Source organism: Elephas maximus, chromosome 13, assembly GCF_024166365.1.
Source record: "Elephas maximus indicus isolate mEleMax1 chromosome 13, mEleMax1 primary haplotype, whole genome shotgun sequence".
Classification (NCBI taxonomy): Eukaryota; Metazoa; Chordata; class Mammalia; order Proboscidea; family Elephantidae; genus Elephas; species Elephas maximus.
Genome location: NC_064831.1, coordinates 29533982 through 29670015, shown reverse-complemented (window position 1 = coordinate 29670015; position 136034 = coordinate 29533982). Strand labels below are relative to the sequence as shown.

Sequence of the window (136034 nt, the reverse complement as noted above, 5' to 3'; positions counted from 1 at the left end):
AGTGTGCTGTCTCATTGTGGGGAGAGCAATTAGGAGTATATAGCAAGGCCCGTAGGCCTCTATGAGTCGGAATCGACTTGACGGCAACGGGTAGCAAGGTGTATATAAATTTTTGTATGAGAGACTGACTTGATTTGTAAACTTTCACTTAAAGCACAATAAAATTTTTTAAAAAATACACCAATTCAACAATTTCTACATGTATAATTCAGTGACATTGACTATATTCTTCAAGTTGAGCAGCTCTTCTCACCCTCATTTTCCCAGTTATTCCTCCACCATTAACATAAACTCACTGACCCCTTCATTGTCATGTTAGGTGCCATCAAGTCGGTTCTGACTCAAAGCAATCCTGTGTACAGTAGAAGGAAACACTGCCCGGTTCTAAGCCATCCTCACAATCATTGTTATCCTTAAGCCCATTGTTGCAGCCACTGTGTCAATCCATCTCTTTGAGGGTTTTCCTCTTTTTTGCTGACCCTTTAGTTTACCAAGCATGATGTCCTTCTCCAGGGACTGATCCTTTCTGATAACATGTCCGAAGTATGTGAGACATAGTATCACCATCCTTGCTTCCAAGGAGCATTCTGGTTGTAATTCTTCCAAGACAGATTTGTCCATTCTTTCGGCAGCCCATGGATTCATTATTCTTTGCCAACAACCACAAATTCAAAGACATCAATTCTTCTTCAGTCTTCCTTATTCATCATCCAGGTTTCCCATGCATATGAGGCAACTGAAAACATTGTGGCTTGGGTCAGGTGCACGTTAATCTTAAGGTGACCTCTTTGCTTTTTAAAACTTTAAAGAGGTCTTTTGCAGCAGATTTGCCCAACGCAATGTGTTTTTTGATTTCTTGACCGCTGCTTCCATGGGTGTTGATTGTGGATCCAAGTAAAGTGGAATCCTTGACAACTTCAATCTTTTCTCCGTTTATCATGATATTTCTTATTGGTCCAGTTGTGAGGATTTTTGTTTTCTTAATGCTGAGGTGCAATCCATACTAAAGGCTGTGATCTATTATCTTCGTCAGTAAGTGCTTCAAGTCCTCTTCACCTTTTCAGCAAGCGAGGTTGTGTCATCTGCATAACACAGGCTGTTAATGAGTCTTCCTCCAATCTTGATGCTTCGTTGTTCTTCACATAGTCCAGTTTCTTGGATTATTTGCCCACCATACAGATTGAATACGTACGGTGGAAGAATACAACCCTGATGCACACCTTTCCTGACTTTAAACCACACAGTATCCCCTTGTCCTGTTCGAACGAATGCCTCTTGATCCATGTACAGGTTCCTCATGAGCACAACTAAGTGTTCCGGAATTCTCATTCTTTGCAATGTTATTCATAATTTGTTATGATCCACACCACTGAATGCCTTTGCATAGTCAATAAAACACAGATAAACATCTTTCTGGTATTCTCTGCTTTCAGCCAGGATCCATCCGCCATCAGCAATGATATCCCTGGTTCCACGTCCTCTTCTGATTACGGCCTGAATTTCTGACCGTAACCTGTGAATATACGGCTGCAGCTGCTTTTGAATGATCTTCAGCAAAATTTTACTTGCGTGTGATATTCATGATATTGTTTGATAATTTCTGCATTCAGTTGGATCACCTTTCTTGGGAATAGGCATAAATATGGATCTCTTCCAGTTTTTTTTTTTCCAGTCAGCTGGCCAGGTAGCTGTCTTCCAAATTCCTTGGCATCGATGAGTGTGTGCTTTCAGAGCTGCATCTGTTTGTTGAAACATCTCCACTGGTATTCCATCAATTTCTGGAGCCTTGTTTTTTGCCAATGCCTTCAGTGCAGCTTGGACTTCTTCCTTCAATATCATTGGTTCTTGATCATATGCTACCTCCTGAAATGTTTGAAGGTCGATCGATTCTTTTTGGTATAGTGACTCTGTGTATTCCTTCCATCTTCTTTTGATGCTTCCTGCATCATTTAATATTTTCCCCATAGAATCCTTCAATCTTGCAACTTGAGGCTTGAATTTTTCCTCAGTTCTTTCAGCTTGAGAAATGCCAAGCATGTTCTTCCCTTTTGATTTTCTATCTCCAGGTTTTGCATATTTCATTATAATACTTTACTTTATCTTCTCCAGCCACCCTTTGAAATCTTCTGTTCAGCTCTTTTACTTTATCATTTCTTTCTTTTGCTTTAGCTACTGGATGTTCAAGAGTAAGTTTCAGAGTCTCTTCTGACACCCATTTTGGTCTCTTCTTTCTTTTGTGTCTTTTTAATGACCTTTTGCTTTCTTCATGTATGATGTCCTTGATGTCACTGCACAACTTGTTTGGTCTTTGTCATTAGTGTTCAACGCATCAGATCTGTTCTTGAGACGGTCTCTAAATTCAAGTGGGAAATACTCAAGGTCAAACTTTGGCTCTCGTGGACTTGTTCTAATTTTCTACTCCTTAAGCTTCCTTTCTAACCTTTTGAGTTGCTGTTCTCAATTCGATCCCCTATACTTAGATAGTTCTTGAAAAGGGCCGAATACTCAGGGCAGACATTCTTCACTAAGTAAGCTAACTATTGTTTGCTAACCTATACTCTTAAAAGGCATGTCAATCAGTCACTCAACAAATATTAATTGAGTGCCTAATATGTCCTGGAGGCTTGGGACACTTCATTGCAAAAAGAAGACTAAAATCCCTGCCCTCGTGAAATTTATGTTCAGCAGACGTGTGTAAAGCTGGAAGCTCCTTTTCTGCAGTCCAGTAGAATTCTTGCACCAGATGAAAATTATTTCCTTTGCCTATGAGAGTCTTGCATATTTGGGCCAATCCTACAACAACTTATCTCATTTATTATCCTCATGATTTGGTCTTTTTCTTTGGCGATGGTCCATCAAAGAATCTTTTTCTGTTTTCAAATTTTAGATCCCTGAAATTATTATAAGTTTTCTAAATTACAACAACAAAAAACAAACAAGGCTTTTCTGGACCTTCTGTTCTGAGTTAACTTAAGATTGATGTTTCTAATTCCCAGAGATATAAACCAAGAAGGCTGAATTCAACGTAGAAGATCAGTCACCTGGGTTGACATATGAAGCAGTCTTACTTTGAGAGGTTTTTATTGATCTTGCAAGTTTCCAAAAATGTTTGGAAGTGAGAAACACTGCCCCTCCTATGAGATAAGAGGAAGAGAACCTTACAGACAGGCCCATAGTGAAAAAAAACTAACATTAAGACAAGTTGAAGTAATAAAACAATGTTGTTGTTAGGTGCCATCAAGTCAATTCTGGCTCATGGTGACGCCATGTGACAGAGTAGAACTATCCGATAGGGTTTTTTTTGGCTGTAATCTTTACAGAAGCAGATCTCCAAGTCTTTCTCCTGTACGGCCTTTGGATAGGTTCAAACCGTCAACCTTTAGTTCAGCAGCCCAGCGCTTAACAGTTGCATCACCAGGGCTCCTTAATAAGACAGTAGGATTTACAAATCAGATGTTGGAGGTTGAGCTGGAAGAATGTGTGCTTCAGGGAAATGGAAAATAGGATGGCTGAGATTCCATTAACAGACCAGGCCCAATGGAAATTATAATAAACACAGAATATAGCTATGGAAATTTTCCATGATGATATACCTTAAAGATGTGTCTTTCCTTTTATATTAACTAAAGATATTCACAGTTAAAAGTCACATTTAAAATCGCCAGGATACTGAGATCTCAGCAAAAATTTGATAGTGAAGGATAACTGAAACATTCAGTTAATAAGAATGGTTGGCATTCCCTATATACCTTGATTTTAAGACAAAAATCATCACAAGCTTCAGAAAATGTTGCTTACTCTAGAAAGCCCTGGCTAGCCTTGATGTTGGTTAGTATATGCCTGGTTCTTTAGGGGCCAGAAAATGTGACATATTTGAATTTATCCAACAGAAATACAGTTTTACCCGAAGTGTTCCCCAGACACTAGCAATATAAAAACAAGAAACCTATTGTGTGTAGCCAATTCTGACTCATTATCAATATAATCTTTAATTTTGTCACAACTAAAAAAACTTTACATTTCTAGATATGTTGAAGAACCTGCCGGATTCCACCTTTTCACCCACAGTAATGACGTTGAGAGTAAGAAAAATATTATAATAACCTTTTTTTTTTTTTTTAAGAGCAGCTTGATTCTTCTCAGAAACTCACTACTTTGCTCCTGTGAATTTCCATCTTCACTCAGAAGCAGGAAGCACTGACCAAGGTCTTGGTCAACTGGCCAGAAAACTACTTTTGTGACTCTCCATCCCACATGCAGGGCTAGCGAGTTCAGGACACATGCCTCTTGGCTGCTGAGTGCCACAGGGCAGCCCTGGTGTCTGCCGCGTGCTGTGCCCTTCTTCTGCTTATCCTGCTCATGGGGACTCTGAGCCACTGTTTCCATGGGATGTAAAAAAAAAAAAAAAAACCCACTGCTGTCGAGTCGATTCCGACTCATAGCGACCCTATAGGACAGAGTAGAACTGCCCCATAGAGTTTCTAAGGAGCGCCTGACGGATTTGAACTGCCAACCCTTTGGTTAGCAGCTGTAGCACTTAACCACTACACCACCAGGGTTTCCCCATGGGCTGTGGTACATGAAAATGGTGTGGGCCTGGCTCTAGGCCGAAAGGAAGCCCAAGAAAAGCACCCAACAGGGACTTCTGTTATGACACCTTTATTTCTTATAGTGAAAGGGATTCCTACTGGGTGGAGAACCTTATGGTCCAGGAGCTGGAGAACTTGGAGCTCCCCCCCGCCTTTAAGTTGTGTCTTCACAAGTGGCAAGTGGATTATTGACAATATCACTGACTCCATTAAGAAGAGTCACAAAACTGCCTTTATGTTTTCTGAAAACTCTGTAGAGTGGTTCAAGTTTGAACTGAATATCACTCATTTTTGTTTCTTTGATGGGAACAATAATGGTGCCATCCTCATTCCTCTGGAGCCCATTGAGAAGAAAACCATTCCCCAGAGGTTCTGTAAACTACGGAAGATCATGAACACCAAGACCTACCTGGAGTGGCCCAATGATGAAGCTCAGCAGCAAGGTTTGAGTTGAATAATTCTAATTTTCAAAAGCAAATTATCTGTAAAAGGAAATAATCTCAGTTTTCAAAACTTGGTTCTATGTTGGTTTAGAATTTTGCTATTGTTAATTTGCATAGGCAGTAATAAGTGCTGTTCTTCAAAAATTACAGCTGTTACTGGAATCTGTTCAGAGTAGAAAAAATTTTTTTAATTTTTATTGTACTTTAAGTGAAAATTTACAAATCAAGTCAGTCTTTCATACAAAAATTTATACACACCTTGCTATATACCCCTTATTGCTCTCCCCCTAGTGAGACAGCACACTCCCTCCCTCCACTCTCTCTTCTTGTGTCCACTCGGCCAGCTTCTGACCCCCTCTGCCCTGTCATCTCCTCTAGAGACAGGAGATGCCAACATAGTTGGCATCTAAAATAGTTCTTATCTACTATCTAATTAGTGAAAACCCCTCTCCCTCCCTCCTTCCCTAGCACCTCTCATAACCATCAAAGAATATTTTCTTCTCTGTTTAAACTATTTCTCAAGTTCTTACAAATATTTGTCCTTTTGCAACTAATTTCACTCAGCATAATGCCTTCCAAATTCCTCCATGTTATGGAATATTTCTCAGATTCATCATTGTTCTTTATCATTGGGTATTATACCATTGTGTGAATATAACATAATTTATTTATCCATTCATCCGTTGATGGGCACCTTGGTTACTTCCATCTTTTTGCTATTGTAACAGTGCTGCAGTGAACATGGGTGTGAATGTATCTGTTCGTGTAAAGGCTCTTATTTTCTAGGATGTAGTCCAAGGAGTGGGATTGCTGGAGTGTATGGTAGTTCTATTTCTAGTTTTTAAGGAAACGCCAAATCAATTTCCAAAATGGTTCTACCATTTTACATTCCCACCAGCAGTGTGTAAGTGTTCCAGTCTCTCCACAATCTCTCCAACATTTATTATTTTGTGTTTTTGGATTAATGCCAGCCTTGTTGGAGTGAGATGGAATCTCTTTGTAGTTTTCATTTGCATTTCTCTAATGGCTAATGATCATGAGCATTTCCTCATGTATCTGTTAGCTACCCGAATGTCTTCTTTGGTGAAGTGCCTGTTCATATCCTTTGCCCATTTTTAATTGGGTTATTTGTCTTTTTGTAGTTGAGTTTTTGCAGTATCATGTAGATTTTAGAGATCAGATGCTGATCAGAAATGTCATAGCTAAAAACTTTTTCCCAGTCTGTAGGAATCCTTTTATTACTCTTTTGGTGAAGTCTTTGGATGAACATAGGTGTTTGATTTTTAGGAGCTCCCAGTTATCTGGTTTCTCTTCTGCATTGTTACTAATGTTCTGTATACTGTTTATGCCATGTATTAGGGCTCCTAGCATTGTCTCTATTTTTTCTTCCATGATCTTTATTGTTTTAGATTTTATATTTAGGTCTTTGATCCATTTTGAGTTGGTTTTTGTGCATGATGTGAGGTATGGGTCTTCTGTCATTTTTTTACAGATGGATATCCAGTTATACCAGCACCATTTGTAAAAAAGACTGTCTTTTCCCCATTTAAGAGACTTTGGGCCTTTGTCAAATATCAGCTGCTCATCTGTGAATGGATTTATGTCTGGATTCTCAGTTCTGTTCCATTGGTCTATGTGCCTGTTGTTGTACCAGTACCAGGCTGTTTTGACTACTGTGGCAGTATAATAGGTTCTAAAATCAGGTAGAGTGAAGTCTCCCACTTTGCTCTTCTTTTTCAGTAATGCTTTACTTATCCGGGGCCTCTTTCCCTTCCATATGATGTTGGTGATTTGTTTCTCCATTTCATTAAAAAATGACGTTGGAATTTGGATCGGAATTGCATTGTATCTATAGGTCGCTTTTCGTAGGGTTGACATTTTTACAATGCAAAGTCTTCCTATCCATGAGCAAGGTATGTTTTTTCACTTATGTAGGACTCTTTTGGTTTTTTGCAGTAGTGTCTGGTAAGATTTATTCCTAAGTATTTTATCTTCTTGTGGGCTACTGTAAATGGTACTGATTGGTGATTTTCTCTTTGATGTTCTTTTTGTTGGCGTAGAGGAATCCAGCTGATTTTTGTATGTTTATCTTGTATCCTGACACTCTGCTGAACTGTTCTATTAGTTTCAGTAGTTTTCTTGAGGATTCTTTAGGGTATTCTGTGTTTAAGATCATGTCATCTGCAAACAGAGATATTTTCACTTCTTCCTTACCAATCTGGATGCCCTTTATTTCTTTATCTAGCCTAATTGCTCTGGCTAGGACCTCCAGCACAATGTTGAAAAAGAGTGGTGATAAAGGGCGTCCTCGTCTGCTTTTAGACTCTCTCCATTTAGGATGATGTTGGCCGTTGGCTTTGTATAAATGCCGTTTATAATGTTTAGGAATTTTCCTTATATTCCTATTTTGCTGAGAGTTATCATGAATGGGTGTTGAACTTTGTCAAATGCCTTTTCTGCATCAATTGTTAAAATCATGTGATTCTTGTCTTTTGATGGATTACCTTTTTTTTCTAATATTGAACCATCCCTGCATACCTGGTATGAATCTCACTTGGTCAAGGTGAATTATTATTTTGATGTGTTGTTGAATTCTATTGGCTAGAATTTTGTTGAGGATTTTTGCATCTAAGTTCATGAGGGATATAGGTCTGTAATTCTTTTTTTGTGGTTTCTTTACCTGGTTTTGGTATCATGGATATGCTGGCTTCATAGAATGACTTTGAGAGTATTCCATCCTTTTCTATGTTCTGAAATACCTTAGTAGTGGTGGTCTCTGAAAATTTGGTAGAACTCTGCAGTGAAGCCATCCGGGCAAGGGTTTTTTTTTCTTGGGAGTTTTTCGATTACCTTTTCAATCTCTTCTTTTGTTATGGGTCTATTTAGTTGTTCTACCTCTGTTTGTGTGTTAGGTGGGTAGTGTGTTTCTAGTAATTCATCCATTTCTTCTAGGCTTTCAAATTTGTTAAGAGTACAATTTTTCATAGTAATCTGATATGATTCTTTTAATTTCAGTTGGGTCTGTTGTAATATCGCCCATCTCCTTTCTTACTGGGATTATTTGCTTCCTATCCTGGTTTTCTTTTGTCAGTTTGGCCAATGGTTTATCAATTTTGTCATTTTTTTCAAAGAACCAGCTTTTGGTCTTGTTAATTCTTTCAATTGTTTTCCTGTTTTCTATTTCATTTAATTCTGCTCTAATTTTTATTATTTGCTTTCTTCCGGTACCTGAGGGTTTCTTTTGTCCCTCTTCTACTTGTTTGAGTTGTACGGATAATTCTTTGTTTTTGGCCCTTTCTTCTTTTTCTATGTGTGTGTTTATTGATATAAATTGAGCACTGTTTTCACTGAGTCCCAAAGGTTCTGATAGGATTTTTTTTCATTCTCATTGGATTCTATCATTTTTTTTTTTATTCTATCCTTAATTTCTTCTATAACCAGTCTTTTTTGAGCAGGGTCCTGTTCGGTTTCCAAGTGTTTGGTTTCTTTTCCCTGCTTTTCCTGTTATTGATTCCTACTTTTATGGCCTTATGGTCAGAAATGATGCTTTGTAATATTTTGATGTTTTGGATTCTGCAAAGGCATGCTTCATGACCTAATATGTGGTGTATTCTACAGAATGTTCCATGTGCACTAGAAAAGAAAGTATACTTTGCAGCTGTTAGGTGGAGTGTTCTGTATATGTCTATGAGGTCAAGTTGGTTGATTGTGGTATTTAGATCTGTGAATTTATTGAGCTTCTTCCTGGATGTCCTGTCCTTCACCAAAAGGGGTTTGTTGAAGTCTCCTACTGTAATTGTGGAGCTATCTCACTTTTCAATGCTGGTAGAGTTTATGTATCTTGCAGCCCTGTCATTGGATGTATAAATATTTAATATGGTTATATCCTCCTGGTATATTGTCCCTTTAATCATTATACAGTGTCCTTCCTTATCCTTTGTGGTGGATTTAACTTTAAAGTCTATTTTGTCAGAAATTAATATTGTCACTCCTGCTCTTTTTTGATTGCTGTTTGTTTGATATATTTTTTTTCCATCCTTTAAGTTTTAGTTTGTGTCTCTAAGGTGTGCCTCTTGTAGGCAGCATATAGATGGATTGTGTTTTTTAATCCATTCTGCCACTCTGTCTCTTTATTGGTGCATTTAGTCCATTAACATTCTGTGTAATTATAGATAGGTATGAGTTTAGTGGAAACCCTGGTGGCGTAGTGGTTAAGTGCTATGGCTGCTAACCAATAGGTTCGCAGTTCAAATCCACCAGGCGCTCCTTGGAAACTCTACAGGGCAGTTCTACTCTGTTCTGTAGGGTTGCTATGAGTTGGAATTGACTCGGTGGCAGTGGATTTGGATGGGTTTAGTGGTGTCACTTTGATGTCTTTTTTTGTGTTTTGTTGACAGTTTCTTTTTCCCACTTAATTATTTTGTGCTGAGTAGTTTATTGTCTTTTCTATTTTTCATTGTACTTTATTTGGTTTCTGCTGAGTCTATTTTTTTCTTGTATTTTATTTTGATGAGTAGGATTGTTAGTCTTCTTTGTGGTTATCTTATTATTTACCCCTATTTTTCTAAGTTTAAACCTAACTTTTATTTCTTTCTATCGCTTTGTATTCCTGTCCATATGAAGGATCTATGACTAGATTTCTTAAAAAAAATAATTAGTCCCTCTTTATTGTTTTCATGTTGTATTCTTTTACATAATAACATCGTTGTTTCCCTGTTTTGAGCGTTTTTTAATCTTGATTTATTTTTGTGAGTTCCCTGTCTGGGTTGATATCTGATATTATTGGTTTTCTAACCAAAGAACTCCCTTCAGTATTTCTTGTAGTTTTGGTTTGGTCTTTACGAATTCCCTAAAATTCTGTTTATCTGGAAATGTCCTAATCTCATCTGCATATTTGAGAGACAGTTTTGCTGGATATATGATTCTTGGCTGGCAATTTTTTTCCTTCAATGCTCATATATGTCATCCCATTGGCTTCTCGCCTGCATGGTTTCTGCTGAGTAGTCTGAGCTTATTCTTATTGACTCTCCTTTGTAGGTGACTTTTGATTTATTTCTAGCTGCTCTTAAAATTTTCTATCTTTGGTTTTGGCAAGTTTGATTGTAATAGGTCTTGGTGACTTTCTTTTAAAATCTACCTTATGTGGAGTTTGATAAGCATCTTGGATAGATATCTTCTCATCTTTCACGAGATGAGGGAAGTTTTCTGCCAAAAAAATCTTCAACAATTCTCTCTGTATTTTCTGTTATCCCTCCCTGTTCTGGTACTCCAGTCACTTGTAGGTTATTTCTCTTGATAGAGTCCCACATGATTCTTAATGTTTCTTCTTCTTTTTTTGCTTCTTTTATCTGGTTTTTCTCCAAATGTATTGGTGCCAAGTGCTTTATCTTTAAGGTTACCAATTCTGCCTTCCACTTGCTCAATTCTGCTCCTCTGACTTTCTATTGAGTTGTCTAATTCTGTAGTTTTATTGTTAATCTTCTGAATTTCTGATTGCTGTCTCTCTGTGGATTCTTGCAGCTTATTAAATTTTTCATTATGTTCTTGAAGAACCTTTTTAATTTCTTCAACTGTTTTATCTGTATGTTCTTCAGCTTGTTCTGCGTCTTGCCTGATCTCCTTCCTTATGTCTTGAAGACTTCTGTATATTAATCTTTTGAATTCTGCATCTGGTAATTCCAGGAATGCACCTTCATCCAGAAGATCCTTTGATTCTCTCTTTTGAAAGACTGTTGAAGCGATCATAGTTTGTTTCTTTATGTGGTTTGATCATGACTGTAGTCTCCGAGCTATCTACAAGTTATTGTATTCGTTTATGTTTTCTTACTATATCCTATATCCTAGTTTCTTGCTTTGTTTTGTTTTGATATGCCCACACGGGTTGCGTGGGCTAGCTTGATTATTTTCACCTTTGGGGCTCTGATGTCCTGTCACCAGATGGCTAGAGCTATCATCAGGTATTTGAGCTTATGAGTCCATTCACTTTTCTTGTGTGGATTCAGCTCAGGTGGCCAGATAGCTGGTCATGAAGTGTGTGGTACAGGCTCTGTCCTACAGTCTTAGGGAGGCAGGGGTGTTTGGTGTAGGTACCAGTATCTGGTTGCAGCAGCGGGTCATGCTCTGAGCAAGGCAGGGGGCTGAGAACAGTCCCCCAAGTGTCTCTGAGGAAAGCATGCCCCTTTTCCCTAGAGTGTACAGGTGGGTGGGTTCTGCAGATGGATCATGGACACCCAATGCTTTTGGTTGTAAGGACTGGAATGTACCAGGTATCCTGGGACCCCTGTTGCGGGTGGCTGGGGACCTGAGTGGAGTCACCAGTCCTTATGCCCCTGATGTTGGTAGGTGAGAACCCTGTTTAATAGGCAAAGTGGAGTCAAATATCAAACACCCAACTCTCCACTGTGTAGCTGAAATAGTTGCAGTCTGCTAAGAAGGGCCTATTCTCTTGAAGTAGGACCACACAGGTCCATGCAGTGGGGATAGGTATTCAAAGTCCATGGACTGTTTATGCCTGGACAGGAGCTGATTCCGTGCTGAACTCCCCCGGTTAGTGGAGCTCACAAATTATCTTTTCCCCCAATCGTGAATTTATTCCAAGGCCAGGAGAATGGCTCAGGACACTCAACAAGAACTATCTCAGGCCCAGAGAAACTGGCAGCCACTGAAGCTGGCTTCAGGGCTGGGGGCATGGTAAAATATACCCCAGTACTTAGCTTTTGCCGAGAGCGCCGTTCTTCTCTGGTTCAGAAAACGTGAGTAGGCTGTGAGGCTGGCTGTTTCTCCCTGAGGAAACTGCGTCCAAACACTACTTCCAGCCTGCTGCAGCCATTCCCAAGAATGGTGCCTGAAGGATCCTGGTGATTCAGGTTTTTTAACTCCTCTCCACTTCTGAACTGTCTCTCCCCCTGGTGCCACTCAGTCCATTTTCTAACTTTGCCTTTGATGTTCAGGGCTCCTAGCTTGTCATAAATATAATCATTTCACTTGTTTTTTTCAGGTCTTTGTTGTAAGGGGGATTGGCGGAAGTGTCTGGCTATTCCACCATCTTGGCTCCCCCCTCAGAGAAATTTTGAGGAATGAGTATTTGGGTAAAAAGATTTGTGAAATAGTAAGGGATTACAGCAGATAGTAAGTGGTTTTTGACTGATGTGTGAGAGTGCTCTAAAACTGAGGTGCTTGGCATGATTCAAAGGACTGGCCCAAACCTGAATCAAAACTCCATTTTTGAATTAAACTTTAGCTTGTCCTTAGAACCCGTGATTTAGAGCCTTATGGTCTGTAACTTCTTGTGAAACTTTAACCACGTTTAACAAACAATGAAGGAAGGAATAATGTGTTTGTGGAGAAATATTTGTCAGGAAATGTTTATCGAGATAGTCTCGCTCTGTTTGGGGGCAGAGATGGGTTCTGGCGGGAGTGGGCTTGGCAGGGGTTTGGAAAGCGTTAAGGGAAAGGGGAAGGATGAAGTCCCCTCCTCCCTTCCTGAACCCCAAGCCACCTGGGAGGGAGGGTATCTACTCTTGCTGCCGTGTGTCTTGCAGATGTGCCAAAATGGAGGCAGGCGGGAGAGGGAGGGTGCCTGGCAGAGAAGCACTCCAGGTGGCTCTCTCAAAGCAATAAGTTCACCCTGCCTTGGGGATGGCAAGGGAAGATGGTTGAGGTGGGGACCTGGGGGTGCCTCACATACAGCTGTATATATTCAAATGTGATCTCTATCTGGTTCCCACTGTGGGTGTCTATCTGTGTGTGAACCTCCCCTTCTCCCATACCCTGCATGACCTGTGGTGCTGCAGACACCACCATCCTGTGTGCAGGTGTGTGTTGGGGGGCACAGAGGGCATGTCATACCCTCTACCCTATGACCCATGTACTCAGTTGTAAGAGGTAAAGAGAACTGAGCACATACACACACACTCACAAAAGATGGTTTTCGGAGAATGCTTGCACAACACGCCCCTGGAAGAATGTATATGTAGGCATTTCAGAAAATCACTTGCTAGGTTGGATTCAGGAAGTCTGTGTTAGAAAACAGATCAGCTAACCTTGAAAAATTTTAACTTGCAATTGTTTTGTATCCACATGTACTCCTAAGCCCCTGTGATTATGGTTCATGTACTCCCTTTCCCATTATTCTGTATAAAAAGCTAACCTCTTGGATGCTGGTGAGGAGTGAGCTTCTTGGATCAGGTGGACACTTGAGACTTTGTTGGCATCTCCTGCCTGGAGGGGAGATGAGAGGGTAGAGGGGGTTAGAAGCTGGCAAAATGGACACGAAAAGAGAGTGTGGAGGGAGAGAATAGGCTGTCTCATTGGGGGGAGTAATTGGGAGTATACAGTAAAGTATATACAAGTTTTTATGTGGGAGACTGACTTGATTTGCAAACTTTCACTTAATGCACAATAAAAATTATAAAAAAAAAAAGTTTGAAAATTTAATAATACCATTACCCTGAAATCCAGGGTAAAAAGCACAAGACCAGGAAGCACCACAGGTCAGGGGCCAACCCAATGGCAGCTAACAACAATGGTCATATTAAAGACCCAGGAACATCTATAAGGTTATCATAGCATACCAATAAATAAATAAATAAATAAAAAGCTAAAAAAAAAAAAAAAAAAAGCTAACTTCTCCCTCAGAAGGTGGGAACATTTTTGTGATCTGGCATTACATTGTGTCCCCCAGCTCAAGCTGTTCCAATCCTCCAGTAAAACTCTTTGCTTTCACTTTTAACAGAGTGTTCAGTGCTATGACACTGATACAGTTCATATTGTTTTAACTATTAAAAAACACTTTGGTGAAAAAGGCACAGCCCATGTTTTTGAAGAACTTTTAGAATTTTGGTCAGATGCTCAAAATTATAGATGTATACCATGAGAGACAGCCTTTTCCCAAATATCTTTCATTTTCTGTGTTCATTTTATAATTTTTTTTTAATTTTTAGGTTTTATTTTTAGGGTGGGTCTTGCATTGAACTGAAAAGAAGCCTGACCAGATAGGAATAAGAAAGCTTGGAGTCTAACCTTGGATTTGCTACTTGTTAGCTATGAGCCATGTGGCCGGACAAGTCCTGTAATCACTTGAACTAAACCAAAATAACCAAACCCGTTGCTCTTGAGTCAGTTCTAATAGCAACCCTATAGAACAGAACTGCCCCAGAGGGTTTCGAAAGAACAGCTGGTGGATTTGAACTGCTGGCCTTGTGGTTAGCAGCCAATCTTTTACCTATTGTGCCACCAGGGTTCCCACTTGAACTAAGGGGATAATTATATTTGAGCTATTTATTTCATGTGGTATTGTGGGATTTGGATGAGAAAATACATGTGAAAGTGCTTTGAAAACTGTTAAGAACTAAATGAATATAAGCACCAGGCCTGGGAGGGAGGTGTTAATACCTTTGGTAAGAGTGTAGAATTACCTTTACTGTATATAAAAGACAGTTACTACTGCATATTTAATTAAGGGTAAATAAATTATTTCTACATGATGTTGCCAGAGTATTCTAATTACTTCAGGATTACAAAGCAATAACTTAAAGTTCAAATAGAGAAGTAGAGAAATAATAGAGGTTTTTAGTTCCGGAGGTGGGGTGGGGAGGACTAGATGGAAAGATGTTTTCTCAAGCGTCTGAGAAATCACAAGAAAAAAGGTGGTGATTTTGGATTAACAAAAAGTAAAGTCTTTTCAAGCACCTGGAGAGCCTGAGTGTAAGGGACAGAAAGAAATATTCACATAGTAAACTAGATAGAAAAGCTAACTCCACATGGCATAGAAATCCACCCTCTCAAGGCCACATTCACCACTATTGATTAAGGCAGGGTAATACTTGAACCTTTAAAGAGGATTAGGGATGTGGAATCAGGTACGAGAAAAAATCCTGAATTTAGGGTAAAAAAATTCTGGTTTCCAATCCCAGTTAGGTCATTTACCATTTGCATAAAGTTTTCTCATGTGAAGGAGGAGTAAGAATGCTTCCTCCACTTCATACCTCAATCTGTGAAGACGAAATGAAGATAAAAACAAATAAGTTTATTTCCCTTATAAATATTGCTCACTGCCTGTGGCAATGAAGAAAACCAAACTGAAACTGTTTGTGTTTCAAATCACTTACTTGGAGAACTAGGGAAGGAGCAGGGCACCGGAAAGGCCTAGATTCCAAACTATAGGTACCAACAGGAGCCCAAATCTTTCATGATGAGAGGGATGTCGGTGCTAGGAAAAGTTGCTGAAGGGGCAAAACCCACCACAACCTTGAGAAACAAAACTGCATCACTGACGATTGGTTATTGACAAAATGGTTTCGATTGTTCTTTAGAGACTTTCTTTTTAGTGAGCGCAGTCTCTAGAGAAATAGCAAAGGTACGGCAAAGCCAGACTATTTTAAGGATTTCTGCATCACATAAACCGTCATGATGCCTCCTGCGGGGCTTTGTTACTTTTCTGTTTACTCGGTCTTTTCTTGAGCCTCTTTGCTATGAACACCACCACTTTTGTGCTGTCAGGGCTAATTTCATTTTCTATTATCTCTTCTTCAGACCAAATCCCCAGGTGATACTACAGCTGGGCCTCCATATCCTCGGGTTCTGTGTTTGTGGAGTCAACCAACTGTGGATGGAAAATATTTGGGAAAAAAAGAAAGTTCCAAAAAACAAAACTTGAATTTGTTGTGTGCCGAGCTGAATTCACACCAATAAAGTGATGTGCAGGCATACCCTGCTGTAGCCTCCGGCCATTTCACAGGTCCTCAGTCTCTCTCCAGTGCTCATTGTTTCAGCATTGAACACGTACAGACTTTTTTTCTTCTTGTCATTATTGCCTAAACAATACAGTAGAACAACTATTTACACAGCATTTATATTGTATTAGGTATTATAAGTAATCTAGAGATGATTTAAAGTATACAGGAGGATGTGCTTGGATTATATGCAAATGATGCACTGTTTTATGTAAGGAAATTGAGCATCTGCTGATTTTGGTGTGGGGGATCCTGGAACCAATCCCCGTGGATACCGAGGGATGACTCCATATTGTTTTTATAACCTGAACATTATAGAAAGTCTGACACAGCAGCTAACTTTTCTAGTTCTTCAATTTCTTTAGGAACTATATCATTAAAAACAAAACACACAAACATACAAAAAAACTTTTGAGATCTAATACCTTACTCAGACAACTCACTATTTGAAAGAATACAATAGTGTTTTTAACCTTAGTTGTCAGTTACAGAAGTTAAACAGGATTGGGACAAAATATTATCTCTGGTACTATTGCTATGAACTGAAATCAACTTGACAGCAATGGGTTTGGTTTTTGGTATCCTTATTTACTCCTTCAGGCACAAGCCTGTTGTTCTTGGTTTAGATAATGATCGTCGAGTTATTTGAATGCAGCAAAGCACAGACTTGTGGACTGGAAGCAGATTTTGGGAAATACAGGTATCCCCCGCTTTTTGAAAGTTCGCTTTATGCCACTTGACTTTTACAAAAGACCTGTTTTCGTTAACCGAAAGAAAACCAAAGAGGATTTTCCCTTTTACGAAAAAGGTGAAAAGCGAAGCAAAAATAGCGTTCGGCGTGTGTTTTCCAGCGAGCTGTTAATTAGGCAGCATACTCCAAGAGCAAGAGTGGCGTTGCCAAGCTCCTTCCCTTGGAACTACACTCAGTATCTCAGCATCAAGCTGCTATGGCTTTATTTGGTATTATTTAGTAGGTTTTTCTTTGGGGGGGCGGGTCTGGAACCAATCAAAAAATTTCCCAAAATGTTCTACATCCTACTTTGGTGAGTAGCGTCTGGAGTCTTAAAAGCTTGCCAACAGCTATCTAAAATACATCTACTGGTCTCTCCTCATCTGGACACAAGACACAAGGGAAAGATTAGTCCAAAGGACTAATGGACCACAAGTACCACAGTCTCCACCAGATTGAGTCCAGTACAACTAGATGGTCCTTGGTTACCACCACCAACTGCTCTGGCAGGGATCACAATAGCGGTCCTGGAGAGAGTTGGAGAAAAATTTAGAACAAAATTCTAACTCACACAAAAAAGACCGAACTTACTGGTCTGATGGAGACTAGAGACACCCTGAGAATATGGCCCCCTCCCCGACAGCCTTTTAACTCAGTACTGAAGTCACTCCTGAGGTTCTTCATTCAGCCAAAGGTTAGACAGACCCATAAAACACACAATCATACATGTAGCTCAACCATGTATACAGACTAAATGGGCATATCAGCCCACCGCCAAGGAGGAGAAGGCAGAAGGGGACAGGAAAGCTGGATGAATGGAAAAAGGGAGAGTGCTGGCAAGTCGCGGGGTTGGCAACCAACGTCACAAAACAATGTGTATTAATTTTTTAAAGGAAGTTAATTTGCTTGTAAACTTTCACCTAAAGCACAATAAACATTTTTCCCCATTTAAATTAATGGTAATTGTTTCTTCACCTTACACCATTTCAACCTAAAACAGGTTTTATAGGAACGCTCTACTTTCGGATAGTGGGGGAAACCTATATATTCACAGGCGACTAAGGCACTGAAAACCGGGAAAGCGTAATGAGAAACACGATTTACCGACCAAATTCTCGCTTCCAAGGACGGAGAAGAATCAGGAGTGGGGTTTAAAGGTGGTGTGTTTCCAGGTGATGTGGAGAAGACTGGATGCTAGCCATTTCCAAGAAAGCACTGATGGCATGCTTCGCTCCTCTTTGGCAGCCAAATCTGCCTTTGTGCTTCGGAAACGCCTCTAGCATTTCGGCTTTCCTCTCCCCGCCGCGCGCCGGCCGCGAGCCCCTCCAGCCCCGGGGGCTTTCCACCCACCGAGGCCGACGGGGCGCGGGGCACCGGTTTGGCACGATCTAGGCGCCCACCCCGGGGCCCGCCTCCAGCCGGCTCCGACGTCGGTCACCTGACGGAGCCTGCGGGGCAGAGCCGCCGCGGCGCGCCCCGGACTACCGCCGCCTGGCACTGACTGCGCGCGCTCCGCGGCCGGGGGTTTTCCCGTCCGGGGGAGGAAGGGGCGCCCGCCGCACGGACGTTTGCCTTAAATCGCTTCCCTGTCCTCGGCAGGGCTGGAGCTGCTTCCGGGGGCCGGCCCGAGACGGCGAGAAGGCGCGGCCCGTGGCGGCTCCTCGGGCTCCGCGGGTACGTCGGGCCTTTCCTTTGGCGTGGGGAGCGCAGGCGCGCTCGGCTCCCGTCCCTGCCCCGCAGCTCTGCCTGGGGTGAGCCACTGGGATTCCGGTTCCGCCTCGGTACAGCCTGTACCTCGCCCAGGCGGATTAGGTCCGGGCTGAGGGGGCGCGGGCCCAGGCGGGGAGAGCAGGGGTCCCCGGGAACGTCGACGCCTCCGCAGCCCACCTTGGCGCGGGGCTCCGGGGACCGGCGAAGGCCGGGCTGACGTCTGCCCTCGGGGAGGCGGGGGACACCGGACAGGAAAGGGGCACGGCAGAAAGTAAACCCAGCGCCGGCAGAGCTCGAAGCCCTGCGCGCCCAGGCGCATCCCCGTGCCTGCGGCTGTGCCCTGAAGCCCTCCTGCCGGCCGCTCTGTGCGCCCTCACCGCGGCCCCGACCCCCTCGTCTGAGCGGGGGTGGCAAGCGTCTAGTGAAGTTGAACGTGTGCCTCCTGCAAGGGGCGAGTCTGCGCTCGCTGCTGACTGCTGGGATCGAACTTCTGAAGACTGGATTTCGGTTTCCGTGGCTCAGGGGTGGGAGAGGTTCGGAACTTGCATCTGCCTGGAACCGTTGCTCTCTAACCCTGAGCCGAGCCGCTGCGCACATGCAGGCTCCACGCCGGTTTACTTTCTTTCGTGCGCAGAATTTCTGAGTTGTGTCTCTGTTCAGAAAATATTTAAATAGGGACCAGTTAGTTCTTTAAGAATGCTCCGAAGTTCCCCTTACAAGTTCAGCTTTTTGAAACGAGAAGTTGTCTTTAGAACTTAGATGCAAACTAGGAAAAGTGCTTTTCTTGTTAAGAAAAAAAAAAAAAAAAAAAAACACTACCTGTGCAAACAACAGACTGAGGTCATTCTAATCTTGAAGAAGGTCCTGTCTGCACTGTTGCTAGGTCAGCGCTTTCCTAAGGAGCAACTGGAAAGTAGCGCGGTCGGATTTGAAGGGAGAGGCCTACAAAAGGAAATGCAGACGTCGTGGCTATTTGAAAAATGACTTACCAGCATTTTAAGTTTCTTCCTCTTCTAAGCAGAGAATATATGTGTCTTTAAGATTTTTATAATTGTGCGTATTTTATGAACATTGCCGGAAGTTAGTGGCATGTATTCAGAAGTTTTTATCAGTTTATTTTTTGTATTATTTTGTTTAATAATTTGGCTTATTTGGTTAAATAACTCGTTTTGATTTTCATCATTGAGTATGATTTACTATATATTCCATCCTAGGTGTATTTCCTCATAAGAATCTTTTAATAGCTATAAAACCATTGAATTTACTCCTCCCAAGTAGTAGGCTTGCTTGTCAAAATTAGTTTTGCCCCAATATCGTTTAAAGTTTATTTCGCTTTCTTCTTATGCCTCATATGGAAACCCTTGTGGCATAGTGGTTAAGTGCTATGGATGCTAACCAAAAGGTTGGCAGTTCAAAGGCACCAGGCACTCCTTGGAAACCCTGTGGGCAGTTCTACTCTGTCCTGTATGGTCGGTATGAGTCAGAATTGACTAGACGACAATGAGTTTATGCCTCAAAGCTCTGCCTGAGTTGCTGAGTGGTCTGTGGGACAAAACAATATCTGTTGCACCTAAGTCTTCTTTCTTATCTATTATTACACTTAAAAAAACTGTTGCATCTTGCATTAGAGAAAAAAGGACAGATTACCTTCCAAAGAGTTACATTTAAACTGACAGCAAATTTCTTAACAGAAACAAAAACCTAAAGACAATGGCATTTTACCTTCAGTTTTATGCAGAGAAAATAACTGCCAATCTAGAAATGTGCTGTATGAAAATATCTTTCAGAAATGAAACAAATTTTCAGACAAACAAAAATTGAGATAACTCATTAGTAGCAAACCTTCACTAAAGGAAACACTAAATAAAGGATGCCCTCTGGGGAGACAAATATGTGATCCCAGATGAAAGGTGGCAATGCAGAAAGGAACGAAGAGCAAAGGAAATAGTGACTGTGGAGGGAAATCAAAATAAATAATGACTCTTTGAAACAACAGTAATAATGACTTTTGTGAAGTAATTATAATTACAATACATGACTACATGTAATTCAGTAGGAGGGCAAATGGATTTAAAAGGTAGGGAACCCTGGTGGCTAACCAAAAGGTCGGCAGTTCAAATCTACCAGATGCTCCTTGGAAACTCTATGGGGCAGTTCTAATCTGTCCTATAGAGTCGCTTTAAGTTGGAATTGACTTGACTGGACGGCAATGGGTTTGTTTTTCTTGGAAAGTCCTTATGTTGTCTGGGGAAAGGATAAAAATTCTTGTTAACAGCAGATGTTGACGAGGATGTACGTTGTAGTCTCCTGGATAACCAGGAAAAGAGTAGTGAAACAGTGTATAACTTCCAAACTAACAGAGGAAAAAGGTAATGATTAAAAACACCAGAGATTTAAAGGAAGGCAAGAGGAAAACACAGAAGCAGCTCTGCTCCACCCCGCACAGCAGGCTTGCAGGTTAGATACAAACCTTACCTAACTGTGCCGATTGACGTGCAAATTTGCCTTAAAGACAGACTTAGGGACTGAACTCATTCATAATCTGGGGACTGCCTGTACATGTAAAAATTTGTCAGATGCAGCTACATTAGTGCTTAGATGAAAATATATAGCCTCAAGTGCATATATTAGAAAAGAAGAATGGCTGAAAATTAATGAGCAAATCTCCATCTCAAGAAATTAGAAAAAGAACGGTAAAATGAATCCAAAGGAAGCAAAAGGAAGGAAGTGCAAATATAAAAGTAGAAATTAATGAAATAGAAAATGGTATAAAGTCAGAAGTTGGTTTTTGGAAAAATCTAATAAAAATTATAAACTGCTGGCAAGACAATGGAGAAAAACAAAAAAACAAAAACCAAACCCACCTCTGTCGAGTGGATTCCGACTCATAGCGACCCTATAGGCCAGAGTAGAACTGCCCCCATAGAGTTTCCAAGAAGCCCCTGGCGGATTCGAACTGCCGACCTTTTGGTTAGCAGCCGTAGCGCTTAACCACTATGCCACCAGGGTTTCCATGGAGAAAAAAAGCAGGCGCAAATAACTCATCTAAGGAATAAAATGGGGCACATGACTGTAGGTCTTGTAGAGATTGAAATAATAAAAGGGTAAGTACTGTATTTTTTGCAAATAACGCCCCACACATGTAATGTGCGGAAATGATGAAATTAAGGAAAGCAGTTCTGGCATAGTGCGCCTACGCATGTACCACGCACGTCTGGGGCATTTCCAGAAGTGAATTTCAGCCTCATTCACCTGTCTCCTCACAGGTAAATCATATCATTCTGTTCATTTTCTTTAATCTCCTGTTTATGTGTATAAAAATAGTCTAAAGATGTTATTTTACATCATAATTATATAATAAAGTGTTTTAAGCCGTGGTCAAGAAGTCATGGATTGAGTTTGGTAGTCCCCTGATAATCGAAAAATAAATAATTGAAACTGCAATTGTTTCTGTTAATTTAAGTTGGTAATTATAGCACATTAGCTCAACAGTTGAATGTGAAAACCTTGTCAAATCGTCCTAACTGAAACCATTAGGCTATGTTAGGTCTGCTTATTTCAGAGGTTAATTACGTCTCCTTAGTGTCAGTTGAGGAAGCCCTGGTGGCCTAGTCATTAAGAGCTACAGTTGGCATTTCGAATCCACCAGGTGATCCTTGGAAACCATGTGGGGCACTTCTACTATGTCCTATAGGGTTTTTATGAGTTGGAATGGACTGGATGCAACGGGTTTGGTTTTTTTTTCTTCCAGTGTCAATTGAAGTTAGCAACATGTTAAGAAAAATTGGCATTGCATGCTTACAAAAATAACTCATGGTGGGGATTCTGTGTTTGGCAAAAAAAAGAGTAACACGCATGTTACTTGGAAAAGAATACGGTAACTATGTCCATAAATTTGAAAATTTACAGAAAGAAATTCCTTGAAAAACGCAACTTACCAAAACTGATAAGAAAATGAAAATTTGAATAGTTCTATAGCTGTTAAATTTAATCTGTTTCACAAAAACAAAACAAAACCAACTAAGCCAACAATAATAACAGCAAAAACTGCAGGCCTAGGTGATGTCACTGGTGAACTCTACCAAAATTTTAAGAAAAAAAAAAAATGCCCATCTTGCTCAAACTTCTAGAGAGTAGAAAAATACATTTTTATGAGGTCAATGTAACTTTGATTGCAAAGCCAGATGAGAACATTATAAGAAAAGAAATTTATAGGTCACTTTCACTTCTGAATATAGATGCAAAAATTCTAAACAAAATATTACAAATAAAATCCAGCAATATATAAAAAGGATAATACATACAGACTAGCTTGGCTTGATTCTAACAATTCAAGTTTGTCTTAACACACTAAAGTCAATCAATGTAGTTGCCACTATTCATTGAAGGAATAAAGGAGGAAATTCATGTTATCACCTCAATAGATACAGGAAGTGAAAAAGATTTGGATAAAATTCAATATTCAGTAATCAAGAAAATGAAATAAAGGCATAAGGATTGGAACAAAGAAATAAAATTCTTATTATATCTAGATTATATGACTGTGAACATAGAAAATAAAAAAGATAAAACTATTAAAATTACTAAATTAGTTTAGCTAGGTAGGTAGGTTGCTGGATACAAGGTCAATAGTTAAAATTGAATTGGATTTCTATGTGTATATATGTGGGTTGTTGGGCTGTTATTAATTTATAGGGACTCTGTATACTCTGGAAATGAGTCTTCTGTTAGTAATTTGTGTTGTAGGTGTCTTCTTCCATTCTGCGGTTTGCCATTTCATTTTATATACATGAAATTGATAGTTGATTCTGTGTGTGTGGGCGTATAAGTGTGTGTAAAAGTGAAAAAAGTGGGTGTAATACCATTTTCAAAGCTTCAAAAGTATCAAGTACCTAGGAATAAATCTAACAAAATATACTGAAGGAAAACAATAATAAATTATAGTGATATGTGTAAAAAAACCTAAACAAGCCCTGGTGGCGCGGTGGTTAAGCACTTGGCTGCTAACTGAAAGGTCAGAGGTTTGAAGCCACCAGCCGCTCCACAGGAGAAAGAGGTGACAGTCTGCTTCAAATAAATGGAGAAAATTCTCATGCTTACAACTGGAAGATTCAATATTGTAATGATGTCAGTAACTCTCAAATTGATCTATAGATTCAGTGCATTGCCAATTAAAATCACAACAGATTTTTGTTTTGTTTCTGAGACTGACAAGCTGATTATGCAATTTATAAGAAAATGCAAAGGGCCAGTAATAACTAAGACACACTTAAAGAACAAGGAGGAAAGCCTTGCCTCCTGGCTATGAAGCTGTGTTGTAATATTTAATGTAGTGTATTACTGGTGCAAGGATAGACAAAGACCAGTGGATCAGAATAGAAGCTCTGAAACAGAGCGGCTCCTATGTGTGCGTACGATTGCTGACAAAGTAACATTGCCCATATTTCTCCAAGATAAACTTTTTAAAAATGGCTCTGGGTCAATTGGATATTCAAATATTAATGCCAAGTAGCCTACAGACCTAAAATGTGAAAGACAAAGCCATAAAGATTTTTAGAAAATAATGAGAATATTTTCATGATAGCATAGGAAATAAACCTTTTAAAACGGGCTACAAAATCACTATCAGAAAAGAAAATATAAAATTAAAAAGTATCTGTTCATCAAAAGGCTCTGTTAATGGTGAAAATGCAAACCACGGGGCGTAAGATATTTGCAACACAAATAATGGGATTCATTACCAGAGCATATAGTCTCTATAAATTAATAGTAGTAGTAATAACGATAATGACAGCCCAATAGAGAACAATGGGCAAGCAACCTGAACGAGCATTACAAAAGAGGATTTCCAAATGATAAAAAAAAGCCTGTTGCTGTCAAGTTGATTCTGACTCACAGTGACCCTATAGACACATACGAAGATCCTCAAACTCATTATTAATCTAGGAAATGAAAATGCTATAATGAGATGCTGCTACCCATCTACCAAAATGGCTAAAATTAAAAGCCTGACAGTGCACGGTGGTGGCAAAATACTGAGCGACTGGGACTCTGACGCAGCGCTGAGAGGCCTGTGAATTATGGTGTACAAAAAAAAAAAAAACAAACAAAACCAAACCCAGTGCCTTCGAGTCGATTCCGACTCATAGCGACCCTATTACGGTGTAGCCACACTGAAATGCTGATATCCACTGGGGGAAAGGTCAGAAATGTGTTTATATGCTGACATAGAAAGTTGTTCATGCTGTATGTTTTTAGATGGAAAACTGAAATCCGTAATAAATATTCATGGAATGATCTCATTTATGTGAAAAAGAGAGGAGGGGATGTAAAGTAATGGCAATCGTGTGGCCATAAAAGTTCTGGCTGCAACAACCTTTTAAACTCCCAGACAAGCGCGCATTAACATTATTGATGCTTTACTTCTCTGTGCCTCTAGGTCGTATAGCCTAGGCCCTCAGAAATTCTTAGCCTCTGTGAATGTGGGAAACTAGTTTTATCCACAAAAAGCTTTGTTCTTGGGATTACATTTTTTGAAAAGGATGAGGTAGTGGAATGAGCAAATACAGACCAAGAAGGGCAGGTGCGGGAATGGAGGAGCCGAGTGGAGCCAGAGAAGGATGTAGGGCCCCGAAGGTGGGCAGAGAGCCAAGGGCCAGATTCATGGTTGACAGGAAACTAGTAGTTGTGGTGTAGGCAGCTTTAGTTCCCCCATATTCCTCTAAACAGCCCATCAGGCTTCAGCACTGCTTTCTGCACTTCTCTGCAGCCCCAAGGAAGAGAGGGTTCTGATGGTGCAATTGTCCCTGAACCCAGTGAACCACTGCTCCACCTGGGGCGCCCAACATCCCTCCTGTTTTGTGCCCGCTAGTAGGACTGTTTAGTCAGATGGGAAATTACCAAGGTTCTGTCCACCTGCACAGAAGTAGTAGGTGCAAGGCAGGTTGGTGAGCATGGGACCTTTTTCTTTTGGTGAAAAAATGTGGTGCTCCTGGAGCTGTACTCAGTGAATGCTTGTCAAATCAGAGTTGTGTTTTTGCTCTGAGATCTCTATGACTCAAGGCGGCATTGACGCAGGGAAAGAACATGCTTAAATACAAGAAGGTTTGAAGTGTAGGACAAGGTGATTTTTAAGTCCCATATGCTTAAGCCTAGCGTGTTTCTTAAACTGCTTGCTTGTTCATTCCTTCATTCCTTCGTTTAGTCATTCTTTCAACCCATGTTTATCAAGTCCTGCTATATACTCTCAGATGGTGGTATACTTATAAGTGGCCGTATACCTGGTTCAGTGTTGCTGGATGTGTCCGGGAATTCACTTTTTTTTTTTTTTTTTTTACCCCCGTTCATGTTTCATTTGCCTTTCTGTTTTTTTTTTTCCTGGTAACTGTTTGTGTGTGTTATGCCTTATAAAGTGTTTCTCAAGAATCAGAATTACGGTATGCTATGAAACCAACGGGGTGTTGGGGTTATGAAACCTAATCACTCATTTGAACTTTTTTATTTGTAGGTTGAATCACTGGACAATGCTACATTCTTTGTGGATACTGTGGGCCTTGGGGGCCACAATCAGCCTCTCCAAAGGAGGGTCCCCTGATCAGGTTTCTCTGTCCTGTGACCCTATGGGTGTCTGCGATGGCCACTCCAGGTCTTTGAACTCCATTCCCGCAGGGCTTACAGCAGCTGTGAAAAGCCTTGACCTGTCCAACAATGAGATTGTGTATGTCGGCAACACTGACCTGCAGATGTGTGTGAACCTCAAAGCTTTGATTCTGAAGTCCAATGAAATTAATAGAATAGATGAAGACGCTTTTCTGCCCCTTGGAAGTCTCGAACGTTTAGACTTATCCTATAATTACTTATCTCATTTATCATCCTCCTGGTTCAGGCCCCTTTCTTCCTTGCAATTCTTAAGCTTACTGGGAAATGTTTACAAAGAACTTGGGGAAACATCTCTTTTTTCTCATCTGACAAACTTGCGAGTCTTGAGGGTAGGAAACATTTACACCTCTAAGATTGAGGAGAAGGATTTTGCTGGAATAACTTTTCTTGAGGAACTTGAGATTGATGCTTCAAATCTCCAGAGTTATGAGCCAAAAAGCTTGAAGTCAATTCAGAATATAAGTCATCTGATCCTTCATATGAGACAGCCTATTTTACTGCCGGTGACTTTTGTAGATCTTTTAAATTCCTTGGAATATTTTGAACTGAGAGATACTGATTTGCACACTTTGCATTTTCCAGAACTACCTGTCAGAGAAACCAACCCATCGATTAAAAAGTTCACATTTAGGAATGTAGAAATCACTGATGAAAGTGTTAATGAAGTTATGACACTGTTCAGTTATGGCTCTGAATTTTTAGAATTAGAGTTTGATGACTGTACCCTTAATGGAATTGGTAATTTTGATCCATCTTTTATGGAAAAAATTAAAGATCCAGGTAAAGTAGAAACATTAATAATACGGAAGCTACATATTCCACAGTTTTACTTATTCTATGATTTGAGTAGTATATATGCACTCACAGGAAACGTTAAAAAAATTACAATAGAAAACAGCAAGGTCTTTCTGGTTCCTTGTTCACTTTCACAACATTTAAAATCATTAGAATACTTGGATCTTAGTGAAAATTTGATGGTTGAAGAATACTTGAAAAATTCAGCTTGTGAGGGTGCCTGGCCCTCCCTACAAACCTTAATTTTAAGGCAAAATCATCTGACATCATTAGAAAAAACTGGAGAAACTTTGCTTACTCTGAAAAACCTGACTAGTCTTGATATCAGTAAGAATAGTTTTAAGTCTATGCCTGAAACTTGCCAGTGGCCAGAAAAGATGAAATATTTGAACTTATCCAGTACACAAATAGATAGTTTAACCTATTGCATTCCCCGGACACTGGACATTTTAGATGTTAGCAATAACAACCTCAATTTGTTTTCTTTGATCTTGCCACAACTCAAAGAACTTTATATTTCCAGAAACAAGTTGAAGACTCTACCAGATTCCACCTTCTTACCCATGTTACTAGTCATGAAAATCAGCGGGAACACAATAAATACTTTCTCTAAGGAGCAATTGGAATCCCTTCAAAACCTGAAGACTTTGGAAGCGGGCGGAAACAACTTCATTTGCTCCTGTGAATTCCTGTCTTTAACTCAGGAGCAGCAAGCACTGACCCAGGTCCTGGTCGATTGGCCAGAAAACTACCTGTGTGACTCTCCATCCCATGTGCGGGGCCAGCGAGTGCAGGACACGCACCTCTCGGTTGCTGAGTGCCACAGGACAGCCCTGGTGTCTGCTGTGTGCTGTGCCCTTCTTCTGTTCATCCTGCTTGTGGTGGCTTTGTGCTACCGTTTCCATGGGCTGTGGTACATGAAAATGATGTGGGCTTGGCTCCAGGCCAAAAGGAAACCCAAGAAGGCACCCAACAGGGACATCTGTTATGACGCCTTTGTTTCTTATAGTGAAAGGGATTCCTACTGGGTCGAGAACCTTATGGTCCAGGAGCTGGAGAACTTCGACCCCCCCTTTAAGTTGTGTCTCCATAAGCGGGACTTTGTTCCTGGCAAGTGGATTATTGACAATATCATTGACTCCATTGAGAAGAGTCACAAAACTGTCTTTGTGCTTTCTGAAAACTTCGTGAAGAGTGAGTGGTGCAAGTATGAACTGGACTTCTCCCATTTTCGTCTCTTTGATGAGAACAATGATGCTGCCATTCTCATTCTTCTGGAGCCCATTGAGAAGAAAGCCATTCCTCAGCGGTTCTGTAAACTGCGGAAGATTATGAACACCAAGACCTACCTGGAGTGGCCCAATGATGAAGCTCAGCAACAAGGGTTTTGGCTAAATTTGAGAACTGCAATAAAGTCCTAGCTTCCTTCACTAAAGGACAATTTGGGCCTAGTTCTGGTCTTTAATTCACTAGCAGTGTAACTAAATTCATTCTGATATAACTATATAAAAACCACAGGAACGTACACTAGCATTTGAGGACTTATTAAAACTACTAAAACTCTTAACATTTTATCAGGAGTGCTGTTTTATAAAAATTGCTATCAGATTGAAAAATGGCTCTTAGTTTTTCTTTATGCTTTAAGGTAACCATGATCTGAAGTCCATTACTGACACCTGAATTATCTGTAGCGATCGGGCTTATTCATTAGGAAGTAGCAAGAGTCTCTGTGAGGAGACTCTTCCATGTCTGCCTAGAGAGTGCCTTCTTTGTCCCATTCAGCTGAGACCACCTTCTGGGCCACTGCTCTAAAGAGCAAGGAGGCAAAATGTTAGGGTCACTCAGCCAAACTTGTTGCTATTCCTAGAAGAATGTGCTATTTGTTTCCATCCAAGTTTACAGGATAGGCCCTTAGAGGGTGTATTTCCCTGTGAACTAGGCCTGTCTCTTGGGTTTCTCCAGCCACACTTCTTGAGAGAGGGTACATAATACAAAATACAGTCAATGATTTTTCCATTAAAAAATAACATTATTAATGTAAACAAAATTCTCAGTTTATGGAAGTTTGAAAGAAGTCTCTCACTTCCATGACTCTGCTCTTCATGCTTTCACTACCTGTTAAATTCTAGTCTCTAGCTGCTCTTTACTTGGCTCTCAATCCCTTCCTTCTAGTCTCTCTCCCTGAATATTGTTGCTTTTTTCTTCTTTGCAAAGGATTGTTTCTAATCCTAAAAAGGCCTTCCTTTTTGTGTCCCCTTCTGAATATTTAAAAAACTAGATGTGAGCTAAATAGATTTTTAAACAAGATGGGGTCATCATGAGTCGGAATCAACTTGATGGCAAGTAACAACCAATATACTTGGAGGTTCCCCGTAACATCAAAGAAAATAGTTTAACACACAATGATTTAAAAGAGAGATACCGCTATGTACATTCGTTTTATAATCTAGCTTGAATAATACATTAAAATGAAATGCAGTGTTTCTTGCTGAGAGCTGTTTATGGATTCTGTTCACCTTTCTCCTAAAGCAGGGAACCACATGTGAAAGGAAGTGAGCCTCCTGCTGTCTGCTCAGTTCTCAGCCAGAGCAGGGTTGTACAGTTATGAGGGCTCTGAATTCAGAAAGACCTGGGTTAGTAGATGTGTAACCATGGGCAAGTCACTTGACCTGACCAAATGTTTTCCTGTCCTTAAAATGGGGTAACGATATCGACTTCACAGGGTATTGGGAGTATGAAATGCAGTAATGTAAGTACACCACCACGCACACACCCCTTGGTTACCATTCACAGTGGAGGGGTGAGAGAGAGGAAGGAAAGAGTACCAAGCCTATGACAATGGGAATGATGGGTGTACTTGTAGGTGGGAGGGATGCCTGTAGTAGATGTTAGCTATTACGATTATAATTATTTTCCAAGAAGTGACTCATTTCCTTACATATTATGGCTTTTCTGTGTATGAGTGCTAGCAGGGATATAAGGGACCCTATTGTTTACAGAAAAATACCCAAAGAAGTAAGTTTGTTAAGGCTTTGGTCCTTGAGAAACTCACACATATACACAGATATAATCCTATATACACTGAGATACACTCACAGGAGGGTGTTGGGGAAGACATAGTAGCCAGCCTAAGGAAAAATGGACAAGCCCAGAAGAAGGACACTTGAGACTGGAGAGATGCATAGGCCACAGGAACCAAAACTGCGAATGGACTTTTTGCTTTACTTCTCTGTTTCCTACATTAAACACAATGTCAGTCATCAGGAGAATCTGACAAATTGACTTGATCTATATATTTAACTGCGAAAATTTAAATAGCAATAGAAATCGCTTTAAATTTAACTGATAGATCTAAAATAATATTTCTTAACCTTTATTTTTCTCATTGCAAATGTTAAACATAGTTCACTGAAGAGTGAGTGGTGCAAGAAATTTTAGAAAAGAGGTAACAGCATATAAAAGAAAATAAGAATCAGCTCTTATCCCACCACCTCGGGATAACAACTGGTAACTTTTTTCAATGCTTTTTATTACTTTACAAAATTGGGATTGGATTGTAAATATTTAAAATGTGTAAAGAAAATGGCATCTTCATAGTTTTCTGAGATTGTTTAATGATTATCTGACATTTCTGAACACAGGGACACTTAGAATTCCATGCAAATACATATTGGTTTACTTGCCCAGATTTTTTATCTCATGCAGCTTTCCACAGAAAGTTAAGTAGAAAACACGTCAGCGATCAATTTAAGGGCTCTTTTTACAGAAGAAAAACTAATTTGTATTTAGTGCTCTTTATCTGACTGCGAGGTCTTCTAGTAGTCAATAGATTATAAATTCAAGAATCTTTATCTCCTTAACTCCTGCACACGCCTGGTATGTGTGGTAACTATTGGATTATTGAAATATTTGCTGAGTAGACAAAAAACCAGAGTTAAATCTTGAATAATCTGGATGATGATAACCAACAAGTAGAAATCTTAGCGTGAATTATCTTCATTACAGCTATGCCAGAACTTGGAACACCATTAAGTATGTTGCTAGCATTTTGACAAGAAAAATAACGGCCAGTAATGTCCTTTCTACTTCATATAAGTATATATTCTTCAAGTATTGCATAGTGGCAGTTTGGTATTATGTATGCAATGTTGGCTATTTACCTAATGACCAGTAATTTAAAATGTGTTTACCTCAGGAGTCCAACATATGATTCTTGGGTTAATTCCTCACTGATCTTCCCCGTTCCCTCCTGCTGGATTAAATCATTCTTTTAACAAATATTTATTGAGTGCTTACTATGTGCCAAGCACTGTTCTAAGTGCTGTGGAAATGGTAGAGAGCAAACCAAACAAAATTCAGTTTGTGAAACTAGTGGGGAAGACAAACAATAAACAAATTACGTCTATAGTATAATTTCAGATGTTGATAAATGCTATGAAGAAACTGAAAGCAAAGTAAGGCAATAGAATGTACATGCGCGTATGTGTGTGTGTACAGCAGATCCTGGAGTCGGGTGAGTGCTTTTGGCAGCCCCAGGAGGCTCAGTGCAACTTGGCCCACAGAGGGACCCATGGCACCTGGTGTCAGAGGCTTTGCGGGTAATTCCCTCTGTGCCCAAACATCACATGGTTCCAAGCACATAAAGCAGAAAAGACCCTATCTTTAACCATAGAGGACCTAACAATTTCTACCGACTTCTCTGAAGATGTTGAACTAATGAGAAGATATTAAAATAACCATCTGAGGCCCAGTGGATTCTGCCTCATGACGGCCCCAAGTGTTTCAGGGTAAACCTGTACTCCATAGGGTTTTAATGGCTGTGATCTTTTGGAAGCAGATCACCAGGCCTTTCTTTTGAGGTGCCTCTGGGTGGATTTGAACCACTAACCTTTTGGTTAGTAGCTGAGCGCTTAACCATTTGCATCAACCTATTAGTTATTAGTTATAATTAAATGTCATATGTGAGAAGTACTTTGCAAAGCTGTTTGCAAACACTCTTCAGATAGGATCATTATCGGCCAGTCTGGAGGTGGGATGTTTGGTGTAATAAAATGTGTTGCAAGCACGGGTGAGAAAACAACTGTAATGGGAAAGATGAAAAAAAACACACTTTATTTGTTTATTCCATTGTTCAGCTTCTCTTTAAATTCTGTTCACATAGACATATTGTTTTAAGTGTGACATGAAATTATCCAGTTCTCTAGATTCTTGGGATCATTGTTAAAATTAAAAAAAGGAAAAGAAATATTAAATGTAGAATCAAAGACTGACAAATATTCCAACATGCAATACATTGCTTCTGGGGTAAGCCCGCTGGACTATTCCAGCCCTAGTGAATAGCTGATGCCTTGAACTATTCCTATCACCACAGGTTGCCAGGCCACCAAATAACGAAGCCAGTCCAGGATTTGTCCATACAAAAAATGAGTGCGCTCCCAGCTAAATCTCGGTTAAGGAGGACGCGCTACATAAACCCATGTAGCAGCATTTTTCATAAATATCATTTGCGAATATAATAAGAAACTGGTATTCTCCTTCTTGTCAATTGTTATTAATTGCATGATTTTTAAAAATTAATTTTTATTGTGCTCTAAGTGAAAGTTTACAACTCAAGTCAGTCTCTCACACAAAAATTTATATACTCCTTGCTATACACTACTAATTGCTCTCCCCCTAATGAGACAGCACACTTCTTCCTTCCACTCTCTCTCCTTGTGTCCATTCGGGCAGCTTCTGGACTCCTCTGCCCTCTCATCTTGCCTCCAGACAGGAGATGTCAACACAGTCTCGTGTCTACTTGATCCAAGAAGCCGGTTCTTCACCAGTATCATTTTCCATCCCATATTCCAGTCCAATCCCTGTCTGAAGAGTTGGCCTGCGGAATGGTTCCTGTCTTGGGCTAACAGAAGGTCTGGGAACCATGACCTCTGGGGTCCTTCTAGTCCCAGTCTGACTATTAAGCCTGGTCTTTTTACGAGAATTTGGAGTCTGCATCCCACTGCTCTCCTGCTCCCTTAGGGGTTCTCTGTTGTGTTCCCTGTCAGGGCAGTCATCGGTTGTAGCTGGGCACCATCTAGTTCTTCTGGTCTCAGGCTAATGTAGCCTCTGGTTTATGTGGTACTTTCTGTCTCTTAGGCTTGTAGTTACCTTGTGTCTTTGGTGTTCTTCATTTTTCCTTGCTCCACGTGGGTTGAGACCAATTGATGCATCTTAGATGGCCACTTGCTAGCATTTAAGACTCCAGACACCACTCTCCAAAGTGGGATGCAGAATGTTTTCTTAATATATTTTATTATGCCAATTGACTTAGATGTCCCCTGAAGCCATGGTGCCCAAATCCCCGCCCCTGCTTCTCTGGCCTTCGAAGCATTCAGTTTGTTCAGGAAACTGCTTTTGGTGTAGTCCAGTTGTGTTGACCTCTCGTGTATTGTGTGTTGTCTTTCCCTTCACCGAAAATAAAACTTATCTACTTTCTAATTAGTGAAAACCGCTCTCCCTCTTTCCTCCCTCCCCCCTCTCACAACCATCAAAAAAAAATTTTTTTCTCTGTTTAAACTATTTCTCCAGTTCTTACAATAGTGGTCTTATATAATATTTGTCCTTTTGCAACTGACTAATTTCACTCAGCATAATGTCTTCCAGATTTCTCCATGTTATGAAATGTTTCACAGATTCATCACTGTTCTTTTTTGATGCATAGTATTCCATTGTGTGAATATACCATAATTTATTTATCCATTCATCCATTGATGGGCACCTTGGTTGCTTCCATCTTTTTGCTATTGTAAACAGTGCTGCAGTGAACATGGGTGTGCATATATCTGTTCGTATACAGGCTCTTGTTTCTCTAGGATATATTCCAAGGAGTGGGATTACTGGATTGTATGGTAGTTCTTTTTCTGGTCTTTTAAGGAAGTGCAAAATCAATTTCCAAAGTGGTTGTACCTTTTTACATTCCCACCAGCAGTGTATAAGTGTTCCAATCTCTCCACAACCTCTCCAACAGTTATTATTTTGTGTTTTTTGGATTAATGCCAGCCTTGTTGGAGTGAGATGGAATCTCTTTGTAGTTTTGATTTGTATTTCTCTAATGGCTAATGATCGTGAGCATTTCCTCATGTATTTGTTAGCAGCCTGAACATCTTCTTTAGTGACATGCCTATTCGTATCTTTTGCCCATTTTTTAATTGGGTTGTTTGTCTTTTTGTAGTTGAGTTTTTGCAGTATCATGTAGATTTTAGAGATCAGGTGCTGATCGGAAATGTCACAGCTAAAAACTATTTCCCAGTTTGTAGGTAGCCTTTTTACTCTTTTGGTGAAGTCCTTGAATGAGCATAAGTGTTTGATTTTTAGGAGCTCCCAGTTATCTAGTTTCTTTTCTGCATTTTTAGTAATGTTTTGTATACTGTTTATGACATGTATTAGGGCTCCTAACGTCCCTATTTTTTCTTCCATGATCTTTATCATTTTAGATTTTATATTTAGGTCTTTGATTCATTTTGAGTTAGTTTTTGTGCTTGATGGGTCCTGTTTCATTTTTTGCAGATGGATATCCAGTTATGTCAGCACCATTTGTTAAAGAGACTGTCTTTTCCCCATTTAAGAGACTTTGGGCCTTTGTCAAATATCAGCTGCTCATCTGTGGATGGATTTATGTCTGGATTCTCAATTCCGACCCATTGGTCTGTGTATCTGTTGTTGTATCAGTACCAGGCTGGTTTGACTACTGTGGCAGTATAATAGGTTCTAAAATCAGGTAGAGTGAGGCCTCCCACTTTCTTCTTCTTTTTCAGTAATGCTTCACTTATCTGAGCCTTCCATATGAAGTTGGTGATTTGTTTCTCCATCCCATTAAAAAATGTCATTTGAATTTGGATCAGAATTGCATTGTATCCATAGATGGATTTTGGTAGAATAGACATTTTTACAATGTTAAGTCTTCCTATCCATGAGCAAGGTATGTTTTTCCACTTATGTAGGTCTCTTTTGGTTTCTTGTAGTTTTCTTTATATAGGTCTTTTACATCTCCAGTAAGATTTATTCCTAAGTATATTATCTTCTTGGGGGCTACTGTAAATGGTATTGATTTGGTGATTTCCTCGATGTTCTTTTTGTTGGTGTAGGGGAATCCAACTGATTTTTGTATGTTTATCTTGTATCCTGATGCTTTGCTGAACTCTTCTACTAGTTTCAGTAGCTTCCTTGAGGAGTTTTTGGGGTTTTCTGTGTATAAGATCATGTCATCAGCAAATAGAGGTACTTTTACTTCTTCCTTACCAATCTGGACGCCCTTTATTTCTTTATCTAGCCTAATTGCTCTGGCTAGGACCTCCAGCACAATGTTGAATAAGAGTGGTGATAAAGGGCATCCTTGTCTGGTTCCTGTTCTTAAGAAGAATGCTTTCAAACTCTCTCCATTTAGGATGGTGTTGGCTCTTGGCTTTGTATAAATGACCTTTATTGTACCGAGGAATTTTCCTTCTATTCCTATTTCGCTGAGAGTTTTTATCATGAATGGGTGTTGAACTTTGTCAAATGCCTTTTCTGCATAGATTGATAAAATCATGTGGTTCTTGTCTTTTGTTTTATTTATATGATGGGTTACATTAATTGTTTTTCTAATGTTGAACCATCCCTGCATACCTGGTATGAGTCCCACTTGGTCATGGTGAATTATTTTTTTTGATGTGTTGTTGAATTCTATTGGTTAGAATTTTGTTGAGGATTTCTGCATCTAAGTTCATGAGAGATAAAAATAAAATTAAATGTCACAATCAACAAACTTTTTTGTGGTGTCTTTACCTGCTTTTGGTATCAGGGATATGCTGGCTTCATAGAATGAGTTTGGGAGTATTCTGTCCTTTTCTATGCTCTGAAATACCTTTAGTAGTAGTAGTGTTAACTCTTCTCTGAAAGTTTGGTAGAACTCTGCAGTGAAGCTGTCCATGCCAGGGCTTTTTTTTATTGGGAGTTTTTTTTTTTTTTTTTAACTTTTATTAAGCTTCAAGTGAACGTTTACAAATCCAGTCAGTCTGTCACATATAAGTTTACATACATCTTACTCCGTACTCCCACTTGCTCTCCCCCTATTGAGTCAGCCCTTTCAGTCTCTCCTTTCGTGACAATTTTGCCAGCTTCCCTCTCTCTCTATCCTCCCATCCCCACTCCAGACAAATGTCGCCAACACAATCTCAAGTGTCCACCTGATATAATTAGCTCAATCTTCATCAGCATCTCTCTCCCACCCACTGTCCAGTCCCTTTCATGTCTGATGAGTTGTCTTCGGGGATGGTTCCTGTCCTGTGCCAACAGAAGGTCTGGGGACCATGGCTGCCGGGATTCCTCTAGTCTCAGTCAGACCATTAAGTATGGTCTTTTTATGAGAATTTGGGGTCTGCATCCCACTGATCTCCTGCTCCCTCAGGAGTTCTCTGTTGTGCTCCCTGTCAGGGCAGTCATCAATTGTGGCTGAGCACCAACTAGTTCTTCTGGTCTCAGGATGATGTAGGTCTCTGGTTCATGTGGCCCTTTCTGTATCTTAGGCTCTTAGTTGTCGTGTGACCTTGGTGTTCTTCATTCTCCTTTGCTCCAGGTGGGTTGAGACCAATTGATGCATCTTAGATGGCCGCTTGTTAGCATTTAAGACCCCAGACGCCACATTTCAAAGTGGGATGCAGAATGTTTTCATAATAGAATTATTTTGCCAATTGACTTAGAAGTCCCCTCAAACCATGGTCCCCAGACCCCCGCCCTTGCTCCGCTGACCTTTGAAGCATTCATTCTATCCCGGAAACTTCTTTGCTTTTGGTCCAGTCCAATTGAGCTGACCTTCCATGTATTGAGTGTTGTCTTTCCCTTCACCTAAAGCAGTTCTTATCTACTGATTAATCAATAAAAAACCCTCTCCCTCCCTCTCTCCCTCCCCCCTTCGTAACCACAAAAGTATGTGTTCTTCTCAGTTTTTACTCTTTCTCAAGATCTTATAATAGTGGTCTTACACAATATTTGTCCTTTTGCCTCTGACTAATTTCGCTCAGCATAATGCCTTCCAGGTTCCTCCATGTTATGAAATGTTTCAGAGATTCGTCACTGTTCTTTATCGATGCGTAGTATTCCATTGTGTGAATATACCACAATTTATTTACCCATTCATCCGTTGATGGACACCTTGGTTGCTTCCAGCTTTTTGCTATTGTAAACAGAGCTGCAATAAACATGGGTGTGTATATATCTGTTTGTGTTAAGGCTCTTGTATCTCTAGGGTATATTCCGAGGAGTGGGATTTCTGGGTTGTATGGTAGTTCTATTTCTAACTGTTTAAGATAACGCCAGATAGATTTCCAAAGTGGTTGTACCATTTTACATTCCCACCAGCAGTGTATAAGAGTTCCAATCTCTCCGCAGTCTCTCCAACATTTATTATTTTGTGTTTTTTGGATTAATGCCAGCCTTGTTGGTGTGAGATGGAATCTCATCGTAGTTTTAATTTGCATTTCTCTAATGGCTAATGATCGAGAGCATTTTCTCATGTATCTGTTGGCTGCCTGAATATCTTCTTTAGTGAAATGTGTGTTCATATCCTTTGCCCACTTCTTGATTGGGTTGTTTGTCTTTTTGTGGTTGAGTTTTGACATAATCATGTAGATTTTAGAGATCAGGCGCTGGTCGGAGATGTCATAGCTGAGAATTCTTTCTCAGTCTGTAGGTGGTCTTTTTACTCTTTTGGTGAAGTCTTTAGATGAGCATAGGTGTTTGATTTTTAGGAGCTCCCAGTTATTGGGTTTCTCTTCATCATTTTTGGTAATGTTTTGTATTCTGTTTATGCCTTGTATTAGGGCTCCTAGGGTTGTCCCTATTTTTTCTTCCATGATCTTTATAGTTTTAGTCTTTATGTTTAGGTCTTTGATCCACTTGGAGTTAGTTTTTGTGCTTGGTGTGAGGTATGGGTCCTGTTTCATTTTTTTGCAAATGGATATCCAATTATGCCAGCACCATTTGTTAAAAAGACTATCTTTTCCCCAATTAACTGACACTGTTCCTTTGTCAAATATCAGCTGCTCATGTGTGGATGGATTTATATCTGGGTTCTCAATTCTGTTCCATTGGTCTATGTGCCTGTTGTTGTACCAGTACCAGGCTGTTTTGACTACTGTGGCTGTATAATAGCTTCTGAAATCAGGTAGAGTGAGGCCTCCCACTTTCTTCTTCTTTTTCAGTAATGCTTTGCTTATCCAGGGCTTCTTTCTCTTCCATATGAAATTGGTGATTTGTTTCTCTATCCCCTTAAAATATGACATTGGAATTTGGATCGGAAGTGCGTTATATGTATAGATGGCTTTTGGTAGAATAGACATTTTTACTGTGTTAAGTCTTCCTATCCATGAGCAAGGTATGTTTTTCCACTTAAGTATGTCCTTTTGAATTTCTTGTAGTAGAGCTTTGTAGTTTTCTTTGTATATGTCTTTTACATCCTTCGTAAGATTTATTCCTAAGTATTTTATCTTCTTGGTGGCTACTGTGAATGGTATTGATTTGGTTATTTCCTCTTCGGTGTTCTTTTTGTTGATGTAGAGGAATCCAACTGATTTTTGTATGTTTATTTTATAACCTGAGACTCTGCCAAACTCTTCTATTAGTTTCAGTAGTTTTCTGGAGGATTCCTTAGGGTTTTCTGTGTAAAAGATCATGTCATCTGCAAATAGTGATAACTTTACTTCCTCCTTGCCAATCCGGATACCTTTTATTTCTTTGTCTAGCCTAATTGCCCTGGCTAGGACTTCAAGCACGATGTCGAATAAGAGCGGTGATAAAGGGCATCCTTGTCTGGTTCCCGTTCTCAAGGGAAATGCTTTCAGGTTCTCTCCATTTAGAGTGATATTGGCTGTTGGCTTTGCATAGATGCCCTTTATTATGTTGAGGAATTTTCCTTCAATTCCTATTTTGGTAAGAGTTTTTATCATGAATGGGTGTTGGACTTTGTCAAATGCCTTTTCTGCATCAATTGATAAGATCATGTGGTTTTTGTCTTTTGTTTTATTTATGTGATGGATTACATTAATGGTTTTTCTGATATTAAACCAACCTTGCATACCTGGTATAAATCCCACTTGATCAGGGTGAATTATTTTTTTGATGTGTTCTTGGATTCTATTGGCTAGAATTTTGTTGAGGATTTTTGCATCTATGTTCATGAGGGATATAGGTCTATAATTTTCTTTTTTTGTAATGTCTTTACCTGGTTTTGGTATCAGGGAGATGGAGGCTTCATAGAATGAGTTGGGTAGTATTCCGTCATTTTCTATGCTTTGAAATACCTTCAGTAGTAGTGGTGTTAACTCTTTTCTGAAAGTTTGGTAGAACTCTGCAGTGAAGCCGCCCGGGCCAGGGCTTTTTTTTTGGGGGGAGTTTTTTGATTACCGTTTCAATCTCTCTTTTTGTTATGGGTCTATTTAGTTGTTCTACTTCTGAATGTGTTAGTTTAGGTAGGTAGTGTTTGTCCAGGAATTCATCCATTTCTTCTAGGTTTGCAAATTTGTTAGAGTACAATTTTTCGTAGTAATCTGAAATGATTCTTTTAATTTCATTTGGTTCTGTTGTGATGTGGTCCTTCTCGTTTCTTATTTGGGTTATTTGTTTCCTTTCCTGTATTTCTTTAGTCAGTCTAGGCAATGGTTTATCAATTTTGTTAATTTTTTCAAAGAACCAGCTTTTGGCTTTGTTAATTCTTTCAATTGTTTTTCTGTTCTCTAATTTATTTAGTTCAGCTCTAATTTTTATGATTTGTTTTCTTCTGGTGCCTGATGGATTCTTTTGTTGCTCACTTTATATTCAAGTTGTAGGGACAGTTCTCTGCTTTTGGCTCTTTCTTCTTTTTGTATGTGTGCATTTATCAATATAAATTGGCCTCTGAGCACTGCTTTTGCTGTATCCCAGAGGTTTTGATAGGAAGTATTTTCATTCTCGTTGCATTCTATGAATTTCCTTATTCCCTCCTTGATGTCTTCTGTAACTCAGTCTTTTTTCAGGAGGGTATTGTTCATTTTCCAAGTATTTGATTTCTTTTCCCTAGTTTTTCTGTTATTGATTTCTAGTTTTATTGCCTTGTGGTCTGAGAAGATGCTTTGTAATATTTCGATGTTTTGGACTCTACAAAGGTTTGTTTTATGACCTAATATGTGGTCTATTCTAGAGAATGTTCCGTGTGTGCTAGAAAAAAAAGTATACTTTGCAGCAGTTGGGTGGAGAGTTCTGTATAAGTCAATGAGGTCAAGTTGGTTGATTGTTGTAAGTAGGTCTTCCGTGTCTCTATTGAGCTTCTTACTGGATGTCCTGTCCTTCTCCGAAAGTGGTGTGTTGAAGTCTCCTACTATGATTGTGGAGGTGTCTATCTCACTTTTCAATTCTGTTAAAATTTGATTTATGTATCTTGCAACCCTGTCATTGGGTGCATAAATATTTAATATGGTTATGTCTTCCTGATCAATTGTCCCTTTTATCATTATATAGTGTCCTTCTTTATCCTTTGTGGTGGATTTAAGTCTAAAGTCTATTTTGTCAGAAATTAATATTGCTACTCCTCTTCTTTTTTGCTTATTGTTTGCTTGATATATTTTTTTCCATCCTTTGAGTTTTAGTTTGTTTGTGTCTCTAAGTCTAAGGTGTGTCTCTTGTAGGCAGCATATAGATGGATCGTGTTTCTTTATCCAGTCCGTGACTCTCTGTCTCTTTATTGGTGCATTTAATCCATTTACATTCAGCGTAATTAGAGATAAATAAGTTTTTAGTGCTGTCATTTTGATGCCTTTTTATGTGTGTTGTTGACAATTTCATTTTTCCACATACTTTGTTGTGCTGAGACGTTTTTCTTAGTAAATTGTGAGATCCTTATTTTCATAGTGTTTGACTTTATGTTAGTTGAGTCGTTATGTTTTTCTTGGTTTTTATCTTGAGTTATGGAGTTGTTATACCTTTTTCTGGTTACCTTATTATTTACCCCTATTTTTCTAAGTAAAAACCTAACTTGTATTGTTCTATATCGCCTTGTATCACTCTCCATATGGCAGTTCAATGCCTCCTGTATTTAGTCCCTCTTTTTTGATTATTGTGATCTTTTACCTATTGACTTCCATGATTCCCTGTTATGTGTATTTTTTTTTTAATTAATCTTAATTTGTTTGTTTTTGTGATTTCCCTATTTGAGTTGATATCAGGTCGTTCTGTTTTGTGACCTTGTGTTGTGCTGGTATCTGATATTATTGGTTTTCTGACCAAACAATATCCTTTAGTATTTCTTGTAGCTTTGGTTTGGTTTTTGCAAATTCTCTAAACTTGTGTTTATCTGTAAATATCTTAATTTCGCCTTCATATTTCAGAGAGAGTTTTGCTGGATATATGATCGTTGGCTGGCAGTTTTTCTCCTTCAGTGCTCTGTATATGTCGTTCCAGTCCCTTCTTGCCTGCATGGTTTCTGCTGAGTAGTCTGAACTTATTCTTATTGATTCTCCCTTGAAGGAAACCTTTCTTTTCTCCCTGGCTGCTTTTAAAATTTTCTCTTTATGTTTGGTTTTGGCGAGTTTGATGATAATATGTCTTGGTGTTTTTCTTTTTGGATCAATCTTAAATGGGGTTCGATGAGCATCTTGGATAGATATCCTTTCGTCTTTCATCATGTCAGGGAAGTTTTGTGTCAGGAGTTCTTCAACTATTTTCTCTGTGTTTTCTGTCCCCCCCTCCCTGTTCTGGGACTCCAATCACCTGCAAGTTATCCTTCTTGATAGAGTCCCACATGATTCTTAGGGTTTCTTCATTTTTTTAAATTCTTTTATCTGATTTTTTTCCAGCTATGTTGGTGTTAATTCCCTGGTCCTCCAGATGTCCCAGTCTGCATTCTAATTGCTCGAGTCTGCTCCTCTGACTTCCTATTGCGTTGTCTAATTCTGTAATTTTATTGTTAATCTTTTAGATTTCTACATGCTGTCTCTCTATGGATTCTTGCAACTTATTAATTTTTCCACTATGTTCTTGAATAATCTTTTTGAGTTCTTCAACAGTTTTATCAGTGTGTTCCTTGGCTTTTTCTGCAGTTTGCCTTATTTCATTTCTGATGTCTTGAAGCATTCTGTAAATTAGTTTTTTGTATTCTGTATCTGATAATTCCAGGATTGTATCTTCATTTGGGAAAGATTTTGATTCTTTTGTTTGGGGGGTTGGAGAAGCTGTCATGGTCTGCTTCTTTATGTGGTTTGATATGGACTGCTGTCTCCGAGCCATCACTGGGAAACTAGTTTTTCCAGAAAATCCGCTAAAAAAAATGCAGTCAGATCCCTATCAGAGTTCTCCCTCTGGCTCAGGCAATTCAGATGTTAATGAAGCCGCCTGGGGAGGGTGGGGGAGGGAACAGAGAGATAGGAGAGTAGCACCTCAGAATATAGCCAGAGTTGCTTCTCTTGCTTGGAATGACTATTATATCTGAGATTCCCGCGGGGCGCGTCGCCTATGTGTGCTGGCTGTGTGGAGATTGCCCCCGGGGGGTCTGGCCCGCTGAACTCACGGTCAGATCCTCCGCTGCCAGCCCCCCGCCCAACGTCAAGGTTCCCCTGCTGGGACGGTGCACTCTCGACTCCAAAATCAGTCGCTGCTCCCGGGGACTTGTCGTCCCGCCAGCCGCGTGGCCATGCCGCCCCCGCTAACCGGCTGGGCCCCCTCCCGGGGTTAGTTCAGGTGAGTGGAGCAGCTCCCCGTGCTTGTGCCGTGACCGCGTGTCCCGGCTGGGATGCTGCTCTCCCCGCTCCAAGACCAGTTGCTGCCTCCCGGGGACTTCTCCCACTGGCTGAGTCGCCACACCGCCCACGCGAACCGGCTGGGCCCCCTCCCGGGGTTAGTCCAGGGGAGCGGAGCAGCTCTCTGTGCTTGTACCGTGCCTGCGCCCAGCCAAAAATCCCGGCGGGACGGTTCCCCTGCTGGGACGCTGCTCTCCCCGCTCCAAGACCAGTCACTGCCTCCCGGGGACTTCTCCCACCGGCTGCGTCGCCATGCCGTCCACGCGAACCGGCTGGGCCCCCTCCCGGAGTGAGTTCGGGGGCTAGGGCTGGGCCCCTTGTTTGTGCCGTCTGCTCCCCTGGGCTCTGCCCTAACTCGGGTGCCGAAGGTTACCTGACTGGTACGCCGGCTCCAGGCTCTGAAAACAATCGCTGCTTCCCCGTATTTGTTCGTTCTCCATCTCTAAATCTGTGTTTGTTGTTCAGGGTTCGTAGATTGTTATGTATGTGATCGATTCACTTGTTTTTCTGAGTCTGTGTTGCAAGAGGGATCCGAGGTAGCGTCTACCTAGTCCGCCATCTTGGCCCCGCCTCCTATTGGGAGTTTTTTTCCTAACCTTTTCTATGTCTTCTTTGGTTATGGGTCTATTTAGTTGTTCTACCTCTGTTTGTGTTAGTTTAGGTAGGTAGTGTGTTTCTAGGAATTCACCCATTTCTTCTAGGTTTTCAAATTTGTTAGAGTACAATTTTTTATAGTAATCTGATATGATTCTTTTAATTTCTGTTGGGTCTGTTGTAATATTGCCCATCTCATTTCTTATTTGGGTTATTTGCTTCCTGTCCTGTTTTTTTTTTGTGTGTGTGTGTCAGTTTGGCCAATGGTTTATCAATTTTGTTATTTTTTTCCAAGAACCAGCTTTTGGTCTTGTTAACTCTTTCAGTTGTTTTTCTGTTCTCTAATTTGTTTAATTCTGCTCTAATTTTTATTATTTGCTTTCTTTTGGTGCTTTCAAAAAACACAAATCTGGTGCCTTAGGGTTTCCTTTTTTACTCTCTTTGTATTTGTTCAAGTTATAGGGATAATTCTTTGATTTTGGCCTTTCTTCTTTTTGTATGTGTCCATTTATTGATATAAATTGACCTCTGAGCACTGCTTTCGCTGTGTCCTAAAGGTTCTGGTAGGAAGTGTTTTCATTCTCACTGGATTCTATGAATTTCTTTATTCCATCCTTAATGTCTTCTATAATCCAGTCTTTTTTGAGCAGGGTATTGTTCTGTTTCCATGTATTTGATTTATTTTCCTTGCTTTTTCTTATTGATTTCTACTTTTATGGCCTTATGATCAGAGAAGATGCTTTGTAATATTTCGATGTTTTGCTTTCTACAAAGGTTTGTTTTATTACCTAATATGTGGTCTATTCTACAGAGTGTTCCATGAGCAGTAGAAAAGAAAGTATACTTTGCAGCTGTTGGGTGGAGTGTTCTGTATATGTCTATGAGGTCAAGTTGGTTGACTGTGGCATTTAGATGTTCCATGTCTTTACTGAGCTTCTTTTGAATGTCCTGTTCTTCACCGGAAGTGGTGTGTTGAAGTCTCCTACGACTAGCGTGGACCTGTCTATCTCACTTTTCAATGCTGATAGAGTTTGTTTTATGTATCTTGCAGCCCTGTCATTGGGTGCATAAATATTTAATATGGTTGTATCCTCCTGGAAAATTGTCCCTTTAATCATTATATTGTGTCCTTCCTTACCCTTTGTGGTGTATTTAACTTTAAAATCTATTTTGTCAGGAATTAATATTGCCACTCCTGCTTTTTTTTGATTGTTGTTTGCTTGATATATTTTTTTCCATCCTTTGAGTTTTAGTTTGTTTGCGTCTCTATGTCTAAGGTGTGCCTCTTGTAGGCAGCATATAGTTGGATCATGTTTTTTATCCATTCTGCAACTCTGTCTCTTTATTGGTGTATTTAGTCCATTTCCATTCAGCATAATTATGGACAGGTATGAGTTTAGTGCTGTCGTTTTGATGCCTTTTTGTGTGTGTGTTGTTGATAGTTTCATTTTTCCACTTTCTTTTTTGAGCTGAGAAGTTTTTCTTTGTAAATTGTGTGTCGGTCTTTTTCATTGTTGAATTTGTTTTTGCTGAGTCTTTATGTTTATCTTGGTTTTTATTTTGAAGTGTGGGGTTGTTAGTCTTCTTTGTGGTTACCTTAATATTTATCCCTATTTTTCTAAGTATAAACCTAACGTGTATCTCCCTATATTGCCTTGATTTCCTCTCCATATGGAAGATCTATGCCTACTTTATTTAGACCCTTTTTATTGATTATTGTCATCTTTGACATGATTACCTCATTGATCCCCTGTTTTGAGTGTCTTATTTTTATCTTATTTTATTTTTGTGTTTTCCCTGTCTGAGTTGGTATCTGGATGCTCTGTTCTGTGTCCTAGTGTTGTGCTGATATCTGATATTATTGATTTTCTAACCAGGGAATTCCCTTTAGTATTTCTTGTAGTTTTGGTTTGGTTTCTGCAAAATCCCTAAGCTTGTGTTTATCTGTAAATGACTTAATTTCACCTTCATATTTGAGAGACAGTTTTGCTGGGTATATGATTCTTGGCTGGCAGTTTTTCTCCTTCAGTGCTCTATATATGTTGTTCCATTGCCTTCTTGCCTGCATGGTTTCTGCCGAGTAGTCTGAACTTATCCTTATTGATTCTCCTTTATAGGTGAGTTTTCGCTTATACTTGGCTGCTGTTAAAATTTTCTCTTTATCTTTGGTTTTGGCAAGTTTGATGATGATATGTCTTGGTGACTTTCAGGATCTACCTTGTATGGGGTTCGATGAGCATCTTGGATAGATATCCTTTCATCTTTCACAATGTCAGGGAAGTTTTCTGCCAGCAAATCTTCAACTATTCTCTCTGTATTTTCTGTTTGCCCTCCCTGTTTTTGTATTCCAATCACTCGCAAGTTATTCTTCTTGATAGAATCCCACATGATTCTTAGGGTTTCTTCATTTTTTTAAATTCTTTTGTAAGATTTTTTTCAAATGTATTGGTGCCAAGTGCCTTATCCTCCATCTCTCCAATTCTTAATTGTTCCTCAGTTCTGCTCCTCTGACTTCCTACTGTTAATCTTCCGAATTTCTGAATGCTGTCTCTTTATGGATTCTTGCAGCTTATTAAACTTTTCATTATGTTCTTGAATAGTCTTTTTAATTTTTTCAACTCCTTTATCTGTGTGTTCCTTGGCTTTTTCTGTATATTGTCTGATCTTGTTCCTGATGTTTTGAAGCATTCTGTATATTAATCTTTTGTATCATGCATCTGGCAATTTCAGGAATACATCTTCATCCAGGACAGTCCTTGATTCTCTGTTTTGGGAGTTTGTTGAAGCAATCATGCCCACTTATTTATGCGATTTTGATACTGCCTGCTGTCTCCAAGCCATCTATAAGTTACTGTAATAATTTATTTTATGTTTGCTCACTGTGTCCTATCTTCTTGCTTGGTTTTGTTTCAATATACCCAAATAGGCTACTAGAGTGCATTAACTTGATTATTGGTGCCTTTGAAGCACTAATGTCCTGTTACCACATGGTTAGAGCTGTTACCAGGTATATGAGCCTATGAGTCCATTCACTATTCTCATATAGATTCAGCTCAGGTGTCCTGATAGTCAGTTACCTATTGTGTGGTGTAGGCTCTCACCTACTATCTTAGAGGAGTAGTGAAGGTTATGGTTGTATGCACTGGTAGCGGCAGGGGGTCACAGTCTGAGGAGGGCAGGGTGCTGACAGCCTTCCCCCAAGTGTCTGTGAGGAAGGAGCATTTCTGTTCTCTAGAGTGCTGTGGTGGGTAGGCTCTGCAGCTGTATCTTAGGCACCCAATGCTTATACCTGTAAAGGCTGGTAGGCACCACTACCCTCAGACCCCTTTCGTGGGTGGCTAGGTGGTGTGGATGGAGCCTCAGCCCTCAGGTCCCTGCTGTGGGTGGGTGAGGGCTCTGTTTGATACGCAGAGTGGTATCAGACCTCCAAAACCTGCCTTCCGCTGCACAGCTGAAACAATTACAGTCAGACCTCTAACAGATTTGCCCTTGCATTTTAATAGCTGCCTGGTTCCATGTAGGGGTGAAAGCTAAAGTCCGTGGATCTCTTATGCCTGGACTGGAGCCGCTTCTGGCCCGAGCTTCCAGTTTAGGGGAGTTTGGAAAGTATTTTTCCCCTGTTTGTTAAATTGCTCCTTCTCTCAGGCCAGGAGAATGGGTCAGAGAGGGCGTGCGGCATGTTCTATCTCAGGCCCAGGGAATTCAACTGCTAATGAAGCAGGGGGAGGGTTAAGAGACAGTACTTCCAGAAGAAGAAGCTATTAGATCCGTGTGTGGTTAGACCAAATCACTTATCTTGTGTTGAGAGCACTGTTTCATCTCAGATTCCAGAGGCATGTGAAGCCTGTGTGTGCTGGCTGGGTCCCCGCCAAGATTAGCCCAGGGGGTTAAGACTGTGTCTCACACTTGCCTTCTTTAGCTAAAGCAGCTTTGTCCTAAACCCCACAGCCAGACTGGCAGCCGTCACACTGGGGATCAGGGTGTTGGCACTTTATTTGCCTTTTTTTCACTGAAGCAGCCGCTTCCTGAACTCTGTAGCCAGCCATGCTGTGGACACGCCACAGGGTCAGGGGTGTGCCACTTTGCTTGCCTTCTTTTGCTGAATCTGCCATGTGTCAGGAAACTACCATCAGCCCTGCTGCATTCATGCTAAAGAATAGTGCCAAGGAATCAGAGCTGAGGTGCAGCACAGGCTCGGCAACTCGTTGCTGCTTCTGCACTGTCTCTTGCTCCTCTGTCACTCAGATGAATTCCTTAGTTCTGTGTTTGATGCTCAGGGTTTGTAGATTGTCATATATGTAATTGATTCACTTGTTTTTTTGGTATTTGTTGCAAGAGGGTTCAGTGGAAGCTTCTGACTAGTTAGCCATCTTGGCCCCATTTTCTAATTGCATGATATTTATAGACAAATAAAATTGCTATTTACACCACACTTATTTTCAAAAATAACATGAGTTTACAATAAAATCCCAAGTATGAAGCGAGAATAAAAGGCAAGGGTCATATACTAAAAGAAGGAGGAGGAGAGGAATGGCTATTCTGAAAAACCCAAGGATAATAGAAATTATTATAATGGAGCAAAAACTTAGCGCTTGGCTTTCCTGCAGCCAGCTCATCAGAGGAAAGTGGCTGTATATTAAAAAAAATCACACCAGTTCAAGAGATAAGACACACATTTTCCTGGTTACTATATTTGATAAATTGTGCCAAGGGAACACAGGACTAAAACTATTCTCAAAGCCCACTCTTCAGACAAAGATTATACTGGACTATAAAACATAAAATAACACTTGTGAAGAGTGTGCTTCTTAGTTCAAGCAGATACATGAGACTAGATGGGCAGCTCCTGTCCAGGGGTAGGCTGAGAAGGCAGAGAGGGACAGGAGCTGGCTGGATGGACACCAGGATCCGGGGGTGTAAAGGGGGAGTGTGCTGTCACATTATAGGGATTGCAACTAGTGTCATATAACAGTATGTGTATATATTTTTGTATGAGAAATCAACTTGAGCTGTAAGCCTTCACACACACAATTAAAAAAAAAATTCTGGTAAGGGAGCTTAATTAATGTGTAGTATCTCTGATAACAATTTTACAAACAAACAAAAAGCAGATATTGCACATCTAGCTTTTTCTTAAATTGAGTCTTAATAAAAAGTGCATTAATTTTTTACTGGGGAAGCCAGCCTAACTTGTAAAAGGCAAGGTCATGGAAGCTCCATAGACACATCCCAACTCCCTGAGGGACTGAATTGCTGGGCTGAGGACTGTGGGGACCATGGTCTTGGGGAACATCTAGCTCAATTGGCATAACATAATTTATAACAAAAATGTTCTACATTCTACTTTGGTGAGTAGCGTTTGGGGTCTTAAAAGCCTGTGAGCAGCCATCTAAGATACCCCACTGGTCTCACCCCTTTGGGAGCAAGGGAGAATGAAGAAAACTAAAGGTACAAGGGAAAGATTAGTCCAAAGGACTAATGGATCACATCTATCATGGGCTCTACTAGACTGAGTCTGGTACAACTAGATGGCGCCCAGCTACCACCACTGACTGCTCTCACAGGGGTCACAATAGAGTGTCCCAGACAGAGCTGGAGAAAAATGTAGAACAAAATTCTAACTCACAAAAAAAGACCAGACTTACTGGCTTGACAGAGACTGGAGAAACCCCAAGAGTATGGTCCCCAGACACCCTTTTAGCTCAATAATGAAGTCACTCCTGAGACTGATCCTTCAGCCTAAGATTAGACAGGCCCATTTAAAAAAAAACAAAACAAAACTAAAGGGGCACACCAGACCAGGGGCAAGGATTGGAAGGCAGGAGGGGACAGGAAAGCTGGTAATAGGGAACCCAAGGTCGAAAAGGGAGAGTGTTGACATGTTGTGGGGTTATTAACCACGTCATAGAACAATATGTGTACGAACTATTTAATGGGAAATTAGTTTGTTCTGTAACCTTCATCTAAAGTACAAAGAAAAAAAAGTGCATTAATTTTTATTCTCTCAAGAATACATAAAGATTCCAACTTCCCTTTGTTATTTATGCTATCATTTTATGATCATATTAAACACCAAGTTTATAAAAAAGATGTATGTACCGCAGTTTTATAAGTAAGTCATTAGCCAAAACCTGTTCTGGACCTGTCTCCTCATATTAAAAGGGAAAGTCAGGGATGTGAATGAAAAGGAAAGAGCAGGGCACATCAGGTATTTTAGCCTTGAGTTGTGCTGACTCACCAAGAGAGGCCAGGCCTTGAGATGGAGTGGGTGGCTGCCACAGTGTCTTCTCTGTTGCTGTGGCATGGCCCTAACACCCAAAGACCCCTCTATGCTGCCCCCTTCTCTGATGCCCTACTCAGGAGTCTTTCTTTCATTTGCAGTGCTCAGAGATGAGGGTGTTACTGTCAGTAGCCATTGTTAACCTGGACATTTAGGGTAGCTGCCGAGGAGGGAAACATGGAGAAAGGAAGGCTGTAAAATGTAAATGACGATCACTCAGAAGGTATTGAAAGGTAGACTTTTATGAAAAGAGAGAGTGTTTGGCAGATTGGTGCCTACCTCTCAGTGCCCTTCTACTTACGGGGGCTTGGGCAGGGTGGGGGCTATGTTTTAATCCCATTCATCTCCTGGAAGAGATATTCCATAGTCTTGGGACTGTGAGTTTGATGAGTAAGCCTTTTTAGTCACCTCTGGATAGGGCTGTTACTTTCCTGTGACTTTAATGTGATTTGGGTTTATTCAGTTGGGGGTTCCCTGGTCCCTATAAAAATCCTAGTTGCTGCCATGAACTGACCAAGTCTGTAGGTATTCATTTCCTTTTAATATTATTCTCACCAAGGCTTAGCCTTAGAAAAGATGAGGAATGGCAAGGAATTAAAAAAGCTGAAGTCTGAGGGCAAAATCCTGTCTCTGGAAAAAATAAAAGTTGTTATATTCTAAAAATATAACCGATTCATACTCTGATTCATATTTGGGGCTTAAAAAATTTCAATTTCAATCTATTTATTTGTCTACCCACCCATTCACCCATCCATCCTGTCCATCCATCCATCCATCATTTCTATCTATCTACCTATCCATTTATCTATCATTTCATCTATTTATCTTTTACAATGTCCTATCACTACACCCTTACAATAGGAAATATGGAAGATAAAGAGTGGAATGTATCTTCTTCAGCACTCAACTTCATAACCAGAAAACTAATACAAGTACAGGGGAGAAAAGAGACCAATAAAATTTGTGTTGAAATAGGTGGTTCAGAAAAACAGGGAGTTTCTGCTGTAACTATACAAAGATAATGACAATTCGGACTGAAGGATGTATCACTAGAAACATTTGAGAAAATACCGCAATTTTTTCTTAAAGGATACGGGTTACTGATCGTCCTCTTCCAATCAACTTTCTCTTTGCAGTAAGGGCAAGTCTGCTTTTTACCAACAATACACCAGCCTCGGATGCAGAATTCGTGAAAGCTTAAGCATCTTGTTAGGGAAGCTTCTAGATATTAAAGAACAATGCCTTGTTCCTGATGACAAAATGGAAATTATCCCATTTTAGGGTCTAGTTGTGGAGGGTGAGAATGGCTGTCACCCATGACTTGATTATGCACATCTCTTTTTTAGGGAGATGACTGTAGGACTTTCAAACTTCTCAGGCATCGAGCTTGGACTCAAAGGTGCATTACCTTTATGACCTTGAGGAATTTATTTAGTGTCTTGGCTTTATTTGCTCCTCTCGCCTCACTTGGCTAAAGACTGTGCAAGTGCATTTTTACAGTAATGCCCTATATGAACGTAAGTCTGGTAAACCGGATTACATAATATCAGCCGTATCTTGCTTATTGTGCATTTCTTGCACGTTTACCATGGTCTTTCCCTAGTCTACGACTTTCTGTCATTACTCGTTACTTATGATGCAATCAGACTTGTCTCAGGCACTCAGAATAGTTAAAATTATTTGTGGTCATATACCTCACCAATATTTCTATTAACGTCATAAGTTTTTTTCCCCTCTAACTTATTACTGATAAGGAACCAATTATATTTAATAGAACTCATTAAACCCACTGCCATAGAGTCTATTTGACCTGTAGCAACCCTGTAGGACAGAGAACTACCCCATAGGGTTTCCAAGGCTATAAATCTTTATGGAAGCAGACTGCCACATCTTCCTCCTGCAGAGCAGCCGGTGGGTTCGAACCACAGACCTTTTGGTTAGCAGCCAAGTGCTTAACCATTGTGCCACCAGGGCTCCTATTTAGTAGATCATAAGCCTTATAATCTTGACTCCTCAGACTCTAGGCATTTAAAACTTGATTTGTATACTTCACCTCATCCAGAAAGTGTGACCCTTCTCCCCCAAAGTTGACAGCGAGCCCCAAGTTTTCCCATACAAGGATTGACTCTCATTAGAGCGTGAACGATGCTGTATCACTACTTTCTGTGGACTTACATGTCTGTTTCTAGCTCACACATTACTTGTGGGCAGAGACTAGGTTTTATTAATATCTAAAAAAAAAAAAAAAAAAAGTGACTAGGAAATATTTATTGACCGAATATTGGAATGAATCACTCAAAACTGATTATTTTTGGGAAATAGATATTAGAACAGGTGAGTATCTTTTACCATCAAAAACAAAAAACAAAACAAACCCAAACCTGTTGCTGTCAAGTTGATTATGGCTCATGGTGATCCCATGTGTTTGTTACACAGTAGGACTGCTGCATAGGGTTCTCTTGGCCGTAACCTCCTACGGAAGCAGATCACCAGTCTTTTTCTTCAAAGTGCCACTGGGTGGGTTCAAACCACCAACATTTTGGTTAGTAGCCAAGAGTAAACTGTTTACACCAGCTAGGGACCTGTTTCTTTTACCAAGTTCTCCAATACTGTAGATTGAGGCAAAATGATTAACTGTAATGAGATCTGTTTTATAGATTTGTTTCTATGATCTATGATCCCAACGTGGCTTTCTGGGCCAAGATCACGTGGTCTTCTGACTGGCCCGCTACACTACACAGCCGTATTAACAGCAATGATTTAGAAGGTACCTCACTAACAAGCAGAGTATCCTGGAGGTATAGACAAGTCAAGGTCATGTATGTAATTCCTCAATACTAAATCCGTGTGCAACTAAGAGTTTCCACTATTTTATGTTCTTGCAGTTGGGGTCACTTTTGCAAAATGCTTGGATTAACATATAGTGGTGTGTTATAACAAAAATTTTTCATCAAAATCCACACAGCCTTCGTTTAAAAGGGCTGGAGTACAGCCCCCGTCCTCTAGATAGGCATAGCTTTCAGAGCCATAGAACCAGCACTGAAATGTCCACCTGCTCTTTAATCCTTCCATCTCCTCTTTAATACCTCCTTTCATCTTCAAAATCTCAATGCTGAAAACCTCCACACTGGCAGAACTGCCGCAGAGCAACACTCAGAGATCCCTCCTTGTTACTATGACTCATGTTTGTCCACTCCTCGTTCAGATGACTCATGCTCAAATGGCCATTAATAATACTCCCTGCAAAGCAAATTTAAAGGTGACTACATTCCAAATTACACGTGCACACACGTACAACAATCCCTAAGGGCCTTTAAAGGTGGAGAGAGAAAATATTTCCACTTGTAAATGGCAGAAGGGGCTCTGTTCCAAAATTTGAAAAGTAATTCAGATTTAAAATTAGGGCCAGACTTGGAAAATTTCTGCTAAGAATGATAGTTTTTTTCGGAAAGGTATATTACACTGAAAAACCACCATAGTATTCCATATGGGATATCTTTGTGTTTCTTCCCTTAACATTTTAAGGCTTAAATGTTGGAGTAAGGGCTCCAGTTACAGTTCAGATGCATTTGGTCCACTTTTTCAGCCTAAGGATTGAATATGTGGACACTGGCCAGGTTAAACAGAAGTGAATCACAGGCACTGCACATCTAGGGTACTGAGGACTGAGTGGGCTTCAGAGGCAGAAGACAGGATGGTTTAACCACCTCATAATGCCAGAGATTTGAACTGACTGGGTATATAGTGATACTATTATAAAATTGATACAGCACTATAAAATAAAAATAAATGCCTTTTTTTTTTTTTTTTTGCATTTAGGAAGGAATTAAAATACCAACTGTGGGCCAATCCAAGCACAAGCTTGGTATCCATAGTGGCATGCTTGAGCAGCACAGGCTGCTTTGTTCAGGGGTTTTGGTCCAGCAGCTTTCAGCATGGGTCTTCCTCAGTGGTTACTGGAATTCCCAGAGAATGCTGGTTTCCAGACTGGAGCTTGCCTGGTACCTAAAGAATCCCAGCCAATAGGTGGCTATTTTGGGAGCAACTCATAGACAGAGGGGTCAAATCATCTTCAGGTACTTGGGTCCCTCTCTTGCAAGTTCAGGTATCCTGATGCTTGTGACATTATCCTCTTTTCAAGACCAAAGCTGATCAAGAGGCTTGATTTTCTCTTCTGGATGACCCCATTACTTTTCCTGACACAAGAGAGTTCCTAGGATTACTTGTAGGCAAAGCACACTTGCATTCCTTGGTCCAGTGAGATTCAGACACAGGGCTCCACCTGGATGGGCCTGAGCTTCTCCCTACGGCTCACCCTGTACTCTTTCCCTCACCTCCAAACCCCTTCTATCCATGGTCCTTCCTGGCTGGCTGTTCATTTATGACTACAGCTAACGTTTCTCACCAACGCCCTTCTTGATGATGCTGACTTCCTGTCCATGTGGTGCTAAGAGTCTTATTTAAGTTCTTTTGTCAACAGGCATAATCAGAATGTTTCAAAGACACAGGTGGGTGGGAGGGTAAATGCCTGGGGTTTCAGGACTAGAGACAAGCAAGGCAGAAGGGAAGGGACTAGAAGGAGGAGAGAAAAAGAGGAGGATAATGAGATGGTCCTCCCAGCCTTGCCCTGTGCCGTGCACAACACAGATCATTTGAAAACTACCTCCCAACTTCGGCTTGATGGAGGCCAAGTGGTTTCCAGTGGAAAGGATACACACGATTGCACGAAAGCTGGTAGGTGTTTTCAATGAATCCTTCTTCGTCCAGGTCCACAATGATCTCCTGCCCACAGACGGCACAGATGTTGTCTGACAAGCTCCTTGTGGACATCCCGCTGATGTTGTAGAACTGTTAAGGAAATGACCACAGCACAGTTGGGAAGAAGGACACGTGCTGTTCTCTGGAAGCAGGGAAGCTACTGCCAGGCACTAGGCCAGGTGGCCCCCTTCATTGTTTTTAAGGTGGTTTAGAATTTGAAAAGGAGACCTGGTGGCGTAGTGGTTAAAGGGTTCGGCTGCTAGCCAAAAGGTTGGTGGTTGGAACCCACCAGCTGCTCAGTGGAAGAAAGGTGTGGTAGTCTGCTTCTGTAAAGGTCTATACCTTGGAAACCCTATTGTAGATACTACTGTATCTATAGAGTCACTACGACTTGGAATTGACTTGACGGCCGCAGGTTTGGTTTGGTTTTGGTTTTAGAACTTGAAACACCTCTTTTCACAGTAACAGGGCTACAGTGGGGTTAAGGTTTCCAGGTCAGACAAAAACCCACTGAACTCCAAATGAACCCACAGCACGTGGCTAATTGTAGCCATCAATCTAACCTCCACAACAGCAGTCCTTGAAGTGGAATCGTTTTTATCCAAGGATATGCTCCAGCATCAGACAGAAAGTTTTGGGACTTTTTCATAACCTGGCCTTTCCCTTTATTCTCCTGAAATTCTAATTCATAGATCTGGAATAAGCCCAGGTATCTATACAGTTTTTAAAAATTCTCATGTGATTTGAAGAACATACAGATTAATCACTGTTGAAAGTAAACCCTGTTTAGAATTCTAATTTGTGATTCCTGTACCTTCCCAGTGCTATGGATGAGGGTGGTTCTCAACACTGGCAGTGCATTAGAATCCATAGAGAACTTAAAAAAAAAAAATTATTGTAGAGTAGTTTTAGATTAAAGAAAAAATATGTAGTACAGAAAGTTCCCATATACTTCATGCTGGTTCCCCATCATTAAAATCTTACATTAGATGGTACATTTGTCACAATTTTTGTTGTTGTTGCTGTTGTGAGCTGTTGAGTCTACTCTGACTCACAACTACCGTATAGGACAGAGTTGACTGGCCCCATAGGGTTTCCTAGGCTGTAATCTTTATGGGAGCAGATCGCCATGTTTTTTTCTCCCACAGGGCCACTGGGTGGGTTCAAAGCACCAATGTTTCGGTTACCAGCTTTAATCATTGTGCCACCAGGGCTCCCTCACAATTAATGAGCCAATACTGACACATTATTATAAACTAAAGTCCATATGTTATTCAGATTTTCTGAATTTTTACCTAATGTCCTTATTCTGTTCCAGGAGCCCAGCAAGAATAATTGTCATTTTTCCTTAGGTTCCTCTTGGCTGTGACAGTTTCTTAGACCTTGGTTATTTTTTATGACCTTGGCAGTTTTAAGGAGTATTTTGCAGAATGCCACTCAGTTGGGATTTTTCTGATATTTTTCTCATGGTTAGACTGGGGTTATGGGTTTTTGGGAGAAAGAACACACAGGTAAAATGTCATTCTTATCACATCATATCAAGGGCACATGCTATCAACATGATTTATCAACGTCGATGTCAACCTTGATCACTGGGCCTGGAGTAGTGTTTGTTAAGTTTCTACACTCTAAAATTTCTCTCATTTTGTTTTTAAACCATTTTCCACAATTAATATCAGGCTACTCTGTGCAAAAAAAAAAAAAAAAAAAAAAAATTTTTTTTTTTTTTTTTTCTGTGCAGCCCACACTTAAGTGGGGAGTTGGACTCTGCCTCCTTGAGGGGACAGTGCCCACGTAAATTATTTGGCATTTTTCTGCATGAGGGATTTATCTATTCTCCCGCATGTATTTATTTATTCAATCACTTATATCATGGGCTCATAGATATTTATTTTATACTTTAGGCTGTAGCCCAGTAGTACTTTATTTATTTTGCTCATATTATTCCAGCTTTGGCCATTGGGAGCTCTTTTTGTTGACTCTTGTGTCCCTTTGACATACTCCTATAATTGTTTTGTTTTTGTTTGTTGAGCACTTCCTTACTTTCTGGCAGTATAAGATGCTCCAGGCTTATCTTGTATATTTCCTGGCCCAGGCCTAAATCCAGCTATTTCTCAAAGGAGCCCTGGTTCTTTTTATTGGAGAACGATATTAGAAACCAAGATCTGGGTGGTTGGTGTGCTCATTGCTACTGGGTATTATTGCTTCTAGGCTCTTTCAGCTGACAGAGCAGGGAAATATCTATGTATATACTAACCCATGTATATGCACATGTCTATAAATATTTCTGTTGTATCCATCTGTTTTTATATTAAGCTAAACATGAGTTCATACTAATGTCTCCAACTCTAATCCATTACCACATGGATCACTCTAGTCTTCTTCCCTTTCTTGTCTGGAAACTCTCAGTTCAACAGTGAGAAACTTGGCTCCCATCATCCATTTACTTAATTGTTTAATTCCAGTTTACATGTGTACCCATTGCTGTCCAGTCAATTACAACTCATAGTGACCCTACAGGACACAGTAGAGCTGCCCTATAGAGTTTCCAAGGAGCTGCTGGTGGATTCGAACTGCCGACTTTTTGGTTAGCAGCTGAGTTCTTAATCACTGCTCCACCAGGGCTCCTGTATACGTGTGTAGTGGTATCAAAATTAACTTGTACTCTGGAGAAAAATAACTTGGACAGCAAGAATACAGTGCTTAGTACAGATTCTTTTGCCTTTAGTCTTAAAATCTCCACTCATTTCCAAAGTTACTTAGGTCAGCACCTTTTCTCCCCACCCTTTTCGGTGAGGCTGTTTCATACACTTGTAGTACAGTTTGATTTTTCTCATCACAGTCTGCAGTCTATCCTGGGATACTCTGCCTGACCTTCTAAACGATCTTTTAAAACCTTCATACATGAAGGTTCATTCTTTGTGGTATAAATTTTTGTGGGTTTTGACAAATGCATAATGTCATGTATCTACCATTGCATTATCATAAGGAATAGCTTCACCACCCTACATACTCCTGTGCTTCACATACTCAACCTTTCCCATCCCCCCAAATTCCTGGCAACCACTGATTTGTTTACCTTCTCTATAGTTCTGCCTTTTCCAGAATGACATATAAATGAAGTCATTCAGTATGCAGACTGGTTATTTCGTTTAGTGATATGTATTTAAGATTCATCTATGTTTCGGCATGGCTTGATAGCTCGTTTCTTTTCCTCGGAGCTTTGTAAACAAGGCAGATGCCCTGACTCCACCCCCAGAGGTTCTGATTCCATTGGTCAAATGTGGGCTTAGGCACTGGTGTGGGAATGGAGACGTACTCCTCCTTTGCTTCTTCCCTACCTCAGTCCTGAGCACGTGCTCAAGTGTAGGTATACCTGCAGTTAAAGTCACTGGTGGCTGTGCTGATGGCTAGAAGCAGTGGTTTTTAAAGATTTGGGTGTTTGAATAAAGATAACAGAAGATGACAAGAAGTTGAAGACTGTTGGGGTGGAATTAGGTAAGAAGTCTCCAGAAAGTTGGTGCCTTGATTGTCTTGCCAGGTTAAATCTCTACCTCCTGGTCCAGTGAAGAACAGAGCACATATAACTCTTCTCTTCCTTTCCTGTCCATAGGCAAGCACAAGAGGCTCTGGGAGTTTTCTAAGGGGTGTGACTTCTGTTTTATGTTGGGGAAACAGGGATGAAAATGCTCCCTCCTGTGCTCACCTTAAACCTTATAAGAAAGGCAGCTGTCCCATAGATGATATATGGCAGAGGAACTCTAAAAGGTATGTCGTTCCAGCATTTCATAACAGAAGCTGGACTCTAGGAAAAAAGTAAGATAGAGCCTAGGGTGGAGGAGAAGGGCAGATGAAGGGCTAACGAAGTCAAGATCACGTCCAGTTAGGCCCTCTGCCCCATAAATGGAGAGAGACAAGAATAGCACAGAAGATCACTCTTCTCTTGACACTCACACTCATTTTTCCACTTCATATCCATCCATTTATGGACCAAGAGATAGGCGGAGGATAGAGATGCAGAATTCCTGAAATGACTAGGTCGTCCCTGTAGCTGGAGCCCTTGGTGTGTAAGGTTTTAAAGGGATGTGCATGCGTCAAACAAAGCTGGGTGTTCCTAGTATCTGGAATCCATCTAACTAGAAAGTTTGTTAATTCTGACTTTTAATCTTAAGAAAGTTAAAAAAAAAATCACCTTTATGAAGGATTTTTTTTTTTTTAATTCCAAGGGACAATATATAATTAGAATACATTTAGAACACTTCGCATATCTTCTAGTGGCTGGTGGATTCGAACTGCCAACCTTTTGGTTAGCAGCTGAGCTCTTAACCACTGTGCCACCAGGGCTCCCTTCAAATGCTATATAATGATAAATGATCTTTATGATGGGTACTAGTTAGCTCTTAAATGTCTTATGTAGCACCAGATATGACTTTTATATACATTGGGCAGAATTATATAAAGGGTTTTTTAATACTGTTCATCTTTTACTAATTTTTAAAAGTTAGCAATTGGAGTAGTATAGATATGATAACTTTCAAATCATTGGCATATTTCATTAAATAAGGTACCTTATTTCACAACTATTCTATATAAATAATGTATTTTCTAATTATTTAGCAAATAAAATTTTGAGTACAAGGACAATCCACGGAGCAATTGGGCTGGGAGAACCACTTAACTATTAAAATGGTCTCAAAGGAAAGATAATCAGCACATAGGTAAAGATGATTTATTTCTATTTCTGAAATTGGGTGCAAATATATGGGATGAGACCATTTCTCCATATGCCCTGAATGGTTCCAAAGAAGGAAGGCATCACTTACCCCTAGAGTAGAAGCCATGTAGTCTGAGCAGATCTCAGCAAAGTCTCTCCCCATTATTCCGTAGTAGAGGCCATAGAGCAAGGATACAATGCCAAAATCCATGGAATCTCTAGCCCTGATTCTATTGAAACAACAGTATAAGAAGATAAGAAAGTGGCTTTGGGGAAAATGTGTCCTGCCATAGTGTCTAACAGACCCTTGTGGGTGTTTATTTGTTTAGGCTATTTTTTTTTTTTTTATTAAAGAATTTAAAACGTTCTAAATTCCTCTCAGATTTTACCACTCAGGGCTAAGTAGACAAAGGAATTCTTGAGATTGTCTTCAAATGTTCTTTAGGACTGCAGGGCTTAGACAAGCAGACTCTCTCATCAGTGGTCCTCAGCCTCACCTGCACATAAGAAACCCTGGGAACTTGTAAAAATCTTCATCTCCAGGCCACAGCCCAGGCCAATTACGTCAGAATCCCTGGGGATGCAACCTGTGCAGCAGTATATTTTGAGGCTCCCCAGGCTCCAGGTGTTCCAACAGGCAGCTGAAACTGAGAACTACTTCAATAGAGTAATGGTTCCTAACCTATATGAGCATTAGAGTCACCTGAGGAGATTTAAAAATATACTGATGCATGTGCCCCACACACCCTCAGGATCTCTAATTTAATTGGTCTGGGGTGGGGTCTGGACAGTGGTATTTTTTAAGAGCTACTCCAGAAATTCTACAGTACAGCTAGTGTTGGGAATCACTGCTCCAGAGCTTTAGATTTTACAGAATGCATTAAAATATTTAATCTTTTCTACCAAATATGTGAGATACATATTATTATCTCCACTTTACATTTGAAAAAGATGGAGATTTAGAAAAAAATGATTTGTTTAACATAACTCGATAAAAAGTGTTTTGCAAGTTGAATCATATTTCAAATATACTAGGATTCTCTGTGATAATGATTTTAAAAGAAGGATCTCTTTAAAAGTGAATTAAAAAAAAAAATGATTGCTGTCGAGTCGATTCTGACTCATAGCGACCCTATAGGACAGAGTAGAACTGCCCCATAAGGTTTCCAAGGAACCGCTGGTGGATTTGAACTGCCAACCTTCTGATTAGCAGCCGTAGCACTTAACCACCGCACCATCAGGGCTCCTAAAAGAGAAAATTACCCCTAATCTAATTTATGAATCTTAATCATTGCACATTCAGTTTACTACATCTCTAATGAGTCTCAAACGGCAGAGAAGAGTCTGGGTAGGTCTGGTTGAGACAGGGAAGCTAGTGGAGTGTGAACTGTTGTCTTGGAACCTTCTGGTTGGTTCATGCTCTGTTAACTTGAGGAGGAATTGGTTTGGGGCAGAGAGTTTCCTGGACTTAGAGAGTACAGATATTTTGATGATGTGAATTGGGAATACTAACAAGGGTGGTGTTTTTATCTTTTCAGGCTCTCCCTGGGTATGTTTGATAATTAGGACAGTGATAATGAAGATAATTAAGATTATTTTCTCTCCATGTCCACAGGAGTATGTATTAATAATCTTAGTGATAAAAAGTATAGTAACAAACTTATGGCCTCATAGAAAAGAATCTTAATACAATGATAACCAACAACAGTTAGTAGTGAAAAAATAGTTCCTTCCCAATCTGAGGGGTTAAGTTGTTGATATATCACATTCTATAAGGATCTTAAAGTCTCTTTAAGTAATAGACTTGGGACAACTATAGTCCCAAGTGACTTTCTAAAAATCCTTATGAATAGTTTTAAATTCATTAAAATAAGCAATATAGACAGTATGCCAAAAAAAAAAAATTATCAATGTCTTTCAACATCTTAAACTAGCAGTAATAAAAAATCTATACAATTACTTTCTACCCTTTTCCAGCTAAGAAAATGTTCAGAGCTCCCTCTCTGAAAGTTCCATGATGTGCTTATAAAATGAGACTGCTTTGTGGCCACAGGAAGAGCTCTTTCCCCTGGGCTGATGCTCCATTCAACTTCCTTCCTTATTCTATGAGTCAAGAGTTGCTAATCTCTACCATTCCACTTCTGTTGTAATCTCAGAGATTTAGAATAACTGTGATGTAAGAGATGGTCTGGGGAATTTGTATTTAAGCTCCTTTCCGTGGCTGTGTGGCACGTCTTAGATCCCCTTTCTAGCACACAGGCTGGTTACAGAGCCTCAGCTCTGCCCGTGATTATGTCATCCAAGGCCCATCTCAGCAGCCTCCTTCCTAATGGGAGCATAATTCTGAGTCATAGACACAATTACCCGTATGTTCTTTATTTCTCTGAAGACTTTCTTGGGGTCATCTCTTTACCTCTTTCAATTTCTAAGCCCTCACTATCCTCTTCTATCTGTGCTCAACAAGATACGATGGATACTAGAAATGAAATTCTAGAGCAGTGCTATCCAATAAAAACACAATACAAGCCACCAATGTAATTTAAAATTTTCTAGTGGCCACATTAAGACAGTAAAAAGAAATAGTGAAATTGATTTTACCAATATATCCAAAACACTATCATTTATTAAGTCTATGAAATCTAGCATATATTTTATACTCAACAGCACATCTCATGTCAGACCAGCCACATTCCAAGGGCTCAATAGTCACAAGATCTAGTGGCTACAGTATTGGACAGCACAGTTCTAGAGATTTTCGGAAAGAGATATATAGAAGGAAATCTGGACACCTCCAAATTTTGTGGAAGGGAAATTTTTAGCTCAGTCAGTGAGTGTTGACTTACTTTCACTGGTGATCTTTTAAATTTGTGGATTAAGTATAGATCCTTTTTAAAGCTTCTGATTTAAAAATTTTTTCTTCTGTAGGGTTTCTTCTTCCTTGTCAAGTGGTCTCCCCCAGTGACAAGACTCTGTGTGGATAGATACTGTAAACTGTGTGTGGGGGGGTGGGGGGTGGAAATTATGGGACCAAATGGTGTTTCTGGATACAGAGAACTTGGCCAGGTGAATGTTCCAAGAAAGTGCTTTTGGAGATATTAATGGCTTCATTGGAGACACTTACTTGAAAAACAAATTGAATCCACACATTGTAAACATGATAGCCAAATAACCCACAACACCAAATGCATAAGTGAGTTTGTAGATTAGAAGAAATCATTTGTAGACCAATCTGTGAAGTAAAAAATTGGGAGAAACACAGGACATGATACATGATAAAGTATTTTCTCTTTTCCAAACATTGTTATAAAACAGTTTAAGTTTCTGAAATTCAATTATTATATCCTATATAGAGTGTGAACATATCAGCTAAACTCTAGTATTAATATAATATTTCATATCAGCTAAACTCTAGTATTAATATAATATTTCATAGGCAATATATTAATAGTACTACTATGCAGACATGTTTATATGTCTACGCATATGTATATTCATCTTAATTTCATATGTTCCTCACATAAAAACGGCCTTTAGGAATGGGTACTCTACCTGAGACCCTGCCTATCCTCTTATCCCCTTCTCTTTTAGCTTTAGGGTTAGTAGAGTAGTTTTTGGTAGGAGTATCTTGGAGGCAAGCAAAAGACGGGATGAGAAGTCAAGCAGAAAGACTCCCCCAGTAGTTTGTCTTCCCTCCTGCTCCTGTGTGCCTCAGCCCCCAGACCCAGTGAAGAAATTATCAGGAGTAGGCCTAGCCCCCATCCATCTCCTCTCTCCTTCCCTAGCCCTTGGGATGACATTACAATAGAGTTTCAGCATTGTTCCCTCTGCTGTGGGGGTGGGTTCCAGCACTCCCTCCGACCTCTCCGGAGGCCCCGCCTTCTTCCCACAGGGCCTAAGTGGAGAAGCAAGAGGATGAGGATGGAGAGTGAGTATGGAGATGATCTAGAAGGGAGCCCTTTATCCTGCTCGTTCCCACCTTTACTAGCGGTAAAGCCCTTAGCACATGTCTGCTTCGTGCCTGGGAGGCTACGGAGAGAGACTGGGGGCCCAGTGCCATTCCTGGGAGGCTCAGAAGAAGCGTTATGCCCACTGGAAACAAGAGGTGGTGGAAGGAGAGGGAGAAGCTGGGGGTGGATCATTGGTGCTCAGGCAAGAACAGAAGCAGGTGGCTGAAGTGCTGCTCACAGAGTGTACAATGGCAGGAGGTCCTGCTTGCTCCAAGCCTTTCTTTCCACACCCTTTTGAAGCCCCTCTTCAGCCCTTCAGACCAAACCTCATGTAGAGTCTTGCTCCATAGATTTGGCTGTACTGTCTCATCTCCAACCTGTGGAGCCTGGTCTTCAACTCTCATCTTCCCCAGCCTCCTCCTTGATGGAACCATTGCACCAAATGCTTAAGTTCTAGATATTACTGATGTAATATTTCAATGTTATTACAGAAGATGCTTTGTTTCATTGAATTCCAGTTAGAAAGGACCTTCTGAATCATGAATGTTTAAATGGGGGCTTGTGGGCTAGCCTGAGAAGTGAGCTGTTACTTACAGCATTTCTATTGTGCAGTGCTTCCCACCTGCCAAACAAGTGACACACAAGGGCCATCAGTACCTGCCCCTCCCCTACACAGGAGGTGCAGTCCTGCCCCTAGGGAGGGATAGGCAGTGGTGAGGGATCTACTCAGGGTACAAGTCTGCTTATGACCATTCTGCCTAGTCTCTGTGGGGCTGTGCCACCTCCAAATGGGGCCAGAGAGTGCTTTTGGGGTTGTTTTTGCCACATGACTGCTTGGGCCATCAGTTATTTTACTCTGCCAGTGCTGAGCAGTTTGGATCACCGCTCAGTGAAGTCAGATCAAGGTGGAAGCTCCTGTTGTGAAATGGGGTGGATATGGGAAAATAGATGAACTCTGAGATGCCCCACCCTGACATCAGCAGCACCAGTGTGTGGGTTCCTTGGGCTCCACCCTTTCTGAGTGTCCTCTCTCCTTACCTCAAGGGGCCCTTTTCAAAGTTTGTCAGCAGTAGAGGTCTTCCATGACTAAAACTTTCTCAACTGAAGGGCTTCTCTGTGCAATGCTGTTTGTTTAATTTAATTATACCACAGCCTGCTGTTGAGAGCATGGCTTTGCTGTCAGGTAAGGTCTGGCTTGGGTCTGGGCTCTACCACTTACTGCTTGTGGGACATTGTTCAGCTTACTTGGAGTTCCTTTGCATGATTTCCTTATTTATAAAGTGAGGATAAGAACACTAGCTCCAAGAGTAGTTCTGAAGATTATGTGACACAGTGTACTAATCTTTAAAGGGCTTGACATACTAAATACTCAATATATTGTATCATTGTTATGGATGTGTTAGATTTTCCAACTCTCGCCCTTCTTCTCCCAAATCTTCCTGCTTATTGGGGGCACAATTTTCTAGGAGCACTACAACTCAGAACTCAGAACATCCTTGCTTCAGGGCAGCTTCCACAAAGGAAAGTTAGCCTTCAGGTTGGAATTGATGTGGTCAAGCCCAACTCTTTGCAGCTGGCATGTGGCCTGTTTTTGAGCCTGAACTTCATTGCTTGATAGACAACCCCAACAGCCGTAGAAGGAAACTCACTCCCCCTTTTCTGATACTCTGTCCCACAGTTAAAAAAAAACAACCTTGTTGCCGTCAAGGCGATTCCCACTCATAGCAACCCTACAGGACAGAGTAGAATTGCCCCATAGGGTTTTCAAGGCTGTAATCTTTATGGAAGGAGACTGCCACATTTTTCTCCCGTGGAGTGGCTGGTGGGTTCAAACTGCCAAACTTTTTGGTTAGTAGTTCCACAGTTAGCCAAAAAAAAAAACAAACCCATTGCCCTTGAGTTGATTCCGACTCATAGCGACCCTATAGGACGAGTAGAACTGCTTCATGGGGTTTCCAAGGAGTGGCTGGTGGATTTGAGCTGCCGACCTTTTGGTTAGCAGTTATGTTTGGTTTAATAGCTATGGGGGAGGAACAATGGGTTTTTTTCACTTTGTTGGTGCCAGAGGACACTACTCTGGTGTTTGTCTTCAAGGTCAATACTGATTTGCTCCCGCCAGCTCTCCCAGCCTACAGCCTGGCTTTCAAACAGAAAATGGCTAGGGTACTACTCATTTATAATATGATCATTAAACAAAGATCCAAAAAGATCCGTAGAACTTAAACCCAACCAAACTGTTGAGTCCAACTCATAGCGACCCTATAGGATAGAGTAGAACTGCCCCATAGGGTTTCCAAGGCTGTAATCTTTACGGAAGCTGACTGTCACATCTTTCTCCCATGGAGCAGCTGCTGGGTTCGAACCACTGACCTTTCAGTTTGCAGCCGAACGCTTAGCCACTGTACCACCAGGGCTCCTTCCTTAGGACCTGTCATATACAGGAGCTCCTTTTCTTCTCTAGAAGAAAAGGTCTTCATCAAGCCCTCTGACTGCTGTCTTTTCAAACGGCAGATGGGTCTCTTTAAGAATGCCAGTGGAGTCTGTGGGCTTTTAGACTGTATGACGGGGCTGTGCTCTATGCAGGCCACAAACACTGAAGTGGATGTGCTGAGGTGTGAGAAGCAGAGGGCATGGGGCCTTGGCCATCTGAGATATGTGGGCCATGGAGTGTAATGATGCAGGGTTTGGGTATTTCTTCTAATGAAGGGCCTCTGCATTGAGAGCACTGGTGTGCACAAAACACTGCATTCAGCTAGGGTAATTCACTTTGTAGTGGAAAAGTGAACCGTTGTCATTGAAATATAATGTAGATTACACAGGAGTGGGGGGAGGGGGGATAAAAACAAGTATATTTTGATTCTTCCAAAACTCAGAGCACTGTCACAAATCTTAGATAACTTATAACGTTTTGTAAGCAGGGGAGGGGATGCCATTTGTCCATTTTACCGATGGATAAACCAGGCCCTACAAAGGCTGTCCAAGACCCCAAACTGGCCAGTTTAGGAGGTCTCCTAACACCACCCCAACGCTCTTCCCAAATGGGATTAAATTAAAATACCCATAAACCCAAATTTATTTATTTCCCTTTCAGTCTTTATCATTACACTTATTTATCTGATTTCCCTGGATGCATATTTTCCCTTTTTCTCCAGGCTAGAAGGAAATGTTGACATTACTTACCTCTCTCACTTTTTAAAAAGGTAAAAACAAAAATCTAAATGGCTAAATAATCATAAAAATATTACACAGGAGCGTATGACTTATTCTCCAACAGACATCAAAATTTGACATTGTTTTATTACCACTTAACATTTTCCACACTTTTTATGCATCTCATTTCGGCTTACAGGAATGAGGACTCTGACCTTGTTTATAGAACCAGGAGAATGAGAGCAAACCTGTAAGCACATTACTTGATTATGAAGCTCTCTGGAAAGATTTTTGAATGATATGATGAAATCCTATAAACCTCAAGAGGTTGACTATAGTAATTAAAATGACCATTGGAATATTAAAGCCTCATTTGTTATGAGAGTAATAAATTGTCTGTTACTTGCGATTTATCAAGTTCAGGTTGCAATACAAGCTTCTAACTCTTGCTCTATTTTAAAATGTGTTTGGTACACCTTCTAGAAGGCTATAGCAAAAAGCCGAGCTAAAAATAAACATGCAAAGAGTGCTCTAAAATTTCTAAGCAGTAGTTTCACTTTTCTTTCTCCTTGTCTTCACTAGCATAATATCTGAAGTAATGAATTTTACAGGCATGTCTTAATCACCACTAAGAAACGAATGTAAACCAACAGCAGTACAACTCATCTCCAAAATGTTTTGTTACCAAAGGTAAAAGAAATTAATACCCTCCTTCCCCAGGAAATTGGAAATTATACTTCTTCATGCTTAAAATAAAAGGGATTGTGGGGAAGGAATGAATGGAATACATACCGTGGCGTTCTCCCTGAGAGGGGTTTTCGGGTAGCTCTGAAGAGGACGTAACTGGTCATGACTGAGAACATTCCCCACAGAGAGAGAAACCGCCATCCATCAGTAAAGTTTTATAGTGAAATACAAAGGAACAACCCACATCTGCAACAGGGTCACCAGCTGCCAGAGAAATGAACAGAAAGGCTAGTTAGCTACTGTAGACGGCACAGGATGGCATGTCTATCATTTAACGATTCAGAAGCTCCCCAGGGTGGGGTGGGGGGAGGGGAGGACCATCTTCAGCATTGTTTCTGTGACATGAAACTGGTTCACCAAAGACTCTAAGCTGCTCCTGTACAGCCAAAGTTAAGGAGAGAATTGGTACAATTATCTGAAAATTCACATGGAAAATAGCCCCCCACATTCTCATCTTCTGTCACATCTTTTCGTCTGGATATTTCAAATGAAAGCAATTTTGAGCCTCAACAGCCATGTGATGGTGGACAAATGAGCCTCGCGTTAGCTGTAAAAGAGGATAACAGTGCCGGCCCTGCTTCCCTGCACCGACCGAACCAACAAAATGAGTTGCCGTCCACTTGACTCTGACTCGTGGTGACCTCATGTGTGTGTAGAACTGTGCGCCATAGGATTTTCAATGCCTGGTTTCCCAGAAGTAGATTGCCAGGCCTTTCTTCTGAGGTACTTCTGGGTGGATTCAAACCTCCAACCTTTTGGTTAGCAGCCTATGGAGTTAGGCGTCTGTACCACCCAGGAACTCCATGCTGAGTGAGGTGGGAATGAAATGAGATCGCAGATGGTAAAGCACTCTGCACTCCACATGCACTATGTGGAGCTAAGGAGCTGTTGTTATTCTCATCTGCACATGCAAAAGTGCATAGTATGTCAAAGGAGGAACTGGTGGTCAGTGAGTCAGAGCAGCTTCCGGGGCCTCCTCTGCCTGCTGCTCCAGTGCGCTCTGCATGTTAGCCCTTGAGTCAGAACTACGGAGTCACCTCGCCCCTGACTATTGGATTTGCAGCCTTGCGTCTTGTCTCTGCTCTGATGTTTGCTGGTGCCTTTTCCAGGCAGCCCAGGGTGTGGATCACACCCTTCCCTGTTCCTTTGTGTCTGATGGCTTTGTGGCCTGTGTAGGTGACCTGAGTTCAAGTGGCCTCCAGCAGGTGCTTTAGGCTGGCTGGCCCCAATCCCACAGGGGAGGGGGCCGGAGAGACTGAGCTGATGGGCTGTGGGTCACTGACTTGATACAGTTACCATAGTAACACTCCTAACCTTTAAGGCAGGCCTAATCCTAGCTATTCACCTCCCCTGTGAAAGCAGACAGGTTTAAACAATAGTAATAACCTTTGGTCTTTTATGTTCCATCACATTCAGACTAACCAACCATTATTCACCCAGAGAGGGCATTGGTGGTTCAGCGGTAGGATTCTCACCTTCTGTGTGGGAGACTCTGGTTTGACTCCTCATCAGTGCCTTTCATGTGCAGCCATCTCCACCCATCTGGCTTCCACGTTGCTATAATGCTGAACAGGTTTCGGTGGTGCCTCCAGACTAAAATGGACTAGTAAGAAAAGCCTGGTGATTTATTTCCAAAAATAAGCCAACGAAGACCCTATGGATTACAACTGCTTGATCCACAACCGATTATGTTGATGGCGCAGGACCAGGCAGTGTTTTGTTCTGGTCACCATAAGCTGCCTCAACTCCATGGCAGCTAAAAACAAGAACATTCACCCAAAAGAGATATCAGAGGGGGGTACCAAAATGGTTTTGTCTCCGGTATAAACAACAACAACAACAAAAAAAAGCCACACCTGTTGCCTTTGAGTGGGTTCCGACTCATAGTGACCCTATAGGACAGAGTAGAACTGCCCCATAGAGTTACTATGGAGCATCTGATGGATTCAAACTGCTGAACCTTTTGATTTACAGCCAAACTCTTAACTACAATGCCATCAGGGTTTTAGTTAATTATTAGTGGCACCTCTATTGAGAAGGATTTTGAGGCTGGCTCCTGGTTTGGTGGTAAAATCTATGTGTGTCACATATTTGTCATCTTGAGTATAAAAAAGACTGGTATCGCTTGCTTTCTTTATGTTCTTAATCTTTGTGATAAAAGAGGAAGGCTTAGAAAAAAACAGGAGTCTATGGATATATGTTTGGCTCCTTTAGTAGGTCTTGGTCATAATGGTCTAAAATCAGTAACTAAAAACATTTGACAGGTCTTTAACATATAAATTAAACAGGCAAGGCCACAGGCATTTTTCTCTCCATGTCAAATAAAAAGACATTTCCTAGGCTCTCATTCACTTTTTATTGCTCCATCCCCATAAGCAATCTGATCCGAAGTTTCCTTAGAGTTGCTTTAGACTTTGCAGAGGACTCTACGGTTGTTATACATATGCATTTGAACAAAAATACACATGGAGCAAACCTGAGGTAAATATCTGGAGATTTCAGCAAAAAATACTCTATAACCACTTTTTTTTTTCTTCTAAATTCTAGACAGTGCTTTTAGGGAAGAGTAAGTTTATTTACCCTTATCTGAGTTACTCAGATAATTCCTTTAATTTTCCATCCCACTTTATGGGTACGGTCAAAGCATAATGGTGAATGCATTAGCACCTTCATTTGTAAAATTGAGATAAAGATATCCACAGAATAGGAAAAAAAAGACTTTATTTAAGTAGAATAGCTTTCCTGAGGGCCAGGAACCACACGCCAGGTTTCCAAGTCTAAAGACTTTCATTGGTCTAACGGTACAGAAGCCTGAAGAGATGCTTACTTTGGCACTCAACGTTAGCAACTTCAACCCACAATAAAAGTGTTCAACCCTTTGCAAGAACTACGTCTGTGTTTTGGTCATTTATTTCTCACATTTGATTATAGAAAGTTATCTATTTTAAATTACACATTTACTGACTTTTTTAAAGTCAATTATTTATGATATTAAAGGAAACAGACATGAACTCCAACTTTCAAAGTCTGATTGACCTTTTGCATTTTTCATCTTTCTGTTTTAAGATTTTGATTCATTTTTACAAAAATGCTGAAGATTTTTAAATGAAATGTTAAGAATCTGTTAATTTTTATTCAGGATAAAACTGCAATTCTCTGATATTTTATACTTTAGATCATGAACCAAAGTTGATAAGACTAATACATTTCCTAAAATTCACGGAGTTACAGTCTACATTGGTTTGGAACTACTATTGGACATAATTTTATAAACTAGTTCTCTCCCTATGCATCTATAAGTATGAGCCATTTCTGTTGTCGTTGTTGTTAGATGCCATCGAGTTAGTTCTGACTCATAGCGACCTTACGTACAACAGAACGAAACACTGCCCAGTCCCATGCCATCCTCACAATCGTTGCTGTGTTTCAGCCCCTTGTTACAGCCACTCTGTCAATCCACCTCCTTGAGGGTCTTCCTTTTTTCACTGACCCTCTACGTAACCATTTCTAGAAGATCCCAAATTTCTCTTAGTTGATGCCTAGATTTAATAAACAGTGAATAACAATGCTCAGTGTACAAACATGGTACTTTTAAAAGTAGACTTTGGAGAGCAGAAAGGAAATAAAAGCAGAAAATCATTTTAATGTATTACATATGTAAATATCTTATTTCTTAACTATCTTTAAAGTGTATACCCAGCACCATATTTTCTCAACATGCAAGGGGAAAGGTCAGAAATTTGAATTACGAATTCAATAATTGTTATGAGAAGTCATTTTTTAAATGAGGGCCACATTTCATAGCAATTTAAAAGATTCTTTATCAATTTCCAGAGCCATTATAACTTCTCATTTTTAATAGTAACTGCCACATATGAAATGTAGGAATGTTGTACCTCATAAATAAACACATGAAATATGTGAAGCCGAGGCACATACATGCAAAGGAGGAAGCCTGGCATCTGGAACACATTAATAATGCCAGAGGGGTCACCATCTGGGCATGGGCCTATAAAAAGCATCTGCATTACTTGTGAGGGCAGCCCATGCGTCTGGATCCCATCACCCGCATTCTCCCCACCCACACATCGTAGCAGGAGGAATTTCCTGACCAATCAGACACTGCCCAAAGTTACCAGGCTTTTTCTCGTTGCCATGCACAAAAATGAATCTGAAAAGATCTGCAAATCAACTGAAAATAAAGATGCCTTTTCACTGGTCTAATTGTACAGAATGATGAATGGGCCATGAAATATCAGAAACAGAAGTTGTGTGATGCTCATTCCCTGTGCACTGCAAATCCCTGACTATTTGCAACCACTTATGTGTATGGGTAGGCGGTGGGGTGGAGGGGGTGCAGGGGGACGCTCAGAGGTAAGCAAGAGTTTATAATGTAAATAAACGATTTTAGAAAACACTGTTGCTATCAGTACAACGGAGCCCTGGTAGCACAGCTGTTAAGAGCTCTGCTGCTAACCAAAAAGGTCAGCAGTTCGAATCCACCAGCCACTCCTTGGAAACCCTATGAGGCAGTTGGCAGTGAGGGAATGTGTGGACATACATCAAACAAGAAAAAAGTACAGAATCTTGGCATATGGAGGGCCCTTAGAAATTTACTTGGTCCATACTCTGTCTCCAAGTCAATCCAAATGGTTGATTTTATTTAAATTCTTAAAGGAGATTCAGCAGTTTTATGTATGCATGTGTGTAACCACGTATGTATTTGTTCCTTGCCTCATTTTAAAAGGATTTGAGTAGACACAATGCTTTACTGGCACAGTGATATGTTCTAGTGTTTCATAGCTATTAATACGCAGAAAGTTTGACTTAGAGAAATGTTTCAATCTGTGGTAAATTATTTGCTCGGGTGTTCAGGCAAGTTAACAGTGTGTATGAAACCCAAATTCTTTGTATGCAGTTATCAGCCCTTCTCATCGATGTGAAGAGATGGAGAAGGATTCTATTTTGGCACCACCCCACCCTCGCTTCCTGCACATATGAAAAGTAGGATGCATAAAAGAAGGTGGGGAGAGTGGTGCCAATGAAATTTGATTTCTAATCAAATTCTGTTAAAAGCATTTGGAAATAATTTGACTTTGAGTCTACGCCATATCAGGCTACCCACTGGAAGAGAAAAATGCAAGTATCCAGATGCTTGGTCTATACTGTGCTAAAAATGTGACTATTTGGAAACATTTAGTAGTATCCTGAACAAAATAAGAATTTTTCACATTTTATCTGTAAGTTTTAGTATCACACAGGAGCAGTTGTTATATTTTTAAACTTTATTTTATAGATACCAATTTTCTTTGGAGCCCTGGTGGCTCAGTGGTTAAGAGCTACAGCTGCTAATCAAAAGGTCAGATGTTCGAATCCACCAGCTACCTCCTTGGAAACTCTATGGAGCAGTTTTACTCTGTCCTATAGGGTCGCTATGAGTTGGAATTGACTGGATGGCAGGGATGTTTTTTGTTTTTTAAATTTTCTTTGCTTATTTATAAGCTGCTCTGAGATGCACAGTACAGAACAGATGCTGCCTTAGACAAATTAATGATCCCTTCAGAGGATGGCTATATTTGTTAAAAGGCTGTATGTGAAAAAGTTCTGAGCTTTTTGGATTAGTCCCTCACCTCTGAAGGATGTGTCCAAATTATCCATAAACAGGGTACAAACCATAACTAACAATACACAAACACCACAACATAAGGTAGATAACTGGGATCTTCCAAAAATTAAACACGTATGCTCAACAAAGTCTTCGCCAAAAGAGTAAAAAGAGAACCTATAGACTGGGGAAAAAAAATTGGCTATGATAAATCCAACAAAGGTCTAATCTCTAAAATCTACCAAAAAAAAATCGAATTAAAAAATGGGTAAAGGATATGAACAGGCACTTCACCAAAGAACACATTCTGGCGGCTAACAGACACATGGGGAAATGCTTGTGATCACTAGCCATTAGGGAAATGCAAATCAAAACCACAATAAGATATCATCTCACCCTGACATTACTGCATGAATAAAAAAGCCAGAAAATAACAAATGTTGGAGAGGCTACAAGGAGACTGGAACTCTTATGCGCTGCTGGTGGGAATGCAAAATAGTACAACTGTTTTGGAAATCAATATGGCACTTCCTTAAAATGCTACAACTAGAAATACCATATGATCCAGCAATCCCACTCCTAGGAATATATCCTAGAGAGATAAGAGCCTTCACACAAATAGACATATGCACACCCATGTTCATTGCAGCATTAGTCACAATATCAAAATGATGGCTACAACCTAAGTGCCCATCAACAGATGAATGGATAAACAATGATACTTATACACAGTGGAATACCATGCAACAGTAAAGAACAATGATGAATCTGCAAAACATCTCACAACATGGATGAACCTAAAAGGCATTATGCTGAGTAAAATAAGTCAATCACAAAAGGACAAATATTGTATGAGACCACTACTATAAAAACTCAAGAAAAGGTTTACACACAAAAAGAAATAATCTTTGATAGTTATGAGGGAGGGTAGTAGTGGAGAGGAAAAACACTAAATAGACAAGAAAAGTGTTAATTTTGGTTAAAGGTAAGACAGTACATAATACTGGGAAAACCAGCACAACTTGACCGAGATGAGGTCATCAAAGCTCTATAGACACATCCAAACTTCCTCAGGGACTGAATTACTGGGCTGAGGGTTGGGGACCACATCTAGGGGCACATCTAGCTCAATTGGCATAATACGGTTTATAAAGAAAATGTTCTACATCCAACTTTGGTGAGTAGCATCTGGGGTCTTAAAAGCTTGTGAGCGGCCATGTAAGATACTTACTTCACTGGTCTCACCTCTTCTGGAGCAAGGGAGAAGAAAACCAAAGACATAAGAGAAAGATTAATCCAGAGGACTAATGGACCACAAGTACCATATCCTCCATCTGACTGAGTCCAGTACAATTTGATGGTTCCCCGCTACCACCGCTGACTGCTCTGACAGGGATCACAACAGAGCGTCCCGGACAGAGCTGGAGAAAAATGTAGAACGAAATTCTAACTCACACACACACACACACACAAAATCAGACTTACTGGTCTGACAGAGACTGGAGAAATCCCGAGAATATGGCCCTTGGACACCATTTTAACTCAGTACTGAAGTCACTCCTGAGGTTCATCCTTCAGCCAAAGATTAGACAGGCCCATAAAACAAAATGAGACTAAATGAACACATCAGCCCAGGGCCAAGAATGAGGTTGGAGGAAGGGACAGAAAAGCTGTTACTGAGGAATTCAAGGTGGAGAAGGGGAGAGTGTGGACATGTTGCACGGTTGGCAACCAATGTCCCAAAATAATATGTGTATTAATTATTTAATGAGAAACCAATTTGGTTTGTAAACCATCTAAAGTACAATAAAAAAGAAAGAAAGAAAAAAAAATCAACAAACCACTGGCCAAATTTACAAAAGAAAAGAAGATGAAAATAACCCAAATAAGAAATGAGATGGATGACATTAAAACAGAACCAACTGAAATAAAAAGGATCATAACAAAATTTTATGAAAAAATTATACTCAACAAATTTGAAAACCTAGAAGAAATGGACAAATTTCTAAAAACACACTACCACCCAAATGGACACAAACCAAACTAGAAAATCTAAACAAACCCATAATAGAAGAAGAAATTGAAGGGATCATTAAAAAAAAAACTCCCAACAAAAAAAAATTCTGGCCCAGACAGCTTCACTGGAGAATTTTAGCAAATATTCAAAGAAGAGTTGACAACAATACTATTCAAACTTCCAGAATTTAGAAAAGGAAGGAATACTACTTAATTCAGTCTGTGAAGCCAGCATAACCCTGATATCAAGACCAGGCAAAGACATCACTAAACACACACACACACACACACACATATATATATTTCCCTCATGAATATAGACACAAAAGCTGTCAACAAAGTTCTAGCCAATAGAATTCAAGAGCATATGAAAAAATAATACATCATGCCAAGTGGGATTCATACCAGGTATGCGAGGTTGGTTCAACATTAGAAAATCAAGCAACATAATCCAGCACATAAGTAAAAGAATCACGAGATCGTCTCAATTGACGCAGAAAAGGCTTTTGACAAAGTTGAATACCCATTTTTGATAAACATTCTCAGCAAAAGAGGAATAGAAGGGAAATCCCTCAACATAATTAAGGGCATATAAACAAAATCAACAGCTGACATTATTCTTAACGGAGAGAGACTGAAAGCACAATGGGAACCAGACAAGAATGCCCTTTGTCACCACTCTTATTCAAGATTGTACTGGAAATCTTAGCTAGAAAAGTAAGGCAAGAATGGAAAATGAAAGGCATTAGAGTAGGTAAGGAAGAAGTAAAACTATCCTTATTTGCAGATGTATGATCCTATACATGGAAAATCCCAGAGACTCCACAAGAAAGCTACTGTAACTAATAGGAGAATTCAACAAAGTGGCCGGCTGTCTGGGAGCCATACTCTCAGGGTTTCTCTAGTCTCTGTCAGGTCAGCAAGTCCGGTCTTTCTTTCTGAGTTAGAATTTTGTTCTACATTTTTCTCTAGCTCTGTCTGGGACTGTCTATTGCGATCCCCGTCAGAGCAGTCAGTGATGGTAGGCAGGCACAATCTGGTTGTGCTGGACTCAGTCTGGTGAAGGCCGTGGTAGACATGGCCCATTAGTCGTTTTGACTAATCTTCCTCTTGTGTCTTTAGTTTTCTTCATTATTCCTTGCCCCCAAAGGCATGAGACAGTAGGGTATTTTAGATGACCGCTCACAGGCTTTTAAGACTCCAGATGCTACTCCAAAAGCAGAATGCAGAACATTTTCTTTACAGACTGTCATCCTCTGGGGTCATTTCTATCACCAAGGCCATATTTTCCAACTACTGATCCTTCTTTATTTCCAATTTACGTATTCCAATCATCAGCAATTATCAATGTGTCTTGATTGCATGTCTGATCAATTTCAGACTGCAGAAGTTGGTAAAAATCTTCAATTTCTTCGTCTCTGGCATTAGTGGTTTATGTGTAAATTTGAATAATAGTCATATTAACTGGTCTTCCTTGTAGGTGTATGAATATTATCCTATCACTGACAGTATTGTACTTCTGAATAGATCTTGAAAAATGTTCTTTTTGACAATGAATGTGATGCCACTCCTCTTGAATTTGTCGTTACCGGCATAGTAGACCATATGATTATCCAATTCACAATGGCGAATACCAGTCCATGTCAGCTCACTAAAGCCTAGGAGATCAATTTTTATGCATTTCATTTCTGATGACTTACAGTTTTTCTAGATTCATACTTTATACATTACACATTATGATTATTAATGGATGTTTGTAGCTGTTTCTTCTCATTTTGAGTCATGCCACCTCAGCAAATGAGGGTCCCAAATGCTTGACTCCATCCCTGTCATTAAATTCGACTCTACTTTGAGGAGGCAGCTCTTCTGCAGTTGTCTTTTAGTGCCTTCCAACCTGAGGGGCTCATCTTTGGAACTATATCAGCTAATGTTCCACTGCTATTCATAAAGTTTTCACTGGTCAATTTTGTTAGAAGTAGATTACCAAGTCCTTTTTCCTAGTCTCTCTTAGTCTGTAAGCTCTGCTGAAACCTGTTCACCATGGATGACCCTGCTTGTATTTGAAATACTGGTGGCATAGCTTCTAGCATTACAGCAACATACAAGCTACCAAAGTGTGACAAATAAGTGGTGGAACCCAGACCAACAGACCTACATAAATGGAAAAACATGCCGCACTCAAGGATAAAAAAAAATAGGAAGACTTAAAATTGTGAAAATGTTAATACTACTCAAAGTGATCTACCAATACAATGCAATCCTGGTCCAAATTCCAACAACATTTTTTAATGAAATAGTAAAACTAATCGCCAACTTTATATGGAAAAGAAAGAGGCCCTGAAAAGCAAAGCAGTATTGGAGAAGAAGAACACAGTAGGAGGTCTCATACTTCCCGATCCCAGAACCTACTGTACAGCCATGGTAGTCAAAACAGCCTGATGCTGGCACAATGACAGACACATAGACCAATGGAACATAATTGAGAACTCAAAAGTAAATCCATCCACCTAGGGACAGCTGATCTTTGACAAAGAGTCAAAGTTCATTAAACAAGGAAAAGAAAGTCTTTAACGAATTGTGCTGGCAAATATGGATATCCATTTGCAGAAAAATGAAACAAGATCCATACCTCACACCTTACACAAAAACTGAAAATGGATCAAATATCTAAATGTAAAACCAAAAATTATAAAGACCATGGAAGAAAAAATAGGGACGATGCTAGGGGCCCTAATATATGGCAAAAATAGAATGCCAAAAGTAACCAAAAACACACAAACAGCAGAAGACAAACTAGATAACTGGATCTCCTAAAGATTAAAAACTTATGCTCATCAAAAGACCTCATCAAAAGTCTTCACCAAAAGAGTAAAAAGAAAACCCATAGATTGGGAAAAAAATTTGGCTATGACCTATCTGACAAGGGTCTATCTCCAAAATTTATAGAAAACTTCAAAATCTCAACAACAAAAAGACAAACAACCCAATTAAAAAATTGGCGAAGTACATGAACAGGCAATTCACCAAGGAAGACATTCGGGTGGTTAAAAAAGACATGAAGAGATGCTCTCGATCATCAGCCACTTGTTGTTGTTAGGTGCTGTCGAGTCAGTTTCGACTCAAAGCCACCTCATGCACAAGAGAACAAAACAATGCCTAGTCCTGCGCCATCCTCACAATTGTTGCTGTGTTTGAACCTATTGTTGCAGCCACTGTGTCAATCCATTTCATTGAAGGTCTTCCTCTTTTTCACTGAGCCTGTACTTTACCAAGCATGATGTTCTTCTCCAGGGACTGATCCCTCCTGATAACATGTCCACACTATGTGAGACGTACTTAGCCAGTAGAGAGATGCAAATCAAAACTACGTTGAGATATCATCTCACCCCAGCAATAATGCACTAATCAAAAAAACAGAAAACGACAAATGCTGGTAAGGTTGTGAGGAGATTGGAACTCTTATGCACTGCTGGTGGGAATGTAAAACGGTACAACCACTATGGAAACAGTATGGTGCTTCCTTAGAAAGCTAGATCTAGAAATACCATGTGGTCCAGCAATCCCAATCCTAGGTACATATCCTAGAGAAATAAAAGCCACGACAAGAATAGACATAGGCACTCCCATATTCATTGTAGCATTGTTAACAATAGCAAAAACATGCAAACAACCTAAAAAAAAAAAAAAGAAAACTAAGTGTCCATCAATGGATGAATCAATAAACAAACTATGGTACACACACACAATGGCATACTACGCAATGATAAAGAATAATGATGAATCTGCAAAATCTCTCACAAGATGGATGAGTCTGGAAGATATTATACTGAGTGACATAAGTCAATCACAAAAGGACAAATATTATATGAGACCACTATTATCAACATTCAAGAAAATGTTTATACACAGAAAGAAACATTTTTTGATGGTCACCAGACATGGAAGGAGGAGGGAGGAAAAATCACTAACTGGAGAGTAGACACACGTTAACTTCTGTGAAGGGAAAGGCAGCACACAATATGGGGTAAGTCAGCATAATAGGACGAAGGCAAGGGAAGACACTGAGATGTACGCAAGAATAAAAGACAATGATGGTAAATACTATCACATACATAATCCTGCAACAGCAGTAATAACAAACAAGAATTTATGAGAGGATACACAGGTAGATATGTATGCTGAGTAGGTGTGGGAGGTTGTACAGGAGTACCAATGTGCATGTATAGGTTTTTCTGTGGATATTTCTACAAACATATTTGTATGTGTTGCATGTATATTCATATATATAATACAGTACACAAGGGGCATAGTCATGGAAACATCCTAGACATAGCCATACATATCACAGGACTGAGTTACTGGGCTTGAAGGCTAAGGGCCATAGTCTTGGGGGACATTTAGGTCAATTGACATAACATAGTTCATAAAGACAATATTCTACATCCTACTTTGGTGTGTAGTGTCTGGAGTCTTATAAGCAGCTATCTAATATACAATTATTGGTCTTTTTTTCATCTGGAGCAAAGGAGAGTGAAGAAAACCAAAGACTCAAGGAAATAATTAGTCCAAAGGACTAATGAACCACAAATACCACAGCTTCCACTAGCCTCAGACCAGAAGAACTAGATGGTGCCTGGCTACTGCTTTGACCAGGATCACAAGAGGAGGGCCCAGTCAGAGAGGGAAAAAAATGTAGAACAAAATTCAAATTCATAAAAAAGACCAGATTTACTGGTCTGAGAAAGACTGGAGGAACCCCAAGACTACGGCCCTTAGGCCCTCTTCTAGCTTCTACTTGAAGCCATTCCTGGAGATCACCTTTCAGCCAAATAATAGGCAGGCCTATAAAATAAACAATAATACCTGTGAGGAAAGTGCTCTTTAGAGCAATCATCTATATGAGACCGAAAGGGCAGGAAGGGATAGGAAAGCTGTACGAATAGAAATACGGAACTCAGGGTGGTACTGGGGAGAGTGCTGACACATTGCAGGTGCTGTAACCAATGTAAGGGAACAATTTGTGTATAGACTGTAGAATGGGAAGCTAATTAACTCCACCTAAAATACAATAAAAAAGAAATTGTTTTCAGACATTGCCAAATATTTCCTGGAAGCGAAATCCCTACCCCACCACTCCCTCCTGTCATGAGAACCACTAATTTAAACCAAAGCAGAATCAGACGGAGTCTCTGGGTGGTGCGAGTGGTTAACACTATGGGTTGTTAACTGAAGGGCAGGAAGTTCGAGTACACCCACAAGTCCTAGGGAGAAAAGCCTGGTGATCTACTACTTTGAAAATCCTATGAAGCGTGGTTCCACTTTGACACATACAGAGTTGCCTTGAGTAGGAATCACCCTGACAGTAACTGGTTTTTTATTTCCTTCAAAGGGATAAGAAAGGAGGGATGTGGCAGCAAGGACAAGCAGGGGCGACTCACACTGTAGGACCGCCTGTGCCTTTGTCTCCACTGCACCAGCACTACCTGTGCGATGACCAGGGCGCAGAAGAAGATCAAGATCATCTCCGCGTGCATGGACTCGTGGTCCCAATGTAACTTGTACATCCTCTCCTGCTGAAGGCTGGAACCGGCAAATGAAGCCATCTGAAAAAGCCCTCAACCCTTGCATATTTAGTAAAAAATATAGATATAACAGGCTGGACTTACAGGAGGCAATCAGAAGTTTCAAAGACAGGGGTTGTTAAGCTGTGATTACAAAGTTTTCATAATTGTGTTTTGGTTCCTCCCATGCTCCAGGGTTGGGGAAGTAGCAGATGAGAGGAGGAGCCTGATTCTACCAGCAAAATCAATTCCTCCCAGCCGTTTGCTTTCTGGTTGGTTTTGGCCTCAGCTTTGACTTTTCAAGCTAAGTGCTAAAACCACAAGCATTGATCACTGCTCTAGGAAGACTTGAGTTCCAGTCCTGGATCTGTTACTTAATCACCATGTAAGCTTAGGAAAGTCACTTATCCTCTCTGAGCCTCAGTTTTCTCATTTACAAATTTAAGATAACTATCCCTCTGTATCCTACTGTGTAAAACTGGAATGCATATGTTATTTTATTTGTACCTATATTAGTAAAAATAATAACTATTAGGTTGAATCATATAAAGTTGCCATTTTTGAAAGTAAAAAAAAATAGAATTTGGTAATTTCAAGTAATTTCCAATATTATCAAGTAAAAGGAGACACCGTAGATGGTGCCTCTGCTGAGAGTATATTATCCACAGTGCTATGGAAAGTTCCTGAGCAAGTTGTATAAATTGTTTTCATTATAGGGAGAAAGAATTGGCCCAAATATTATCTTAGATATGCACACACATTCAGATGATGGCTGAAAATTTTCATTTTTGGTTGGACTCTTGGTTTTGCACAATGGTAGAGAAAATCACTAAGACGCTATGTCATCTGGTTTAATTTCCTACAACAGGAGCGGCCTTGAAGAAAGCCTAGAGCAGTGGTTCTCAATCTCGGCTGGAAGTTAGAAATTCCTAGGTAAAACCCTAGAACATTTGAAGATGTATCCTGAAGTACAACGCTGTAAGTGGTAGGATAATATCCATATACATATAAGGAAGACCAGTTAATATGACTATTATTCAAATTTACACACCAACCACTAAGGTCAAAGATGAAGAAGTTGAAGATTTTTACCAACTTCTGTGTCTGAAATCAATCGAACATGCAATACAGGTACACTGATAATTACTGGTGATTGGAATTCAAAAGTTGAAAACAAAGAGGAAGGATAAGTATTTGGAAAATATGGCCTTGGAGATAGAAATGGTGCTGGAGATTGCATGACAGAATTTTGCAAGACCAACGACTCCTTCATTACAAATACCTTTTTTCAACAACATAAACGGCGACTATACACATGGACCTTGCCAGATGGAATACACATGAATCGAGTTGACCACATCTGTGGAAAGAGATGATGAAAAAGCTCAATATCAGCAGTCAGAACAAAGCCAGGGGCCAACTTTGGAATAGACCATCAATTGCTCATATGCAAGTTCAAGTTGAAACTGAAGAAACTCAGAACAAGTCTACAAGGGCCAAAGTATGACCTTGAGTATATCCCGCCTAAATTTAGAGACCATCTCAAGAAAAGATTTGACTTATTGAACACTAATGACCGAAGACCAGATGAGTTGTAGAATGACATCAAGGACATCATCCATGAAGAAAGCAAGAGGTCATTGAAAAGACAGGAAAGAAAGACCAAAATGGACGTCAGAAGAGACTCTGAAACTTGCTCTTGAATGTTGAGTAGCTAAAGCAAAAGGAAGAAATGATGAAGTCAAAGAGCTGAACAGAAGATTTCAAAGGGTGGCTTGAGAAGACAAAGTATTATAATGACATGTGCAAAGGGGTGGAGATAGAAAACCAAAAGGGAAGAACACATTCAGCATTTTTCAAGCTGAAAGAACTGAAGAGAAAATTCAAGCCTTGAGTTGCAATATTGAGGGATTCTAGGTCTTTTATGCAGAAAATATTAAATGATGCAGGAAGCATCAAAAGAAGATGGGAGGAATATGTAGAGTCATTGTACCAAAAAGAATTGGTCAACAATGTTTAACCATTTCAGGAGGTAGCATATGATCGAGAACCGATGGTACTGAAGGAAGAAGTCCAAGCTGCACTGAGGGCATTGGCAAATAAAAAGGCTCCATGAATTGACAGAATACCAACTGAGATGTTTCAACAAATGGATGCAGCTCTGGAAGTGCTCACTTGTCTATGCCAAGAAATTTGGAAGACAGCTACCTGGCCAACTGAATGGAAGAGATCCATATTTATGCCTATTCCCAAGAAAGGTGATTCAACCGAATGTGGAAAATATAGAACAATATCATTAATATCACATTCAAGTAAAATTTTGCTGAAGATCATTCAAAGGCAGTTGCAACACTATATCAACAGGGAACTGCCAGATGTTCAAGCCAGATTCAGAAGAGGAAATGGAACCAGGAATATCACTGCTGATGGATCCTGGCTGAAAGCAGAGAATACCAGAAAGATGTTTATCTGTGTCTTATTGACTATGCAAAGGCATTCAACTATGTGGATCATAACAAATTAGGGATAACATTGCAAAGAATGAGACTTCCAGAACAATTAGTTGTGCTCATGAAGAACCTGTACATAGATCAAGAGGCAGTCATTCCAACAGAACAAGGGGATACTGTGTGGTTTAAAGTCAGGAAAGGTGTGCGTCCGAGTTGTATCCTTTACCCACACTTATTCAATCTGTGTGCTGAGTAAATAATCCGAGAAGCTGGACTATATGAAGAAGGATGGGACATCAGGATTGGAGGAAGACTCATTAAGAACCTGTATTATGCAGATGACACAACCTTGCTTAGTGAAGAGAACTTGAAACACTTACGCTGCAACATAAAACAAATATCCTCACAACTGGACAGATAATCAACATCATGACAAGTAGAGAAAAGATTGAACCTGTCAAGGATTCCATTTTACTTGGATCCAAAATCAACACTCATGGAAGCAGCAGTCTAGAAATCAAAAGACGCATTGCGTTGGGCAAATCTGCTGCAAAAGAAATCTTTAAAGTGTTGAAAAGCAAAGATGTCACCTTGAAGACTAAGGTGTGCCTGACCCAAGCCATGGTGTTCTCAATTGCCTCATATGCATGTGAAATCTGGACAATGAACAAGGAAGACTGAGGAAGAATTAACACCTTTGAATTGTGGTATTAAAAAAAAAAAACCCATTGCTGTGGAGTCAATTCCAATTCATATTGGCAAAGAATATTGAATATATTTATGTACTGCCAAAAGAAGGAAGAAATCTGTCTTGGAAGGAGTATGACCAGAATGCTCCTTAGAAGCAACGATGGTGAGACTATGTCTCACATACTTTGGACACACTATCAGGAGGCATCAGTCCCTGGAGACGGACATCATGCTTGGTAAAGGAGAAGGTCAGCGAAAAAGAGGAAGATCCTCAATGAGTTGGACTGACATAGTAACTGCAACAATGGGCTTAAGCATAACAACGATTGCGAGGAGGGCACTGGACCAGGCAGTGTTTCGTTCTGTTGTGCATATGGTTGCTATGAGTCGGAATCAACTCGATGGCACCAAACAACATCAAGTAAAACTCAAAAAACCAAACCCATTGCTATCGAGTCGATTCCAACTCATAGCAACCCTATAGGACAGAGTAGAACTGGCCCATAGGGTTTCCAGGGTTGTAATCTTTACAGAAACTGACTGCCACATTGTTCTCCCTTGGAGAGGTTGGTGGGTTCAAACAGCCAACCTTATGGTTAGCAGCTGAGCACTTAACCACTGCACCGTGGAATTACTGGGTACCAAAACCAAAAACCAAATCCATTGCCGTTGAGTCAATTCCAACTTATGGCGACCCTATAGGACAGAGCAGAACTGCCCCATAGAGTTTCCAAGGAGCACCTGGTAGATTCGAACTGCTGACTTTTCGGTTAGCAGCCATAGCACTTAACCACTACCCCACGAGGGTTTCTAGCTTTTAAAAATCCCAATACCCGAGCTGTACCCCAGATCAATTAAATCACAACTTTTGGGGATGGGATGCTGCATCAGTTAATTTTTAAAGCTTCTATGACTGCAGTGGGTTACATAATTCTAAGGTACAGTAAGATTGAGAACTGCTGGCCTAGAGGAGGAAAGAGAGGCCTAAGGTGAAAATTAGGGAAAAGGGGAAAAATCATTAATTAGTCCCATTAATAACCTAATAAATATGAGCACCATCTTTCCATCAAACATGCAATCAGGATGCATTGATAATTACTGGTGATTGGAATATGAAAGTTGGAAACAATGTAGAAGGATAGGTAGTTGGAAAATATGTCCTTGGTGATAGGAACTATGCTGGAGATCCAATTATAGAATTTTGGAAGACCAACAACTTCTTCATTGTGAATACCTTCTTTCACTAACATAAACAGTGACTATACACACGGACCTCACCAGATGGAACACACAGGAATGAAATTGACTACATCTGTGAAAAGAGATGACGGAAAACCTCAATATCATTAGACAGAACAAGGCCAGGGGCTGACTGCGGAACAGACCATCAATTGCTCATATACAAGTTCAAGCTGAAACTGAAGAAAATCAGAGCAAATGCACGAGCCAAAATATGACCTTGAGTATATGCCACCTGAATTTAGAGACCATCTCAAGAACAGATTTGACATATTGAACATTAGTGACCGAAGACTAGACAAGTTGTGGAATGACATCAAGGACATCATCCATGAAGAAAGCAAGAGGTCATTGAAAAGACAGGAAAGAAAGAAAAGACCAAAATGGGTGCCAGAGGAGGCTCTGAAACTTGCTCACGAATGTCGAGCAGCTAAAGCAAAAGGAAGAAATGATGAAGTAAAAGCACTGAACAGAAGATTTCAAAGGGAGGCTTGAAAATACAAAGTAAAGTATTATAATGACATGTGCAAAGAGCTGCAGATAGAAAACCGAAAGGGAAGAGCACGCTTGGTGTTTCTCAAGCTGAAAGAACTGAAGAAAAAATTCAAGCCTCGAGTTGCAATAGTGAAGGATTTTATGGTGAAAATATTAAATGATGCAGGAAGCATCAAAAGAAGATGGAAGGTATACACAGAGTCATTTTACCGAAAAGAGTTAGTCGATGTTCAATGATTTCAAGAGGTAGCATATGATCAGGAACCAATGGCACTGAAGGAAGAATTCCAAGCTGCTCTGAAAGCATTGGTGAAAAACAAGGCTCCAGAAATTGATGGAGTATCAGTTGAGATGTTTCAACAAACAGATGCAGCGCTGGAGGTGCTCACTCGTCTATGCCAAGAAATACGGAAGACAGCTTCCCAGCCAACTGGCTGGAAGAGATCCATATTTATGCCTATTCCCAAGAAAGGTGATCCAACCGAATGTGGAAATTATAGAATAATATCATTAATATCACACGCAAGCAAAATTTTGCTGAAGATCATTCAAAAGCGGCTGCAGCAGTATATCAACAGGGAACTGCCAGAAGTTCAGGGTGGTTTCAGAAGAGGAGGTGGAAGCAGGGATATCATTGCTGATGTCAGATGGAGCCTGGCTGAAAGCAGAGAATACCAGAACGATGTTTACCTGAGTTTTATTGACTATGCAAAGGCATTCGACTGTGTGGGTCATAACAAATTATGGATAACATTGCAAAGAATGGGAATTCCAGAATACTTAATTGTGCTCATGAGGAGCCTTTACATAGATTAAGAGGCAGTTATTCGGACAGAACAAGGGCTCACTGATTGGTTTAAAGTTAGGAAAGGTATGCGTCAGGGTTGTATACTTTCACCATACCTATTCAATCTGTATGCTGAGCTCATAATCTGAGAAGCTGGACCATATGAAGAACGGGGCATCAGGATTGGAGGAAGACTTATTAACAACCTGCATTATGCAGATGACACAACCTTGCTTGCTGAAAGTGAGAAGGACTTTAATCACTTGAAGATCAAAAACCACAGCCTTCAGTATGGATTACACCTGAACATAAAGAAAACAAAAATCCTCACAACTGGATCAATAAGCAACATCATGATTCATGATAAATGGAGACAAGATTGAAGTTGTCAAGGATTTCATTTTACTTGGATCCACAACCAACAGCCATGGAAGCAGCAGTCAAGAAATCAAATGATGCATTGCACTGGGTAAATCTGCTGCAAAGGACCTCTTCAAAGTATTGAAAAGCAAAGATGTCACCTTGAAGACTAAGGTGTGCCTGACCCAAGCTATGGTATTTTCAATTGCATCGTATGCACGTGAAAGCTGGACAATGAATAAGGAAGACCAAAGAAGAATTGACGGCTTTGAATTGTGGTGTTGGCAAGGAATATTGAATACACCATGGACTGCCAAAAGAAGGAATAAATCTGTCTTGGAAGAAGTACAACCAGAATGTTTCTTAGAAGTAAGGATGGCGAGACTGTGTCCTACATACTTTGGACATGTTGTCAGGAGGGATCAGTCCCTGGAGAAGGACATCATGCTTGGCAGAGTACAGGGCCAGCGGAAAAGAGGAAGACCCTCAATAAGGTGGATTGACACAGTGGCTGCAGCAATGAGCTCAAGCATAACAATGACTGTAAGGATGGCGCAGGACCAGGCAGTGTTTCGTTCTGTTGTGCATAGGGTCGCTATGAGTCGGAACCGACTTGATGGCACCTAACAACAACAACCATTTTTCAGCCCCGGTGGAGCACCACCAGTCAGTACCATATCTTGAAGTTAGGTTTCCACTTACGATTGGTGACAGTGTGACCTCTTAGAGGCTTTTGTTGGCTCTATGTTTTGAGTTCTCTTCCTTTACCAGCATTTCTACAGCTACTCTAAGCCCCAGAGACATACCAAGTGCCTCATCAGAAAGTGCCCCATCCAAATCCAGGGGTGCCCCCTGCTGGAGAAGGTGTAGAAATGAGCCCACGGAGCCTAGTAAACCATTCCTGCTTGACTTGAACTTCTCTGAGATAGACTCTCAGAATGTTAAGACTGGAAGAGACCAGAGGTACTGAAATCCCTTCATTTTTCAAATGGAGAAGCTAAAGCCCGGATCAGGTAAGTCACCTGAATAAAATTACATGACATTAGTCTTTGTGCTGGATGGTGAGTGCAGGAGACAAGAATGGTTTGTAGAAGCTCATAAAAAATAACAACAAAAAAAAGAAAAACACATTCATCTCTCTTAATACGTGGGAAGTGAAGAAAAATGAGAAGGTTACAAGAACTTAGTTATGGCTTTTACAGCTTCAAATCCAAAAGCACTACTTAATATTCTATGTCATTAATAAGCTTTCAACTTAGACAATGCAGATAGAAGAATAAATTTATCATCAACCTAAAGTAGTACTTACATTATCTATAAGACAAAATATGCTTTATAACACTGTTGTGTATATATCATGAAAAAGTATCTCAAATAGGTTAACCTATGTGGAAGTACTTTGGAAAGTATAAACTGGTAGACAAATGTAATAAGTACTCCCTATCTTAAGCAGGAATACACTTACAACAGTTTCCTGTAACACAATAAAGGAGGAACTTTTCATTTTTATTTCATTTCATGTGGTACCCACAGGGCCCAGTGACCCCACAGTAGGGACTACACCCCAGGGGAAACATCAGATAAAGAAAACCAGGTGTACCACATGCCTGAAGTAAACACTAGCTTGATACTGCCATATTATGAAGGATGTTTAAATGCAACTTTGTGGGCTAGCATGGAGCACACTAGAGAAAACATAAAAATCCGTTTGATTTTGGTATAGAGCATTTTTGTGCACACTGCCCCATGTTGCTGTCCTAACCCACCTTCTGTAGGTGGGAAACTTACAACTAAAGCGATTTCATCCCATCTCTCAAACTGTTAAGATGGAAATCTAATTTTTAGGTTCAAGAGCTATAAAGAATATTAATCACTTACTTCTGCTCATCATCCAAAGAAAACTTGGTGCAGGACATCTGAAAAACATAAAAGGTGTCCTTATCAAAATGTCCTTGTTTTCTTACCTTGTGTTTAAAGCATTGTATGTGAAATCCAAACCATGAAAAATAGTGATGTTCCCTACTAAAAAAAAAAAAAAACACCAACCAAACTTGTTGTCAAGTCGATGAACCTATGGGACACAGCAGAACTGCCCCATAGGATTTTCAAGGCTGGATGGAGCCCTGGTGATGCAGTGCTTAAGTGTTCAACTGCTCACCACAAGGTCTTCAGTTCAAATCCACCGGCTGCTCCTTGGAAACCCTATCGGGCAGTTCTACTCTGTCATATAGAGTCGCTATAAGTTGGAATCGAATTGAGGTCAGCGGGTTTGCTTTGGTTTTAATCTTTATGGAAGCAGACTGCCACATCTTTCTCCCACAGAGCAGGGGTGGGTTTGAACCACCAACTTTTCAGTTAGCACCGAGCACTTAATCACTACGCCACCAAGGCTGTAATAATTTAGTAAGAAAGTCCTAATAAAATGTTTGCTTACAGAACTAAAAAAAACAGTATTCACGTCACTATTAATAAATATTTGATTCTAGCTCCTAGGTCAGAGAACCAAATAAGGACCGATTCCTACAGCTCTGTTTTGGTAGTTCAGTTAAGGTTGTATAAGGTGGCCTCCTAATAAGCACTCTTGCTTCTGGAATATGACGTGGGGATCTCAGCACCCCTACAAGAGCGTGTTTTGCTGGTGTCGTAAATGATTCCAATGAGCAAATATCACCACCCAGTTCAAGGTTTGAGGTCCCTGGGTAGTGCAAACCGTTAACATGCTTGGTTGCTAACCAAAAGGCTGGACGTTCGAGTCCACCCAGAGATGGCTCAGAAGTAAGGCCTGGATAAGATAGAGGTCCCCAGGCTGCAAAAAATTTCACTGCCTAAAGCAGCTTGCTAGGCATACTCCGTAACTTTACATTAAAAAGCTCGTTCCCCTCTCTTTAACTGCTGCCCAAAACTAGAGAAACTTGGAAACGGATTCAGGTGCCATGCTGACATTCAGGAAAACCATTTAGCTCAGTAAATACCTCACACATAGTAACTTCCCTGTCTCTGGGTGGAGTTTAGCTGCCATTTTCTAAGCATGTGATGCATGAAGTTACATGTAAACCCCATTGTGCCTATGTAGTATGATTAAGGATGTTGCTCATGTAACTTCTATGAACTTCCTACTTGTAAACCCTTAAAAGTAACCTTCCTCCTCACCCATGCTGAGCAGTCTTGATGGCAGCAGCCCTGTTTCCTTTCCTTGCACAACGAAATAAAGGCACCTTTTTACTCTCCCATCTCAGTCTCTCATTTATTGGCTGAGATGAGTCATGCCTAGCAGAACCTGGGGTTTCCACCCAGCAACATGGAGACCTACTTCTGAAAAATCAGCCATTGAAAACTTTATGGAGCACAGTTCTGCTCTGACACACATGGGGTTGCCAGGAGTCGAGAGTCTACTAGTAAGCAAGTTTTTTTCTTTTTAGTTCAAGTTTTAGAGAGAGCTAACCAGGGCTGTCCTTGTTTGGGGTGTGTTAGTGTCCTCCCGTTAAGAAGGCATTGTTATTGAGGGTTGAATTTAAAGTATGGCCCAAGGGAAGGGAGGGAGTAACCTGGTAGAGCCCTTGCAGACTGAGCTGAGAGCACAAAGCCCATCCCCAGGACAGATTTTGTATGACCTACTGAGTCTGTCCATGTGCTGCCTTCACCTGATTACTGTTATTCCACCAAATTTGGTCATTTGAAGCCTTTAAAGACAGTCATTGGAAGGACATAATCTTATAACATTCACAGAGAGCATACATAGATTAATCCTTGGTCTAGTAGTATTAAAAAATATTGTTTGAAAGCTAAAGTCCCCAGTGATGGCAAAAAAGAGATAGCAAAGAAAACATTTGTTATGCAAACCTGATATTAACCAGATTTCCTCTCTATGTTTTCCCCCAATGGTGTAAGCAGTTCTGACAGATAAAAGAAACAAATGCCACCCTAGTTCGTCCAGGATTTCTTGAAGTCGAGGTAAACAGGCTCCATAATAAAATCTATGTTTTTGTCAGAGGCTTAAGGGATTCCCCACAAGAGAGAACAAGGCTCCCAGTGATACAGCTAAGTAGGTGTTTGGGCAATATTTGCACATTGCCAGGTCTTGCTGGACAATGTAAGAAAAGGGAAGGTGGGTAGGGCAGCTGGTGATGGTGGCAGCTTCTCTATGACTCTACCTGCTCACCAGGGGGTGATCCCACCAGGTAATGTTCCCAAGAGGGAGTACAGTAATCTCACCAGGTGGTGATTTCATCAGGTAATAGTCCCACCAGGGAATACAGCAATCTCACCAGGAGGTGGTCCCACCAGGTGGTGGTCACGCCAGGGAGTAATCTCACCAGGGATGATCTCACCAGGCGATGGTCCCACCAGGTAGTAATCTCATCAGAGGGTAATCCCACCAGGTGATAGTCCTACCAGGTGGTCCCTGATACTCAAATAGAGGTCACAGCAACTGGGCTCAAGTGCTGAGTTCCAGGATCAAAGCCTAGTGACAACCTTCTCTCTGCTGACTTCTGCTTTGGAGGAAAAAACATTAGATGGGTTTGTGGTCCCAAGCCAGGCCAACACCCAGCACCACCCAGGACAAAACCCTGAGCTGATGGTTCTTCAGGTGACCTTGGGCATATCATTAACCTGTATTTTCCTTACTGAAAAATAGAAATTGATATAATAGTTGTTATTTTCTACTTCACTGGAATATTGTGAGTACAAATAGGACACGATAATGAGTTTTGTAGAAAGGTGCTGTTACGGATTGAATTGTGTTCCCCCAAAATATCTGTCAGCTTGGCTAGGTCATGATTCCCTTGTATGATTGTCTACTATTTTATCTTCTGATGTGATTTCCCTAAATGTTGTCAATCTTATCACCGTGGTGTAATAAGATGGATTAGCGGCAGTTATATTGATTGATGAGGTCTACAAAATGAGATTAGTGTCTTAAGCCAATCTCTTTTGAGATATAAAAGAGAGAAGCAAGCAGAGAGACAGGGGGACCTCATACCACCAAGAAAGCAGTGCTAGGAGCAGAGCACATCCTTTGGACCTGAGGTTCCTGTGCCGAGATATTCCCAGACCAAGGGAAGACTGATGCGTCACAAGGACCTTCCTTCAGAGCCGACAGAGAGAGAAAGCCTTCCCCTGGAGCTGGTGCCCTGAATGAATTAGCCTAGTGGACTGTGAGAGAATAAACTTCTCTTTTTTAAAGCCATCCATCTACTTGTGGTATTTCTGATATAGCAGCACTAGATGACTAAGGCAGGTGCTTACTCCAAGGGCCAATTACCTGAATAAAAGTTCTAACCTATAGAACACCCTGGGACCTTTCCTTTCTGTGATTTGAGATCTTCAGGTTTATAATGCTTTATATTAAAATAAGGAAATGGGTATTTAGTTATGTTGAGAGAGAAGTTCCATTTGATTTTTATTAGAAATATAGCCCTGGGCATAATTATCTCCAACCATCTACCAGATTCTATCACATTTAATACAGTGTAATAAATTATTCTACCGAAGACCAGGAAAGCATATGGGGGTGAAAATTGTAGCCTCCCCCCCAAATTCTGTCAAATATAAGTAAGAACTTCTTTAGATCAAGTGACATTGAAAAGTGAATTACAATGGTGATGATGATGATGGTAATCTTTTCTAGTAATAGTTCTCTACGGTACAACATTTTTTCTTAGGGTGGGTCTATCTTTTAAGAATCTTTTTTGATATATTGATTTTCAAGCCCTTTCACGATCATAAGAGGATTTATTTTAGAAATTAAAAGTTCATCTGGAAGGACAAACGTATAAGGATAGCCAGGAAAATTTAGAAGAAGAAAACACTGAGGACGCTAGGCCTACCAGGCACTAACATTCATGAAAAAGCCACAGAAATTCATAGAGAGCAGTACTGGCCCAGGAATAGAAAGACAGATAAGCGAACAGAACACAGAGTCCAGGAACAGACCCAAGTACATACGATAAAAAAGCCATTTCAAATCAGTGGGGGAAAAATGGCTTGTTCCATAAATGGCTCTGGGACAATTGGCTACGTATTTGGAAAAAATAAATAAGTAAAGCTGAACCCATACCTAATTCCCTGCTTCTAAACAAATTCCAGATGGATCAAACATTTAAATGTAAAAAATGAAACCTTAAAAGTGCTAGAAGAAAACACGAGTAAACATTTTTTTATCATCTTGCGGTGGAGAAGGCAGTGGCGGTTCAGTGGTTAGGTTTTCACCTTCCATGCAGGACACCTGGATGGATTCCCAGTCAATGCACCTCACGAGCAGGCACCTCCATCTGTCAGTGAAGGCTTGGGTGTTGCTATGATGCTGAATAGGTTTCAGTGGAACCCCCAGACTAAGACAGAGTAGGAAGAAAAGCCTGGCAATTGACCTCTGAAAATGAGCCAATGAAAATGAAATGAGAAGCATTTCATTCTTTTGTGCATGGGGTTGCTGTGAGTAGTGGGCTGACTACATGGCAGATGAGGACAACAGCAACATCCTTGTAAATATGATCCTGCTTGGAAATGGGGTTTTTGTTATGTTAACTAGACCACTTCTCAGTTAATTAGGTCTCTTTTTCTTACCACTTCTGAATTATACAAACAGCAGCCTGGACACAGAGACACACAGGGGAGAGAAGAGGAAGACAGGTGATGATCGAGACGGATCTACAAGGATTGCTGGCAGCTACTAGAAGCTGAAATAGACGAGGAAGAAACTTCTCCCAAAGTCACATCCGAATTCGGAGTTCTCACCTCCTGAACTGTGAGAACATTAATTTCTACTCTCTAAAGCCACCACTTGCGGTGTTTGTGCTACAGGAGCCATAGGAAACTAAGACATCTGATTGAAATTCGAGTGGCTGCGTGGTCCTTCATGTGGCTCACCAGGCTCAGCCTCCCTTCTCAGCCTCCTTATTCTCCACACCCTGCACACCTTCTGCCTTAGCCAAGCCGAGCTTTTCCTCCACACCAACCTCTGTTTGCAGAGCTTATCCTTCCCTTTCAGGTTGCCTCATTTCTGCACACCCTTGGACCCCACTTCCTCCAGGAAGCCCTTTAGGTTAGGCCCCTCCCAGTACACCTATTGCCACCCAAGCACTTCCATTAGGGTGCAATCGGACCGCACCGAAGTTGATTTATTCTCTTATCTGAGTCTGCAGGGGGCAGGCCTGGGTCCTTGCCTCACACTGAATCCCCCCTGCACGCTCAGCCAATATATTTGACTCTTCACCTGAACTGACCACCGTAGCTCTTAACCACTATGCCACCAAGGTTTCCAAACCAATTTTAGGGACACTAATATCTTTTCAGAAGCCCCGGTGGTGTAGTGGTTAAGAGCTCGGCTGCTAACCAAAAGGTTGGCAGTTGAAATCCACCTTGGAAACCCTATGGGGCAGTTCTACTCTGTCCTGTAGGGTTGCTACGAGTCGGAACCAACTCGACGGCACCTAACAATAACAACAGCAACATCTTCTCATAGGTTTGCCATGAGTTGGAATGAACTTGACAGCAACTAGCTTTTTTTTTTTTTTTTTGATCTCTTCTTGGAGAGAGTGGTAGTTCAGTGCTATAACTCTCACCTTCACCTTCCACGTGGGAGACCCAGGTTCTGTTCTCAGCCAAAGTATCTCATGCGCAGCCACCACCTGTCCGTCAGTGGAGGCTTTCGGTTTGCTATGATGCTGAATAGGTTTCAGCAGAGCTTCCAGAATACGGTGAACTAGGAAGAAAGGCCTGACAATCTACTTGTGGAAATCAGCCAGTGAAAACCCTATGGATCTCAGCAGCCCAATCATGTCGTGCATGGGGTTCCCATGAGTTGGCCAGACTGCAGCTAACGACAGTAATAAACTCTTCCTGCTCTTTATCAGTTATTTTTGTCGTTGTTTTACTTTCCTTCAAGGATGTAACCTCCCTGAGAGAAGGCCCATCTCTGACTGTGTTCCCCCACAATGTGTAACAGCTCCTGGTACCTGGTCATGGCCTAAGAATCGTCCTATGGCTGAAAAATAACTTGCTATGGTTTGAAATCACCACCAGCAGGAGAAAGAAAGCTCTAGACCAGTGGTTCTCAAAGCTGGAGCGTCAGCATCTTCTGGGAACTTGTTAGACATACAAATTCTCAGGCCCCATTCCTGAGGCAGAGTCCGAAATCCTGGGGGCAGAGCCCGGGAGTTTTAACACGCCGTCCAGGTGATTCTGACCCACACTCACATTTGAGAACCAAGGCAGTCAAGCCAAAGCCCTGAACTACAGCCAACCTTCTTCAACTGCCCTCCTCCCATGCCCACAGCTTCTACCCTGGGCCCTGCAGGCTTCTGCCAGGAGGGAGGAAGGGAGAGGCAGGGAGTGTGGAAGGCAGGGAATGGATGGGGCGAGCATGACAAGGTCCCCATCTTGGGGAAAGAGAGAGAATGAGCAGGATAAGGCTCATTTTGGAAGAAAGGAGTGACGGAGAGGAGAAAAGGGTGGCGAGGGCTGGCAACGAGCCAGGTAAGGCTCTCCCTGGGGCAGGGTGGGGCGAGGTGTGATGGGGCGAATCCGCAGCATCTTTCAGAAGGCCATCCGCCCCCCTCTAGCCCTGGCCGGTTCCCGCGGGTCTTGGAGCCCTGTCCGTGCGCCCCACCCGGCCCTAGTCTGAGCCTAGGGACCCTGGCCCGGCCTTTCCCCCACGTCCCCCGGCCCGATCCCTGCAGGAAGTCCCCCGGCCTGCGCCCCCGCGCCGGGGTACCTGCTCCTATTGCGGGGGCGACTCCAGCGCCGGCACCGCCCCGCTCGCAGCCATGCTGGGCCGCCAGTCGCCGCCCGCTGGTCGGCGCCTCTCCCCGCGCGCAGGCGGGGTGGGGAGGGCGGCGGGCAGGCTGCAGAAGTGGGCGCCCCTCGGTCGCGCTGGCCGCGGGTGGGAGCTGAGTCTGCGGCGGCGGAAGGCCGCTCCGCCCCTCCCTGCCTGTGCGTTGCAGGGAGCCCGTGAGCCTCCCAGCGCGCGGGCCCCTTCGCCCTTCTCTCGCGTCGTGGCCTCCTGCAGAGGAGGGGAGCTCGTTGTCGTCATCACCTTCGCCCTCTTGGGGTCCCAGGACTCTCTGAGAAGTCATTTCAGTTAGCCGTCATCTCTTATAAAATGCCCTGCGCCCTGCCCTGTGCACTTGGCGGGAACCATCGGTTTGTTACCGAAGGCTGGGCTGGAGGAGCGGGTCACAGTTGGTAGAAGATCTGGAGAGGAAATGAGAGCAAGAAATGCAGATGAAAGAAAAATGAGACAAGCAAGGAACAGAGTGACCTTTCCCCCTCAGACCTCTCCCTCAGAAGTATTTATTAGAACGGGAGAGTTCATTCAGGTGGTTGTCCCGGTGCTCAGAGATCAATCCTTTGCCCAACCTGTGTTGCATCCTCAGTCATGTTCTTTTCCCTGGTTCCACCCACCGCCCCTTCTTCCCTCAGTTACCTGCAGTTTTTCATAATGTAGGACAACTCCTTGGCTTCCAGGGAAAGTCAAACGTGGCTCCTCAGTTTGTCACAATGTGATGGCTTGTGTGTTGCTGTGATAATGGAAGCTTTGCCAAATATTTCATATACCAGGAGGATCACCAGTGGGGGATAGGTTTCAGTGGAGCTTACAGACCAAGACGGACTAGGAAGAAGGACCTGGCAGTCTACTTCTGAAAAAATTGGCCAGTGAAAACCTTATGAATAGCGGTAGAACATTGTCTGATATAGTGTTGGTAGACAAGCCCCTTCGGCTGGAAAAATGGAAGACACTCAAAATATGACTGGGGAAGAGCTGCCTCCTCAAAGTGGGATGGAGTCAAGCTTTTGGAACCTTCATTTGCTAATGTGATGAAATAGCTGCAAACATTCATCAATAACCAAAAGTGGAATGTACGAAGTATAAATCAAGGTAATAGTAAGTTGTCAAAAATGAAACGGAGTGCATAAAGACCGATATCCTAGGCATTAGTGAACTGAAATGGACTGGTATTGGCCATTTTGAATCGGACAGTCACATGGGCTGGGAATGACAAATTCAAGACGAATGGCGTCACGTTCATTGCTAAAAACACATTTCAAGAAAACACTGGTGGCTTAGTGGCTAAGTGCTATGGCTGCTAACCAAAAGGTTGGCAGTTCGAACCTACCAGGTGCTCCTCGGAAACTCTATGAAGCAGTTCTACCCTGTCCTATAGGGATGCTATGAATTGGAATTGACTCCACGGCAATGGGTTATGGGTTTATCCTGAAGTACAACACTATCAGTGATAGGATAATATACATACACCCACAAGGAAGACCAGGTAATATGACTACTATTCAAATTTCTGCACCAACCACTAATGCCAAAGATGAAGAAATTAAAGATTTTTACCAACTTCTGCAGTCTGAAAATGATCAAACATGCAATCAAGATGCATTGATAATTACTGGTGATTGGAATGCAAAAGTTGGAAACGAAGAAGGATCAAAAAAACCAAAACCACACCCATTGCTATTGAGTCGATTTCAACTCCTAGTGACCCTACAGGATTTTGCAAGACAAACAACTTCTTCATTGTAAATACCTTATTTTTCAAAAATGTAGATGGTGACTATACACATGGACCTTGCCAGATGGAATACACAGGAATCAAATTAACTACATCTGTGGAGAGAGACTATGGAGAAGCTCAACATCATCGGTCAGAACAAGGCCAGGGGCCGACTGCGGAAAAGACCATCAGTTATGCATATGCAAATTAAAGCTGAAGCTGAAGAAAATTAGAACAATTCCATGAGAGCCAAAGTATTACCTTGGGCATATCCCACTTGAACTTAAAGACCATCTCAGTAATAGATTTGATGCATTGAACACTAATGACTGAAGACCAGATGAGCTGTGGAGTGACATGAAGGACATCATCCATGAAGAAAGCAAGGGTCATTAAAAAGACAGGAAAGAAAGAAAAGACCAAAATGGATGTCAGAAGAGACTCTGAAACTTGCTGTTGAATGTAGAGTAGCTGAAGTGAGTGGAAGAAATAATGAAATAAAAGAGTGGAATAGAAGACTTCAAAGGGTGGCTCAAGAAGACAAAGTATTATAACAACATGTGCAAAGACCTGGACTTAGAAAACCAAAAGGGAAGAACATGCTCAGCATTTCTCAAGCTAAAAGAACTGAAGAGAAGATTCAAGCCTCGAATTGCAATATTAAAGGATTCTTTGGGGAAAATATTAAATGACATACACAGGAGGCATCACTGTACCAAAAAGAGTTGGTTAACATTCTACCGTTTCAGGAGGTAGCATATGATCAAGAACCAATGGTACTGAAAGAAGAAGTCCAAGCTGCACTGAAGGCATTGGCGAAAAACAAAGCTCCAGGAATTGATGGAATACCAGTGGAGATGTTTCAACGAATAGATGTGGCGTTGCAGGTGCTCACTCACCTATGCCAAGAAATTTGGAGGCTAGCTGCCTGGCCAACTGACAGAAGAGACACATATTTGTACCCATTCAAAAGAGAGGTGATCCAACAGAATGTGGAAATTATCAAACAATATCATTAATATCACACTGAAGTAAAGTTATGCTGAAGATCATTCACAAGCAGTTGCAGCAGTACATCGACAGGGAACTGCCAGAAATTCAAGCAGGATTCAGAAAAGGACATGGAACTGGGGATATCATTGCTGATGTCAGATGGATCTTGGCTGAAATCAGAGAATGCCAGAAAGATGTTGACTTGTGTTTTATTGACTATGCAAAGGCATTTGACTGTGCAGATCATAACAAATTATGGATAACATTGCAAAGATGAGAATCCCAGAAAACTTAACGTGCTCATGCGGAACCTGTGCATAGACCGAGAGGCAGTTGTTGGAACAGAACGAGGGGATATTGCGTGGTTTAAAATCACGAAAGGTGTGCATCAGAGTTGTATCCTTTCACCAGACTTATTTAATCTGTATGCTGAGAAAATAATCCAAGTAACTGGACTATATTAAGAAGAAAGTGGCATCAGGATTGGCGGAAGACTCATTAACAACCTGCGATATGCAGATGACACAACCTTGCTTGCTGAAAGTGGAGAGGACTTGAAGCACTTACTGATGAAGATCAAAGACTACAACCTGCAGTTTGGATTACACCTCAACCTAAAGAAAACATCTGGACGGATAAGCAACATCATGACACACAGGGGAAATTTTGAGGTTGTCAAGGACTTCATTTTACTTGGATCTACAATCAATGCCCAGGGAAGCAACAGTGAAGAAATCAAATGACATATTGCATTGGGCAAATCTGCTGCAAAAGACCTTTTTAAAGTGTTTGAAAGCAAAGATGTTACTTTGAAGACTAAAGTGCGCCTGACCCACGCCATGCTATTTTCAATCACCTCATATGCATGTGAAAGCTAGATAGTGAATAAGGAAGATGAAAGAAGAATTGACACCTTTGAATTATGGTTTTGTTGAAGAATATTGAATGTACCATGGACTGTCAGAAGAAAGAACAAATCTGTCTTGGGAGAAGTACTGCCAGAATTCTCCTTGGAAGCAAGGACGGCAAGACTTCGTCTCACGAACTTTGGTTGTGTTATCAGGATTGGCCAGTCCATGGAGAAGGACACCATGCTTAGTAGAGGATCAGCAAATAAGAGGAAATAACAGGACCAGGCCATGTTTCATTCTGTTGTACACAGGGTTGCTATGAGTTGGAATCTACTTGATGACACCTAACAACAACAACTCAGATTTTAGGGCTGTAGTTTTGGGGGTTCCCCAGGGCTCTGTCGGTTCAGTAAGCCTGGACTTTTTTTTTCAGATTTTGAGTTTTTGTTTTACAATTTTCTCCCATTCTCTCTGGGACCATCTATTATGGCTCTGGTCAGAATGGCCAGTAGTGGTAGCAGGGCATCATCTCATTCTTCTTGTCTCTGGATAGTTAAGGCCGTGGTTCATGTAGGCAATTGGTTCTGTAGTCTGGTTTCTTTGTTGAGTCTTTGGTTTCCTTCTTCCTCTTTTGTTGCAGACAAGTAGAGACTACTAGTTGTATCTTAGATGGCCACTCACCAGCTTTTAAGGCCCCAGCTACTACTTACCAAACTGGGATGTAGAACATAAATTTTATAGACTATGTTGTGCCAGTTGACTGAGACGATCCATAAGACTATGGTCTTAAGCCTTTGAACCCAGTAAATCAATCACGCAAGGTGTTTGTTTATGTCTGGGAGGTATACGTGACTGTGCCTCCTATGTGCTTTATTATATGTATGAATATATGTGCAGCACTGACAAATATGTATATAGATATGCCTATAGATATGCCCACATATACTTACGTGTATACATATATATACATTCCTGTATACCTATATGCATACCTATCTATCTGTATAACCATTCACATATTTTTTGGTTGTTACTGCTGCTGTTGCCAAATTGTATATGTTATTGCATTTTACCAATAATGTCCCTTATTCTTGAGTATTTCTTGGTGTCATTCTTTACCGTGGTTAAGTCGTGCTCACTTCACTGACATTTGGTGTTGCCTTTCCTGTCACCAAAGCTAACAAGTGTGTACTGTCTACAGGGTGATCCTCCATCCCTCCTTCTTCCATCCCTGGTAACCACCAAAGAACATTGATTTCTGTGTGTATACCTATTCTTGACTTTTTATAAAAGTGAGATTGTACAACATTTATCCTTTTTTGATTGACATTTCACTCAGAATAATGTCTTCCAAATTCATCCATGTTATAAGATGTTTAAAGGACCTGTCATTATTCTTTATAGCTGTGTAGTATTCCATTGTATGTATATACCACATTTTTTTAATCCATTCAACTGTTGATGGGCACTTAGGTTGTTTCCATCTTTTTGCTGTTGTGAATAATGCTACAGTGAACATAGGTATGCATATGTCTATTCATGTCACTGCTGTCAGATCTCCAGGGTATATACCTAGGAATGGGACTGCTGAATCATAGGGTAATGCTGTTTCTAGGTTTTTTGAGGAAGTGCCTTACTGCTGTTGTAGTGTACCATTTCCACAGGGTTTTTAATGACTGATTTTCCAGAAGTATATTGCTAAGCCTTTCTTCTGAGGCACCTCTGGGTGGACTAGAACCTTACCTTCTGGTTAGGAGCCAAGGATGCTAATCCTTTGCACCACTCAGGAACTCCTTATTGTGATAAGTGCCTTGGTTTTTCAGACTTAGTGTGCATCAGAATCCCCTGGATGGCTTGTTAAAACTAAGATTTCTGGGCCTTGCCCCCAGAGTTTCTGATGTGGTGGATCTGGGCTGGGGCCTGAGAATTTGCGTCTTTTTTGAACAAGTTTCCAGATGATGCTGATTCGGTTGTCTGCATCAGCAGATTGCCTTGTAGTATGACAAGGGTGTTGAAAAGAGTGTTCCAGAGAGACGGAACAGGGTATGCAAAGGCCTGGAGGCTGGAGAAAGCATAGTGAATTGGAGAAAGTAGAATAAAAGCTATAGCTGACACTTAAATAAATGCTTACTCTGTGCCAGATGCTGTTCCAAGTACTTTACATGTATTAGCTCATTCAGTCCTCACAGCAACCTCACAAGGTAGGTGTTGTTATCTCCGTTTTACAGATGACAACACAGAAACACAGGGAGATTCAGAAATCTGTCTAGGTTATGAAGCTAGTAAGTGGTACAGTGAGAATTTGAACCCAGAGAAGACTGACTCTATGATCTGGGCTCTTAATCACTCAAGAAAGTGGCTGCAAAGGTCAGCAGGGGCCAGATCATGAAGGTCTATCTAATTGTATCAAACAGTTTGAACTGTATGCGTGAGAGAATGGGAAGCCATTACAGAGTTTTAAGCAAAAAAAAAATGACATCCCCAGACATGCATTTTGGATGTAAGCGTGGGAAGAAAGGCTATGACTATGTCTCAAGATGGAAGGACCTATCAGAAAGCTACTGATTCGTTCAAACTAAAGATAACGATGGCCTTGTTGGTGTATGTGAGTGTGTGGGGATGGGGTGGAGGGGGGTTGGAGAAATGTGGATGCATCTGAGACATTTAGGTGATAGAAACAATAAGACTTAACTTATCTTCATGGCTAGTGCCCAGGAATTTGGCTTGAGCAGTTTGGTATTTGGGTAGCTGATGCTTCCATCCCTGAGAATAGAAATATCGAAAGAGTAGCAGATTTTGGAGGACAAAGATAATGAGTTCATTTGAATATGTTGCCTCCCTACCTAGCTTCTGGCTTGCCTTCATATGGCAGAGGCTGCTTTTTCTCTCTAGTTCAGGAGTGTCCTTAAATTTATCTGGATTCCTTCAAGTCGGGGGGGAGGAAGGGAAACTCTGAAGGAAATAGAAGTTCCATTTCTTACAACCGAATTCTTGCCTACCATGTAGGTTCTGGATTGCTGATTTGGGAGTTTCTCCCCTGGTTGATTGACACCAGAAATGTCCACACATTTCACTGGAGACACTCATAAGCACAAAGGCAGTTGCCCTCCCTATGGCTTCCACTCATCAAACATATCAGAATAAAACTCAAAATCCATTTTTACCCCACCAGTAGTGATTGATTTGCTCTGATCCATCCATCCTGTACTCATACCTGGTTCCCCTGGTGACCAAATTCCAGATGGCCAGAACCAATATCTTATTCCCCAGTAAGTTAGCCATTGTTTTCTGGAGTAGTTCACCTGAACCAAAGTTAATTAATTTGAAGCTTTGTTTCCCAAAGCAAATGGCTGGCAGTTGACTCTGTCATAAAATTCTGGACTAGATGAACTCTATTCCTATTGCTTAGCACTAATCTCTTCTGTATATTAACTTTCATTCCCTGCTGTCTAGAACCCTGAGGTGATTATAATGATGTAGTGGAGAAATGAACAAATACGGACAAAGGTGTTTAAAAGAAATAAAGTGGGGTCAAAAATAGCTAGACAATTGGTGTAGGAATAGGCACGTAGAACCATGGAGCAAGAAAGACCCCAAATGGACCCATGTATATATAAGAAACTTGTTTTATGAAAGGAGCGGCAAATCAGTGGGGAAAGGATGGACTGTTTAATAATTGGCTTATCTATATGAGAAAGGAAATCCTAGTGGCATAGTGGTTAAGAGCTATGGCTGCTAACCAAAAGATTGGCAATTCAAATCCAGCAGATACTCCTTGGAAACTGTATGGGACAGTTCTACTCTGTCCTATAGGGTCACTGTGAGTCGGAATTGACTCAATGGCAATGAGTTTTTTTTTTTTTTTTTTAATATGAGGAAAGTTATGCCATACCAAGAAAAAAGAGGTGATTTAAAAAGCAAAACTTTAAGAAGGCAATTTAAAAGACAGTCTTTAAGATCTCAAGGTAAAACAAAACAAAAAACCAGTGCTGTCAAGTCAATTTGAACTCATGGTGACCAGAACTGTGCTCCATAGGCTTTTTAAGGCTATGACCTTTCAGAAGCAGATCTCCAGCCCTTTGTTCCAAGGTGCCTCTGGGTGGGTTTGAATTGCCAAACTTTCAGTTAATAACCAAGTGCTTAACTATTTGTCCCTTCCAGGACTCCTAGGAACTCAAGATGGGAAAATATATATTAAAGAAGAACAAAACATAAAGGAAAAGATTAATAAGTTAGCCTACACTGAAATTGATAATTTCTGTACAACATAATGCAGCCATTAAAAAAAGAGGCAAGGGAAGGGCAGAGCCAGCATGGCGCTGTAGACAGAAGCACCACACCATCCCTCTGCAGCAAAGACCCGAGAAACTACGTAAAGCAGATACAAAGGTCAGTCCTGAAACCTTGAGCATCAAATGAAGGGATGAAGAACACAACCAAGCACCGAATGGAATAGGAAACTGATGAAGAATGAGGAGAGCTGCAGAGTGGAGTCTTCAACCAGCTAACATGGTATGGACTCGCCATCTTGGACTTCAGCCACCAGGAATGGCGGACAAGGAGTCCAGGAAGGCAACTTCACAGAGCTGCCAACAAGAGACAGAGCACCCGCTGCATGTATCACATCCTCCCTCTTCCCTTTTGCTTATCCGCACAGTGTGCTGAGCTCCATACCCTCAAATGGCACAGGCGCAGACTGCCAGACCCCACCTAACACTGCCCCCAGCCCCATCTGTCAGCCCCAGTATGTGCTGCAAATGACTCATTCCTACTCCTCCCTCCCCTCCACTGGACCTGCCCTGCTGCATCATAGCTGAGCAATGGGCCCTGTCCATCTGGACAAGGTGGTGAGAAGTATCGTGCCCACAGATGAGCAAACAGCAAGGCATGCCCAGTCTGCCTGCCCAGACGTAAACAACAACAACAAAAAAAAAAAAAATCAGGACAAAACAAACAATTCTACAATCAATAAGCAAAAAAAAAAAATTCCTGAATGTCTTGAAGGTCCTAAAGACAGCAGGTGATATTAAAACATATTTTAAAAAAGGACAGGATAGCTCCAGAAGGCACCCAAAATAAAACACCAGATGACCTTCTGGTAAAAGAAAAGGCACTGGAACTATGTGTACGGAATTCAAAATTCTAATATTCAGGGCTTTCCAAGAGATGCAGGAAAACGCACACAAAAATAAGGAAAAAATAGACAGAATCATGGAAAATACCGACAAAATCATAGAAAAGACAGACAAAACAATGCAAGAATACAGGAAAACTATACAGGAACAAAATGTCAAAATAAATTCACAGCTAGAAATCATACAAAAACAGCAATTAGAAATCTAAAAGATAAACAACAAGAGTTCAGAAATGGACAGTGCAATAGAAAGTTTTTGGAGCAAATTTGAAACAGTGGAAGACAGGATCAGCAAAACTGAAGACAAAATCTTGGACACCAGTTTGAGGAAAAACCAGAGAAAACAACAAAGAAAAATGAAGAAACCCTGAGAACAATGTGGGATACAATCAAAGGCAAAAATTTATGTGTAATCAGGCTTCCAGAACAGAGGGAGGAAACAGAAAACACAGAGAGGACCATTGAAGATTTGCTGACAAAAAACCTCCCTAATATCATGAAAGGTGAAATGCTGGCCATTAAACAAGCTCAATGAACCCCATACAGGATAGATCCCAAAAGAAAATCACCAAGACATATCATAATCACACTCACTAAAACCAAGGACAAAGAAAGAACCCTGAGAGCAGCCTGATAAAAATGAAAAGTCACATACATGCGGGAACAATAAGACTAAGCTCTGCTATTTGGCAGAAACCATGTAGGCAAGAAGGCAATGGGATGACATATATAAAGCCTTGAATGAAAAACATTTCCCACCAAGAATAATATCTTCTGCAAAACTCTCACTCAAATACGATGGCTAAATTGGGACATTTCCAGATAAACAGAAATTAAGAGAATATATAAAAAGCAAACCAAATTTACAGGAATTATTCAAGGGAGCCCTTTGGTTAGAGAACCAACAACATTAGACAACTTAAATCTAGGATGCAAGACAGCATCAGCCAGATACCAAAATAGGTAATGAACTCTCAAGGATAAGACAAAACTGAAAGGTTTACAACAGAGAACCAGAGAGGTCAATCTGTAAACGACAACAGAGGGAACAAACAATGCAGGTACAGAATTTTCAAATGGAGAGGAAGTCAAGGCAATATCAAATAATAAAAGACTGATTCAAACGCAGGATGATAGGGGTAAATGTCAAGTAACCACAAAGAAAGGTAACAAAACTACTCATCAAAATCAAGAATAAAAACATAAACTCTCAGTAAACACAAAATCTACAAAAATGAAATAAACAAACAAACAAAAAAAGGAATTCAGCACAGGAGAGTAAGAGGAAAAAAGAAAGCCTCAGCACCACAGAAAAAAAGCACTACAAAAATGACAGCAATAAATTCACACCTATCAATAATCACACTGAGCATAAATGGCTTAAATATACTCATAGAGAAATAAAGAGTGACAGAATGGATAAAAAAAACAGGACCCATCAATATGCTGTCTACAAGAGACACAGCTTAGAAACAAAGACATGAATTTATTAAAAATCAAAGAAAAAAAAACACCAAGCAAAGAGCAGCAAAAAACAGCAGGAGATAAAACAGACTTTAAAACATAATCCACGATAAAAGACAAAGAAGGATATTATAAAAGATTAAATGGATAATCCACCATGAAGACATAACCATAATTAATATCTACTCATCCAATGACAGGGCTCCAAAATACATAAAGCAAACTCTAACAGCACTGAAAAAAGAAATTGACAATTTCACAATAATAGTAGGAGACTTCAACACACCACTCTCAGTAAAGGACAGAACACCTAGAAAGAAGCTCAACAAAGATACAGAAGATCTAAAAGCCACAATCAACCAACTTGACCTCGTAGATATATTTAGAACACTACACCCAACAGCAGCAAATCACACATTGGTTTCCAATGCACATGGACTGTTCTCCGGAATAGACGACATCTTAGGCCACAAAGCAACTCTCAACAAAATCCAGAACATTGAAATAATACTAAGTATCTTTTCTGATCACAATGCCATCGAAATCAAGACATTAGCTACACAACCTGAACAAATAGAGAACAGCAAAAGAAGCCCACAGCCACCAGAAGAAAGGAAATAATAAAGATCAAAGCAGAAATAAAAGAAATAGAGAATAGAAAAACAGTAGAGAGAATCAACAAAACCAAAAGTTGGTTCTTTGAAGGATCAACAAAATCAACAAACTATTGGCCAAATTGACAAAAGAGAAACAGGAGAGGACGCATATAACCCAAGAAAGAAATGATATGCAGGACATTACAACTGACCCAACTGAAATAGAAAGGATCGTAACAGAATACTACGAAAAACTATACTTCAACAAATTTGAAAACCTAGATGAGATGGACAAATTTCTAGAGACACACTACCCACCCAAACTAACACAAACTGAAGGTGAGAATCTGAACAGATCCATAACAAGGGAAGAGATTGAAAAGGTAATAAAAAAAACTCCCAACAACAACAAAAAACCCTGGCCCAGATAGCTTCACTGGAGAATTCTACTAAACATTCAAAGAGCTTATGCCAGTACTACTCAAACTATTTCAGAACATAGAAAAGGAAGTGATACTTCCGAGTTCATTCTATGAAGCCAGCATACCCTGATACCAAAACCAGGCAAGAAAAGCCCGTTACCATTGACTTGATTCAGACTCATAACGACCCGATAGGACAGAGTGGAACTGCCCCATAGGGTTTCCAAGGAGTGCCTGGTGGATTTGAACTGCTGGCCTTTTGGTTAGCAGCTGTAGCTACACCACCAGGGTTTCCAAAAACCAGGCAAAGACACCACAAAAAAAGAAAATTACAGGCCAATATCTCTCAGGAATATAGATGCAAAAACTCTTAACGAAATTCTAGCCAATAGAATTCAGCATCATATCAAAAAATAATACACCACGACCAAGTGGGATTCATACTAGGTATTGAAGGATGGTTCAACATTAGAAAGTCAATCAACGTAATCCACCATATAAATAAATAAAAGAAAAAAAAATCACATGATTATCTCAATTGATGCAGAAAAGGCATTCGACAATGTCCAACACCCATTCCTGATAAAAACACTCAATAAAATAGGTGGAAAAGGGAAATTCCTCAACATAATATAAAAAAAAATAAGGCATCTATAAAAAAACAAAACCAACATCATTCCTTTTTTTTTTTTGGTGCTTTAAGTGAAAGTTTACAGATCAAATCCGCCTCTCGTACAAAAACTTATACTCACCTTGCTATGTACTCCTAGCTGGGCTCCCCCTAATGAGACAGCACACTCCTCATCTCCACCCTGTATTCCCCGTGTCCATTCAACCAGCTCCTGTCACCCTCTGCCTTCTCACCTCACCTGCAGACAGGAGCTGCCCATCTAGTCTCATGTGTCTGCTTGAGCCAAGAAGCTCACTCCTCACCAGTATCATTTTATGTCTTTTACTCTAGTCCAATCCCTGTTTGTAGAGCTGGCTTTGGAAACGGTTCCCGTCTTGGGCTAAAAGAGGGTCCAGGGACCATGACCTCCAGGGTCCCTCCAGTCTCATTCAGACCATTAAGTCTGATCTTTTTATGAGAATTTGAGATCTGCATCCCACTGTTCTCCTGCTCCATCAGGGGTTCTCTGTTGTGTTCCCTATCAGGGCAGTCACTGGTGGTAGCCAGGCACCATCTAGTTCTTCCGGTCTTGGGCTGATGTAGCCTCTGGTTCATGTGGCCATTTCTATCTCTTGGGCTCATATTTACCTTGTGTCTTTGGTGTTCTTCATTCTCCTTTGCTCCAGGTGGGCTGAGACCAATTGATGCATCTTAGATGGCCGCTTCCTAAAATTTAAGATCCCAGTTGCCACTCACCAAAGTAGGATGCAGAACGCTTTCTTAATATATTTTGTTATGCCAATTGACCTAGCCGTTCCCTGAAACCATGGTCCCCATACTCCCATCCCTGCTATTCTGGCCTTCGAAGTGTTTGGTTCTATTCAGGAGACTTTTTTGCTTTTGGTTTAGTCCAGTTGTGCTGACCTCCCCTGTGTTGTGTGTTGACTTTCCCTTAAGCTAAAACAGTTCTTGTCTGCTATCTAATTAGTGAGTACCCCTCTCCCTCCCTCCCCACCCTCATAATCATCATCAAAGAATATTTTCTTTTGTGTTTAAACTTTTTCTTGAGTTCTTGTAATAGTGCTCTTGTACAATATTTGTCCTTTTGCAACTGGCTAATTTCGCTCGGCACAATGCCTTCCGGATTCCTCCATGATATGGGATGTTGCACACATTCATAATTGTTCTTAATCTTTGCGTAGTATTCCATTATGTGAATATACTATAATTTGTTTATCCATTCATCTGTTGACGGGCACCTTGGTTGCTTCCATCTTTCTGCTATTGTAAATAGTGCTGCAATGAACATGGGTGTGAGGACTCTTATTTCTCATGGGTGTGAGGGCTCTTATTTCTCTAGGATATATTCCAAGGAGTGGGATTCCTGGATCTTATGTTAGTTCTACTTCTAGCTTTTTATGGAAACACCAAATCGATTTCCAAAGTGGTTGTACCATTTTACATTCCCACCAGCAGTGTGTAAGTGTTCCAGCCTCTCCACAGTCTCTCCAGCATTTATTATTTTGTGTTTTTTGGATTAATGCTAGCCTTGTTGGGGTGACATGGTATCTCGTTGTAGTTTTGATTTGCATTTCTCTAATAGCAAATGATCCTGAGCATTTCCTCATGTATCTGTAAGCTGCTTGAATGTCTTCTTTGGTGAAGTGTGCATTCATATCCATTGCCCATTTTTAATTGGGTTGTTTGTCTTTTTGTTGTTGAGTTTTTGCAGTATCATGTAGATTTTAGAGATCAGACACTGATCAGATTTGTCATAGCCAAAAGCTTTTTCTCAGTCTGTAGGTAGTCTTTTTACGCTTTTGATGAAGTCTTTGGATGAGCATAGGTGTTTGATTTTTAGGAGCTCCCAGTTATCTAGTTTCTCTTCTGGTGTTTCTGCACCGTTTGTAATGTTTGTATTCTGTTTATGCCATGTATTAGGACTCCTAGCATTGTCCCTATTTTTTTTTCCATGATCTTTATCGTTTTAGATTTTATATTTAGGTCTTTGATCCATTTTGAGTTAGCTTTTGTGCATGGTGTGAGTTATGGGTCTTGTTTCATTTTTTTGCAGATGGATATCCAGTTATGCCAGCACCATTTTTGAAGAGACTGCCTTTTCCCCATTTAACAGATTTTGGTCCTATGTCAAATATCAGCTGCTTATATGTGGATGGATTTATGTCTGGATTCTCAATTCTGTTCCATTGGTCTATGTATCTGTTGTTGTACCAGTACCAGGCTGTTTTGACTACTGTGGAGGTATAATAGGTTCTAAAATCAGGTAGTGTGAGGCCTCCCAATTTGTTCTTCTTTTTCAGTAATGCCTTACTTATCTGGGCCCTCTTTCCCTTCCATTTGAAGTTGGTGATTCGTTTTCCCATCTCATTAAAAAATGTCACTGGAATTTGGATCAGAATTGCATTGTATCTATAGATTGCTTCTGGTAGAATAGACATTTTTACAATGTTGAGTCTTCCTATCCATGAGCAAGGTATGTTTTCCACTTATGTAGGTCTATTTTGGTTCCTTGCAGTAGTGTGTTGTAGCTTTCTTTGTATGGTCTTTTATGTCTCTGGTTAGATTTATTCCTAAGTATTTTAATTTCTTGGGGGCTATTGTAAATGGTATTGATTTGACGAGTTCCTCTTTGATGTTTTTTTTTGTTGGTGTAGAGGAATCCAACTGATTTTTATATGTTTATCTTGCATCCTGATGTTCTCTGAACTCTTCTATTAGTTTCAGTAGTTTTCTGGAGGATTCCTTAGGGTTTTCTGTGTATATGATCGTGTCACTTGCAAACAGAGATACTTTTACTTCTTCCTTGCCAATCTGGATGCACTTTATTTCTTTATCTAGCCTAATTGCTCTGGCTAGGACCTCCAGCACAATGTTGAATAAGAGTGGTGATAAAGGGTGTCCTTGTCTGGTTCCCCATCTCAAGGGAAATGCTTTCAGACTCTCTCCATTTAGGATGATGTTGGCTGTTGGCTTTGTATAACCCGGTATAAAAAATGCCCTTTATTATGTTGAGGAATTTCCCTTCTATTCCTATTTTGCTGAGAGTTTTTATCATGAATGGGTGTTGAACTTTGTCAAATGTCTTTTCTGCATCAGTTGACAAGATTATGTGGTTCTTGTCTTTTGTTTTATTTATATGATGGACTACACTGATTGTTTTTCTAATGTTGAATCATCACTGCATACCTGGTATGAATCCCACTTGGTCATGGTGAATTATTTTTTTGATATGCTGTTGAATTCTATCAGCTAGAATTTTGTTGAGGATTTTTGCACCTAAGTTCATGAGGGATATTGGTCTGTAATTTTCTTTTTTGTGGTGTCTTTACCTGGTTTTTGTATCAGGGTTATGCTGACTTCATAGAATGAGTTTTTGGAGTATTCCATCCATTTCTATCTCCGAAATACCTTTAGTAGTAGTGCTGTTAACTCTTCTCTGAAAATTTGTAGATTTCTCCAGTGAGGCTGTCGAGGGCAGAGCTTTTTTTGTTGTTGGGAGTGTTGTAATCACTGTTTCAATCTCTTCTTTTGTTATGGGTTTATTTAGTTGTTCTACCTCTGTTTGTGTTAGTTTAGGCAGGTAGTGTGTTTCTAGAAATTTGTTCATTTCTTCTAGGTTTTCAAATTTGTTAGAATACAATTTTTTGTAGTAATCTGATATGATTCTTTTCATTTCAGTTGGGTCTGTTGTGATATCGCCCATCTCATTTCTTATTTGGGCATTTGCTCCCTCTCTTGTTTTTCTTAATAAATTTGGCCAATGGTTTATTGATTTTCTTAATCTTTTCAAAGAACCAGGTTTTGGTCTTGTTAAGTCTTTTGATTGTTTTTGTGTTCTCTATTTCATTTATTTCTGCTCTAATTTGCTTTCTTCTGGTGCCTGAGGGCTACTTTTGCTGCTGTCTATTTGTTCAAGTTGTAGAGATAATTCTTTGATTTTGGCCTTTTTTTCTTTTTGGATTTGTGCATTTATTGATATAAATTGACCTCTGAGCACTGCTTTTGCTGTGTCTGAAAGGTTCTGATAGGAAGTGTTTTCATTCTCACTAGATTTTATGAATTTCTTTATTCCATCCTTAATTTATTCTGTAACCCAGTCATTTTCAAGCAAGGTGTTGTTCAGTTTCCATGTGCTTGATTTCTCTTCCCTGTTTATTCTGTTATTGATTTCTACTCCTATGGTTTTATGATCAGAGAAGATGCTTTGTAATATTTCAATGTTTTGGATTCTGTTAAGTCTTGATTTATGACTTAATACGTGGCCTGTTCTTTAGCATGTTCTATGTGCGTTGGAAAAGAAATTATACTTGGCTGCTGTTGGGTGGAGTGTTCTGTATATGTCTATGAGGTCAATTTGGTTGATTGTGGCATTTAAATCTTCCATGTCTTTACTGAGCTTCTTTCTGAGTGTTCTGTCCTTCACCAAAAGTGGTGTGTTGAAGCCTCCTACTATTATGGTGGACCTGTCTATCTCACTTTTCAATGCTGTTAGGATTTGTTTTATGTATCTTGAAGCCCTGTCATTGGGTGCATAAGTATTTAATATGGTTATATCCTCCTGGTGTATTTTCCGTTTAATCATTATATAGGGCACTTCCTTATCTTTTGTGGTGGGTTTAACTTTAAAGTCTATTTTGTCAGAAATTAATATTGCCACTCCTGCTCTTCTTTGATCATTGCTTGCTTGATATATTTTTTTCCATCCTTTGTTTTTTAGTTTGTTTGTGTCTTTAAGTCTAAGGTGTGTCTCTTGTAGGCAGCACATAGACGGATTGTGTTTTTCTAACCATTCTGCCACTCTTTGTCTCTTTATTGGTGCATTTAGTCCATTAACATTCAGCGTAGTCTTTTTTGTGTGTTGTTGACAGTTTCTTTTTCCCACTTAAATTTTTGTTCTGAGTAGTTTATCTTTATATATTGTCTTTCCCTCTTATTCATTGTTGTTGGTTTTGTTTTTGCTGAGTCTTTATTTTTTTTTCGCATTTTATTTTGAAGTGTAGGATAGTTAGTCTCCTTTGTGGTTACCTTAATATTTACCTCTATTTTTCTAAGTTTAAATCTGACTTTTTTTCTTTGTATCGCCTTGACTTCCTCTCTATATGAAAGGTCTATGACTACATTTTTTAGTTCCTCTTTATTGTTTTAATGTTGCCATCTTTTACATAATGACATAGTTGTTTCCCTGTTTTTAGGTTTTTTAAAAAAATCTTGATTTATTTTTTTGGTTTCCCTATCTGGGTTGATATTTAGTCACTCTGTTCTGTGTTCTAGTTTTGGGTTGATATCTAATATTATTGATTTTCTATCCAGAGAACTGCCTTTATTATTTCTTGTAGTTTTGGTTTGGTTTTTACAAATTCCCTAAACTTCTGTTTATCTGAAAATGTCCTAATTTATCTTTCATATTTGAGAGAGAGTTTTGCTGGATATATGATTCTTGGCTGGCAATTTTTTTCCTTCAATGTTTTATGTAAGTCAGCGCATTGCCTTCTTGCCTGCAGGGTTTCTGCTGTGTAATCCAAGCTTATTTGTTAACTCTCCTTTGTAGGTGACTTTTCGTTTATCCCTAGCTGCTCTTAAAATTGTCTCTTTATGTTTGGTTTTGGCAAGTTTGATTATACTATGTCTTGGTGACTTTCTTTTGAGATCTAGCTTATGTGTCATTCAATGATCATCTTGGATAGATATCTTCCCATCTTTCACAATATCAGTGAAGTTTTCTGTCAACAAATCTTCAACAATTCGCTCTGTATTTTCTGTTATCCTTCTCTGTTCTGGTACTCCAATCACTCATGGGTTATTTCTCTTGACAGAGTCCCAGATGATTCTTAGGGTTTCTTCATTTTTTAAAATTCTTTTATCTGATTTTTCTTAGACTATTTTGGTATTTTATCTTCCATCTCACTAATTTGGCCTTCCATTTCCTCAATTCTTCTCCTCTGACTTTCTATTGAGTTGTCTAATTCTGTAATTTTATTGTTAATCTTCTGAATTTCTGATTACTGACTCTCTATGGATTCTTGTAGCTTATTAAATTTTTCATTATGTTCTTGAACAACCTTTTTAATTTCTTCAACTGCTTTGTCTGTGTGTTCCTTGGCTTGTTCTGTGTTTTGTCTCATCTCCTTTCTGATTTGTTGAAGAGTTCTGTACATTAATCTTTTGTATTCTACATCTGGTAATTCCAGGAAGACATCTTCACTTGGAACATTCTTTGATTCTTTGTTTTGAGAGCTTGTTGCAGTGACCATGGTCTGCTTCTTTATGTGATTTCATATTGACTCTGAGCCATCTATAAGTAATATATTAATTTATTTTATGTTTGCTTATTGTGTCCTAGCTTCTTGCTTTGTTTTGTATTGATATGCCCAAATAGGCTGCTTGAATATGCCAGCTTGATTATTTGTGCCCTTGAAGCTCCAATGTTCTGCCACCAAATGGCTAGAGCTGTTACCAGATATAAGAGCCTAGGAGTCCATTCACTTTTCTTGTATGGTTCAGCTCAGGTATCCAGGTAGTTGGTCATTAACTGTGTGGTACAGGCTCTGTCCTATGGTCTTAGAGGGGCAGGTGATTGATGTAGGCACAGGTGTCTCTTTGCAGCAGGGGATTAAACCCTGAGCAAGGTGGGGGCTGACAACCATCCCCCAAGCATCTGTGAGGAAAGTGTGTCCCTGTTCCCTAGAGCACACAGTTGAGTTGGTTCTGCAACTGGACCATGGGCACGCAATGCTTTTGGATGTAAGGACTGGGAGGCGCCACTTATTGTGGCTAGGTGACATGGGTGGAGCCGCCGGTCCTCAGGCCCCTGATGTGGATAGGTTAGTACCCTGTATAATACGCAGAGCAGTGTCAAACATCAAAAACTCACCTCTCCATTGCACAGATGAAACAGTTGAGGTCAGTTCTCAATCACACACACCATTGCATTCTGCCAATAAGGGCCTAATCTCCTGAAATGGGCCCACACAGGTCCATGCAGGGGTGAAGGTATTCAAAGTCTGTGGGCCATTTTTGCCTGGACAGGAACTGCTTCTGCCCTGAGTTTCTGGCTTAGGGGAGCCAGCACATTATTTTTTCTCCATTTACTAATTTGTTCCTTCTCCAAGGGCAGGGGAACATCTCCGTGTGTGCAGTAGAACTTATCTCAGACCCAGGGAAATAGACTGCTACTGAAGCTGACTAGGGGGCTAGGGTAGAGGGAGGAGGAATCAGATAAATGGGAGGGAGTTCTTTTGCAAGAGGTGCTTTTTGATCCATGTGGTAAATTTGACAAAAGTACTTAACTTTTGCCAAGAGTGCTGTTCTTCACTGATTCTGGAGGAGTGAGTAAACTCTGTGCTGCTTGCTCTCTCTCACCCTGGAAAATGCATCCCAAATGTTACCACTAGCCCCCACACAGTCATGCCGGGAGATGGGGTCTGAGGGTCTCTGGTTCCCACTGAGTCAGGTGCAGTAACTCCTCGCTGCTTCTGAACCATATCTCCCTCTCCCTGCCACTCAGTTGGATTTCTTAACCTTGTGTTTGATGTTCAGGACTCCTAGCTTATCATATATATAATCGATTCACTTATTATTATAGGTCTTTGTCGTAAGAGGGACCACTGGTAGCGTCTGACTACTCCACCATCTTGGCCCTGCCTCCTGCACTTCAAATTTTAACCCGAGTGGGTGACAGAGGATTCTAAAATCATTCTTAATGGAGAGAGACTGAAAACACCCCCCTTTAGAACAGGAACAAGATAAGGATTCCCATTATCACCATTCCTATTAACATTGTACTGGAAGTCCTAGCTAGAGCAATAAGGCAAGAAAAAGAAATAAAGCCTATCCAAATTGGTAATGAAGAAGTAAAACTATCCCTATTTGCAGATGATATGATACTATAGATAGAAAGCCCAAAAGACTCCATGAGAAAACTACTGGAATTAATAGATTCACCAAAGTAGCAGGATACAACATAAACATACGAAAATCAGTTGATTTCCTATACATCAATAAAGAGAACTACGAAAAGGAAATCAGGAAAACAATACCATTTATAATAGCCCCTAAAAAAAAAAAAAAAAAAAAGCTTACAAATAAATCTAACCAGGTATGTAAAAAACCTATACAAAGAAAACTACAAAACACTATTGCAAGGAACAAGAACAGACCTACATAAGTGCAAAAACATACCATGCTCACGGATTCAACATTGTGAAAATGACAATTCTACCCAAAAAAAAAAAAAAAACAAAACTACAAATACAATGCAATTCTGATCCAAATAGCAATAGCATTCTATAACAAGATGGAAAAACTAATCATTAACTTTATATGGAAAGGGAAGAGGCCCCAGGTAAGTAAAGCACTATTGAAGAAAAAAGTAGTAGGACTCATACTACCTGACCTCAGAGCCTATTACACAGCTACACTAGTCAAAAAAGCCTGGTACTTGTACAACAACAGATACATTGACCAACAGAACAGAATTGAGAACCCAGATGTAAATCCATCCACCTATGGGCATCGGATCTTTGACAAAGGCCCAAAATTCATTAAATGGGGGAAAAGACAGTGTTTTAAACAAATGGTGCTGGAAAAACTGGATGTCTATCTGCAAAAAAATGAAACAGGATCCATACCTCAACTGTACATAAAAACTAATTCAAAACGGATCAAAGACCTAAATATCAAACTGAAAGCTATAAATAAGGTCAATCCTAAGGTCCCTAATACATAACATTAACAGGATACAAACCATAACTAAAAATGCACAAACACCAGAAGATAAGCTGGATAACTGGAATCTTCTAAAAATTAAACACTTAAGCTCATCAAAAAACTTCACCAAAAAAGTAAAAAGAGAACCTACAGACTGGGAAAAAAAATTTTGGGTACGACAAATCCAACGAAGATCTTATCTCTAAAATCTAAAGGAAAATCCAACACCTCTTTTCTACAACAAAAAAGACAAACAATCCAATTAAAAAATGGGTAAAGGGTATGAACAGACACTTTACCAAAGAAGACATTCCGGCGGCTAACAGACATATGAGGAAATGTTTGAAATCACTAGTCATTAGAGAAATGGAAATGAAAATTATAATCAGATACCATCTCACCCTGAAATTACTGGCATGAATTAAAAAAAAAATGTTGAAGAGGCTGTGGGGAGATTGGAACTCTTATGCCCTACTGGTAGGAATACAAAATGGTACAACAATTTTGGAAAATGATGTGGCACTAACTCAAAAAGCTAGAAATAGAAATACATATAATCCAGCAATCCCACTCCTTGGAATATATCCTAGAGAAATAAGAGCCATCACACGAATAGACATATGCATACCTGTGTTCATTGCAGCATTATTCACAATAACAAAAAGATGGATACAACGTAAGCGCCCCTCAGCAGATGAATGGATAAGCAAACAATGGTACATACAAGCAATGGAATACAATGATAAAGAACAATGATGAATCTGTGAAACATCTCACAACATGGATGAATCTGGAGTGCATTCTGCTGTTTTACTTATTTCTTATAAGTCAATCACAAAAGGGCAAATATTGTATGAGATCACTATTATAAAAACTCATGAAAAGGTACACAAAAAGAAACAGTTTTTGATGGTTTTGAGGGAGGGAATGGGTGGGGAGGGAAAAATACTAACTAGACAAGAGATAAATGGTAACTTCAGTGAAGGGTGAGACAGTACACGATACCGAGGAAGCCAGCACATCTTGACCAAGGCAAGGTCATGGAAGCTTCGTAGACACATCCAAACAACCTGAGGAACCGAATTACTGGGCTGAGGGCTGGGGACCATGGTCTTGGGGAACATCTCGCTCAATTGGCATAACATAGTTTATAAAAAAAATGTTCTACGTTCTACTTTGGTGAGTAGCGTCTGGGGTCTTAAAAGCCTATGAGCGGCCATCTAAGATACTCTACTGGTCTCACCCCCTCGGGATCAAGTGAGAATGAAGAAAACCAAAGACACTAGGGAAAGATTAATCCAAAGGACTAATGGACCACAACTACCACAGCCTCCACCAGACTGAGTCCAGTACAAATAGATGGTGGCCAGCTACCACCACTGACTGCTCTGACAGGGATCACAATAGAGAGTTCCAGACAGAGCTGGAGAAAATTGTAGAACAAAATTCTAACTCACAAAAAAAAAAAAAGCCAGACTTACTGGTCTGACAGAGACTGGAGAAACCCTGGGAGTATGGGTCCTGGACACCCTCTTAACTCAGTACTGAAGTCACTCCTGAGGTTCACCCTTCAGCCAAAGATTAGAACAAAAAAACAGACCCATAAAACAAACAATAATACACATAGGTCAACCATGTATACGAGACTAAATGGGCATGCCAGCCCAAGGGCAAGCTCGAGAAGGCAGGAATGGACAGGAAACCTGGTAATGGTGATACGTCGTGGGGTTGGCAACCAATGTCACAAAGCAATATGTGTTTTAATTGTTTAATGAGAAACTAATTTGCTCTGAAAACTTTTATCTAAAGTACAATAAAAAAATTAATAAAATGGAATTATTAACCAAAAAAAAAAGGGGGAGGGGGCAAGCCATGGACCAGAAGAATACAGTTGCATGTATCTAGGTGACAAAGGATTAGTGCTCAAAAAAAAAAAAAAAAACCTGTTTGAAATTAATTTTAAAAAAGACATAAATTAGTGGAAAATGGGCAAGGCATACAAACCCATTTGAAGAAATAAAATTATGAGAGGTTTTGAAATTTTAGGATAACTATGGCATTTATATATATGTGAGCTAATCTAGAGAACGTACTTCACAAGAATGCCTTTTATGTGTTAAATTACTTATTCCACAGTATCTCCTTTCAGCCTTCTTACCCACTCCCTGACCACTCATTAACTTTTCCCTTGTCTCCTCTGCCCTTTGGAGGGCAACCAAACTACCTTGGGTCTATGGTGCCCCCTAATGGTTAGATCTTACAAAATGCCACTATATTGCTTTACAAATTATCTTTTTCAAGTAACTTGCCTTTTCAATTTACTGCTTTTCTCTTATTTACTTTTCATATTTACAGATGAAATGTGTATTTGATTCTTATCATTATAGCTAAAACGGGTGATTCAGAATGTCTCCATCCAGGGGCAGTGCTGCTCAGGAGGCACTGTCGCATGTGGAGCTGGGTGGCAGAGGGAGAGAAACTACGTAAACGGGAAGGCGATGGCAATAGCAGGTTCAGTGTCAAACTCAAATCCTATCCAGACAGTGTGAATATCCAAGAACTTGTCTGATCTCAGAAATCAGTATAACAGAGGCACCAAAAGTTCTGGAGTTTAGTGATTCTTGGGACCTGGAGTGGACTACCGGGTACATGAATGGGAGTGATTGTTCCCATGAGGAGAGGGCCACTGGTGCAAGGCCCTGCTGTGGCTGAGGAATGACAGCACAGCCGTGATCTGTTGTCGCTGGCTGCAGTGGAGTCGGCCCCTGACTCGCGGCCACGCCATGAGCATCGGGATTGGACAGTTGTCATCCACAGGGTTGTCCCTGGCTGATGTTCAGAAGCACATCACCAGGCCTTTCTTCCTAGTCCCTCTTAGTCTGGAGCTCCACTGAAAACTGTTCAACATCATAGCAACACACAAGCCTCTGCTGACGGAGGGGTGATGGCTGTGTGTGAGGCGCGTTCGTTAGGAAGGAGAAGTCCACCACTGAGCCACCGCTGCCGTGGTAGAGATGATTAGACTAACTCATTTTCAGTCATCCCCCCAGCCTTCCCTGGCCCCCTCCCAACCTCCACTCTGGGTGCTAGATTGGTCTCTAAACTAGCTCCTTAGAATTGGCAGATATTATGCAATTTGGTCCAGTTCCCAGCTTCTGGGATTGGTGACTGCAATCCTAGTTTTCCCTGGCCCTCCAGCCTAACTGAATAGACTTTTTCATACTCCTTTAATTAAATCTACTTTTGCTTAAGCACTAGTACACAAAACAAATGAAAGAGAGTCAATTTCATTGTTTATCTCATTGTTTAATTATTAGTACTGTGTTGTTATTGATTTCTATTCTTTTTTTGCTGAATTGTACAGTATTTAGCTACATTACAGTTACATGGCATTTTGTGAGCTGGCTTGTGGCCCTAATCACCATTTATAACGTTGTTTCTATGGGAAAGTTCATTCTGTCTTTTAAACTACAGCCTTCCAACTGCACGTTGGAAACACAATCCGTTTGTAAGCTGGGAACCTTCTGTATTAATGCCTCTTGGCCCAGGGCAGCCCCACAACCAAATGACATGTGGTTTAAGGTTCACGTAACAGCCGGTTCATTTAAATAGCGTTAGCTAGAGCTCAGCTTTCACGTTCTCGGATTTCTGGTTAATTCAGAATAGGGGAGGCAGCTGAGTTGCTGCAGTCAGACAGCGGTATGTATGGGGCACCCTGCTCCCCATTCAGATGGCACATTCCTCCTTTTAATGCTTTACCCTCCGGGTTTTAGGACTGAGCCTTTTCCGAGTGCAAGCTTTTCAGTCCAGTTGAACAATTTATCTTGAAAAAGAAGAACTGTCTTTTAAAACCAACTCTACTTTCAAGCCTGGGAGTTCAGCTAGGGTCATTCTAGTTTATTGAGTGCTGGGGCCCTCTCAGCAGGAGGGCAAACCACATTTAAAACCTGGATGGGCTCTTTTCCCTCCCCTCTCTTCGTTTTCCTTTCCCCAGTGCCTCCTTTAAGAAGCCTCACTCTTTACTGAGGAAGCCAGACAGCCTGTCCCAGGCAAGACTCCACCGTCCTAGTGATAAAGAGAGTTAATGTTATCAGATACTTACAATGTGCCAGGCCCTGAGCTAAGTGCATTCTGGGTCTGACACCATTTAAATCTCAAAATGACCCCCTGTGAAATTAAAAATGTGAATTATTACCACCCACATTTTATAGAGGAAGGCATTTGAGTTACAAGAACCCGATTGTTTGACCTAAGAATGTATAGCTGGAAAATGGGGCATCTAGGATTGGAACCCAACAACCACGGTTCTCCCAGCTCCCTAACTTTTGGGTGGTATGAGGAGTTTCATTGCTTTACTGGGAGTGCCACCAGGAAACCCTGTCCTGATGTAGAAGATGTATTTTATTTCTAGTTAAGACCAACGACTTGCCATCATAATTCCTATAAAAAACAAAAACCAAGCCAGGTTGTTGACTCAGATTCATGGTGACCCCACGTGTTTCAGAGCAGAACTGTGCTCCACAGGGTGTTCAATGCCTGATCTTTCAGAAGTAGATCTTTAGGCCTTTCTTCTGAGGTACCACTAGGTAGATCTTGAACTGCCAACCTTTTGGTTAGTAGCTAAGCGCTTAACCGTTTGTGCCACCTGGGGGCTCTTGCTAAGATCCCACTGCACCTCTGTTCAACAAAAGTCACATTCTTATGAAAGAAATATCCTAATATTATTTTATCCTGGCTTAAGATACTGGTCCTCCTTTAGGGCTTGAAACAAAATCAGTTATAGAAACACCAACAAGAGGACCGAGCTCTTTGTGCGTGGAGTACAGTCTTGCCATGTGTACTCTGGCCTTACCTCTTACTATGCTCCTACCCATGATAATAGCTAAAACTTTTTTTTTTTTTAATGGCATTTATAAAATACCAGGAGTCCCTGGATGGTACAAATGGTTAACATATACTCGGCTGCTACCTAAGAGGTCAGAGGTTTGAGTCTACACAAAGGTGCTTCAGGAGAAGGGCCTGGCGATCTACTTCTGAAAAATCAGCCCTTGAAAACCCTGTGGAGCACAGTTCTACCCCGACACACATGGGGTCACCACGAGTTAGAGTCAACTCGACAGCAACTGGTTTTTTATGAGACGCCAAACGCTTTATATACATTTAATCCTCAAAACAACCCTATGAGGTAGACGTACTGATATTATCCTCATTTTACAAATAAAGACTTCTGGGGTGTCCCCTGTGCTTGTAAAGTCCTCTCCTTTCCTCATTTTTATCAGCTGAAGTCCCACCCCACACCCAAGGCCTGACCAGCTCTCTGTTCCCTCACCAGGCTTTCCCAGGCCCCCGGGGAGAATACAGCTCTCTCAATCTGTTACTTCCACAGCTTTTTGCCTCTATGCCAGGCTGCTTTGGATTCGAGGTCCTGGATCTACATCTCTGTCAGCCACCAAGGGCAAACTCTCAGAGAGCAGCTACCCCTATTCTAATCATCTTTCATTCCACTCTGCATCCAGCAAGATGCCTCGCATGGAGCTAATCGAATTGGTAGCACAGCCACATTTCCAGGTTGTCCTGCTTCTGCCTTATGGAGGGAGAGTGAGGACAGATGGTCTCCATTAGCCCAAAGAAACCTTCCTCATCACCCACAGAGGCTCTGCCAGGTAGGCAAAGGGGCCATTGTCACTCTGGCTAAAAAAAAATGGCTACAACCTGTTATTTACCCATTACACTCGGGGAAAGTTTGGCACATGGATATGGACTTACGAAAAGAGGACTGAAGTGTTACTTTAACATAATTCCATGCAACTCAGGATGAGCATTGACGATCTCGTTAATCAGGGCAGGGACTCTTTTTTTTTTAATTGTACTTTAGGTGAAGGCTTACAGAACAAACTAGTTTCTCATTAAACAGTACACATATTGTTTTATGACATTGGTTAACAACCCCACGACATGGCAACACTCTCCCTTCTCAACCTTGGGTTCCCTGTTACCAGCTTTCCTGTCCCCTCCTGCCTTCTCATCCTTGCCCCAGGGCTGGTACTCCCCTTTAGTCTTGTTTTGTTCTTGGGCCTGTTCAATCTTTGGGTGAAGGGTGAACCTCAGGAGTGACTTTATTACCGAGCTGAAAGGGTGTCCGGGGACCATACTTTCAGGGTTTCTCCAGTCTCTGTCAGGCCAGCAAGCCTGGCCTTTCTTTTTGAGTTAGAACTCTGTTCTATGTTTTTCTCCAGCTCCGTCTGGGACCCTCAATTGTGATCCCTGTCAGAGCAGTCAGTGGTGGTAGCTGGGTACCATCTGGTTGTACTGGACTCAGTCTGGTGGAGGCCATGGTAGATGTGGTCCATTAGTCTTTTGGACTAATCTTTCCCTTGTATCTTCAGTTTTCTTCACTCTTCCCTGCTCCTGAGGGGGCGAGACCAGTGGAGTATCCTAGATGCCCGCTCACAGGGTTTTAAGATCCCAGAGGCTACTCACCAAAATAGAATGTAGAACATTTTCTTTTTAAACTATGTTATGCCAATTGAGCTATATGTTCCCCGAGACCATGGTCCCCACAGCCCTCAGCCCAGCAATTTGGTCCCTCAGGGAGTTTAGATGTGTCTATGGAGCTTTGATGACCTTGCCTTGTACAGGTTGTGCTGGCTTCCCCAGTATTGTGTACTGTCTTACCCTTCACTAAAGTTACCACTTATCTATTGTCTACTTAGTGTTTTTCCATCTCCACCTCTCCCTCGTAACCTTGTAAACCTTTTCATGAGTTTTTATAGCAGTGGTCTCATACAATGTTTGTCCTTTTGTGACTGACTTACTTCATTCAGCATAATGCCCTCCAGATTGATCCATGTTATGAGCTGCTTCACAAATTCATCGTTGTTCTTTATCGTTGCGTAATACTCCATTGTGTGTATGTACCAGTTTGTTTATCCATTCATCTGTTGATGGGCATCTATGTTGTTTCCATCTTTTTGCTATTGTGAACAGTGCTGCAGTGAACATGGGCATGCTCATGTCTATTCATGCGACGACTCTTATTTCTCTAGGATATATTCGTAGGAGTGAGATTCCTGGATCATATATTTCTATTTCTATCTTTCTAAGGAAGCATCATGTTGTTTTCCAAAATGGTTGTATCATTTTGCATTCCCACCAGCAGTGCATAAGAGTTCCGATCTCCCTACAGCCTCTCCAACATTTGTTATTTTCCATTTTTTTTGTTTCGTGCCAGTAATGCCAGGGTGAGATGGTATCTCGTTGTGGTTTTGATTTGCATTTCTCTAATGGTTAGTGATCATGAGCATTTCCTCATGTGTCTGTTGGTCGCTTGAATGTCTTTTTGGTGAAGTGTCTATTCATTTCCTTTGCCCATTTTTTAATTGGATTATTTGTCTTTTTGTTGTAGAGGTGTTGGATTTTCCTGTAGATTTTGGAGATTAGACCTTTGTCAGATTTGTAATAGCCCAAAATTTTTTCCAGTCTGTAGGCTCTCTTTTTACTCTTTTGGTGAAGAATTTTGATGAGCTTAAGTGTTTAATTTTTAGAAGATCACAGTTATCTAGCTTATCTTCTGGAGCTCGTGTGTTGTTGGTTGTGGTTTGTATCCTGTTAATGCCGTGTATTAGGGCCTCTAGAGTTGATCCTTTTTTTTCTTCTGTGAACTTCATAGTTTTTGGCTTTATATTTAGGTCTTTGATCCGTTTTGAGTTAGTTTTTGTATATGGTGTGAGGTATGGGTCATGTTTCATTTTTTTTTTGGAGACGGACATCCAGTTTTGCCAGCACCATTTGTTAAAAACACTGTCTTTTTCCCATTTGATGGACTTTGGGCCCTTGTCGAAGATCAGGTGACCATAGGTGAATGGATTACATCTGGGTTCTCAATTCTGTTCCATTGGTCAATGTATCTGTTGTTGTACCAGTACCAGGCTGTTTTGACTACTGTAACTGTTTAGTAGGTTCTGAGGTCAGGTAGTGAGAGTCCTCCTACTTTATTCTTCTTCTTCAGTAGTGCTTTACTCATCTGGGGCTTCTTCCTTTTCCATATAAAGTTAATGATAAATGTTTCCATCACTTTAAAGAAAGTTGTTGGCAGTTGGATTGGTATGGCATTGCATTTGTAAATCGCTTTGGGTAGAATTGTCATTTTCACAATGTTGAGCCTATCTATCCATAAGCATGGTATGTTTTTCCATTTATGTAGATATCATTTGGATTCTTGCAGCAGTGTTTTATAGTTTTCTTTGTATAGGTCTTTTACATCCCTGGTTAGATTTATTCCCAAGTATTTTATTTTTGTAGGGGCTACTATAAATGGTATTGTTTTCCTGATTTCCTATTCATTGTTCTCTTTATTGGTGTATAGGAATCCAGCTGATTTTTTTATGTTTATCTTATATCCTGCCACTCTGCTGAGTCTATTAGTTCCAGTAGTTTTTTCGTGGAGTCTTTTGGGTTTTCTATGTATCATCTGCAAATAGGGGCAGTTTTACTTCTTCATTAACAATTTGGATAGGCTTTATTTCTTTTTCTTGCCTTATTGCTCTAGCTAGGACTACCAGTGCAATGTTAAATAGGAGTGGTGATAAAGGACATCTTTGTCTTATTACTGTTCTCAAGGGGAGTGTTTTCAGCCTCTCGCTGTTAAGAATGATGCTGGCCTTGTTTTGCATAGATGCCTTTTATTATGTTGAGGAATTTCCCTTTTGTACCTATTTTATTGAGAGTTTTTAATTAAGAATGGGTGTTGGCCTTTGTGGAATGCCTTTTCTGCACCCATTGAGATGATGGTGTGATTCTTTTCTTTCCTTTTATTTATCTGGTGGATTACTTTGATTGATTTTCTGCGTTTAACCACCATTGCATATATACCTGGTATGAATCCTCCTTGGTTTTGGTGTATTATTTTTTTTTTATATGATGTTGAAATCTATTGGCTAGAATTTTTGCATCTATATTCATGACAGATATTGGTCTATAATTTTCTTTTTTTGTCTGGTTTTGTTATCAGGGTTATGCTGTCTTCATAGAATGAATTCAGAAGTATCGCTTCCTTCTCTATGTTCTGAAGTAGTTTGAGTAGTCCTAGTGTAAACTCTTCTCTGAATGCTTGGTAGAATTCCCCAGTGAAGCCATCTGGGCTAGGGCTTTTTTTTGTTGGGAATTTTTTTTTTTTTAATATCTGTTCAATCTCTTCTTTTGTTATGGGTCTGTTCAGATTTTCAATACCATTTTGTGTTAGTTTGGGGTAGGTAGTGTGTATCTAGAAATTTGTCCATTTCCTCTAGATTTTCAAATTTGTTGAAGTATAGTTTTTGATAATACTCTGCAGTGATCCTTTTTATTTCAGTTGGGTCTGTTGTAATGTCCCCCAATTCATTTCTTATTTGGGTTATTTGCAACCTCTCCTGTTTTTCTTTTGTCAGTCTGACCAGTGGTTTGTTGATTTTGTTGATCCTTTCAAAGAACCAACTTTTGGTTTTGTTGATTCTATTGTTTTTCTATTCTCTATTTCTTTTATTTCTGCTCTTTCTGTTGTTAATTTCTACTTTGATGGTGTTGTGGTCAGAGAAGATACTTTGTGTTGTGTCAGTGTTTTGGATTTTGTTGAGGGTTGCTCTGTGGCCTAAGATGTGGTCTATTCTGGAGAACGTTCCATGTGCGTTGGAAAACAACATGTACTTTGCAGCCGTTGGGTGGAGTGTTCTATATATGTATATGAAGTCAAGTTGGCTGATTGTACTCTTTAGCTCTTCTGTATCTTTGTTGAGTTTCTTTCTAGATTTCTGTCCTTTACCAAGAGTGATGTATTAGTCTCCTACTATTATCGTGGAGCTGTCAATTTCTCTTTTCAGTGCTGTTTGAGTTTGTTTATGTACTTTGGAGCCCTGTCGCTATGTGCATAGATGTTTATTATCATTAAGTCTTCATGATGGACTGTCTCTTTAATCATTATATAGTGCCTGTCTTTGTCTTTTGTGGTAGGTTTTATTTGAAAGTCTATTTTATCTGAGATTAGTATTGCCACTCCTGCTCTTTTTTGGTAGTTGCTTGCTTGATATATTTTTTTCCATCCTTTGATTTTTAATAAACTTGCATCTTTGTTTCTAAGGTGTGTCTTTTGTAGACAGCATAATGATGGATCCTGTTTTTTTATTCATTCTGTCACTCTGTGTCTCTTTATGGGTGCATTTAGGCCATTTACATTCAGCGTAATTATTGATAGCTGTGAGTTTATTGCTGTCATTCGGTGGTGCTTTCTTTGCAGTGCTAACATTTTCTTTGTTCCTCTTACTCTCCTCTGCTGAGTTCCTTTTGTTTGTGGGTTTCTTTTGTTTTTGTAGATTTTGTTTTAAGACTTTATGTTTTTTTTCTGTATTTTGATCAGTACATTTGTTAACTTTCTTTATGGGTATCTTGAAATTTACCCTTATCTTCCTAGGTTTGAACCAGTCTATTATTACTTGGTATCACCTTGCCTTCCTCTCCATTATAAAGTTCTATACTTACACTGTTTATTCCCTCTCTTATTGTTCTGACATTGCAGTCATTTATAGTTTAACCTCTGTGGTTCTGTTGTAATTCTTCGGTTTTTGATAGTTTTTAAGAGTTCATTTCCTAGGTAGGTATCTGGCTGGTACAATCTTGCATCCTAGATTCAGGCTGTGGTCTGATGTTGTTTGTTCTCAGACTGAAGGACTCCTTTTAATAAGTCTTGTAAGTTTGGTTTGGTTTTTACACATTCCCTTAATTTCTGCTTATCTGGAAATGTCTTAATTTCATCATCATATTTGAATGAAAGTTTTGCAGGATGTATTATTCTTGGTTGGAAATTTTTTTCTTTCAAGGTTTTATATATGTCATCCCATTGCCCTCTTGCCTGCATGGTGTCTGCTGAATAATCAGAGCTTAGTCTTATTGTTTCTCCTCTGTATGTGACTCTTCATTTTCCTCAAGCTACTCTCAGAATTTTTTGTCTTCGGTTTTAGTGAGTGTGATTATGATATGCCTTGGTGTCTTCAATGATCCTTTCTGTGTTTTCCATTTTCTCTCCCTAATCTGGAAGTCTGATCACTCGAAAATTTTTGCTTTTGATTGTATCCCACATAATTCTCAGGGTTTCTTCATTTTTCTTCATTATTTTTTCTGATTTTTCCTTTGAGTTGTATCCAAGTTTGCTGATCCTGACTTCCATCATTTCAAACCTACTCCTCAGCCCTTCTATGACACTGTCCACCTTGGAAATCTTGTTTATCTTCTGGATTTCTAACTGTTGTTGTTTTTGTATGATTTCTAGTTGCAAATTTATTTTGGCATCTTGTTCCTGTATTATTTTCCTGAATTCTTCCATTTTTTGTCTCTATTTTCCATGAATTTGTCTTTTTTCCTCATTTTTGTCTTTTTTTTTTTTTTTTTTGCTTCAACTCTTGGATAGCTCTGAATATTAGAGATTTGAATTCCCTGTCAGTTAAGTCTAATGCCTTTTCTTCTACTGTAAAGTCATCTGGTGTTTTATTTTGGAGGCCTACTGGAATCATCCTGTCCTTTTTTTTATATGTTTTGTTAACTGTCTGCTGTCTTTGGGACATTCAGTAGTTATTTTGTTTTTTTGATTGTAGATTTGTTTTGTCCTGCTTTTTTTGTTTTATTTGGTTATGTCTGAGCAGGTGGACTATATGTTCTTTGTTGTTTGCTCATCTGTAGTCATGATACTTTTCACCTCCTTGTCCAAAGGGTAGGGCCAGTCACTTACCTATGGTGCAGCAGGGCAGGTTCAGCTGAAGGCGAGAGGCTGGGATGGGTTGTTTTTGGAATGTAGTAGGGCCAACAGGGCAGGTCAGGAATCAGTGCTGGGCAGGTTCTGGTAGGCTGTGATGTTCAGCACATGGTGTGATGTTCAGTGCATGGTGCAGGTAGGCAGGAAAAAGGGGGGGAGGTTGTGATGTGTGGAGTTAATATGAGTATGAGAAAGAGGAGAGAGAAACAGGAGCCAAAAAACAAACAAACAAATAAACAAAGGGGAGAAAATTGTTCTAGGGGAACTTGCCATTGGGGTGGAGAGACAAGAAACTGAGAAATGGATAAAACCAAAAAGGAAAAAAGAAAAAGAAAAAAAAATAGGATGAAAATTTGGAAAAGAAAAGTAAAGCCCCCAGGGATTCCACCAGTGTGGCCACGAAGACTGGGGAAGTGCCTCCCAGGCTGCACAGTATAGCCTGGCTAGAGGGGGTATAGATGTCACACAGCACCAGGTATTCAGGAGACAGGAAAAGAAGGTAAGTATAGAGAGACAAGAACTGAGAAATGAAGAAAGACAGAAGGAAAAAAGTGAGAGAAAAAAAAAAAGGAAGAAAAAGGAATGCCCCCAGGGGCTGTGCAGACTGAGGAAGTGGCTCCTAAGCCATGCAGTGTAGCCTGGCTAGAAGGGGCTCCCAAGCCATTAAAAGAAAAACAAACAAACAAAGTAAAAGAGAGCTAAGCAAAACAAAGCAAAACAAAAAAAAAAACACCACCAGCATGGTGTTGCGGGGTGGAGGAGTGGTTCCACAGTTGAGTGGGGCTTCACAGCCTTTCAAGAAGAAGCAAAGATGGCACACGGAGCCAGGTGTTCCAGAGAAAGGAGAGAGAGGCAGTGGAAGGCACAGAAGAAACCAAAAGAGGCAGAAAAAAGCAAAATCAACTCAGGGAGCTGGCCAGTGCAGGCAGGGTGAATCCAAGCCTCCCGGGGTTGAAGCAGTTGCCTCCTGGTCAAAAGCTGTGCTGTCGGTGGGAAGAAGAGGAGGCTGAACGTGGAGGCGAGAAGGGTGGGAGCTTGGAAAGTGTTAATCACTGGTTACCAGGTGCTCTGTCTCCTGCTGGGAACTCCATGAGTCTGCTCTCCCATACTCCTTGTCCACTGATCTCCGATGTGGGTGGGGTGAATCCAAGCGGCAAGGATGCTGCACTTCCCAGCCAGCTGAGCCACTGCAGCCAGCCAGGCCACTGCAGCCAGCCAGGAAGCACAGAGGTAGAGCAGTGGGACAAGGATGGAGGGTGGGAAAGGGTGTATTGCTGGTTACCGGGTGCTCTGTCTCCTGCTAGGAGCTCCATGAAGCTGCTTTCCCATGCTCCTTGTCCACCGATCTCTGTCAGGAGTCCAAGAAGGTGAATCTGTGCTGCATTAGCTAATAGGGGACCTTGCTGTGTGACCTTTTTCAACTTCTTATTCCATTCAGTGTTTGGCTGAGTTATCTCTTCAGTTGACACTTCGGGTTCCAGGAAATGACAGTTTCTCTGTTTTACTTAGTTTTTAGGGTCTTTGCAGTGGAGGAACAGTGTGGTGCTTCTGTCTATGGCGTCATGTTGATCAGAAGTCTATTTTGCTATCATTTAGAGATACTGGTACGTGGTAAGGAGCAGGTAAGCAGTGCAAAGGGGAAGGCCAGAGTCTGTTGCATTCTATCCATTGTCTTTGTACCAAATGGACATATATTTTGGTGTTTAGCCACCTAACTGCTAAAACAAAAAATATGGCACAAACGAGTGTTGGGGATAAAATTTCTTGCCTGATTTATTTTATAAATGCAACAATCCTAGCACATAGCTGGAATAGTGCGCTCATGAAGTAAAACACATATTTACATTATTTTGGAATGTCAGAGAAGCGGGACAGCAATGATTTTGGTTGTTTGTTGTTGGTTTCATCTTTTCTATTTAAAGGATTTCAATTAACCAAGTTACTAAATTGTTATAAATAAGAATTTTGTGCTGAGCATGTTGTCTAATTGTGACTATTCTTTAAGTTTAATATCTCGGCATAAAATTACTTATGTATGTTTAACTTTATTGTAAACACATCTTGCTGGGTCTCAATAGAAGGACAATTATATAAGGCATTCAGGGAAGACGGTTAGTGGATGTTATGAGTAGACGTGTGTCCCCCGAAAAGATATGTTGAAGTCCTAACTGCTGATACCTGTGAATGTGACCTTGTTTGGAAATATAGACTTTGGAGGTGTTATTAGTTAAGTGGAAACTTTGATGGCATAGTGGTTAAGAGCTACAGCTGCTAACAAAAAGTTTGGCAGTTTGAATCCACAAGGTGCTCCTTAGAAACCCTATGGGGCAGTTCTACTCTGTCCTAAAGGGTTGCTATGAGTCAGAATTGACTTGATGGCAATGGCTTTTGATTTCCTTATTAGTTAAGTAATCTGAGGTTATACTGGAGTAGGGTGGGCCCTAATTCAAATAAGTGGTATCTTTATAAAAAGAAAAGAGATACAGAGATACAAAGAAAGATGTAAAGATGGAGGCAGATATTGGAGTGATGCATCTACAAACCAAGGAAAACCAAGGATTATCAACCACCAGGAGCTAGGAAGAGGCAAGGGAAGATCTTCCCTTAGAGATTTCAGAGAGAGCATGGCCCTACTGACACCTTGATTATGGACTTCTAGCTTCCAGAACTGTGAGACAATAAATTTCTGCTGTTTTAGGCCATTCAGTCTGTGGTAGTTTATTGTGTCAGCCCAAGGAAGCTAATAAGTGAGTAATTTAGGGAATAGTTTAAGATTGTCCTGAAGATCTTGTGGATATCCTTCAAATTGGCCATAGTTTTGGGGATGACTTTAAGTGAAGAACTCAAAGGAAGTGCCATGTGATGGACTGCTTTTTTGTGGTCTTTCTCCCCATGGTCTTATAACTTGCACTCAGGTGATTGAGCAGGACAGTGCAGAAAGGCTAATTGTAGCCCACAAAAGGATTAATCAGTTTTGGCATCCCACCAGGCTTGGAATGAGCCACCCCAGAGCTGGGAAAGAAGGAATGCCATCACTACCAAGAAATAACAGCCAGGAGCAAAGAGCTTGTCTTTTGGATTGGGGATCCCTGAGCTGAGAAGCTCCTGGAACCAGAGACGGAGAGAGTGAGGGAGCTGTAGCCCTAATGTGAGAAGTGGTGGTAGGAGAGACTGGCAGGAGACTGTGCAGCAGGTTTCCTGGCCCACAGAGAGAGAAAGCTGAGTGCCTGGGGTGCCTCTGGGGACTTATTGACAGGGGATAAAAGAGCTTTGTAATGGGGCAGAGGCCTAGGGCCAAAGAGAGGTGTGCCTTTGGCCACAGCGGAAAAGAGACTGCCCTAATGGAAGAACTGTATCCTGAGTGTTCCTGAGCCTGAACTGTAACCTGTTACTTGCCTGATAAACCCCATAATTGTTAGTATTGTCTGTGAGTTCTGTGTGGTCATCGCAATGAATCAATGAACCCAGCAGAGAAGTAGAGAGTGCTGTGGGATGGACGGTTGGTGTCAGAATCAGTAAAGATGGCAGATAGAGGAGGCATGTCTGACCTCTGCCTTATAGGAATCAGACTTGGGATGTTGATCTTGATTCTCCTTTCCCCTTGTGAAGTTAGAGGAGGTCAGACAATGGCACTGTGCCATTTTTACAGGAAGTTTAACACTGTAATAAATGTGTGAAAAGAGTATTGTGAGGTCTCAGTGTGCTGCATGGCTTGAGCCAGAGCCCTGCCTCTAAGTCATGGACTGATTTCTGTCTTCCAAAAAGATATGTTGAAGTCCTAACCCCTGTTCTTGTGAATGTGACCCTGTTTGGAAGTAGGGTTTTACTTTCATTATCAGTTAAGTTAAAGGGGGTCATACTGAAGTAGGGTGAATTGTAATCCTAATCCCTTCTGTGTGTTGTCTTATAATGGGGGAGAACAGACATGGAAATAGAATAACATGCAGGGGGAAGACATCATGTGAAGACCCATGTGAAGAATGTCTGGGGATGCAAGAACCTGAAAGAGACAAGAAAAAATCTCCCCCTGGAGCCATCAGAGAGGGGCAGATCAGGGCCCTGCCGACACAGAATATGGACTTTTAGCCTCTAGCACTGAGAAAAAAGAAACTGCTTTAAAGCCATTCACTTTGTGGTATTTTTTATAGCATCACTAGGAAGCTAAGACACTCTACTACTGACAGTCTGGAGTTTATTGGAGAGAAGGTCCTTTTTTTCCCCCCCTTGGTCTATATTGTGTCCATAATTCTAAATACATAGTAAAGTACTAGTGGAATAAAAATGAAAAATATCTTCGTACTATATCATCTGAGTGAGGAATCACAAAAGAAAATGGTCAGAGCTGGTAACCTGAGCACAGGAAAATGATCATTTACTGGATTTGGGGTAGAACAGTTATCTTTGCTTTGTAAATGTCCTGAGAGCGGGAAAGAGCACCAGCCAAGGAGGAGTAGCTACCGATAAGAGCCATTCATAGGAAGAAGATAAGGTTTTGAAAGATGAAGGTATGTTTATTTTAATGCACGTTGATCTTGAGGAATCTCTAGGCTGTGCCAGCAGGATTGTTCACAGTTTGAGGACAAACTTAAACTTAAGAGAAAGGCTAAAAAAAAAAAAAAAAAAACCAGTGCTGTCGAGTCGATTCCGACTTATAGCGACCCTATAGGACAGAGTAGAACTGCCCCATAGAGTTTCCAAGGAACACCTGGCGGGTTCAAACTGCTGACCCTTTGGTTAGCAGCCGTAGTAGCACTTAACCACTATGCCACCAGGGTTTCCAAGAGAAAGGTTAGGGGTAGATATACAGATCTGGTGATTAACAGCAGTGAACTCTACAGGAGTGAATAACCTTGCCAGAAAGCCTGTCATGTGAAAAAAGAAGGAGGCCTAGGAATATAGTTGATAGTTAAGACAGTGGGATGTACAGTCAAACAAACTTGGCTTCAACTTTCAGTTATAACACACACAATGTGATCCTGAGCCTTGGAACATCTGACTTTTTATTTTATATAATAGCTTTAAAAAAAATATATAATTTATATATTATACATCTCACTCTTTTAAAATGTATAAATCAGTTTTTACTGTATTCACAGAGTTGTAAAACCATCACTAATACCTAATTTTAGAACATTTTCATCACCCTAAAAGAAACTTGTACTCGTTAGCAGTCACTCACCATTCCTCCCTCTCCCCAGCCCATGGCAACCAGTAATCTACTGTCTCTATGAATTTGCCTGTTCTGGACATTTCACATGAATGGAATCATAGAATATGTGGCCATTTGTGTCTGGCTTCTTTCCTGTAGCATAATGTGTTCAAGGTTCATCCATGTTGGAGCATGAATCAATACTTCATGCATTTTTATGGCTAAATAATATTTCATCATATAGGTATACCACATTTGTTCTATCCCTTGATGGATATTTGGGTTGTTTTCATTTTTTTACTTTTGTGAACAATGCTGCTATGAATATTCATGTACAAGTTTTTCGTGGACATATGTTTCTCTTGAGTACATACTTAGGAGTGGAATTACTGGGTCATATGGTAACACTCCACTGCTCATCTGTCAGTCTGTCAGTTTGTAGTACTGTTGTGGCCTGTGTTGCTACAATGCTGGACTCTATGTCACCAGTATTTCAAATACCAGTAGGGTCCCCCCTGGTGGACAGATTTCACAGGAGCTTCCAGATTAAGACAGACTGGGAAAAAGGATCTCGTGATCTACTTCTGAAAAAATTGGCCAATGAAAACCTTATGGATAGCAGGGGAACATTGATATAGTGCCGGAAGCTGAACCCCTCAGGTTGGAAGGCACTCAAAATACAACTGGAGAAGAGCTGCCTCCTCAAAGTAGAGTCAATCTTAATGATGTGTATGGAGTAAAGCTTTTGGGACCTTCATTTACTGATGTGGCGTGACTTAAAATGAGAAGAAAAAGCTGCAAATATCCACTAATTATTGGAATGTGGAACATAAGAGGTATGAATAAGGAAAATTGGAAGTCATGAAAAATGAAATGTAAAGCATAAAGATCAATGTCCTGGGCATTAGTAAGCTGAAATGGCCTGGTATTTGCGATTGTGAATTGGATAATAATACAGCCTACTATGCCTAGAATGACAAACCGAAGAGGAATGGTGTCACGTTCGCTGTCAGAAAGAATATTTCAAGATCTATCAGTGATAGAATAATATCCACACACCTACAAGGAAGAACAATTAATATAACTATTATTCAAATTTATGCACCAACTACGAACACCAAAGATAAAGAAATTAAAGATTTTTACCAACTTCTGCAGTCTGAAGTTGATCGAACATGCAATCAAGATACACTGATAACCTAGAAGAAATGGATGAATTTCTAGAAACACACTACCCACCTAAACTAACACAAACAGAGGTAGAACAACTAAATAAACCCATAACAAAAGAAGAGATTGAAAAGGTAATTAAAAAACTCCCAACAAAAAAAAGCCCTGGCCCAGACAGCTTCACTGGGGAGTTCTACCAAACTTTCAGAGAAAAGTTAACACCACTACTACTAAAGGTATTTCAGAGCATAGAAAAGAATGGAATACTCCCAAACTCATTCTATGAAGTCAGCATATCCCTGATACCAAAACCAGGTAAAAAGAAAAAAAAGACACCACAAAAAAAAGAAAATTACAGACTTACATCCCTGAGGAACTTAGATGCAAAAATCCGCAACAAAATTCTAGCCAATAAAATTCAACAACATATCAAAAAAACTAATTCACCATGACCAAGTGGGATTCATACCAGGTATGCAGGGATGGTTCAACATTAGAAAAACAATTAATGTAATCCATCATAGAAATAAAACAAAAGACAAGAACCACATGATCTTATCAATTGATGCAGAAAAGGCATTTGACAAAGTTCAACACCCGTTCATGATAAAAACTCTCAGCAAAATAGGGATAGAAGGAAAATTCCTCAACATAATAAAGGGCATTTATACAAAGCCAGGAGCCAACATCATCCTAAATGGAGAGAGGCTCAAAGCATTCCCCTTAAGATGGGGAACCAGACAAGGATGCCCTTTATCACCACTCTTATTCAACATTGTGCTGGAGGTCCTAGCCATAGCAATTAAAAAATAGATAAAGACATAAAGCGCATCCAGGCTGGTAAGGAAGAAGTAAAAGTACCTCTATTTGCAGATGACATGATCTTATACACAGAAAACCCTAAGGAATCCTCAAGAAAACAACTGAAACTAATAGAACAGCTCAGCAGAGCATCAGGATACAAGATAAACATACAAAAATCAACTGGATTCCTCTACACTAACAAAAAGAACATCGAAGAGGAAATCACAAAATCAATACCATTAACAGTAGCCCCCAGGAAGATAAAATACTTAAGAATAAATCTTACCAGAGACATAAAAGACCTATACAAAGGAAACTACAAGGTGCTACTGCAAGACACCAAAAGAGGCCTACCTAAGTGGAAAAACATACCTTGCTCATGGATAGGAAGACTTAACATTGTAAAAATATCTATTCTACCAAAAGTGGTCTATAGGTACAAAGCAATTCCAATCCAAAGTCCAATGACATTTTTTAATGAAATAGAGAAATAAATCACCAACTTCATATGGAAGGGAAAGAGGCCCCAGTGAAGTAAAGCATTACTGAAAAAGAAGAACAAAGTGGGAGGCCTCACAGTTCCTGATTTTAGAACCTATTATACCTACACAGTAGACAAAACAGCCTGGTACTGGTACAACAGATACATAGACCAATGGAACAGAATTGAGAATCCAGGCATAAATCCATCCACATATGAGCAGCAGATATTTGACAAAGCCCCAAAGTCATTTAAATGGGGAAAAGACAGTTCTTTAACAAATGGTGCTGGCATAACTGGATATCCATTTGCAAAAAAATGAAACAAGACCCATACCTCACACCAAGCACAGAAACTAACTCAAAATGGATCAACAACCTAAGTATAAAATCTAAAGTGATAAAGATCATGTAAAAAAAATAGGGACAATGCTAGGAGCTCTAATACGTGGCATAAACAGTACATAAAACATTACTAACAATGCAGAAACACCAGAAGAGAAACTAGATAACTGGGAGCTCGTAAAAATCAAACACCAATGCTCATCCAAAGACTTCACCAAAAGAGTAGAAAGATTACCCACACACTGGGAAAAAGCTTTTGGCTATGACATTTCTGATCAGTGTCTGATCTCTAAAGTCTACATGATACTTCAAAAACAACTACAAAAAGACCAATAACCCAATTAAAAAATGGGCGAAGGATATGAACAGACACTTCACTAAAGAAGACATTCTTGTAGCTAACAGATACATGAGGAAATGCTCATGATCATTAGCCATTAAAAAAAAAAAAGAGAAATGCAAATCAAAACTACAATGACATTCCATCTCGCTCCAACAAGGCTGGCATTAATCCAAAAAACAGAAAATAATAAATGTTGGAGAGGTTGTGGAGAGACTGGAACACTTATACACTGCTGGTGGGAATGGAAAATAGTACAACCACTTTGGACATCGATTTGGCACTTCCTTAAAAAGCTAGAAATAGAATTACCATACAATCCAGCAATCCTACTCCTTGGACTATATCCTAGAGAAATAAGAGCCTTTACATGAACAGATATATGCACACCCATGTTCATTGCAGCACTGTTTACAATAGCAAAAAGATGGAAGCAACCAACGTGCCCATCAACGGATGAATGGATAAATAAATTATGATATATTCACCCAATGGAATACTACGCATCGATAAAAAACAATGATGAATCTGTGAAGCATTTCATAACATGGAGGAATCTGGAAAGCATTATGCTGAGTGAAATTACTCAGCTGTAAAAGGACAAATATTGTATGAGACCACTAGTATAAGAACTTGAGAAATACTTTAGACAGAGAAGAAAACATTCTTTGATGGTTATGAGAGTAGGGAGGGAGGTGGGTATTCACTAATTAGATAGTAGACAATAACTATTTTAGGTGAAGGGAAAGACAACACACAGTACAGGAGAGGCCAGCACAACTGGACTGAACCAAAAGCAAAGAAGTTCCCTGAGTAAACTGAACACTTCGAAGGCCAGTG

General features: G+C 40.4%; 2 protein-coding genes and 1 pseudogene across 4 annotated transcripts; 2 read left to right on the top strand and 1 right to left on the bottom strand.

Moving 5' to 3' along the window:
- LOC126057323 (toll-like receptor 2) overlaps positions 1–5067 on the top strand; it is a 13654-nt pseudogene extending 8587 nt beyond the window's left edge.
- Positions 5068–17968: 12901 nt separating this feature from the next.
- TLR2 (toll like receptor 2) lies at positions 17969–28100 on the top strand. Of its 3 annotated transcripts, none has more exons than XM_049852641.1 (2): positions 17969–18169; positions 25713–28100. In XM_049852641.1, exon 2 carries the CDS (start codon positions 25729–25731, stop codon positions 28078–28080), a length of 2352 nt encoding a protein of 783 aa, XP_049708598.1. In that variant the 5' UTR covers positions 17969–18169; positions 25713–25728; the 3' UTR covers positions 28081–28100. The 3 variants fall into 3 exon arrangements, with proteins under 3 accessions (XP_049708598.1, XP_049708600.1, XP_049708599.1); XM_049852643.1 differs by having other exon boundaries at positions 17969–18246; XM_049852642.1 differs by lacking the exon at positions 17969–18169 and adding an exon at positions 18376–19258.
- A 3877-nt stretch (positions 28101–31977) lies between these two features.
- On the bottom strand, positions 31978–94905 carry RNF175 (ring finger protein 175). The gene is given in 9 exon segments (XM_049852818.1): positions 31978–32098; positions 50407–50508; positions 54027–54160; positions 58894–59014; positions 61906–62013; positions 66674–66768; positions 66770–66832; positions 79688–79829; positions 94487–94905. Coding segments are annotated over 9 exon segments (1305 nt in total).
- Between the last annotated feature and the right edge of the window lie 41129 nt (positions 94906–136034).

Coding starts and splice junctions, on each gene's coding strand:
- TLR2 (XM_049852641.1), top strand. CDS start 25,729: ATGCTACATTCTTTGTGGATACTGTGGGCCTTGGGGGCCACAATCAGC.